At 33.0% G+C, this 121,896-nt stretch overlaps 1 protein-coding gene across 1 annotated transcript; it reads left to right on the top strand.

The window, feature by feature from the left end:
• Positions 1–259: 259 nt before the first annotated feature.
• Positions 260–84,792, top strand: SI (sucrase-isomaltase). The gene is made up of 47 exons (XM_070242531.1): positions 260–420; positions 1,898–2,025; positions 5,834–5,951; positions 6,243–6,352; positions 7,282–7,433; positions 8,576–8,747; positions 10,188–10,287; positions 11,267–11,379; positions 14,257–14,382; positions 15,019–15,150; positions 15,240–15,359; positions 17,615–17,728; positions 22,648–22,732; positions 23,581–23,698; positions 25,171–25,342; positions 28,973–29,089; positions 31,725–31,879; positions 32,947–33,031; positions 33,839–33,895; positions 35,099–35,223; positions 36,856–36,944; positions 40,231–40,280; positions 41,030–41,200; positions 43,158–43,313; positions 48,409–48,615; positions 51,219–51,373; positions 52,833–53,001; positions 54,540–54,636; positions 54,733–54,845; positions 54,936–55,061; positions 56,483–56,611; positions 57,365–57,475; positions 59,209–59,271; positions 64,811–64,927; positions 66,603–66,690; positions 67,637–67,775; positions 69,186–69,319; positions 70,292–70,326; positions 70,416–70,532; positions 73,102–73,250; positions 74,010–74,094; positions 74,178–74,234; positions 74,835–74,959; positions 77,722–77,810; positions 80,964–81,013; positions 81,254–81,421; positions 84,252–84,792. The coding sequence occupies exons 1-47, from the start codon at positions 303–305 to the stop codon at positions 84,318–84,320; spliced, it is 5,475 nt and encodes a 1,824-aa protein (XP_070098632.1). The 5' UTR covers positions 260–302; the 3' UTR covers positions 84,321–84,792.
• Positions 84,793–121,896: the final 37,104 nt, after the last annotated feature.

The following is a 121,896-nucleotide window of genomic DNA, read 5'->3' as shown; positions in this document are numbered from 1 at the left end:
TTGAAAAATGCTCTAACATGAGAGAGCAAGGCACACCTGCTTGGAGATCTTTTTTTCCCTCTGTAGCATGCTACTATAATGTGCATCGTGCGTTCACTCCCTTTACTTAAAATTGCATGTGTTGTTTCCCTTTTTGCCAATGTTTATTATTTTATATGATAAACTGATAGAGCTGTCTGCGCCTCTGCTTGTGTTTTGCTTAGTAAAAATATAAAAGGAAGGATATAATATCATGATAATGATGGTGGCTAATTGTAGTTATATTTTTTACATATTAAACTATATTCTTTTTCTTTCTTTAGATGGCAAAGAAGAAATTTACTCCTTTAGAAATCATTCTGATTGTCCTCTTTGTTATAGTTACTATAATAGCTATTGCCCTAATTATTGTTTTAGCAACTAAGACACCTGCTGTTGAAGGTAAGTAATGTTAAAAATACTTATACATTGGGACCGGCCCCTTGCCCGAGTGGTTGAGTTCGCATGCTCCGCTTTAGCGGCCCAGGGTTTATGGTTTGGATCCTGAGCGCAGACATGGCACCGCTCGTCAGGCCACAGTGAGGTGGCGTCCCACATGCCACAACTAGAAGGACCCACAACTAAAATATACACAATGTACTGGGGGAATTTGGGAAGAAAAAGCAGAGAGAAAAAAAAGAAGATTGGCAACGGTTGTTAGCACAGGTGCCAATCTTTAAAAAAAAAAAAATGCATTATAGTGAAATTAAGATAAAGTTTACTCATAATAATTATGGATTTTGAAAAGTAATCTATATGAGATGAAACGTGAAAAAAGATCTCAGGTAAGTTATTTAATTGTTCCAACTTTTTAATCTATTGTATCCTGGTTATTTCAATGAAGTGCCATTGTAATTAAGGAATCTATGTGCTTTGACATTAACGGCCTTTCCCAGATTGTGTTGCTTGAGAAATAGCAAAGAGGCCAAGGATCAAGGTGTTAATGGAAAGTGGAATAATTGTCTACTGCTAGCAGTGAGGTTCCTGTAATTAGTGGGAAGACTGGCTTTTTGCTCTGGCTTTCAGACACTTGCAAAGGGGGTAGGAAATTTGGAGGAATACACTCTTTGTCTTAGGCTCAGTTCTTTTTTAAGGAGAAAGAGGTTGTATGAGAAAAACAAGTAGAAGGAATGTGAACAAAGGCTTGAAGTGTTTATCTTTTTCCCCGAATATTTGTATGGTCCGCCTAACTTGCTTTCTCTTTCTTCATCATTCTCTCTTGACCAAATCAGAATTGGAAAGGATGTTACAGATCTTCTAGGCTAACTGTAGTTAGCGTTTTCTACTGCTGTTAGTCTTTTGTTTTACCTTCTTGCAGTAAACTGAAAGCTCACTACATTGAGAAGCAATCAATTTTGTCTTACCCATATCTGATTGCTAGAAAGTTCCTCTTTATTATATAGAGTTAGGATTTGTTTTTCTTTGCTATTCTCTGCTTTCTCTTCTATTCACTTCAAAGTACCTTCTTCCTCCTATTTTTCTCTTTTCTTCTCTAATTCTTGTGTCCTTCTCTACATCCTGTTCCCATCCACGTTTCTCCATCTTCCTTTTTCATCTATCAAACACAAATTGTAAATGTGGTGGGAATGTTGTTTGTACATTTTGTTTCCTTTTGAATCTACCTCACGCCCTTCTATGACTATATATTTTTTTCTGAAGAAACAGTCAACACGACTCTGCACAGTCAATTTCTAAATATCATTTGGATCATTTCGTTTGAATGATTGGGAACTGAATGTGCAAATAAATTTTTAATGCAAAATTTATTTTATTTTCATTATATATAAATTAATGTATTCTTTTAAATTGTATTCATTACTTGAAAAATCTGGAAAAAATTAATAGTATGTTTTATTTTATTGACCATTTTCTTTCCCAGGAGTTAGTACTTCTACTCCAGCTACTAGTACAACCACTGCATATCCTGGTTCAGAAAATTGTCCAAGTGAGCTAAATGATGCTATCAATGAGAGAATAAACTGCATTCCAGAACAATTTCCAACACAGGTTTGCAACAAAAGTCTTTAATGATGTTATGAATATATATTATATATTATAAGAATTATTTTAAAATAATTGCTCATATTGGATCAATTCCATATTTTTAAAGATCTAACCATCAACTAGGTTGAACTATCTTTTTATTATAGTTCTATAAAAACAGATGAGAGATAATAGAAATTACTGAGCTTGCTTTTCTGTACATGTATTCAATTCTAGTTAACAAGTTATTTTCCCATGCTTAACAAGCTATTGTTAATTTTATAAACCTCCCTGAAATTCTATCTTCTCAAATCCATTTCTTAAAGAAAAAGATGTATTTCCTTTGACAATATAGAATATTTGAGAGAGAATAGTGCTTCATTAGGGCATTTGTAATGATGGCATTAAGAAGTGTCTGTGGAAAGTAAAGTAACACTGATGTTTTGAAAATTATTATTATGTATTTTTATTACTTGCTAACTGGGGAGAAGAAGCTCAAATGGAGAAAATTAGGGTAACTAAATGGATTCATGTAACTCTAAATTGACTCTTTCTTGGTTTTCATAACCTGTATGGAAATAAAAGTCAATGAGTGTGTGTGTATGTGTGTGTGTATATTCACGTTTTGCAATATCTACATATGATATGCATATCTATAATATATTGCCATCTGTATATAATGTAAATATTCCATTATAAATCATATTGAAATTATTATACATTATATATTTACTATAATATATTATGCATGTCTATGATATATTGTATACTTTTATTATATGAATATGTCTGTAATATGTTATATCTATATCTATAATATGCATATCTGTATCTCGCCTCTCCCACTCCCGTCTTCACATACAAAATAACAAATAAACTATAAAGTTCTGTTAGCCCTATTCTACCATTGGTACATCGTAGTTAATACATAATTTTCTGATTAATTTACCATGAAAATTTGCTAATAGCTGAGATTCCTCTTGGGACAATATTAGGAATAGTGGATCCTATTGCTTACCTATTGATAAAAGAGCTGGATAACATACCGTTTACTATGACACACTGGAAAAATTGGCCAGATATTCTCTTTAGCTAATATTCTTCTTAGGAAAGATTGAAGCTTAAAATAGAATTCTATTAGGAACAATATGGCTGTTAGAATCTTAAAGGGAAACACCTTTTAAAACCCAATGGTTTAAGGTTTTGATGCCTACTATTAGTTTTTAATGTCAAACTGTTAGGTTGCTAAAGGATGTTTTCAGTGTGAAACAAATTAAACTTAAGAAGTTAACAAATTTCAGCTAATATATTTTATATTTGTCATTTAAGAAAAGATGGTGAACTTAAAGTGGTAATTCTATAATTCTACCTAGAGCATATTAGTCAGCTGGAGCTTCCATAATAAAATCTCACAGACTAGGTGGCTTAAACAACTGACATTTATTTTCTCACAGTTCTGGAGGCTAGAAGTCAAAGTGCCATCAGGGTTGGTTTCTGGTGAGACCTCTCTTCCTGGCTGGTAAACAGCTGCGTTCTTATGGTGTCTTCACAGGAATTTCCTCTGGGCAGGCACAGAGAGAGAGAGAGAGAAAGATCTCTGGTGTCTCTTCCTCTTCTTATGAGGACTCCAGTCCCATCAGATTAAAGTCCCATCGTTAGGACCTCACTTAATCTGAATTACCTCCTTAAAGGCCCTATCTCCAAATACAATCACTTTGGGGGTTAGGGATTCCTACATCTGAATTGTGGGGGGACACCATTCAGTTCATAGTCAAACCACTATGTATTATTACATATCATTCTGTATACATACACTGACATACAATAAAAATAAGAACCTAAGAAATGTATTGTATTGTTACCTACTTAAGTTATACCTATTGATGCATATTTAATGTTTTAATTCTTTGCTTTTTCAAATGTAGCAGAGAAAGAATTGAAGTTAGATTAAGAATTCAAGATAATCAGAGAAATGCCTGAAATCCTGAAAAATAGGTAGAGCAACTAAAAATAAATACCGCATCAAAATCTATACAAAGTAAACCAAAATTATTAGTATCGCAAAAGCAAGAATAAGGATATACATTTTAAACTAATATTTTGGTTTGTATATGTAGTGGGTTGAATGATGTCCTCCAAAAATTCGTGTTTACTTAGAGACTCAGAATCTGACCGTATTTGGAAATAGGGCCTTTGCAGATGTAGTTAGTTAAATTAAGTTATACTGAATTAGAGTGGACCCTAAATCCAATGACTGATGTCCATACAAGAGGAGTGGATGACACACAGAAAACCACAGGGAAGAAGTCTGTGTGAAGATGGAAGTAGAGGTTAGAGTAATGTATCTTCAAACCAAGAAGTACTGAGGATTACCAGGAGCCACTAGAAGCTGGGAACAGATCAGGAAGTATTCTTTCCTAGAGTCTCAGAGGGAGTTCGGTTTTGCTGACACCTTGAATTAGGACTTCTAGACCCCAGAACTGTGATAGAATAAACTTCTGTTGATTTGATTTAAACCACCATGTTCACGGCTGTTACAACAGCCCTAAGAAATCAATACAGTATGTTTGGAGGAACTTTGTGTAATTCCATCTTACTATATATTCTTTATATTATAAGATGCAATTATAATTTGCTTATTTCCTTTCTCTTGTTTTTTAAATTTGGCACCTTTACACCTTTCAAAATCAATATATCTATGTCTAATTCTACCTTTTTGTTTTGTACCACCATTTAAAAAAAGTCTTTCATAAAGGGTACTGTAAGTGACAATTTTTGTAGAACTCTCTCTTTGTATTGCTGGGACTATTTCTCTAAGTTAGATAGCAGAAGTAAAATTGCCTGATCACAAATCACACACTTTAGATTTGGTTAGATAATGACCCTCCACAATGGTCAGGTCCACTTGTACTCCTGTTTGCACTGTACGTATGTGTGTGTATTTCTGCACACATATGTGTATCTGATGCCACTTTAACTTGATATTAAAATAGGAGAGAAGTTAACATGTATAGTGTCAGCCACTATCAGTAGAGGCTTTAGCTTTTTTCAATGCAAAGAGCCAAGAAAAAAAAGCCCACAGGTGTTCAAATTATAAAAGTGTGTCACACTATTAAATTTAAATAAGTAGATTTTTAATTATACCAGTGTTAACACACAGCATAAACATGTGTTGAACTTTTTATATCAACATGTATACCTTTTCATTTTCTTTCACTTCACATAATCTTTCCATATAGATCACAAAATTACTGAGAATTCAATATTTTGCTTTATTCAATGCAGCAGCAGCAACTAGTTGCAAACCTGGCACATAAACTAGTTTAAATAGTTTAATTAAATATTGATCTAATAATTAGCTGGAAATAACTACCATAAACCTTATATTTAGGCTTGAATTCAGGGCCGTGTCTTCATCTTTATAGCCTGACTGGCAGCTTGATACATAATTAGTACACAATAAGTTTTTCAGCTCTTCTGCATTGACTGTATGACAACAGAATAGATTATAATTACCCAGAGGGCAAGAACCTGTAAAATACACGAGCTTACAATAATATGTATTGATATATAAATTTGATAAATCACATCTCAGAGCATCAATCTCTGATAGGGGTAATTAATTCAATTCTTCCAATATTTATATGTCTTCCAAATGAGAGAAACAAAAGAATAAGTGAAATTTTAACATAGTGTGTATTTTAAGAAATAAGGCATTTTTAAAACATTTATTCCAGCATTTATTAGAATGAGTGAATGTTTAAAACATAGAGACTGACACATATGATAACAATACTAATCATATGATTCTTCTTATAAATGTTTTTATCAGGCACTTTGTGCATCGCGGGGTTGCTGCTGGAGGCCATGGAATGACTCTGTTATTCCTTGGTGCTTCTTCGTAGATAACCATGGCTATAATGTTGAGGAAATGACAACAAATAATACTGGTGAGAAGTGTGCTATCATGGTGATCTCATATAATATATTTTAAGTGGAATGAAAAAAATATGTTTTAAATTTTTCTTTAGAAAAATTTCTTAAATACAATCAAATGGGAATTGTGTACACAAAAATGTTCAAATTGATTATATTAAGGATTCATTTTTTGAATGAGTGTATCTTCCAAGTTAAAAATATCATTATTTATGGTAAAGGCAGTAAAATTATAAAAATATTTAATAATTATTAATCTTTATGAATAAAGTCATCACTCATGTCAACTTTTTCCTTTCTTTAAGGGCTTGAAGCCAGATTAAACAGGATACCTTCACCTACACTATTTGGAGATGACATTAACAGTGTTCTCTTAACAACTCAAAGTCAGACACCCAATCGTTTCCGGTTCAAGGTTTGATTTTTGAGATTTCTAATGAAGGATTAATAATAAAAGGCATGATATGAGCACACCCGTCACCCTAATAAGACATTTTCCCTCTGAAGAAATATTTATTCCAAGCAAAGGACTATTTGGATTAGTTATTTCACTTCTCTGTGCCTGTTTAATCAAATACAACATAAGAAATAATTCCTCTGGCAGTTATTTTTGGAGAATTTAATAATATCTTCAATGTAAAATATTTGATACACTGTTAAAAGAAGAATAAACACTTAATAACCTGTAGTAATTTTTATTATAACAACAGATTATGATGAAGAATTAGTTTAAAATTTAATTTGAGAGAGGTATTAGTTGTGCTGCTTAAGTGTGACTTACACTCAGTAGTTCTTTTGATTGGTGTCACTTTATTTATGATTTCTAAGAAACTAATCCCTGCTGTTTTCTTAAGAAGTAGTTTACTAGCATGGCTTTTTGGATCTGGAAATGAAAACAACACCATATCCTTTGTATGTTATTTTTTAGAACAATTCACAGGAATTGAGTTTTTTTAAACAAAATTCAAGATTCTTATGAGATTTCTAACAGAGTGAACACTGAAAAGCAACAAGGAAATTAAATTTGTAAGAAGTATTGTTTAAGAATCAATATTTGGTAATACTGTCGTTAATTGTTTTATATCGGTCCAATAAACATCTTTATTTTATATACAATACTTTTATAAACAATTAATTCTATTTATTCCTTAACAAATTATAAAATTTATTCCGTGCATAGCCATTTAAAAATGTTAAAAAATTAAGTTTGTGACTAGATTAATTGCTCATTTATAAATTTATTAAATTTATTAATTTCTATTTAGAATTTGCATTTAACACAATTCAGAATTGGAAAGTAGTAGTTTTGAATCAAGTAATGCTAATTTGTTTAAATCTTTGCAGATTACAGATCCGAATAATAGAAGATATGAAGTTCCTCATCAGTTTGTAAAAGAACCTACTGGAACCACAGATTCTGAAACTTTATATGATGTGCAGGTTACAGAAAATCCATTTAGCATCAAAGTCATTAGAAAAAGCAATAATAGAACTTTGTGAGTAATTATCTCATTTTACACTTATATAAGTTTAAAGAACTGGTGATTTTATTCTATTATCACAGAATTAGTAGAGTCTTGATTTCAAGGCATTTTCAGAAAGAAGAAATTTTCTCCCAAAAGAACGTGGGTGTACATTTTTGTAAAAATTATAATGGCAAAGGAGTTTTATTTCCTGTAGATGAAAATTGTGAGAACGTGAATGAAAATCTAGAAATTGGGGCCAAAGGTGAAGGGGGAGAGCATCACTGGTACAATGTTAGCTGTGCCTATATTTGCATGCCTAGAATTCCTCTGTGTCCTTCCCACGTCATTTATCATGCACTGTTGCCAATTTGTAGAGTCAAATAGTTACTGTTCAGAGGGGGCCTAATATTCATAGTAATACTAAAGTTCTTTTCATATATATCTATGTATTAAGTTAAATATTGCTTGAATGCCTTCAGTATGAATGTATTTTGAAGGACATTTGTGGCAAGGAATTTAATAATTTTCAGAATAAATTCTCTTGCATCTCCAAGAAAAGTTAATTAAGCAATTGACGAGCTTGAATCTCAGCAATCGCTTTTCTTAAATATGTTTTAATAATTTTCAATTGACTGTTAAATCACAAAAATATTGAATGCCATTTACCATTTCTCGTAGTATATTTTTGATATGCGTAAAACACACAACCTTTTCTTTTTGGAAAAATGACTTTGAAGTTAATTTTACTATATATGTTAGAGGTGTGGAAGCCAGTATAGTACTATATATTATAACCCTGTCTCTGAAACGACCCAGAACTGTGTTTGAAATCTGGCTCTGCTGGCCACAGATTTGCCACCTTAGAAAACAAGAATTGATTCTCCCAATTTGTGTCATCTCTGCAATGGGACTGATAATGGTAGTTATACTTTGGGATTGTGATGAAGATTGAAGGAGAGAATTCTTGTTAAGAATCATGTTGGTGATGATGAAGTAAGTTGTGTTTGTGAAATTGGCAAGTTCTGGTTATGGTATAATTCATGTGTTCCTAAGAAGTGATCACAGCTAAAGACTGACATTTAAAATGAAATATTCTGGATGATAACATAGACCCATATTTGGTGGAACATTTTCTGTTTCAAGATCATTTATTTCTCTCTTTCATGGTGCAGGTTTGACACCAGCATCGGTCCCCTGGTGTACTCTGACCAGTATTTACAGATCTCAACCAGACTTCCCAGTGAATATATTTATGGTATTGGGGAACATATTCATAAGAGATTTCGTCATGATTTATATTGGAAAAAATGGCCACTTTTTACCCGGGATCAACTGCCTGGTGATGTAAGGAACTATATTTCTTGTTATAAATAAAATCATTATATTGGAGCAGAAGTTGATTTTAGCCTATTTGAAACCATCATTTATTTGATGTCAGTGATACCTAAATCCAGAAGCTTATTTACTTTAGGGATGAAGAGTGATAGAAAAGTCCTAAATTAACTCAATTAGTGATCAATAGACTTAATGAATGTTTAAAGAAGTATTTCCACTTTATGAATGTTTTATTTTGATTTTCATATTTTATTATTTCCTTTTTAGCCACTCTTGTATTTAAATCTGTCCATGGCTAGTCACTGCAGTAGAATAATTCCAAATGCTTCCCATATTCTACATAGATTTGTATGATATGTAGAAGAAATCTTTGTCTGCCTATCTATTGGATAGATCTATCTATGCCTACTTCCTTCTCTTCCATAACATATGATATCTTCCATAGATTCACATATTTGCACAGGGAATTAGTTCTCTTTGTATGTACTAAACTTTCAAGTTCTTTATCATTTATGCAATAAGCCATTGAGAGCTCATTTGAAGTTTTGCCTCATAAGAATTTCTCCCAAACTCCCTCATATAGAATTAGTCTTTCTTTTCTAACGCTTTTTTCATAATTTGATATGACAATCATCACCGTATATCATTTGTGTATGTGCTTGTCTATACTTCTAGAATATGAGATTCTTCAATGGCAAAGATCATAACATACTAAGAAATTATTTTTTATTGATTCATGATTGCTTTGAGTCAAATATTAGTGATTTTTTTAAATGCCAGTGCTAACTATTTCAGTCCCCCAAATGAATGTGTTTTTGTTTTAAAGAGCCTTATTTGGTACAGAACTACTAGTAATTTCAACTAATTTTTGTTTATGTCTTCTTTATCTGTAATAAACACCTAAAAAACACCAGGCTGGGAACCTCATAGCTATTTTCCATACATTCTTTCCTTTGAACCTCCATATCCAATCAGCCAAGAAGTCTTTTCTCTTTCACCTTATAAGTGTATTTCTAACTTGCCTCTACCATTTCATGCACTCATCAGCTCTCAACACATGTACTGCAAATGTTCTATAAGGGTAGACATCATCTTGGAGTTTCCTGCAGTGCCTTGGGCTTACATGGGGCATAATGGATGAACATGCCATTGCTCTATCATGAATTGCTCATTAAAACTTATGTAATCACAATAAAACATAAAGAAAAATTGTGATATGTTAATAGCATAATATATTATATGCTTTTATATCTTAATATATCAGTAATTAAAATAAGTTAGATGTTTTTTGTGCTGCAAGTTTTCATGTCGTACACACTGTAGAGAAAATTAGTGTGGAGATGTGAGGAGTAAATTACAGAAACAAATTGGAAGTCATACCATTTTAAATACATGATCTTTTTATTTTAAATATGCTTAAAGGTTAATTTTCAAATTTTTGCCTTATAGAACAATAATAATTTATATGGCCATCAAACGTTCTTCATGTGCATTGAAGATACTTCCGGAAAGTCTTTTGGTGTTTTCTTAATGAACAGCAATGCAATGGGTAAGAGTAATTTATCTGATAATATATTCAAATGAGATTTAACTTGAAATGTTTTAACTGCTCCCTGTATTCTAATCATAGATATCATGTATCAGAGGAAACTCTATTGTTAATGATTAGCGTGTGAAATTATTATAAGCAGGTTTTTTGGTTAGTGAGACAGTGGATTTTTGCATATCAGTGCTTCTATTTTGGGGAGAATATGCTATGTTGTGATCTTCAGGTACCCTTTTTTTTTTCTCTTCAGAGAAACATTGAAACACATCCATGCAAACGAATATTCCCATTCCTACAGCCTTATCTGTTAAGATAAGTTAATACGTCACTACAAACAAAAAAAAAAAGAAAAGAAAAAAGTCTATGTAGGGATTGAAAGAAGGAAGAATAGTTTTTTAGTTTATCATAATTCAACTAATGTAGAATCCTTTGTTTCTTTAATATTGTGAGTACAATACGTACATTTAATACATGAATCAGTGATGATATAATGTTATAAAAATTTATAATGTTCCAGCAGGAAAAGTATATATCATCTGGCTATCTAGGCAATTGCTATGTTTTACATATAGAAAAATTAAATTAAAAAGCTTTGTAGTATTTTCTTAGAAATTAACGTGATAAGGTGATCATTTAGAGAAACTTCAATTAAAATAACTAATTGACATTCGATTTTAGAAAGAAATCTTTTTGTTGTGCAAGGACTGATCGACTATCCCTTGCTCTGCAGTCTCCAGGGGAGCTTTGCCAGCCTCCGGAGAAGGAAACATCTGGGCTAGCCTGTCATAAACCTCAGACATGGTGGCATTCTACTTTTCTCCCATATTCTTCCTATCTTCACTGTCTTGTTTCATCTTAACTATTTAAAAATAGTGTAAACATTATGTGGTTGACAGGAAGTAGTTTAAGTAAACTCTGTAATTATTTTGTCACTCTGTATATTTTTACTATTTACATATGCTTTCCAATTTTTATTTTGTAGAGATTTTCATCCAGCCTACTCCAATAGTAACTTACAGAGTTATTGGTGGCATTCTGGACTTTTACATCTTTCTAGGAGATACACCAGAACAAGTAGTTCAACAGTATCAAGAGGTGCGTTTCAGGTCTATTTTATGAAATCCTTTCCTACCATGCTTTCCTTTCAGCGAACATGCCCACATATTTAAATGGCTTTCTTTAAGATATCTGGGGCCTGTTAGCTAAATACATTTTTAGATCTTATCATTTTTCAGATATGAGTAGGTGGTTTTTATTTTTCCTATACAATGAAGCTTATGTCTATTTAAACATCTATGTTTCTGATATCAGATTGTTTCTTGCTTGTAGGCAGCTGAGTTCAGTTGTTGGATTTCTTTGAGATGTTGCATATTAAATCTTTACTTATTCATGACCTACTTTGGTGGAATAAAGCAAAAGGAAGTATGTTATCCTCAAGACTGAGGACAGGCAATGGCTGTATAGGTCGTACATCCCTGTGATAAAAATCCTAGAGGCAACTGAGTTATGAGGAAGGCTAGTGAAACTTGCTGTCAATGCACAGTAGGTGAACTCCAGGAAAACTGGTTCTGGCATTCAGGCTTAGAAATGTAGATTTTGAGACATAGTCAGAAGTCTTATGTCTAAGGTCACTGTCTAAGCAACTCTCATTTACGTATTAAATAACATCTTAACGTGCCTGGGACCAAGATGGACCTTAGAGAGGTAAGGAATCCAGGGCTTACCTTGAACCTGATTTTAAAAGTTTCTTCCAAATAATTGTTCTCCTGTGACTGTTGGCATATGTAATTCCTGGTGTTATCATGGAAAAATAAACTATTTTTACTGGTATGTTATTTAAGGACGTGACTATTTTTAAATTCTTGTTTTATTGATATATCTTTTGAAATGTAATTCCCATTTCCTAAAATGATCTCAAAGGAGAAGTAATTACTATCAAAAACTTTTTTTTAATTAGGGTCCAAAAACCTGAAATAAGAGTAGCTAGGATTTTACAAAATTAACTAATTTACAATGTCTAACAATCCTCAAATTGCTGTTCATAGATGTGAATTTCAGAAAAGCACACAAACTTTACAGTCTCTGTAATATGAAATCATAATTACAGTGCTAGGCTGGCCTATACACAGACTTTGTGTGTGGTTATCACACCATCAGAACAGAGGACAGCACGTTTTTTGAAAGAATTTGATATTTGATTTGTGACATATTAGTTGGAATAGTTGTCTATTACATACTCAGAAAAGACTGTGCTCAGCAGTAGTTGCCTTTGGGTCATGCTTGACATGTGAATGCAGCATCCGTATGACAGTAGTGCGCTTGCTTATATCATTTTGTGGGTACTTGATTGAATTGACTTGAACTTAAGCAATAAAAGACTGGTGTAGAACATAGCACCATTAATCACTGCTGCGTTTAAATGAGGCAGGGATCATATAGAGAGTAGGCAAAAGAAACTTTATTGTTTGAAGAAAAACAAACCATATTCCTTGTATAATCTAACCTATTAGCGGTCTCAATATGTTAAAATTTAAAATATAATTAATTTGAATGACCAGTTTTAAGACAATGTATGCATAGAAAGTATAAAATTAATATTATATAAATTGATATAAGATTAATAAAATTTTACATACTTTAATGAAAAATAAACAAAAATAAATATATAGCACATACACGAGGGAATTTCAATCACATATCCAATCTCTAAAGAAATTTTGTGGAACATAAGATGTTTAAGAATAGATTTAAAAAATATAGACTTTTTGACAGTTTTATTTGATGCCAAGTTGTTTTTTAAACAAATTTAATGCTTAAATTTAAATAAAATGCAATAACCCAACATGAGTAGTTTTAACATAGTATATATTATACATATAATTATTAATTATACATAATATATTATTATATATTTGCCTAAGATTTTTAGGCAAATGTTATTTGCATATTACTACATATAGGTGTAAACCAAAGAAAATTCATCATGCAAAATAAAGTTGTCTTAATGTAACCTAATACTCAATTTTTAATTCTTTCTTTTTTCCAGAGGAATATTGGCCCTGAGCTAAAGTCTGTGCCAATCTTCCTCTACTTTGTATGTGGGTTGCCACCACAGCATAGCTGAGGAGTGATGTAGGTCCACGCCCAAGATCTAAACCCGTGAACCCAGGCCACCAAAGCACTATATGCCAAACTTAACCACTAGGTCACATGGCTGGCCCCACTAATTCTCAGTTTTCATTGAAAACAATTAATATCAGTTACACCCTTATTTCCACCTGCTAAATCATATTCTTTCTTGTTGTGATGAGACACTGATACTCGGTTGCGAGTGTGCCCTGGGCCTGCTTGGGCCCTGAGGGAGTGGAATGAGAAGGGGCTCCATCTGGCCCCTGGGGAAAGGGAAGAAACCAAGGCCCTGCATGTGAATGAGGAAAGTACCTGTGAGATAACTGGGTGAGAGCCCTGTCAAATATTTATTTTATTAATATTTTTGAAAACCAGGAGCAAAATCAGTGTCACAATGGAAGGGAATAGAAATTGTTTACTTTATGCATCTTTTCTCTTACACGATGACTGTTATTAATTCCTTCATTTTGTTGCTACAGGAAGTGGGAGTGTGCTGGCACAATTTCCTTTTTCTCTTATCTTTGGATGCTATTCTTTTATTCTCTTCTTAACTTTCCATGCTGCAAACTATATCTTTGCAATGCTAATTTCTCAAGCACTAACTTTCTAAGTTTTTAACACAAAATAAACCGAAGATGAGTGACAAAACATAAATGTAAGTTTTTCATAAAATTATAACAGAATATCCAGGACACATTTTAGAATGCAAATATCACTAAATCTTTGTTTAAAATTTTTAGTTAAACTTAAATGAATGTTAGAGATACAGCAAAATAAGAAACATATTAGCATTACTTTATAATGCTCTTTATTGAAACTAATTAAATATCCATTTACTTCAAGCTCATTGGACTACCAGCAATGCCATCATATTGGAGTCTTGGATTCCAACTGAGTCGCTGGAATTATAAGTCGCTTGATGTAGTAAAAGAAGTGGTAAGAAGAAATCGGGAAGCTGGCATACCATTTGTAAGTGGAATGAAGGTTTTGTGGGAATATATGTCAAGTTAAATGCTGTCACAATAAGAAATGTCGGAAATTGTCAGGATTATCATATATATGGATTATTAAGCTGCTTTTTAGCTATAAAGTACATATTAGGTCTATATGCAACACCAAGACCTACCTGAAATTTTGAGAACTGATTATGAATCACACCATAACAGAATACATGCTTAACTGTGAACAAAATCATTTCAGTTTTTTAATAGACTTTATCCTTTTGGAGCCTATATACTTTTTAATATAATAAAAACAATGTATTTTATGTAGAGTGTAAATTTTTGTTGTCTATGCAATGAATCCCATCATATATATATATGTAGCATTACAATATATATATATATGTAGGATTATGCTATAATAATAGCCTAGTACATATCCAGTGATCGTCACTGAAACAAATGTGAATAATCAGTTAATGCTTTTCTACTTTAGAATTAGGAAAACTAGTTTTATAAACAAAATCATTCTCTTTAATGGAATAAAATTAATCTAAGTTCATTTGCTTTTTATCATTATATTTTTAATACAAATTCGTTGTACTTAAATACTTTTTCAGTACTATTCAGTATATTTATTGAAATATACTCTGCTAATTTGCAGGATACACAGGTCACCGATATTGACTATATGGAAGACAAGAAAGACTTTACTTATGACAAAGTTACATTTAGAGGGCTCCCTGAATTTGTTCAAGATTTGCACGACCATGGACAGAAATATGTCATCATCTTGGTATTGACCGATTATTTACTAATACATTTTCAGTATTTACACATTTGTAAGTTATTAGATTTTCTATAGTTTATTCTTTCTATTATTAGGACCCTGCAATCTCCATAGACAGACGTGCTGACGGAACAGCATATGAAGCCTATGAGAGAGGAAATGCACAAAAAGTGTGGGTAAATGAGTCTGATGGGACTACAGCAATTATTGGTGAGGTAAATCATTACATTCATTAAAGTCTTTTTACTCAGATGTTCTATTGTGCAACAACAAAGTTTTCATAAGTGTGTGTATTTGTGTGTGTGTGCGTATGTCCATATTGCTTTCAGATCTGGGTTTGATGTTTTGGTTGTGTAGAGAAATGTTAGACAGAGGAAATACTCCAATTATCTCTAAAGAAGTTCTTGTAATAAGACAGATAATTTGTAATGCTGTACGCAATTAAAACTAAAGCTAAAAAATATACTTTGTCATTACAAAAATTCAGATAATTTTATGCAAAATAATTGTATATGTAAATTGAGTACTTATGTACTGGGTATTAAGTTTCATGGTTTACATTTAATTTCACAATAAAATGATGAGATAGCTATAGTTAAAATTCTTGGTTTACAGGTGAAAAAAGTGAATTTGAGAGAGGTGGACTAACTTTCCTAATATCACAGAGGTAATAAGCAACAGAGTCAAGAAACTAACTGCCTAGCTTCCAAATGCATAATTTTTAACTAGGATTAATATTTTTTTAAAGACAACTTTGTAAGACATCAAAAGCCATGATACCTAGATACATTGACTTGGTAATTCTACTTAAGTAATTTAGTCAAAAAAAAAAAAAAAAAAAAAAACAGGGGCTGGCCTGGTGGCGTATTGGTTAGGTCGCATGCTCTGCTTTGGTGGCCTGGAATTTGCAGGTTCAAATCCTGGGCCCAGACCTACACGCTTCTCAAGAGTAGCAGCATCCCAGAAACAAAATAGAGGAAGACGTGCACAGATGTTAGCTCAGGGCCAATCTTCCTCACCAAAAAAGGGAAGATTGGTAACATATATTAGCTCAGGGCTAATCTTCCTCCCACCAAAAAAACAGGAGAAAATATTAATTTATAGAAATATGTTTATTAGAGCATTATTTAAAATACTGAAGAATATCCTAACCATCACTTTTTATTACATTCACCAAAGTTAAAATTTCTGGTGAAAGTCTTCTTCAAATAGTTATGAGACCCATTAGGAAACAAAAACTGAATTTCATCCCCATAATGCCTATTAATATCTCACAGAGCACATTTTGTTAAGACGTTGCTCTGTCGGATATGGACAGATCAGATCAGATGGCCAATATGCACAACTTTGATATAAAACGATATTATTTATCTCAATTTATCTGAAATTGAATTTCTCTGGCCTAATGACATTTTTTTAAGTAATAGGCAAAATAATTTGAAGAAGCATAAATCATAAAGATGCAGCATAGTATGCAAAGTGTTTAATAGCATGCACTCAGATATGAGCTGCCTGGGTTTGAATTTCTTCTGTGACGCTTATTAGTGACGTGACCTTGAACAATGTATTTAACTTAGCTGTTCATCTCTTTTCCCACCTATAAAATGGGTTTGATTTTAGTACTTACCTCATCTGTACAGTGGTGAGAAAAAGAGTACCTTCGTCCTAAAGTTCTAGTGAACATTAAATGAGTTAATAATTATAAAAATGCTTGGAATAGTGCCCAGCACTTAAAAAGTGTCATATTTACATTCGTTAAATAAAAAATAAACATACAAGGACTTTTTTTACTTAAACTTTTTGAAAGCAAATCCCTTTGGTAATGAACTGATGTATTTCTTTTCAGACAATAAATATATAGGTTTGTGTTTGTTTGTTTTTTAACTTAACCAACTATGATGCCAAGAAATAAATTTAGGTGCAGTCAAAATAGCAGCCTCATCCCATGTTCTCATATTTTTCTCTTCCTAAATGATTCATGTTCTCATTCTTTTTTTTTTTTTTTTTTTTTTGGTGAGGAAGATTAGCCCTGAGCTAACTGCTGCCAATCCTCCTCTTTTCACTAAGGAAGACTGGCCCTGAGCTAACATCCGTGCCCATCTTCCTCTACTTTATACATGGGATGCCTACCACAGCATGGCTTTTGCCAAGTAGTGCCACGTCCGCACCCAGGATCCGAACTGCGAACCCCAGGCCGCGGAAGCGGAACATGGGAACTTAACCGCTCTGCCACTGGGCCGCACCCGTGTTCTCATTCTTTATTTTAACTACTGTCCGTTAAATTCATTTTAAAGTAAGCCTGAGATTATTGTAAATTTAGATGGCACATTGATCACATATACTTAAATAAGTACAATATTATAACTTTCATTTTTTTTTTTTACTATTTTTCTTCTCTCAATTAGTTTGAATTCTCACTTATCATTTTCCCTTTGACTTATGTGTATATGTGAATGATCTCTTCTTCTAGGTATGGCCAGGATTGACAGTATACCCTGATTTCACTAATCCAAGCTGCATAGATTGGTGGGCGAATGAATGCAGCATTTTCCATCAAGAAGTGCCCTATGATGGAATTTGGATTGTAAGTAGCGATTTTAAATCAGCGATTTTGGACAATGAACATAGAATTATTTTTCCATAAAATAATTATTGTTTACCTGATATATTTTTAATGTGTTAAACATAAAGTTAAAAGCTATTATAATAGTTTTCTAGAATGCACATCATGCTTGTCACCTTCATGGGGTCAGAAAAGAAAAAAAAAACTAAAGACTGCAAATTGGGATTTTCTTTCTCCAGTAATACACTTTATGGAATAAATTTTATTTCTGTCACTATGGTGTTGTATCTTTATGACAAATCATTTATGTTTGAAAAACAATCAAGATTTAGAGATAAGCCCATAGTAGTGCAACTCCGAAAGCATTTATTAAAGTCTAAAATAGTCAAGCAATTGCAGCCATATAGGCCTGAATAAACCCTCACTCTTTAGAAATTTCCTTTTCAGTAAGTTATAGAATAAAACAAATCAAAAGTGGCCATAGGTTGTGTTTTATCTCAAGATAAATTAACAACAAACAACATCCTAGATATTGGTAAAGTTATTAAAGGAAAACACTAGTGTTTAGAAGTTTCTTTAGGGCTGACCTGGTGGTGCAGTGGTTAAGTTTGCATGTTCCACTTCGGCAGCCCGGGGTTCCCTGGTTCGGATCCGGGTGCGGACATGGTACTGCTTGGCATGCCATGCTGTGGTAGGCGTCCCACATATGAAAAGTAGAGGAAGATGGGCACGGATCTTAGCTCAGGGCCAGTCTTTCTCAGCAAACAAAAGAGGATTGACAGCAGATGTTAGCTCAGGGCTAATCTTCCTCAAAAACAAAAAAAGTTTCTTTAGATAAAGTTTCATATCTGTGGCTATTGATAGCCTGCTGCTAGGTTTATTGTATAGAATAATGCTGGATGGTAGTCAATGATGCAGTGTCTTTTGTTATGGAAACTATAACCACATTTGGGGAGTGAAACTACTGGGTGACCCCAGGATTCTAAATTTCAGAAAAAAGGTCTAATAACCCGAGCACAGGAGAGCACCAAGGATTTTGTTCAAAGGTATTGCAACTGTACAGAATTTTGGAAGGAGAGATAGTGGATATCCTTGGGATAGCTATCATTTCTTTGGCTAAGTCCACAATATCTCCACTTTCCTGAAGAGCTCATTATTCATTATTTTAATTATCTGTTTAATAACTCATTTACTTGTTTTTTCAATCATTTAGTTAAAAAATATTTGTTTTGCACCATCGATATATAAAGTATGTTGTGGGGAATACAAAGATAAGAAAACTGTATTTTCTGCTGACAACATGGAATTGAGCAAAAGATTAGCATAATCTTCAGGATTCCTATGATGTAAAGGAATCAAGATGGAGAAGTTGTAGTTATTTCACACAAAATCAGTGAGGTCACAATTACAACATCTAGCTGCTACTGGAAGTAACAAAATAAATGCGCACTACTGTTGAGTTTTGTTTTTAATTCTAGCTCCAATTTCAATTGTATTATTTAATTTATATCATTTCGGTATCCATGTATTCATTTTTTGTTCCTGCTTAGAAAACAATTTGAATCCACTAGAGCAGAGTTACAAGTACAAATGATACTTTAGGAACAGTGAAAGAGCGTCTGACTGTGCTACAGAAAGAGAGAATACTCCATTTTCTACATCCATTGAAGACTGAAATACCTGATTAATCTCCAAAGGGAGGTGGGGAAGCGAGAAGGAAGAGCATCTGCGAAAGGCAGAGTTGTTCTGTTACTAACACAGAAGCATTTTGACTAATGCTTTAACAAAAGAAAACAACTCCATCATAATTAGTATGATTTCAAAGCTCACTAAATATCACAGAATTAATACATACTATGTATAAGCAGTGGATATTCTGCTGCCAGCTATCACTTGAATAACCAAATCTTACAGCTAAATTGTTTCTCTACTTCTTTCCCTATTTTCAGATTATTTTTTGATAGAATAATATACAGTAAAAATATGTTGTTATTTAATTGATAAAATTTTATTTTTATGGCAAATTTAAAAATAGTTTTATAATTTACTAGATTTCTAATTTAGATTTTATGCTAATGTCTTTGAATTTTAAGTTTAAATATTAAAATCACTTTGGAAATTGATGTGAGCTTAATTTTCACTGAAAAATAGATTTTTGCATATAAAGATATGCTTGAATTCTCTTTTTCTGCCCTGTTCTTGAAGAAATCTCCAAATCCTTGAGAAATAAGAGCACACTACTGAATTTGGTATAATTAAGACTAAAGCTGTGATTTCAAAATAAAAGTGTTAGTCAATATCTTTAAAATTCAAAAGTATTTCCATTTTTCTGAACAAATAGGCATATTCTTATGATCAATTTTTGTGGTTGTTATAATTTGATTCTTAAAAATCTAATACAAAATTGTACCATAAAGAAATCTAATAATTTAATATACGGTACTAGGAAACTTAAGATTCATTGAGAAGATACATCCACGTACATTCATATATCCAAATAACTGGAGGCTTACTTGGTTTTAGTCTCTGCACATTTTATGGAATTGTTATAAAAATTAAAGTATTTAAAAATTCTTTGAAAATTAAGACTATTTTTATTTAGATTTAGTTTAAATGTGAAGTTATGAAATGCCACCAGGTTTTTATATATAGTTTTCAGTGGATTTTAAATAAAAGAAGCTTCAGAAACATCGGTAAAAATGATGCTAACAATCCCTAGAAATAATCGTTACTAGACTTGAGATTATTTGAATGAAACTTGAATATCTGTAGGTGTATTTACTACTATCAATCCGCTGAGATCTTTGACGCGTGACTTACAGTGCTTTGAATCTCCTGATTGTAATACTGAAAATACTAACCGAATTCACTTGTACATGATGTTAAATAAACGTAGCATCACTTAAATCATTTGGTTAAATTAGAGAAGAGTATTTTCAGAATATTCAAAATGGCAAATACACAAAATACACTAAAAGAGATACAAGCAAATTCTATTAAATTAAGTGTAGTAAGTTTAATCTATTAATAATATCATCTTGCCAAGCATACAAGACATTTTAACAAAAGATAATCAAATCTCAAAGGCTGTATTTGTTGTAAAATATGGTTAAAAACATATAAAAGTGTTTACTTTTTCCTTTACTAGGTTAATAATTTATCTGCTGAAGTACAGAAGACTTTTTCCCCTTATGTTGTGAACTAGTAGATTTATCACATTCTGATTTAATCCTTTTTACCTGGTTGTATGATAAAACCATTAAATATTTTTGATCAATCCTTTCATGTGAAATCAATGAAATTTTTGTTAAACATTATTTTTATTGTTAAATTACATAAATGATGTCCATTTTGAGTTAATGTTGGAAGATTCTATGAATTTTATTTCAAGTTTGCAAATACATGAATTATGGAGAAGAACATTAATTTCATAGTTAAATGTTTTGCCATTACATTTTCTCAGTGAATATTATATACAAGAGTTGTTAAAATGGTTTAGAAAAAGACACTTGAAATTTAAAATAATGTGACTCAGTTCTCAATTACGAATGTCAACAGTTTGAAGTTGTTTTTGAATTTAATTTAATGGGTGAATTCATGAATAAAAAATACTTAGGTTTATCTAAAATTATTGGTTGTGTAACTATAGCATCTTTTTGTATTAATTTTACTGGACATAGGAAAAGAAAATTGAATATAATATTCCAGGTAATCTCAATAAAATATCCCCAATGTATACTTTGAATAACTACCTCCTTTCCCTTCTTCATGGTTCTTAAGAAAACATTTGGGAAATGAAAGCATTTACCTTTTAAAATCTGTATCACAGTAAGAAATGTATTCTTTTTCTCCCTCGAACACCCTAATTTCTCATATTAATTCCATCTGGGCATTATATGGATAGGAGAAGGGAAGAGTAATAAGGAGAATATACTTCTTCTGAGGAAAACAAATTTAGCAAGGACTTGACTGTGAGGCCTTTGTGAGAGTGTAGAACATATTTCAGAGATGTGGGAAATACGGCTCAAACATTTATAGACATTCTTCAGTGCAATTAACAGAGGAGAAAGAAATATATATTTCTTAAGCCTGTGTCGCATGACTTTATGTACATTATTCTTTTTAGTCCAAAGACTTGATTTAACTGGTTATTGTCACAGAACTAGTAAGTGACAAGTTTGGGACCTAGGTTTACATGGCAAGAAAATCCATAAACACAATACCCTACAACTCTTTCTCCAAGAGATGTTTAGGTCACGAGTTCTCATGAAATGGTCCAGCAACCCTAGGGTTCCCTGAGATTCTTCTAGGGATTTAGTAAGGTCATAACTGTTTCTTAGAATACTAAAATGCATTTTACCTTTTTTTCTCTTTTTTTCTCTTATGAGAGTGTAGGAGATGTGGTCTAGGCAAAGAGTGCTGTGCCTAGCTGCTAGCGAGGCACATCATGGAAACTAGACAAGTGCCAGCAGAAATGAACAAATTTTGTTGAATAAATAAGTGTGTACAATGAAACGTGTACAATGAGAGACTCACAGTGAGAAAATTGGTATAACTATTTACAAAAGACTGTTGCTCAATACTTGTAATTAATGTTTCATATGTATAATTAAAACTAGGTAGATGAAATACATTATGGTTGTATGCAATCCCTGAATTCCATCTAAGATATTTCTATTATCTAGTATATACATTTATGCAAAAGCTAGTAATACTAATTTTTTCAGCTTAATGACTTTTCCATCCCTAGAGGTACAATCAAGTAGTGAGTATAGCTAAGTAAGTTTGTTTTTAGGTTGATAGCTTATATTTGTCTTCTAGGAGTAAAAGAACATCATTTATCGCATGTAAATAACATATTTGCAAACATTTAGAAAGTTTCTGATTATACGATTGATAATTACTCAAAATCTACTCTTCTTCATTTTATATCTATTCAGGACATGAACGAAGTTTCCAGCTTTGTTCAAGGTTCATTGAAAGGATGTGATGTCAACAAACTAAATTATCCACCTTTTACTCCTGGTAAATTGCATTTGGTTATCTACTTACTATTAAGTGAGAATAATTTTCCTTGTTGACTGGCAAATTCTAGCATATATTTCTAAATCACAAACTTTAGCATAATTTTAAAACCCTGAAACTAATGTCCTTTTTTGTTTTACTTTTGGCCAAAATATTTGTGCCTAAGAAAAGGAGCATCACTTTAAATTTTGGTATAGCATATTGATTTATCTTTACCATTGATAAATTGCCAGTGATTAAATAATTAATTGTCTGTACCAAACGTGAATAGTTATATCTCACATATTCTAAAAAAGATGTTTTTCACTATTGAAAGTGGGTAAAAAATGTAACCAAAGAAAAAGATGTTATCTTAAGGGACTAGATCGCTATGAGAATCTGAAGAAAGATGAAAATAATTATTGCAAGACTATGTAAGCTTGGAAATCAAAGCACAATAAAAAACTGAAAAGCAGAGATTTGAGTGGTTTGTAATTGTGTAATAGGTCTACAGGTGTAAAATTAGATTATATATAAATAAACTAATCTACTATAAAACTTAATTGGTCTATAGTCATACGATGCACAATATAGATGCGTATATTTCCATATTCATGTTAAAGGCTATTTTCTCCATGGATTCATTCACTATTGAAGTTAGGAAGCAGAGTATTTATTAGTGTAAGTGTAAATCTAATGGTTAATCAACAGGAGTGTAGGATGGAGACCTAATTGGAACTTAGCTTAAATCGTTGTCTTGCACTATTTTTAAGCTAAGTATGGTATTACATAGCACATCATTTAAGGATTATAAAGTTTAAAATGGCAAAATACCTCTTAAGAAATGTTTATTATGTATTTTCTCTAAGATATTCTTGACAAACTCCTGTATTCCAAAACAATTTGCATGGACGCTGTGCAATACTGGGGGAAGCAGTACGATGTTCACAGCCTCTATGGATACAGCATGGCTATAGCCACAGAGCAGTAAGTACAATTTCACTCAGAAGCCCTTTCATATTTATTCTTTAGAAATATATTTGGTAATTTACTAATATGTTTGGAAAATCACAAAAGTAAGAAAGGAAAGAAACATAATATTTTCATGGTAAAAAATTAGGACATTAAGAGTATCAGTTCTTTTAATAATATTCATGAATTTGAAACTTCGTCATCAAGAACTACATGATGTATGTATTTACCTGATTCTTTTTTAACTCATAGATTTAAATTATCCTTCAAAATTTCTATTCAGTTTGCAGTCTCTGAATATAATTGTGTCCTAAGCGTCAACTTCACAGTTGGCCTGGGAGAATGTTACTTCTAGAACGGCTTTATTTTTCAAAAACAAAAGTTTCAATTAAGATGTAGTTTTGTATGCAGTATCTCCCAAAGTAATTTTCTAATGCAGTGTGTTACTTGTATATAAAAAAGGACCATGATACAAAACAAAGGAAGGAGACCATCATATGTTAATTGCCTGCTATTTTCCAAGCATTATATAAGGACCTATAACGCAATAGTCAATAAAACCCAGATCCCAGTCTCAATAAATTTTTAATTTTCTCATAATTACACAACTATTGTCAAGTTTTAATTCAAACCCATGTTTGTCTGGTTCCAAATCATACCATGATATCAAAACTTTTACATACTGTCTTCATAGTGTTTACTTCACTTTTAAAACTCAATAGAGCATTATATTATTGCACTGTATAAGTAAATAAATTCTGGAAGGAAAAAGTAACACTATAGTTCAATTTTATAGAGGTAATAATATAGAAAAAGCCCCTGAGAATACTATTATATTTTTACTAAGATAGTCTGGATAATTTTATATACTGAATTAAACTTTTGTATCTTTTCTTGATTATGTCCTATTTATGGAAAAAAAATTGTCAATAGTACTCAGATACCAATAGAAGTGAGATGAACAATGCTAGTAGTTGTGGATGGTGAATTTCTAGAAACAAACGAAATAAAATGTCTCTCAAATATGTAAGTTTTATCTTAACATTACTTGTTAATATTTGAAAATGTAGACATTAATATGTAATTAGTATCATTGCACCACAAAAATATGTATTGGCTTCAAGTTCAGATAACTATAGTTTACATTATAAAAGGATTTTAATGAGTTTAAATCGTATATTTCAAAAACAAATGTTGAGTGGATACAGAAAGGCACCTCTTTATTTAATTCGGTAAAGTCAGTCATTCAAAGCCTGAATCACTGGTAAAAGAATTCCTTTATCTGTGTTTGATCAGAATGTGTGTAAATAAGTAAATATTGATAGCTCAAAACAAAACTGATATAAAAGATTGCTAAAATAGTTCCAAATATTATAGCTTGGCTCTACTAATGGTAATATATGCATTTGAAATTAAAATTTTAGGATTTATAACTATCACTATTATTTTAAAACAAATCTTACTCATTACTTTGATTCTATTTTTAGAGCTGTACAAAAAGTTTTTCCTAATAAGAGAAGCTTTATTCTCACCCGGTCAACTTTTGCTGGATCTGGAAGCTATGCTGCCCATTGGTTAGGAGATAATACTGCTTCATGGGAACAAATGGAATGGTCTATCGCAGGAATGCTGGAGTTCGGTTTGTTTGGAATGCCTTTGGTAAGCAGTTTCATACAATGTTATTTATAACATTATGAATTACACTTAATTTTGTAATAATATCATTTTAATGATTTTTGGTAAAATGATTAAAGGTATGTCACAGAAAAATTCGATCTTTATTCTCAGGAAATTTACGAGAAAAATAAGAATATGGATGATGTCTATAACATTCAGTATTAGAGTGGGAAAACAAATGAAGAAAATTCAATCAAATAAAAATAATTCATGAAACAAATATCAATATAAACAAAGCAAAGAAAAGCTTATATAATAAAAATAAAGCACCATATAAGATGGTAGGGAAAAATTCAAATGCACTGGTAGTAAAAGTCAATGGTAAAAATCTAAATATATTTAAAATATTATATTACCACTTTGGATGAAAGATAAGCTAATGCTTTGTATTTAAAAGCTAAAATATAAAGATAGAGAAAATTTCAAAATTTTAAAAGCAAATAAAATTTATACTAGGAAATTCTAAACATAAGAAATCTGGTATTTGTATCAGGCCAAAAAGAAGTATGCAGCGTTGATGTTGAGCACTAAAGAGAACTACTACATAACAAAATCAATGTAAAATATATTATGAAGTTATAGTGATTCATTTATTCTTTCTTTGATATGCACTGAACAAAACGAAAACCAAAAACCAACCAAACAAAAAACAGCTAACACACCAACACACGAGTCTTGAATTTGAAAATTAAAAAGCATATTAGCAAATAATTCATGAGTTAAAAAATAAACTGAGTGGAAATGGGGGAAAAAAACCCTTATTACTGAATGATAACAATTGTACCTCAGGAGCCAGCCTAGTGGTGTAATGGTTAATTCTGCATGCTCTGCTTTGGCCTGGGGCCCGGGGTTCACCAGTTGAGATCCTGGGTATGGAGCTACACACCATTCGTCAAGCCATGCTGGGACAATATCCCATGTAGAAGGACCTACAACTAGGATATACAACTATGTACTGGGGCTTTGGGGAGGGAAACAAAAGAGGAAAACTGGCAATAGATGTTAGCTCAGGGCCAATCTTCCTCACCAAAAAATAAAAACATGGCTTTAAAATAAACAAACTATTGTACATCATATCAAAACTATGGGATATTGGCTAAATTGGTACTTAGAATATTTATGTTATATAAAATATATTAGAAATTCGTATTTACAGCCTTCAATAAAGAAAGGCTGAATAATAATTCAGTGAAATAATGAGTGAAATGCATGAACTAAGAAAAAGGAAAAAGAAATACAGAATAAACCTAAAGGAAGATGTTGGTAATGAAAATAAGAGAAGAAATTAATGCAATGAAAGCCAAGTCTCTAGAAAAATTTACACAAAGTACAGAGGTGACATTTTGAAAATTTGTCTATAATTGAACAATTTATAGAAAGTTTCGTCCAAAAATGGAGGGGAAAAAAGCAATGGTACAATATATTTTAAGATGAGGTGTTCTATATTATAGCAAAAAATTAACAAAATATAACCAGGAGTAAATATTAAAACTAAATTTTGGACTGTTTTTGAGAAAATTAAATAAAGATATACCATGTTCATCAATAAGAAGCCTCAATAGATTAGAAACATGCATTTTCCCCAAACTATTATCCAAATTTAGTGACATTCCAATTTAAACTATAAAGGAAATTTGAGGAACATAAAAGATTATCCTAAACTTCATATGAAAGACAACACAAATTAATTAAGAAAAGAGCTCAAAGATTCGCCCTACCAGATAAAACAGTAACATAACACAATGGTACTTGACCGTAGACATTCAAATAGATTAAAATGGCAAAATAAGACACAGGCCCATTGCATTAATGGACAATTGTTGAATGATAGCACTATCACCATAGATCAGTTTGAGGAAAGAATCAACTATTCATATAAACAATGGATTATCCATTTAAAAAATAAAGTAAAATGGATCCATGTCTCACACCATACAAAAAAATTAATCCCAAATGGATTAAAGACCTATGTGTGAAAAATAAACTTAAACATTTTAGAAGAAAATATAAATGGGTGAATTTATGACCTAGGGCTGGGGAAATAATTTCTTAAACAGAACGCAGAAGGCAAAAATAATAAAGAAATATGTATAAATTTGACTACAACAAAATGAAAACTTCTATTCATGGAAAGAGTATTGCAGGGGGCCAGCCCAGTGATGCAGTGGTTAAGTTCGAGTGTTCCACTTCGGTGGCCTGGGATTCACTGGTTCGGATCTCAGGTGCGGACCCATACACTGCTTGGCAAAGCCATGATGTGCCAGGTGTCCTACATATAAGTTAGAGGAAGATGGGCATGGATGTTGGCTCAGGGCCAGTCTTCTTCAGCAAAAAGAGGAATATTGGTGGCAGATGTTAGCTCAGGGCTAATCTTCCTAGGAAAAAAACCACAGCATTTTAAAAAGTTAAAAGTTACCTGAAAAACAAACAAACAAAAGTTACCCACATACTAGGAAATTATATTTTCAATTCATATCGCCAGTAAATAATTTATATTCAATGTAAAGTACCTACTAAAATCTATAGAATGTAAAAACAATAAAAAAATTATCAATGGATATAAACAGGCTATTCTATAGAAAGAGAAACCCACATAAATTCAATAAAAATATGACAAAATTCTCAACTTCTTTAGTAATAAGAGAAATGCAAGTAAAAACTTTGGTGAAGTACATTTCATATACATAGGTGGTAATAATTAAAAGTCTGAAAATATAAGGAATTATCATGAAAATGGAGCAATGGGAAATTTCATGTTCTGTCATTGTGCTTTCAAATGGTTACAACCAATTTTGATTAAACAATGGACATTTCTGGTAAACCAGGAAACTAATCATATGTATATACATATGTAATCATTGAATATGAATAACTTTTTTACATATTTACAAAGAAACCTATATATAAATGTTGTAGAAGCATTTTCATAGTCATTGGATCTGACACAATAAAGAACTAGAGCCACATTAACATAACAATTGCACAAGGATAGAGCTTTGAGAAAAAAGTGGAGTGCAATGTAATGCATACAACATGCCATTTATATAAAGTTGAGAAACATGCAAAACAATGTTATATATTGTTTATAGATATATATATTTAGAAAAATAAAAATACTTTTATAATTTATAAATTTAGCAAATACTAAATTAAGCATAGAAATTTTTTCTCAGGGTCCTTGAAGGAAGAGAAATGCAATTTTATATGGGTACACCTCTGGCAATGTTTTTTACTATTTTACTCCTACTGTAATACATTGTAAATGGGAAAATCAAATCATGGGAGGTGAATTTTGGATTAAGAAGCAACACGTTTTAATAATACAATTTCACCTTCTACATTGACTTAACAATGCTTAGATCAAAGAAGAAAAATACACAAGGCTAAGAAAATGTATAAAGAGACAGTGAAGAAAAGAGTGTAAAATAATGCAACTAGTGGCAAGTATGTAGCAAAAATGGAAAACAAACTAGGTTAAGGAAGAGTATATGAAGACAGTGAAACAAAAATATTGTAAGTAACGTAAATTAATCAGTCAACGCATAAAATGTGATGCTCTGGGAAAATTTGAGGATCTTCACACTATAAATAATAGATATATTTGATATTTAGGTTGGAGCAGATATCTGTGGATTTGTAGCTGATACCACAGAAGAGCTTTGCAGAAGATGGATGCAACTTGGAGCGTTTTATCCGTTTTCTAGAAACCATAATGCTGATGGATATGTGGTAATTGCTTCTTGTTCTCCATATTTTGAGATCAAACATAATCCTATTCTTAGCAACGTATTTAAATTAATTTATCTAGATGAGACAAAGTCTGAAAATTTGTAGCATAATTTGTAAAGTTAGAGACCTCATCTCAATGCCTGTAAATATTGTGTACATAAAAAATTGCCAAATAAGCAAATCATAAGGTAGTCACAACATAAATGTTTTATTTAAGCCTAAAGCATATACAAGTTTGATAAATCACAGTATTTTAAATTAAATCCAAAGCTTTCTGAGTCTGGATTCTTGGATTCTAATGGTATAAGTTACAGGTAACTTTTCTTTAATAAAAAATATAATATCAAGGATTTCCAGGTTTGGTTTCATTAAACGAAACACAAGAAAATAAAGACACTTGCAAAGGTGGTTGAGTCCAGAGTCTTTCTATAATAAGCAAAATTGGAATGACAGATTGGAAAAAATAAAACTAACACTTTTAAAACATGCATCTGAATTGCTAGGCACAGAAGCACAAGAATACTGAGCTATTCTACCAGCCCTGAGAATTCAGCATGCTGTGGCCTCTCATAGGCACGTTTTTTAGAGGGAGCGGGGAAATTAGGTGAAATCGTTAAGTGAATTAAGTGCCTGTTGGTTAAGAAATTATTCACTGTTCACTGACTAGTTACACATAGGGCCTTAATTCTGTTTGAGAAGAGGGACAATTGCTCAGAGGTCAGCCGGGAACAAGGCAGGATAGAGCAGAAGTTAAAGGTATAAATTGGATATTAGTCACTTCCTAATCTACCTAAAGCCAGCCCTGGCGGTCTAGTGGTTAAGATTCGATGCTCTCTCAGCTTGGGTTCCTTTCCTAGTCAGGGGAACCACACTACCTGTCTGTGTTGTCATACTGTGATGGCTGCATGTTGCTGTGATGCTGAAAGCTGTGTCACTGGTATTTCAAATAGTGGACAGATTTCAGTGGAGCTTTCAGACTAAGACAGACTGGGAAGAAGGACCTGGCCTCTCACTTCCAAAAGAGTTGGCCACAAAAGCCCTATGAATAGAAGTGTGGCATTGTCTCATATAGCACTGAAAGCTGAGAGGATGGTGCAGAAAGACTGGGCAGAGCTCTTCTCTGCTGGACACAGGGTCACTAGAGGGCGGAATGGATTCAACTGGCACTAACAACAAAGTAATCTACCTAAATGGTGCTTTCAAGAAATTTGTATTCATGGGAGGTCCAGATGCCAATTACATGATGCTCTGTTCATTTCTGTTCTCCAAAAAGCAGATGTCAAGACAGAATTAAAGACTTTAGAGATTTGTTGGTGAAACACTTGTGAAGGATAAAGGGGAGGAAGCAGGAGAAGAAAAGTGGAGGGAGCCTTCAGATCACAATCCAGATCTGAACCTGGTGAAGATGAAGGCAAGGATGGAGATTTGATAGGAAGAGTTGTGTACTGCAGTCCAATTCTAAGGATGTTTCAGCCAGCTCAATGGAGTGATCACGGCAAAGTTGCCCATTGGAAGAGTCCTGTATCTCCTGGAAATGGGCCTGAATACTATTCCCACCATGTTCATAGATTAGCTAGGATCAGCAAAGCGAAATATGTCTTCAGGGTAAACATGGTGGTGAATCCAGGGAGGCTGTAACTGATGCCCTCAGTTAACTTTGTTATCCATAGCAGGGGATCAAAGCAAGTTTGCTCACGACACTGCACCTTGGCTGAATGGCTAGCTTGAGCTCAGCAGGGAGACTGTTCTTCAAGTTGCAAGCCTGCAGGCTGGCCAGGCAGCTGTGTCCCCTATATACCTGGGACAGCAGATTATGTGGGCCTATCCTTCTACTGCCAATGTCAAGGCACAAGGTAGCAAGTTCTCAGGTAGCACATTTCAAGCCCTTACTTGAATATGTCACATGTATTAAGACTCCATTGGCCAGTGTATGTCATATAGCTGAGCACAAAGTCAAGTGGTGGGGAAGTCCACTCCACCTTTGGTGGTAGGGACCACAAGACTGTGTTGCAAATGTTGTGGGTATAAAAAGGCAGGAAAATTGGCACAATAATTCAATCTACCACAAATAATATAGGTGAAAAATTCTTTGCGAAAAGATTTTTAAATTTTATTTGTGTGTATGTAAATAAGAAATATCTAATTTAAAATAAATTTAATTAAAACATATATCATGGGGGCTGGCCCCACGGCTGAGTGATTAAGTTGGTGCGCTCCACTTCGGCTGCCCAGGGTTTTGCCGGTTCAGATCCTGGGCGCAGACATGGCACGACTCAGTAGGCCATGCTGAGGTGGCCTTCCACATGCCACAACTAGAAGGACCCACAACTAAAATATACAGCTATGTACTGGGGGAATTTGGGGAGAAAAAGCAGAAAAAAAAAAGATTGGCAACAGTTTTAGCTCAGGTGCCAATCTTTAAAAAACAAAAACAAACAAACAAGAATATATCCAAATGAAAACATAAAAACAAGAAATATTTGCATACTTTGATGATGAATAGCAGTAATCTCAACCTTTTATAAACAAGCTAAAATATGTACAATTTACTTTTTAAAAATAGATTAAATGTTTCTGTTTTAATTTTCATTAACATTTTAGCTTTCTTATTTCCCTTTCTCTTTTTATCCCATAGGAGCAGGATCCAGCATTTTTTGGACAGGATTCTCTTTTGGTTAGATCATCAAAATACTATTTGAATATTCGCTATAGCTTATTACCTTTCCTCTATACTCTGTTTTACAAAGCCCATAAGTTTGGAGAAACAGTAGCAAGGCCAATTCTTCATGAGTGAGTAGCATGTTTAAGAATTTTAATATCTTTTGAAGTACAATCAGATGTGTATTGAAAAATTAAGGGAGATAAATTAAGATGTCAGGCAGATTTCTTCAGCTCATTTTTACATTTGTGTAGTTTGATAAACTGCAGAATGATACTAGTAAACATAATTAATTTGGTAAATTGGAAAAGATTAAGCTAGAAACGTGAGAATTGAATATAACTTAAAAGGAAACAGATATAGAGATAGAATATATTGGGGAATCATCTCAGTAATTATTAAATATAGAATTTTTGAAAGCATAATCCTGTATATATTGTAAACTCTAAATAGAGGTCAAGAATATACTATAATTACAAAAGAATTAATTGTGCTTGTCTTTGTAAATCTTGACGAAAGCATGAACTTTCCTTGAGAAATGACAAAAGACCCTTTCAAATCCAAGTCAAAATGGGAGTTTATAGGGGCTGGCCTAGTGCATACTGGTTAAGTTTGTGCATGCTTGTGTGCATTTTGGTGGTCCAGAGTTCGCAGGTTTGGATCTTGGGAGCAGACCTATACACCACTCATCAAGCCATGTTGTGGTGGCATTGCACATATGAAATAGAGGAAGATTGGGACAGATGTTAGCTCAGGGCCCATCTTCCTCACCAAAGAAGGGAGTTTATAATGAAAAAGTTTAAAGGGAAGAAAATAAAATATGAAAGATTTATGATACCTTATGAGTATATCTTTCAGGAGAAAATGAATTAAACAAAATATTTGTTTATTACAGATAAAAAGTATCCTTTTCATATATGATAGAGTTTTCTGTGTCCCAGATGAACTATTTTCCTCCCTCCTTCCCTTCATCCCCTCCTCCTTTCTTCCCTCTCTCTCTCCTCTCCTTTCTTTCTTCTTTCTTAAGTGTCAGATCAAACCATAGGATGTAAGAACTATGGATTCAAAATTACGTATCAAACAAGTAAAATTAAAGCAAATAATTATTCCCAGGGAAACCTGAAAAGATAAACCAAACAAGAAATATGGATAAATTTATTTTGCATCTTTAGATTGTAAATGTTGTCATTGTTCTTAGGTTTTATGAGGATACGAATAGCTGGATTGAGGACACTCAGTTCTTATGGGGCCCTGCATTACTGATTACCCCTGTCTTGAAAGAGGTATGTTTTACAATTTTAATGGTTGTTGCTTAAACATAACTTTGTATAACCAAATCCATGCTAAATGACAAAACATCTGGGTGATAGATGTTACTCTATAGACTGTTTCAGCCAGATAAGTGTTGAATTGAATTCTAAAATGGAGAAGAAATTTTGAAAAATTTAAAAATATTAAGTAGATTTATGCTTTTCAAATATGTAATGTATAACTGGAGAGAAGAAAATTTTATAAAGTAAGTGTTTTTCTGAAAAAGAAAGCTTTATTTATGGAATCAAAATCAAATCTTATGGTAACAATGAACTCTCATTTAAGTAAACATAGACATTGAAATTTTGCTAAACTGTAAATAAAGGAGAACTTAAAAGCAAGCTGATCATATGAAAATTTTGAAAAGATAGTGGAGTGAGATATTTGGTTTTCCCTATTATTTAAAAGTCTATATGCCCAAGCAAATATACAGAAATGAATGTGTTCAAATTCACAATTGCCATGTAGATTATTACAATACAAGTGCATGCATGCATTATTTTAGTTGCCACTTAAATTAATTTCATCTTTGCTTTTGGTATAGTTTACATTATATTACCCAAAATGAGTAAAATAGCCTATTGATTATTGTTTATAGTAAATGTAGGAGTGTAACAACACAAAGGAAGTTTTTTCCTTTGACTATGAAAATCCAACAATATTTGATGTGATTCTCTTATGTTAAGTATCGAAGTAAAAATAAATAAATATAAATATATGTGTGTGTATATATATAAACATACATCCATATATATATATATATATTATCTTTATTTTAGGGAGCAGATACAGTGAGTGCATATATCCCTGATGCTACTTGGTATGATTACGAAACTGTAAGTAACTTTAATATAATAATATACTCACAAGTATTATATTGTCAAACTTCTGTCCATGGAACTTAACTCTAAACACATAGCATATCTATTATAAGTATTTCCGTTATTTTTATAAAAAAGAAGAAGAATTACAAATTTGAATAATGTGTATAAATTTTGTTGCAAATGATTAATAGAAATTTATATTCTTTAGTATAAAGAGTTATAGTATTTATTTTTAAATTGTGGAAATAAAAGATAAGAAGCAACTTTGGAAATGAATGGTGACTTATTTTAATACTTTTTCTATTTTATATATCTATCTTGTTGCCAGAAGAGTTGAGTATTGAGCTAGTCTTAAACATTTGTTTTTACATGGTACATTCAAACGTTTGGGAAAGGTTTTCATTACAACCTTGAAAAGGCAACATAGCAGCATTCATACACACAACCTATTTCTTTAATTAACCAAGAGTTTTTGAGAAGTATTTTAAAAGGCATTATTTTACATATCACATATATTTACTAAACAGACTCTTTATTTTTATAGAAACAATGATTTTTTTGAAAAATTCTTTCTAAAGACATCATTAACTTTAACCCAAAACAAAGAATAAAAAATAGCGCTAATTAAGAATAGTGTTAATTATTATACAAGGGGAATGTTTTCTCTGTTTGATTTTTTATTTTTTTAATTTTTTAATTTTTTTTTTTAAAGATTTTATTTATTTTTTTTTTCCTTTTTCTCCCCAAAGCCCCCCGGTACATAGTTGTATATTCTTAGTTGTGGGTCCTTCTAGTTGTGGTATGCGGGACGCTGCCTCAGCGTGGTTTGATGAGCAGTGCCATGTCCGCGCCCAGGATTCAAACCAACGAAACACTGGACCGCCTGCAGCAGAGCGCGCGGACTTAACCACTCAGCCACGGGGCCAGCCCCTGATTTTTTATTTTTTTGAGAAAGTTAACTTATTTTTCCCGTGCTTTTTTTGGAAAACTGAAAAATAAATGTTTTATTTAAAATTTAGAGAACGTATTAATATTCATTTAGATGACATGAATTGCCCATAATAAAAATTATTTCTATGTGTAAATTTTAATTCTTGTTAAATGTGGCTTAAAGTCTTCACTAATAACAAAAAATCTTTTTAACTTCCAAATAAGTTCCGAATCTTTTTAAATTCCAAAATCCTTACCTCCAAATTTTTAATTTTCGAATTTTAGGGAGCAAAAAGGCCATGGAGAAAACAACGTGTCAATATGTATCTTCCAGCAGACAAAATAGGATTACATCTTAGAGGAGGCTATATTATCCCCACTCAAGAACCTGCTGTAACTACAAATGCAAGGTAAATTGAAAAATTAACTGAAATCTGAAATATAATTCAAATTTTAATATTTCATATTTTTCTTAGGAATAAAAGATTGATGTTTAATTCCCCACCAGAAGATATTTTACATATGGAGGGAATTCTTAAATATAACCATCACAGTTATAAAAAGAAGAATCAAATTATGTATATTATTACAAATTTCTTAATTTAAAAGTGTACATAATTAGAATAGAAATTTATTTCCTATGTCAAAAATTTACTGACATTCTCTATAGAATATGTGTAATTAAAGGTAATTGTTGATTCTTAATAAAAATATGACATATTAAAGTAAGTTATATAATTAATAAAACTGTCAGTTGTTACATATTTGGAGTTTCAATACATAAATGTCACAGTGTTTTTCTTTCTGCTAAAATGTTTTAATTTTAAGTTGGTAAATGAGGTGGATATTTCTGTTTAGGTGAAAACAAGATAAGAAGTAAGTTTTTCAGTAAGAATAAATTCTAGAAATATTTTGAAAAAAAAAAGAAACTTGAAAATTCTGGTGCTCCATCTTGCAGCATTCATTCTGGGTACAAGGGCACAGAAGGTGTCATATTGAAGCCACTTATTTCCCCATATTCTGCAACACCCCAACAGAAAGTGACTCTCTGTTCCTTGTCCTGTTGTATCTTCTTCCTAACCTTAAGAATATTTGGAATTATATTGCTTACTTTTTCTTGTATGTGTTGTGTCTACTCCCCTAGACTATAAATTCCATGAAGGCAGGGACTTGACTTTCTACTTCTTTAGTCCCCAAACCAATAATAGTGTCCAGCCCCTAATAGGCTCACTATTTTCTCTAAATATTTGTTGAAGGAACAAATTCATGAGTGAATGAATGTGTGTTAGTAATTTAATTATTTTGGCATTCTAGAATTGAATATTTTTATACTGTAGCTGTTTCATGATTATGTTCTCAAAAAATTAGTTATACTCTAGAGCTATATTGAACAAGAGAAACATGCATGTTGGTGAATGCATGCTGGAAAGAACATATTCTGTAGAGAGCAGTTGCCTGGACTGGATAGCCTCAGGGGCACTATTTTAGGTTTAAAAACCTATAGTAATAAATAACTAAGAAAAATAGTTTTATTGATCATGTCTCATTTCTCACGATAGAATTAGTTTCACTTATAAAATTATTAGAGATTCCAATAAGCACTTAAAAAAGATTTTTATATTGTACATTTCATTATTTTGTATATAAGATGTAGCCCTGATAAATCACAATTTATGGTTGATATGTAGCAAATACATGTTGAATTGAATATTCATAAGATATATTTAATTTTTCTTGTTCAAATTGAAATATTGCTATACTGCTTCAATTTTTCTGATGTCTTAGTCTCCAAGAAATTTTAAATTGTATCTATATTCATGCCTTTCATTTATTTTCTAAGTACATAAATTATTTTTCTCATTGAAAAATTACCAAGTATATAAGCATGAATTTTATTAATATCAATTTTATCATGTGACTGCAGAACTAGAAATCTGTTAGGTTGAAATGACTTATTTATAGGATATTTCACTATTTGTTTATAATTTTATTTATTTATAAATTTATTTTTAATCATATATGCACCCAAACTTACTTTACAGCCGACAGAACCCTCTAGGACTTATCGTTCCGTTAGATGAAAATAACACAGCAAAAGGAGATTTTTTCTGGGATGATGGAGAAACTAAAGGCAAGTCTCAAAGTGATATGCTTTTAAATATTCATTCTGTTGATGGGAGATTTCGCCTTTCTTGGTATAAAGTTGTCGGTGTCGCAATCCAATATACACTTCAGGATAGATTTGGAGAGGGCTGATAACCACTCTGAGTTTGTTATAACCAGCATTTCAATATATATATAGCTTACATCTGTTAAACATACCTAGGTGTTCTGGATGAAGCAATTAGCGAATGCCAAGAATTCTTAGTGATTTCTCAAGGAGCCCTCTCTTGGCCTCTGTTTTGATATTATCATGTGATTGCTGTGCTCGTATATTTTTATCTCGGAGCAGGCAAGGTCTCCTAGGCAACGGCCCCTCCTGCTCCCGATATAGATATCCTGTCTCCATCTGTGCCCCCAGGTGACCGCACCTGTCTTAGGTTGCCTCCCCCTGGAGGTCTTACCGTCATTGGCTGACTGGCCTTCTCACCCTGGGTCACAGTTTGTTGGCAAGCCTCTTCCAGTGATTATTAAGCCTTCCTGCGTCGGGGGGGGGGCTACAAAAGTCACATCTGTTTAAAAAATATCACATTTTAACTTTTGATTGCTGTTTTTTATCTATCTCAGAGTTTTAGTATACCTTATGAAATTAAGGTTATTTTACAAAATTTAGATTACTTTATGAAATTTAAATTAATTGTTATTTAAATTATATATATTTAAAATACTTAAAACTAATTTGTATATTGGTTCATTGTAAAAGCCTTCAACAAGTGTAGGTATCTTTGTTTATTAGATTGTTATTTTTAATTAGCATAGTTATTAAATTCACAGATATACAAACTGAATCATATTTTCAACTGTCTTAAATGATGCTAGTTGTTAAAAATAAAATTTTTTATTACTATAAGTGAAAAGGAAGCAAATATTTAAGGCTTTAGTTAATTAATGAGAAGTTATTTGAGGTAAGAATACCATATAAATGTTTCAAAATTTATTTCAATTATTAAGTTTCTTTAATTTTATACCGTGAGCTCCAAACTTGAGAATTCAGTACACCAAGTAAATAAAAAACGAGCCATTTTTTTCTAATATCTGTTTATACCGTAGTAAATTTATCTGTTTAGATTTCATTTTTTATCCCATTTCTTTTAATAGAAAGCTCTTAGGTATGTGTTTTATATATGTGTGTATAAAAAAATTATAGTTTTGCTCCTGTTTCCTTCACTGCTTCTCAGGTGTGTTAAAGAATATTCTATATACCTTTATATGTATATGAAACATCCAAATATCTCTAACTTAACTCCAAGAAGTAGTCTATGTATTGGTGTGCTCCCTTATAATTTCAAAATAAATCTATAGGGGCTGGCCCCATGGCCAAATGGTTAAGTTCATGGGCTCTGCTGTGGCCGCCCAGGGTTTCACTGGTTCAGATCCTGGGTGTGGACATGGCACTGCTCGTCAGGCCATGTTGAGGCTGCATCCCACATGCCACAACTAGAAGGACCTGCAACTAAGATATACAACTATGTACAAGGGGGGATTTGAGGGGATAAAGCATAAAAAAAGAAAAGATTGGCAACAGCTGTTAGCTCAGGTGCCAATCTTTAAAAAATAAAAAAAGAAAACTATAAAAAAAAATTCTTGTTCTTTTTTAAGTCTTATCTGTCAATGAAAATGCAAATTGCCACAATACATCTCCTCCACCTACAGTCTTCCCCTTGTCAGTTGATGGTAATTTCAGCTTCACAAGATGCCGAAAGCCTTAGAGTTGACTCTTCTCTCTCACAACCTAAGAATTTCTCTTCATTCTACCTTGATCTGGGTTCTCTCATCAGCTCCACAACTATCATCACTATGTTTCACTTTGGTTACTATAGTAGCTCCATAACTGGGCTCCAGGTTTACAGCTCTTGCCAATCCCCTTTTACATTCTATTTACAATCCAGCAGGTAGAGTGATCCTTTTAAAAGATGATTCAGATCATCTCACCTCTCCTCAAAACCCTCTAATGATTCTCTGTTTTAGTCAGTTAGAAGCCATAGTCTTTACCAAGCACTAGAGTACTCACCATGGTCTGTATTTTTTGCATGTGTGCACATACAACATGCACACACATACACAGAATTATCTCTTTCTGCTCTCCACTTCTCATTCTACTCCAGCACAGGAGCTTTTTTGCACTTTCTCAAATACCTTAGAGTTGATGCACACTAGGGTGAGCTCTTCCATGAGAATATATTCCAAGCATTTACTACATAGAAATTCTGTAAAAATGGATTCCAGAAAAAATAAATTATTTGTAATCATCAATTAAAAAATGCTGTTAAGATAATACCTCTGTTGGTAGTCTATAGGACTTGATTTTAAGGTTATTCTTATTTCTCATATTATGTAAATATTCCCAAATATATTCCTTTCTTTCTGCTTGTAAAAATTTGTATTGATATTTTAATTTCATATAAAAAGAAGGTTAAAAGTATGAGAGAGATATGATATAATCAGGCATATAATATGGTAGCTATATAGTTATGTGTTTTGAAAAGTTGAAATCAGAATTTTCTGAACAGTCAATTTATAAGTAAATATGCAAACAATAAAATGACCTTCAATTCATGTCCTGACTCTAATTATATTTTCTAGGATTAAAATTATAGGTAAATTAATGTTATTGAAAGTACTGTTTGTAAACCTTAGGATTCCCTATACATTTTTACTCTGCTTCTTCCTAATTACTTTGGTCGTAATCTTTAGTTTCTCTGTTAAACAAATATGCTGATTAAAAACTTTTATTACATAGGTGGTGCAGAAAATCATTGACATTTCATTTTCCTCATTAAAGTTCATTTCAATCTTTAACATGTCTTCAGATTTACTTTCTTCCCTCAAATAATGAAAAAAAGTTAAAAGATGCAAAATAAAATTGTGGTATGCCTTGTATTCCCAAGATAAACTGAATGTTACATGGTTTAGTAGAAAGAGATAAAATATCATTAAAAATATTAAATTTATAATTTCATATGTTTTACCATGTTTTGCTATCTCTGAATTTCCAGAAATATTTGACAGTCTTTTAAAAATTCAACCAGGCAAATATGCATTCATACCTTTAATTACTGGGAAAATAAACTATCAAGATTGTTTTGTTTAGATATAATTAAAAACCTTAATTTAAAAAGATAATCTGTTTAATTTGCCTCATGAATAAACAGTATCTAATTTTTTCAAATTTCTTAAGTGTATTATTACTGTAAAAATAGAGCAAAGAATTTATCATTACATTTTCATCTGATAATGTTATTTTTTTCCCATTTCAGATACCATAGAAAATGGCAACTACATTTTATATACCTTTTCTGTTTCTGATGTAAGCATTCTCCTTGGGCACATAATTAAATGTATACCTTGTTAGTGTGTGGGTTATGCCTTTATTGTGGATCTTTTGGGAAAAGATGTTTACATTTACCTTCAGATTTCAATGGATATAAATTCAATAAGTTATAAAATTAAATTTTCAAATTAAATAAATTTTTAACTGTTTCCTTAAATTTTTACATTTAAATGTAATAAATGAGTTATGATGATGAAATTAATGCACAGAAATCTTCAGACTTCTTAAAGTACAATGTCTGGTTTAAGCAACATGCCACAGGAAAGTAATCTCAACATATACAAAAATGTTTTAAGACGTCAGTCACAGAAATACTTGTCATGGATTTTGAATGAGAATGAAAAATCTATGCATAAGGTTAAATTTTGAATAATTAAAAGCAATCCTTTTTGTAAATGTTAGATATCTTCATATATTCGTTTTTTTTCAAACCTAAGTTCTTCTTCATCAACATTAGTGCTAGAATGAGAAGGGACATATGTATAAGTTGCATCATGAGTAATTTAGGTTATCTCTGAAAATAAATTTTGTGGCATGTATACAAAAATAATTGAAAAGAGTTACTAATGAGTGCATTTATATATGCTACTTGGATGTGGAGAGCTGGCTGGCAGGCGTGGAGGGAAGATGATTGGTTTTCTTCTTATTTCACACCTGTATTGTTATTTCAGGTTTGTATCTAATGACCTTCTACCTAACATATAATCTTCTATACTTTTTTTCAGAACAAATTAGGTATTATATGCACACATTCATCGTACCAGGAAGGAACCGCTTTAGCATTTGAAACTATAAAAATCCTTGGGTTGACAGAGACTGTTACATACGTTTTAGTGGGGGAAGAAAATCGACCAACACAGGCTCATAGCAATTTCACTTATTATCCTTCCAACCAGGTAAATACAATTTTTAAAATATTTTAGCTGTCATACACTCACACATTTAGCATTATGTAACCATTCAGGCTTTTGGTTTTGTGATTTTTTTTTTCTTCCTGACATAGCTTTCTTTCTGTCTTTTCTTTTTGCTTCCAATATTCCATTTTAGGGCGTTCCAACTAGTATTTAGAAATCAACATGAAGGGGCCTCCTTGCTACTTCTCCCTCTCTATTTCATTTTATCTTGTATATGACTTCCCTATGCCTAATTTTTTTTATACCATTCTCCTACCCTGAACTCTAACGTACTCACTTGTTGCATACAATAAAGATTCTAAATGTTTTAGCTTCTCATTTAAGACTCTTTGAGATATTAATTTAATCCACTCCTTCAGTCATTCTCCCTGCTCTTCCTTCCATGGACACTCAATGTCCTCAATATATCTTGTACTGTTTTTCTTTAAATTTTCGTTTATATTGTCCCCTTCTAGTACAAGACCTTTCTTATCTTGTAATTTTTGTCTCTTTTAACGGTTGTATAGAGAAGGAAAATAAGTCACAGAATTGGGCTCAAAGATCACCCCTGCAGTCTGTGAATTTAAACATATTAAATTAATCTCATTATCTCAGCTTTCTCATCTGCAAAATGTAATATTTAAATCCTACTGTGGCTTTGGGTAATAAATTAATGTGTTTAAAATGTTACACAATAATAACATAAAACATGGAAATGATTCTTACTGGCATTTACTTTTTCACCATTCGTATAATACTAAATTATCAGTGATATCAGCATAAATAAATTCTAAACTGTTTGAGATATAGAACATTTTCTTAGAGTATTTTTTGTCTAACTCCTAAGCCCTCTGGCCCAGAGTTTTGTCTTAGCAACTTTTATAAAAATATGTATTGGTGACTTATTTTGTATTTAGTAAATATACTATAATTTATATATTCCTAGAGCTATAAGAATTAATCCACATAAATTAAATGAAACAGGCTTATTGAGAACTTTATGACTCTAACAAAAATTATCAAGAGGGTATAACACAAAAATCATTTTATTTGGGTTTTGCAATCTCAATTTATATCTGTTTGTTTTTATGCTTATGTAAAGATTTACACAGTCACTATTAGATACACCTTCTTAATTCTGCTGTGCTTAGACTGATCTTTATATGAATTTTCATTCCTGAATATAGACTTATGAAATTAAGTTGATATCAAAAAGTAAGTCATGCTGATGAAACTCGGGGATAATTTTTGCCCATGTTATTCCCAAAGTATATAATCAATGACCAAACATAACTTTGCAATGTTCTAATAATAGGAATAATTATGTTTTAGAATATATATATAACTATCCTCTCATCTTTTGCATAATGCCATATTATCTCCTCTCTATCTTGTCCCTCGAATATTGTAAGCAGTGGATAAAATTAGGGACAGAATTAAAGAAATAAGCATTCAACTCCTCTGACTCTGGGAGCCTCCAGATCAACCAAAGTGGTCACCTTTTCTCCCTGAGGGAACAAACATTTGTTGCAAACCTCCTCAGATGCTCCAGGCTTTTTCCTGGGTGCTTTACATGTCACATATCATTCAGTCTGTATAGCAACCCCTTTAGTCGGGGTCATTGTCCCCATTTTAAGGGGGACAAATTGATAGACAATTTTCATATAGACTCATGAGTATTAAACGACGGAACTGAGCATTCAACTCATGTCTGGATTTAAAGATAAATACTTTTCATCAGTACTCTACAATTTCCCCTAGTTGTCCTGTCTTGAGGCCCTAGCCATTTCAGTGGCATGACACGTCTTCTTCTTTCCAGTCTGTTCTTTAAGTATTATATTAAAACTATTAATGATTTGATTTGAAAAATTGCTGTGGTTGAGGCATTTTATAAATGTTAAGTATTTTAAAATTATCCAATAGTCATAAATATTCTTTAATATTTTCTTTGTTTTCAAAGAGTCTCCTAATTTACAATCTCAATTTTAACCTTGGAAGAAATTTTACCGTTCAATGGGACCAAAGTTTTCCAGAAAATGAAAAGTTTACTTGTTATCCAGATGCAGACGTTGCAACTGAAGAAAAGTGTAGACAACGTGGCTGTCTTTGGGAACCGGTAATAAAAATGTTAATTATGATTCATAATACGACTATCACATAAGCATTTGAATGTAAACTTTATATATTATAATTTTAATTCTACAACATAGAAACTAAATTCATCTAGAGAAGCATTTGGAATTTGAAATTAGGACTTCTGATAGACAGTTTGTATTTATCTTAATTAATTCTCCAAAGACATAGCTTAGTAAATGTCAGACTAAATGCATGTATGAGTTGCTTTCTAGGCACTTTGGATAGTCTAACTTTATTTCATAACACAGTACTCCATTTGTTGCTTTCTATGAGGTGTTGAGTGGGGCTGACTAGTTTAAGTGAACAAGGTGTTATGCCAGTAAGGGACAGTCTTTCAAAAGCATTGTCTCAAATTATAAAATTTCTGAAATTGATTGATGGTCCCTGTCTCTTCCTCTAAGAGGTGATAATGTGTGGTCAGTTAATTTGGTCATCTTTTCAACAGAATGATGAAGGCTATTGATGGCAGAAGTTTTAACAGCAAATGATATGGAAAGTGTCCCCTCTTGATATGCTTATTTTTCAAGTTCTGAGCTTTTGGTTACATCATTGAGTTTTGTCAGCAAAAACATTTATTTCACATAACCAGAAAAATAAATGCATGTGTTATACCACTGAGGAGAGTCAAGACATGTCTGCCAGCAACTTCCCAGAAATGTCTGTGCTTATATGAGGAAGTACATAGAATGTGTGCTACCAGAGAAATTTCTCCCATTCCTGTCCATTGCTTGATAAAGCAGCATGATCTTTACCATTAGGAATGTTTATGGAAGAATAGAAGATAAGAATTGAGGAGGAGAAAAGATCCTGAAATCAATAAAAGACAAATAGTGAAGTATATTTCCATGCCTACAATATCTTCTCTTTAAATTGCAGCTCTGCATTCAAATCCATGACCATGCCCCATTGCATTCAGTGCATGTTCACTTACTTCCGTTATCAAAATGAATCTAAAGGATGGGTACTAAAGCGAAAATAACTTCTAACAAGAAAATGTGAAAAATTTACTTTTCCCAGAACTGCTAGTATTTTAACACCTTACAGAATGTGAGGTCAAATAAATGAAGCTTTACCAATGAATGCCAGGCATAAAGAAATCCATTAAATATGATGATTTAGGGTACAGATAAACTTCCTTATACTTCTTTAGATGATACTGTTTATTCATTGATTCATTTGATAAATACTTATTGAAATCTACTGAGTTCTAGGCACTGTTTTAGGTGAACAAGAGAAGCAAAACTTTCTTCCCTAATAGAGCTTATATTCTAGGGTGGGAAAACAAACAAATAAGAATAAAATTATGTGTTATGTTAGATAAGTACTATGGGGAAAAATAACACAGGAAAGGAGAAAGGGGAAAGAATGCCAGCAGTGTAATTTTAATGACTGGACAGGGAAGATTTCTTTGAGAAGATGACATTTGTTAAAAGAAAAAAAAAAAAAAAAAGAGAGAGAGGAAAGAAAGAAAGGAGGAGCATAATATTCCAGAAAGAAGAAACATCAGCCTGAAGTACTTTGAAGTAAGAATGTACCTGGTATAGTCTGCAGACAACAAGGAGGCCATTGTGTCTGAAACAGAATGAGTGAAGGAAAGAGCAGCAGGAGACGATAGTATAGACATATGGAAGCAAATAATATAGCTCAATCACTTGGGCCATTTTTAGGATTATGATCTTTACTCTGAGATAGAATGCTCCTGGAGACTTTTGAACAGATAAATGAGAAGATTAAACTTCCATCTTAATGGGACCATATGGCTTCCGTGTTGAGAATGGACTGTTAGAGGATGAAGGCAGGGAGACCAGGAAAGAGGCTGTTTCAATAATCAGGGTAAAATATCACTGATAGAACTAGAATCAAAATGTATTTGTAATAAATTACTGACTTCTGCGTGTATTTTTAAGATAAAGCCAAAAAGGTTTGTTCTTTGATTGGTTGTGGAATATGAAAGAAGCAAAGAATAAAAAATGTCTTCAAGTTTTTGGTTCGAATAACTGGGAAAAAGAGAAAGTTGATATTAACATAGATTGGGAAAACTGTGGAGGAGCAGGCATGGAGGGAAAGAGTTACGTATAGGCAGATGAAGGTGTAGATGTCCAACACAAATCCAAGTGCAACTTGCCAACTGTGAGATGTATTTAAACTAATGAAATTGAGAATTTTATATCACAGATAAGTTATAAAATTCAGAGTCAGCATATACACAGTGATGGGATAAAGCCATGTGATGGTATGACATCATCAAGGGAATGAGCTTGGAGAGAAAGGGAAAAGTTCAAAAAGTAACCCAGAGTCATTCCAACATTTAGAATCAGGGAGTTGATGAGGAACCTGAGAAGACACTGAGAAATAATTAGCTTGAAAACAAAGAAAATGCCGGTTCCTGGAAGCCTAGGGAGCAAGGCATTTCAAGACGGAGAAAATTACACTTATAAATCAGTAAGATAAGAAGTGAAAACTAACATTTGGACTTGGCAGCATGGTGGTCTATGGTAACTTTTACGAGAGAAATATTGATGAAGTGCTGGGAGTAAAAGCCTGGTTAGAGTGAGAGTGAAAATTCAAGTGAGAATGGAGGGACAACTGGAGATAGAGTATGGTGAAATTTTTATGTTTTGTTCTAAAGAAAGAACAAAAAGTGGGGCAATAGTTGGAGAAATTAGTGAGGTGACAGTTTCTTTTGTTTCAGATGAGAGAAATAAAATTGGCTTATGCCATTGAGTGTAATCTATAATGAGTACAATATTAGAGATTCAGGAGAGAATATTGAGAATTGTAAGAGAAACATCTTAATAGGACAAGACACGTAGAGCTGAGGGCACAAATGAACTGGTTCACCTTAGATAGAAGCACAGGAAGTACATATCTTGTAACAGAAGGTGAAGTGGTAGGTGAGTAGAGGTGGTGTTTTCTTCTGATTTTTGTTCTGTTGATTTTGTTTTCACACTGAAATAATAAGGAAGACCATTAGGGGATAATGAGAATAGGGAAGGATTTGCTGGTGGTTGGAGAAGAAAAAAAAATACCATCCAGTGGTGTGTGATAGTGAATGAACTAGGAAAATGTAGTATGATTGCACCATTAGGATCCACTCTAACTTTCTTGACTATAGAAAGGGAGAGCTGTCTGCATGATTGGGTATGTTTCTCAAGCCATAATTGTAGGCATTGAGAATGTAGATGGTAGATTTTTTCCCAGGATTATTGTTTTGCAACTGAGAACATGAATGCAAGCAAGGGGCATAGGGATTGAGATTATATGAAATGGTGTGATTTAGAAAAAAAAAAAAAATGTTTGTTAAGAAAGGAAGTGAAGGCGTAAAGGGGTGAGAGACAAGTAATGGTTGGGTTGTGTGGTTGCTCTGGTGTGGTCACTCAGTGCATGAATGCTTAATTTGCCTAATCTGATTGGAAACCAAACACTGAAGAAAAAAATGATGCTTTCTCAATGCTTAATATAGCAAAGAATTGTTGACACTTCCTAAATTCCTGATAATGCAGAAAAAGAATTATCTAGAATTTCTTAGTACCTCTGTGATTCTTCAAAATCATCCCTGTATTTACCTAATTTCACATTGCTACTTAAAGCTCACATCAGATCACATGAACTCTGAGGTTCCTGTTGCTCTAATGTCATCTGAAAACCTCAGATTTAAAAATCTCAGAAGTGATATTCCAAGTGGTAACTTCTCTACTTCTAAAACATAGAGATGTGTGGAGGACAGGTTTGAGTACTGAAAAAACAAATTACTCAAAGATATATTTTAAATTTAATCAATTAGACCCTGCTTGGGTAAACCAAGTTTTAAAAAAAATTATCTGTTGAATATTAAGCCTATAGGTCCTTACACTGTTTTTGTAAATTAAGTAACAAGATTATTTTCATCCTAACTACAAGAATAGGAATGCTGATGACCTTTCAATAAGAAAGACAAATGAGAACACTTACAGAATGATAAAGGGGAAGTGATACTGGGTAGAAAGATAGCTATGAGGGAGACATATACAGACTTTGCAATTTTCTAAAGTCAGTTATATTCCTGGTTCTATTGGTACTCAATTTCTTGCATTTGGAGTGAGCACTGTAGTAGTCCTATCTGTTAAGGATTGCTTGAACCTAAGAGTATACAAGACCTAAAATCTGATTTGGTTAAACAAAAGAGGATTTATTTTTCTCTTACAAAAAGGAATCCCAGGTCTAATGTGCTGGCCTCTCAATGTCATCAATGCTCTATATTTATCATTTGTTTTGCATCTTCAAGGTTGCGTTACACCTTCTGCCATTATATTTTCGTTCCATACCTGGAAGGTGGAAAGGCAAAGGGTATCCTAATTTAACCACCTTCCACTCTTTTCTTTTAAGAACGTTTTGGGGTCATATACAACTTTCTCAAAAGAGATTGAGAAATGTAGACAGGCACACTGCTTCTTCTAACAATATAAGAAAGGTGGGAGACCGGATTGTGGTAACTAGCCCTCAATGCCACAGTTTATCATTCTTTTTCTTAGCTCCTAGCTTCCACTCCTATATAAACCAATTAGCTCTGATCTTTGGCCACAGTTCCTATTTCAAATACTGGTCAGGATATAACTGACCGGTATAAGGACCAGTCATGAAATAAGGAATAATATAGTTTCATTGTAAGTGAAAGAAAAGAATAAGTACATGCCCTTCTGATGGTTTATGTAAAGCCACTTTACACACAAAAGGCAATAGTCAATATGAAGAGTAAGAACAAGCATGGGATCAAAATTTTTCAGTATACTTAATTTTTGCAAAGGTAACACAATCATTCTATTTTCTGAATTGAAAAGCTATGCCACTTGATCCTTCTGCTCTACTGGTCAATCTTTAGAGTCAAAATATAAGTATGCTTGGTAACATATTAGAACATGGTATCTGAGGGTGCATAATAGATGTTTTGTATTGTGATTGCAATTTTATTTTAGTATTAAGCAGTAAAATTTGTAAATCATACAACATGTGATTAAACATGCCTACCTTATCTTTTTTAAGAGTCAAATATTGCAATGCTTCCAATTTCTGGCACTGACTATCCATTGTGTTTTTAGAGTTCTTTTGGATCCAGAGCACCTGACTGTTACTTTCCTAGAGAAGACAACCCTTATTTAGTCAGTTCAATTCAGTATTCATCAATGGGTGTAACAGCTGACCTCCAGCTGAATACTGCAAAAGCTCGAATAAACCTACCTTCTGAACCCGTCTCAACTCTTCGTGTGGAGGTGAAATATCACAAAAATGATATGCTGCAGTTTAAGGTATGTTTAATACAAACAATTTCAATGCATGACTTATCTCTCATGACAGGAGATTTTCAATAGAATAGGTGCTTGATTTTTAATATAGTATTAAGGATTATTAACAGGATTGAAGACATTTTGATTTCATAAAAATAAAGGTTTTGTTTCCTACACAGCTCATAGCTAGGTGCACAATAAATAAAGCTTCTGATTTTTGCTAACTGGGAATAATTAAACATATAGTGGCGATTTAAAAAAATAATTTAAATTCTTGCCAAAAAGCTAAGTCACCTAGAATTGAACTATGCTGGTAGTTCCATGAAAATAAACAAAACAGAAAAAAATAAAACAAGATGCTTACTATTTCCATTATTTTAAGTAGTAATCTGAATTTTATGACCAATGCAATAAGACATATAAGAGAAATAATTTCTTTCAACAGGCCACACTTAGCAGTTTTTTTAACTTAGGAGCTCAAATAAATCCATTAAGAAAACTATTAGAAATTAAAAGAAAGCTCAGCAAAATGAATGGATAGAAAATAATATCTCCAAAAAATAGTTTACTGTATACTGTCATTCACTCTATAGAAGCTGGCAAATTCCATTAGATAAATCAAATGAGGAAAATCATCAAATAAACAATTAAAATATAAAAAAGCATAGGGGTAAGTTGACTGTCTATAGGGGAAAAATGCTATTAAAAACGTGTCGATAGATATTAAGTGTTAAAGTCCTAAATAAGACTAATTTTTTAAAGTTAACTCATTTTAGATTAATTGATGCTTTTAAAGTATTTATATAGAAATCTAAATGGAATATTTTTTGAGATTTAATAAAATAACCATTACTTTCATGTGGAAAAATAAATATATGACAATGGCAACAGTTAAAACTTAAGAAAAACAGAGGAAGAGATAAAATTTACAAAATTCAAACAGTATCAAACTGCAGTTAGAATTACCTGAAAGTTTATTGAAAAAGAATGGCATAAAAGATGTATATGTATATATATATATATATATATATATATATATATATATATAATATAGAGAGAGATATAAAAAATACATATGTGTATATATAAAATAAATCAAACAAATGTAGGCCCAGAAAAAAAATTAGGTACATATTTATCTTGTATCTGGCTAGTAAAAGACTTTCAAACCACACATACAAAGGCATAAATCTTGTCAATAAAAATTTATATATGTTGTTACTTAAAAATTAAATGTTTCATCCTTTTTTATGGTTGAGTAGTATTCCATTGTGTATCTATACCATGTCTTCTTTATCAAATCATCAGTGGATGGGCACTTAGGTTGCTTCCATGTCCTGCCTATTGTAAATAATGCTGCAATGAACTTAGGGGTGCATGGGAATTTTGGAATTGCTGATTTCAAGTTCTTTGGATAGATACTCAGTAGTGGGATGGCTGGAAAATCATCCCATTCACAACAACATGGATGGACCTTGAGGGCATTACGTTAAGTAAAATAAGCCAGATAGCGAAAGACAATCTCTGTATGACTCCACTCATATGTGGAAGTTAAACATGTAGACAAAGTGAACAGACTAGTGGTTACAAGTGGAAAGGCAGGGGGTGGGAGGCGGGCACAAAGGGTGAAGTGGTGCACCTACAACATGACTGACAAACAATAATGTACAACTTAAATTTTACAATGTTGTAAACTATCATAATCTCAATAAAAAGTTAAAAAATTTAATGTTTCAATGTCAACAAACACTATAATCAATTAGAAGGCAAACAAAAATGGATAAATATCTGACATATATATGACAAACAGCAAGCAATTTCAACTCATATGATCAAGAAAAATATTGACCTCATAAGCAGACATTTAACAGAATAAGAAATAAAAATATTAAAATGCACTCATTAAAAATCAAAGGAACAAGAGGCAAATTCAAAGTTGGAAACCTAAATGTTGGCTAATGATGTAGAAAAAGGTTCATCCTCATTAGCAAGGAAATAACTGACAATTTTTGAAAAAAAGCACTTTTAGCAGTATAAGTAGTACATAGTAGTATAAAGTAGTATAAGAGTACCGTTTTTGGTGAGAATATTAATTAGTACACTTCTTCTGGAAAACAGTTTACTAATAGATATCAACGACACTACAAATGTTAGTACACTCTGACCTAATACTATCTCTTCTAAGATATGTACTGAGGAAATAGAGAGATGAATAAATATGAATTAGCACTAACATTCATTGTCAGATCATACATTTGACAAAAAATATTGAAACAACTTCTATGTCTAATGTGAAGTGGTAAATAACTTTGTATATCCACATAAGGGTATATTTAGCGCTAAAAGTTTTCTTTTTGAAGATTTCTCATTGTATGTCAAAATGAATTACAAAGCATTAAAAAAAGATAAAGTGTAATACATACTTTGATCCACATACATATATATATGTATGTATATGGAATTCTATATAGACATATGGGCCATGGATGCAGAATTAGGAATTATATAAACAAGAATTCTAAATATTCTTGTTTGAATCATTATTTAAATTATTTAATGATATTCATATGAAACTTCAGCACTAAGAGCAAAATACATCTATTCTGATTATTTCTCTGCAATAGATTTATGATGCCCAAAGTAAAAGATATGAAGTTCCAGTACCATTAAACATTCCAGATACGCCAACAAGTACTTATGAAAATAGACTTTATGATGTTGAAATCAAGGAAAATCCTTTTGGGATTCAGATTCGACGGAGAAGCACAGGAACAGTCATGTAAGTAACTGAATTGTTTGATATGGAATATATTTTGATTTTAGCTTAGGAAAGGAAAAGTAAGATGATTATTTTCACGGCCTTTGCTTTGCTAAAGTATCATCACACTAAAATGGTTTTAGTTGTATTAAATGACTTGGCCTATTTTAACATTCTTAAACTAAACAATAGCACACCTATGGGACTATCGTTAAGTGTTGGCCTAAAATTTCATTTACACTTTGGATGTGATTAATTTCATTGTTAAATATCAGATTGTCTTCTAATCAAGTTGAGAACCAACACCAAGATTCCTCTTGAAAAGCATGACGAGTGTTGGCAAAATAAGTAATTGGAAATGTCTTATGTAAATATTTTATTAGAACTGTTGAAATTGGAGTTTGGTAGTCCTGGAATTTAATATAATTAATACTATCTCTACCAGTAATTGATGAAAGGAAATTAAGATCTAGATATATTTTTATGTTACGATGAATAAATTTAGAGTAAAAAATTATTATCTTTATTTTAGGAAAAAACCCTACAAAGTATAGTATATTAAAAAAATACTTTTGTGTGATTTAAGTTTGCCATGAAATCTTTTAGAAGATATTGTCAGGATGGATACAAATAACGAAGAAAAATATGTCTGTATTGTTTTAAAAATTTTGTTGTTATGATAATGTTTTTGTTCCAAAGGATAAGAAATTAAATCATTTCGTACAGAATTCCTGGTGTAAAGGCATTATTTATGGTTACTTGGGAAGCATTATTCTTTAGTAAATACTTTTCCAAAATTGTTAATATAAAAATTTGAATATGTCCCCAATTTTTCATAATGCTTATATTTCCTTTCCCTGCCAACTTATTTATTTTCCTCCTCCTTTATATTCTGGCAAATGACTAGAAAAACAGTACATTCTCTGTAACACATTTCTTCTGGATTTCTTCATAAACACTGATTTTTATAAATATAAAGTAAAAGAAGGAAATGATTGGGAGTATAAGAGAAGGTTTGGAATTAAAACATCCATGTACTTGTATAGTTTGTTTTAATATTGATTTCTTTTTATTCTATGTGTAGAAAAAATTTACTGTGATTATCTCAACGGAATGGAAAAATGGAAGACTTTCAATTCCTAGAACATATATTACTTCTAGCTCATATATTATGTATAACTTTATATTCATTTTATTTAAAAAAAACAATATATGAGTAAAGGTAAATATATAAAATCACATTACGATTAATAGGATTATGTATTAATAATGCTGAATATGTGAAACGTGTTTTAGATATTCCTTAACCTAACCAAAGGAAAAGTGTATTTGAATAATTATTTCCATCTGGGTACAATAAGGTATATAGAGAAAAATGTTATTGCTTTTCAGATTACCTAAGAAAGAATTGCCATTATATCACAAATAATGTGATGTCACTTTGTATATGTTTACACAAATAGAATTTTTTTCTTTTCAGTTGGGATTCTCAACTACCTGGGTTTGCTTTTAATGACCAGTTCATTCAAATATCTACTCGCTTGCCTTCAGAATACATATATGGTTTTGGGGAAGTGGAACACACAGCATTTAAGCGAGATCTGAACTGGCATACTTGGGGAATGTTCACAAGAGACCAACCCCCTGGGGTAGGTACCAATGTTTGAATACCTCATGAGGCAGCTAAAACCATGATTAGGATCCCAAGCCACTTCTTTGTAGGCCTGTACCTCAGTATTGAAGTAATGGCAAAGGGGCTAGAGATCCCCAGAGCTGCTATGGTGATTTTTCTGAAAAACAAATAAAGTCACCATAAATCACAGGTGAAAGTAGAGGATTGGATGGATCACATCCTAGACTACAGTGAGAAGTGAGGTTGTGACCCAAACCCTTACTCTCTCAATAGCAGAGAAAGAAGATTCAGATTCAATATTCCTTGCCAAATCCATGTTTACTCTTAGCTTTAGAAAATAACTGTCTAGGATTCACCTTAAAATTCTTTTCTACTTCTTAGGCAATGATTTGATGCTAACTTTTTTCCTTTATAACACCCAGCTGCAGTTGTAGATTTTTATGAGGCCATACTGCTCTTTAGAAAATGTTTTTAAATGCTCATGTCACCTTTCCCAAAGTTTTGTCTTATTAATGAAATACATTTCGTGAATACTTAATGTACTACACAACTAATATTAACTATAATTATTCTAAACATATCATGAAAAAATACATTTTAATAAAAATACTAGCTCATTTCCATTTTCCACGTGTGATGTGTACTTAAAGTTATATTCAGTATGAGATCATAAATGTGTATACTATTGAAACCGTTTTTTATTGTTAGGTGCTCTAACAACATTTATTTGCATCACAATGGTTCAAACAGGTTATGAAAGCTGTTTTTCATTTATACCAACTTAGAAAACTATGTTTTATCAAAATTTACTTTTTGAAAACCCTTCAACATTAGTATTGGCAGTATTAGTTTAATACAATCTTAATTTTCAATATATAAATTTTCTTTCATATGCTAATCAATTACTGAGGTTCAGTGTGGGTCAAAGATGTCAATTTGATTAGGAATCATCAGCTTATAAGTTTTGTGACCTAGGGATCATTGGCTTATATGTCATTTCATGACCCTAAGTATAGATTTTCTATTCTGAAAAATGAAAAGGTCTAGCTGAAAATGAAATGAAATACTTTATAAATATAAACTATTCTATAAATGATATTATCATTTAAAACGTTATTATAAAATTTTATATAAACTTAGATATTATCATATTAATTACTTAAGGAATTTGGGTACTTTGAACACTTTAATCATTTCTAGGACAGTATTGAAAAAGAAGTGACAACTTATAAATAAATTAAGACATATAACCTGTGGAAAGAAACCCAAGTAGTCTAACACCTGTGGTTTTTACATCAGTTAATGTGGTGGTATTTGTGGATGTTACACCTTTGTCTATTCATTTTCATGATCTGAAGCAGCAACAGTTCAAATAATAAAGAAATTATTTTCTAAGGGAAATGCATTTATTTTAATTTGAACACAGTTTCTGTGTACAAAGAAGGGACATTTAAATTCCTAGGCTCAATCTTATAATGAATTTAAATATTACATTGACAAAACTCACATGCTATTATTTTTTTAAAATCTATTCTGTTTCTCTTTCTATTTTAGTATAAACTTAATTCCTATGGGTTTCATCCCTATTACATGGCTCTGGAAGATGAAAGCAATGCTCATGGAGTTTTCTTACTTAACAGCAATGGAATGGGTAAAACAATCACTTGTTGAATTTCTCATATTTAATGTGCCTCATTGATAAAATGATCTACATAGATAAAAATGTAATTATATTTTGGCTTTCCAGATGTTACATTTCAGCCAACTCCTGCTCTAACCTACCGCATAATTGGAGGAATTTTGGACTTTTATATGTTTTTGGGCCCACATCCAGAGGTTGCAACAAAGCAATATCATGAAGTATGATTACATATTTTTTAAACAAAACATAAATTTTTCTTTATAATATAAAGTAATTCTCCTAGTTCACAAATAATGTTTTTTTCAAAGGTAATTGGCCAACCAGTCATGCCACCTTATTGGTCTTTGGGATTCCAATTATGTCGTTATGGGTACAGAAACACTTCACAGGTTCAGCAAGTATATGAAGAGATGGTGGCTGCTAGGATCCCCTATGTATGTATACCAATTTTTAAGACAATGTTAAATATGTCATATATAAAAGCAGAATGAAATAATTAAACACTTGCATACTTTAAAATTGTTTTAAGCATTTGGCAATAATCAATGCTTAGTTTTTTAGTAGCACAAGTTCTATGAACCTGATTTGTGTTGAACTTGCTTTTCTCTCATAAACTTTGGGTCACATAGGTAGTCAGACACATTTCCCATGCTTTCCTTAGGTGAGAGTAAGAGTCCACAGGAACTTGTTTCATCAACTGATGTGACAGATTACAGAGAAGCAATTGGAGGTGAAACGGTGATTTTTGCCCTGGAATGGATGATAGTTGTAGTGTTAGAATATAGAATTAAAGGGCTTGCAGAATCTCCTCTTCCTTCAATGTTATGGAAACTAGATATTCCTAGGTGTCCAGAAATAATCAGTCTCTGTAATTTTATATTTTAGCAAGATTAAGGAATCCCAGAGATCCTCCTGGTATATAGTCTTGGTATATAAGAACTCATTTTAAAAAGAATGAGAAGGACCTCATTGTAAGGCATTGGTATATATAATAGAATCCGATATATGGTTCCTGAATAAATTATTATGGGGAAATTAATTACATAGATTGATCATATTGAAATACGCAAGTGGAATTTTTTTATAAAAAGGGAGATTTTCCATTATTAAGTCCACTATATCAGCCATATTTTTATAGCACCTAGAAGAAAAACTTGAGCTAATGTCTATTAACAGAAAATAATTAACAAATTTGTTATTTAGGCCTAAAATAAAATTTGTTATTTAGTCCATAATAAAATCAAACATTTATTAACTTAACCATGCTTGTCAATACTTATTTGTAAGCAATATTTTGCTTATTTAAGCTTGGGCTATTATTCCAAAAGTGACATTGTTGAAAAATAAAAGAATAATACAATAATGGATGTATTTACTAACAATTCTTTCTTATCCTTTAGTAAAATTAGAATTATTTTAAATTTTCCCATATTTGCTTGATGCTTCCAGAAATAGAGCAACACTTATTTCTGTATACACTGTACAAAATTCCAAATTGCCATTTAAAATAATTTCATAGCTTCATAAATCCTTGACTCCTGTATCTTCTTGTTTCCTTTCAAAATTATATAAAAGAAGATATTGGTTTGAAAGAATGTTTACTTCTAAATTAAAATTGCTAACCAACCGTTATCAAAACATAACATTTATATGAACTTGTTCTTAGAATATTTTGCATCTTTACAGCATTCTATTTTTATTCCTTGAACTTTGCATTACTTAGTTAATTCTCTTTAGGATCAAGCAAATAGGCATTGTAACTTTCATATTGCTGTTATTTTCCTAAGTATGATAGAATGTGATGTACTCACTCTTGTGATTCTTCTTACACTACTACAATTCTCATATCTTTCAGGATGTTCAGTACACAGACATTAATTACATGGAAAGGCAACTAGACTTTACAATTGGTGAAGCATTCTCTGACCTTCCTCAGTTTGTTGACAGAATAAGACAGGAAGGAATGAGATACATTATTATTCTGGTCAGTATTTATATTTTATATTTTATCTGAGTCTTATTATCTTGATTTTATTAAGATATCTCTCCTAGAATGACGGCAGGGGGAAGGTGTTTCAAAATATTCCTTCAAAATAGGAAGTATATAACTTTGGTTTCTACTCCCAAATCTAAAACTTTTTTTGATGCTTCACTTTATTTACATGCAATGCCACCAGGCTACCTTTATACTTAGGTCTGTCTTTAGAGATCTGTGACTGAAGCTAGGTGTCAAAGACAAGCTGTTTCCTAGTAATTACCCAAGCTACAACTGGCCTCAGTTTATAGAAGCTATCACAAAGTGACAAGGGATTTTCTATTCCTATACGATTCTCAGATCGTTCACTGAGACTGCTTCTTATGCTTGTCATGTTTAAAAATTTGCCTTCAAGTTAGTGATTCAGTGGGGAAGGTATTTTATCAATATCTTACAGGAAGCTAAGCTTGGCAGCCAGAAATCCCACTGGAGCAATAAAAACAAAACAAAAAACATTAGTAATCTTGCTTGAAATCATAGCTAATACATTTTCAAAAATTCTTAAAATATCCTTCTAAGGAATTTGGAAGACAATCTAGCTGGAACACTAAAATTTATACCATCGGTCCATTTGTCAGTTCATGTGAGAGCACAATATAATGATAATGTAATAATGGAAAATTGTAATGTGTCATAACAGCTACCCAAGTGGCTATAGTTTTATTCCACGGTTACCTGATTTGTATTTCATTTTAATTATAGGATCCAGCAATTTCAGGAAATGAAACACAGCCTTACCCTGCATTTGAAAGAGGACAGGAGAAAGATGTCTTTGTCAAATGGCCTAACACCAATGAGATTTGTTGGGCAAAGGTACTGAATTGATATGTAAAAATAAAATCAGTGTAAAAATATTATTTTATTTAAACTTTCTACTTAAGTGAAAACTTGCTAAAAACACCTTCAGGGCGAGATATATATTATACAGAAATGCAATAATTTAATAGCTAATAAATAAAATAATATATACCTTTTGAGTTCAATCCACCTTGTTAGAAACAGAAAAAGAATTCATACACATCATATGTACAATACGAATTGTTTCATCTTTAAATTGTCTTTGACTGTATTTCTTGGTACTTCTTGTCTGTTACCATTAAAGTACCATTAATAAGATGTCAGTTCATTATTCTATACGGCAAGAATAATTTAAGTGTTTGTTTTTCTCTTGAAAACATCTCCTTAATAAGAAGCAATGTCTTTAAGGGCTATACTTATATTCCTGACTTGAACACAGAATATAATTCACGGTATTTCATTTAAGCCACAATATTTAGACCTGGGTATGTAAATATGTGGTAGAAAATATCTGATTTGGCTTACTCATAAAGGAATAAAGAAAAAATATCCATAATTCATAACTGGATTGAAAACAATAACAAAATCCCATAATGGGAGACATAATTAAGTGCAATGTGGGATCCTTTTTGGATCTTGGAGTGAAAATAGGATATTAATGATAAGAGTGGTGAAATACAAACATGGCCTGTAAATCAGTTAATAGCACTGTATTAGCATTAATTTCTTCATTTTGTTAATTATTTAGTGGTTATAAATATTTTAACATTAGGGGAAACAAAATGAAGAGTATAGAAAAATTCCAGGTATAACTTTTGTGGCTTTTCTGTAAGTCTGAAAATATTACAAAATAAAAAGATAAAAGTAAAGTAGAAAAAATCCTATGATAAACTTAGCAAAGCATTATAATATTTTAAGAAACATGCAAATATATAATATGGCATATTGGTCATAGAAAAGGACTTTTTTCTTCCGACTTTCTTCTCGTTCTATATTTCTATTCATTTTCTCAGATTTCTACCCTCTGTTCCGTTCCTTTTTACCACTACCTATCAACAACTAATCCCTTGTAGGTAACTAGTCCTTTGGGGATATTTGCATTTTTATATGGGACTTTATAATTTCTACAACATAGATTCAAATTCCCAGAGCTTCTGCATGATTCAATTTGGCCTCTGTTTTGGGGTAAAGGAAAACTTTGGGAGGCAAGGAGGCAGAGGCAGGGGTGGGAGTGTAAGGGGAAAAGGAGAGGGGGGAACACCTCCTGGGAAAACCAAGATGATATTTGCCATAGCATGTCATCATCCAACTCAGATCTTCAATTACTCTCAAATAAAAATATGCTGATTGTTCTTAGATTTTAATCCTGGAGTAATTGTAGAAATCGTTTTTATATGCCACATTTAAATTTAAATTTGGTAAAGTTAAATTTAGTATATGCTTTTCATATTATTTCTTGACCAGATCTTTTGGTTTATGCATCACTTTCAAAATCACTACTTATCATGGATATTATCATTCTTTTTGTAATTTGTCATGTTAAAGAGGAGATTAATATGGAAAATGGGAATAGTTTGCAAATGATACATAAACTCAAACCCAACCTGAAAAAAATAACTGAAGGATACTAATCTGGGGATCTTGAGTCTATAATATGCCTCCAAAATTCTATTATAATTTATTTACAACACAGTCATATCATACTGAAATTATTTTAAGCTGTTTTCCAATTTCTTCTCTCTTTGTAGGTTTGGCCAGACTTGCCTAATATAACAATAGATGAAAGTCTAACAGAAGATGAAGCTGTTAATGTAAGTTTTACACTGATTAACTATATAGCTAAAAGAAATTCAGTACTTGGATTTAATGATCACTTTGACTAATAATTCAATTTGAATGCTTTCCTTAAAAAAGTAGATGGCTTATTTTCTAGTTCTCTATATCAGACAATATTTAAATGAAATTTATTTATTTTTTCCTAAATACCGACATGTCAGTCAGTACTATGCAATCTGACACTTTATCTTGTTTAATCCAAGCCATATTTTTTTTATTTTATTTTATTGTAGTAAGAAGATTTAACATGATATCTACCCTCTTAAACTTTTAAGTTTATAATGAAGTATTCTTGACCCTAGGGACAATGTTGTACAGCAGATTACTAGAATTTACTCATCTTGCGTAATTGAGAGTTTATGCCTATTGCGGAGTAACTCCCTGTTACCCTCAAGCCCCAGCCCTTGGCAACCACCATTTCACTCTCATTCTATGAATTTGACTACTTTAAATACCTCATGTAAATGAACTCATGCAGTATTTATCTTTCTGTGGCTGGCTTATTTCACTCAGCATAATATTCTCAAAATTCATCCATGTTGCTACATATTGCAGGATTTCCTTCTTTTATAAAACTGAATAGTATTCCATTGTATGTATATACCACATTTTCTTTTCTTTTTCTTTTTTTCTTTTATTTCCCTCAAAGCTAAAGCTGGCCATAAACTTCATCTGGGGCAATTTTTATTTCTTTTTTAAATATTTTATTTTATTTTATTTTTATTTTTTTCGGATGTACATCGTATTTCAAATTCTGGATACATTACATCATGTTCACCACCCGAACACTAATTATATATACCACTATTTCTTTATCAATTCATCCATCAATGGACATTTATGTTGTTTCAAATCTTCACTCTTGTGCATGGTTCAGTGATAAACATGGGAGTTCAGATATCTCTTTGAGATGCTGATTTTAAGGCTTTTTGCATAAATGCTCCCAAATAGGATTACTGGATCATATGGTAGTTCTACTTTTAATTTTTTGAGGAATCTCCATACTATATTCTTTAATGGCTGCACCAGTTTTCATTCCCAGCAACAGTGTACAAGGATTCCAATTTCTCCACATCCTTACAGACACTTACGGTTTTTGTATAATAACCCAAAGTGAAGTGATATTGCATTGTGTTTTGACTTTCATTTCCCTGTTGATAAATGTAGTTGGACATCTTTTCATCTCCCTGTTGGCCATTTGTATGATATTCTTTAGAGAAATGTCTATTCAAGTCTTTGCCCATTTTTTGAGGGAGTTATTAGTTTTTTTTCCTATTGAGTTGTAGGATTTCTCCATCCTTTATCTAATATGTGTTACGCAGATATTTTCTCCCATTCTGTAGGTTTCCTTTTTACTTTGTTGATTGTTTCCTTTGCTGTGCAGAAACTTTTTAGTTTGATTAGTCTTGCTGGTCTATTTTTCTTTTGTAGCCTGTGCTTTTGGTTTCATATACACAAAAATTTTGGCAAGACCAATGTCCTGAAGATTTTTCCCTATGTTTTCCCCTAGAAGTTTTGCAGTTTGAGTGCTACATTTATGCCTTTAAGTCCATATTGAGTTGATTTTTATATATGGTATATGATAAGGGTCCAATTTCCCTCTTCTGCATGTGGATATCCAGTTTTGCCAGCACCATTTGTTGAAGAGAATGTCTTCCCCTATTGCATATTCTTGGCATCTTTGTCAAAGATAAGTTGACTATATATATATATATGTGGATTGATTTCTCTACTGTCTATTCTGTGCCATCCATCTACGTGTTTATTTTTACGCCAGTAGCATACTGTTTTAATTATTGTAGCTTTGAATATATTTTGGAATCAGGAAATCTGATGCCTCCAGCTTTGCTCTACTTTCTTAAGATTCTTTTGGATATTCAGGATCTTTGTGGCCCCAAATGAATTGGACTTTTTTCTACTTCTGCAAAAGATGCCATTAAGATTGTGGTAGGGGTTGCATTGGATCTATAGGGTGATTTGGGTAATATGGACATTTTAACAATAGTAATTTTTCAAATCCATGAACACAGAATATCTTTCTATTTGTTTTTGTCTTCTTTAATATCTTTCAGCAATGTTTTTAGTTTTCATTGAACAAATCTTTCACCTCCTTAGTTAAATGTATTCCTAAGTATTTTATTTTGTAGCTATTGTAAATGGGATTGTTTTACTAATTTCTTTGTCAGGTAGTTCATAGTTAGTGTGTAGAAATGCAACTTACTTTTGCATGTTGATTTTGTATCCTGAAAAGTTACTGAATTAGTTTTATGTGTGTGTGTGGGGAGGTTCTGAAGAGTTTTCCACATATAAGATCATATCCTGTACAAACAGGGACACTTTTACCTCTTCTTTTCTGATTTGGATGCTTTTTCTTTTCCTTTTTATGCTGAATTATTCTGTCTAGGACTGCCAGTACTATGTTAAGTAGAAGTGGCAAGAGTGTGCATCCTTACCTTGTTCCTATTCTTAGAGGAAAAATTTTGCTTTCCCTGAATGAGTACCACGTTAGCAGTGGGTGTTTAATATACAGTCTTTATTAAGTTGAAGTAACTTCCTTCTATTTCTAGCTTGTTGAGAGTTTTTATCATGGATGGGTGTTGAATTTTCTCAAAAGCATTTTCTGCATTGTCTGTTGAAATGATCATAAAAATAAACTTTCATTCTTAATTCTGTTAATTTGGTATATCATTAATTGATTTTCATATGTTGAACAATCCTTGCACCATAGGGATAAATCCCACTCATTCATGGTGTATGATCCTTTTCAATGTGCTGTTGAATGTGATTTGCTAGAATTTTGTTGAAGAAATTTGCGTCTGTATTCATCAAATGCATTGCTTTTGTGTGTGTTATTTTTTACTTTGATATCAGGGTAATGCTAATCTCTTAAAATGAGTTTGGAAGTATTCTCTCTGCTTCGGTTTTGTGGGATGACTTTGAGAAAGATTGGCATTAATTGTTTGGAAGCATTCATTAGTGAAGCCATGTGGTGCTGGACTTTTGTTGGGAGATTTTGGATTATTGATTCGGATTTTCTATTTCTTCTGGATTCAGTCTTATGAGGTTGTATAAATCTAGAAATTTATCTGTTTCTTCTAGGTTATCTAGTTTGTCGGGGTATAATTCTTCATAGTAGTCTCTTATGATCCTTTACGTTTCTGTGGCATCAGTTGTAATGTCTGATCTTCCATGTGATTTTGTTTATTTGGTTTTTCTCTCTTGTTTTCTTAGTTAGTCCAGCTAACAGTTTGTCGATTTTGTATATGCTGTCTACAAGAAACTCAGTTTAGATTTAAGGATATACATAGACTGAAAGTGAAGCGATACACAAAGATATTCCATACAAATAGTAACCAAAAAAAGTAGGAGTGGCTATAGTTATATCAGACAAAATAGACTTCAAGTCAAAAACTGTCACAAGAGACTAAAAAGAACATTACTTTGTGTTCATAATGAACATAGAACAACCAGACAGAAAATCAACAAAGAAACAATGGGCTTGAGCAATACTATGGACCATATGGACATAAAAGACATATATAGAGCATTCTACCCAACAGCAGCAGAATATACTTTATTCTCAAGAGCACATGGAATATTCTCCAGAATATATGATGTTAGACCAGAAAACAAATCTTAACAAATTTAAGAATGTTGAAATCATACCAAGTATGCTCTCTGTATTCCACAGTGGAATACAGCTAAAATAAGTATCAGGAGAAAAACTGGAATATGTGGAAATTAAACAACATGCTTTTGAACAACCAATGGGTTAAAGAAGGAATCAAAAGAGAAATTAGAAAATATCTTGAGATGAGCAAAAATGAAAATAAAAGATACTAAAACTTATGTGATGCAGCAAAAGCAGTACTAAGAGGGAGTCTTATAATGATAAATGCCTACGTTAAAAAAGAAGAAAGATCTCAAATAAGCAACTTAACTTTACACCTCCAGGGACTAGGAAAAGAAGAACAAACTAAGTCCAAAACTAGCAGAAGAAAGAAAATTTAATAAAGATTAGACCAGAAGTAAATGAAGTAAAGAATATCAAATCAACAGAAAAAAGCCAATGAAATAAGAGTTGACAATCTTTTCAGTAGATCAAATTATAATTATTAAATCATAGAAGTTCATGTAAGTGTGAAAAATTAGAGGAGAATTCTTACTTAAAACTTACCAAATAATTTCTAAAGCAGAGTCGAGGAATTACTGAAGTATGTTGTTGCGGAAAAAAGTTAGAGTTTTATCTCAGTTGGAGTTCTACCCATTACTCTTGGGTAATATTGGCTACACTGGAGAGGAAGCCATGACTTCCTTATATAGATGTTGGAGGGCAGCTTCAATTTACAATGGCTTATGTAGAAGCACTTGGGATAGTCTTCCACAAAAGGAATAAGGAGTGTTGGATCACATGTCCCTGATGAAATTTCTGGATATAGCCAATGAATTGTATTAAAAAAATAAAAGCAGCCACCTAAAAAGAATCAAATAAACAGCAAAATCAATAACTTGTGGAAAGGGCAGAACAATAGAAATTACAAAAAAAATATGGTGTTACTTTTCTTACTGTTTCTTGTTGTGATCTATAGCAGATCCTAGGTAGAAAATATTCATTGAATATAACCCCACTAAGCCTTCTTTCCTTATGAGTAAGATATAAGTATTGGGCAAAATAATAAAATGAAGTGTCTTTCAATTCTAAAAATATCCATGATGTGTATATTTTGTCAATCCCTGCAATCCCTCCTCTCTGCATTTTCTCTCGCACAGCGCCCTCCCATGTCCTGTTCATGGAGAAGTCTGTTCTGGCAGTCACTACATAGTCTTAAAGTGTGACAGGAAAGTGTGCAGGTGATGCTGTGTTTTTCAGGCAGTTGATTTACCTGCAGGTCAATCTTCTACTAACACACAAACTCTAACCTTGGGATTTATATGGGTAGGCTGGAAAATAGGGAATTTTCTTAGTAGGAAAAGCAGTAAACCACCTCTTCCCTGCTGGGGTGAGAAGGGTTAGATGTGAGAGAGAAAGAGAAACAGTTGGTGGGGGTGGGAGAGTATATATTGGTTCTGGAAGGGCGGAAAGCTGGGAGGCAAATTTTTCTTTATCGGAAAAGCAGGCTAAACTAAGGCCCTTTCCTTCCCCATCATGCTCCGCAACAGTAAACCTGCAGTATATGGCTCTCAAGAAATGGAAAAAAAAAAACCCCTTCTTTATCATTCTAAAACGCATTGAAAATATCTTTCTATGTGTTTTGAACTGTTTCTTTACAATCCATATATGACCCCAAGGCAGTTCTCTTCTTGCTCCATGTATGTCTCTCTCTCTTTTTATTCCCCATTGCTGCTGGGGTGGTTGGAAAAAAATCATATATGTTCACGTAATTAAAGTTGAAATCAGGTTGCCTTCATTATCATTTGTGCACAGCTTGTGAATCTGACAGATAAGTGTCTGACTTACAACATGTGCTCTCTCTTATGACTTTCTACATGAGGGTCTGAATTTTGTTTTAACAGGCTTCCAGAGCTCATGCAGCTTTTCCAGATTTCTTCAGGAATTCCACAGCACAGTGGTGGGCAAAGGAAATTTTAGATTTCTACAATAACAAGATGAAGTTTGATGGGTTGTGGATTGTAAGTAAAATTTGAGAAATATACTTTTCATTATTTTTTTTAATTGCAGTAACATTGGATTATAACATTATATAGCTGTCAGATGTACATCATAATATATTTCGAATTCTGTGTAGATTACATCATGTTCCCCACCCAAAAACTAATTATAGTCCATCCACTCGCATGTGAGCCTAATCAACCCTTTTGTCCTCCCCCCTCCCCCCTTCCCCTATGGTAACCACCAAACCAATCTCCATTGCTATGTGTGTGTTTGTCGTTTTTATCTTCTACTTATGAGTGAGATCATACGGTATTTGACTTTCTCCCTCTGACTAATTTCACTCAGCATAATTCACTCAAGGACCATCCATGTTGTCACAAATCTGAGAAATTTACATTTTAAGTTATTAATTGTGTAGTGATTATACAAAATTCTTACTAGAGTCTAATAATGTCAATGAAGTACTCTTTGTGAAAGTTCATAATTTCATAGAACTGCTTTATGTAAAAGACTGCTAAAATAGAGTTTTAACAATTCAATTTATGTGTACGGATACTATTTCCTGAATTTTAAAGTTGAATATTTTCAATTTGGCCAAGGAACCAAAATAGCCTCTTTTTTCTAACCATTCATAAATACTTATAAACCTTCGCTTTATTTTCTTTCAATGGATGAGTAAATCTCACACTCAACTGTCAGTCTTTTGTGTAAGAAATCAAAATCTGTTATGAATTTAGCAAAATTATCTTTCAAACCATCTCCTAATTTTAGGTGTAACTTTAAAATTGTAAAAATATTTTTAATAATATAATTTTGAGATAGCATAAAAAAGAATACACTTTACCACAAGTAAATATTTAATACAGGAGATTTTACATAACACTTCTCTAGATGTTTGGAGGTGACATTTCTTACTCCATTGATTTTTCAACATATCTGCATTAATTTAGTTATTTTTTAATTGAAAAAACCTTTATAGAGGTTCAGTTATGCACAATCGTTGAGGATATAAAATTGTATAAAGCAGAGTTTTTTTTTAATTGATGGGAAATACAGGTTTGTTTGATGTATAAATTTATATACCATAAGGGATTGCATTGAATATATCCCAAGAATGATAGGTTGATCCAGAAAAGAAAACCTTTTTTTCAGGTAGGGGAATTACCTTTAAAGGGTAGCTAATTTATATATTTAGATGATGGTCTCTTTATATATGGCTACTGAGATCCTAAAATGTGTGCTCAATAGAGATACTCTTTGAACTTTTCTGTATTTGTAAACTATATCTTGTGGTTTTAAAAATGACAAACCATTGCTTTTTTAAGCAATGGATACAAGGTTCTGGGGAGGAATGGAGGAAGGATGTGGGAGGACCTGGGGGAGTATACAGTATTATAATTTAATTTTATGTCTAGAAAGCAATTCACTTTTATATGTATATCATATCCACAGAGAACAATAGGACATTTTATGTTTTTCAAAAGGAGGCATGCATTATAAAAAAGTTAAGAAACGTTGAGCTAAACTAAATTCTTTAGTATTGTTAAGATGCCCTTTATTTTTGCTTTTTAGAATTGTAATTGTGCTATTATTCAAATATGCTACTTTAATTTATTGGCTCTCTGAATTCATTCTTTTGAGAATATATGTTCTAAATTTGCTTTTTGTTTACTTTTTCTCTCTTTTTTTAAGGATATGAATGAGCCATCAAGTTTTGTAAATGGAACAACTACTAATCAATGCAGAAATGAAGGGCTAAATTATCCACCTTATTTCCCAGGTACAATATTGTTGCTTTGCCTTTGATATCATCATGTTATTATTATTTATTAACCAGTTTATATACCTTATGATGTAGGGAACAGGATTCACATTCCCAGGGCACACCATCTCTCTACACGCTGGACCATACTTCAACCAATTACCAATATTATTTAACACTATTTAGAGAAGAAAAATCAAGAAACATGTTTTATATATATGAATACATTTCTATATTTGCTTGAAATTGTTACTTCTCTTTTCTTAAGACTCTTTCTAGGTTTGAAAATTCTCAATATTCTTTAAGATTAAAAGAAAAACTCAAACTTTCATAAAGATTTTTTAAAAGTATTTCTTTACTAGGAAAAAATGAAAGAATAATGACACTTCTTTGGTTGTCCCTGACCTGGGAGGGAAAGGCCAAGCCTTCAGCGTACATCCTCATGCTCTCATGTAGTCAGGAGACTTCATAAACTGTTAACGTCTAAAGTGATGGCAAAGCTCTGAAAAAGGCATCTTAACACTGAGCAAAAGTATCAAAAGATAGTGTTATAACATTTACCTGCTCTCAACCCCAGGGCTTTATGTTACCAAATGGATTTTTTATAAAAATCTATTTAATCAATATTTCTTATCTATGTGCATGAAGCATAGTAGACATTTAGGAGTACACTTACTTTTCAGGTTTTTATTAGTTCATGTTAGTTAGTAAGATATTTGTTATTAAATACAGTAACATTTCTCACATATTTTTTAGTCACAATTAGAATGCAATTGTTACAATTTCAGACCATTTTTTCATATATAATTAGCAAAGACAAGGTGTACAAATGTCTAAAAAAATCAATAATATTTTAAAAGAATGATGAATGTTTTTTTTCCAAAAGAATTTATAGTTAGAATATACACATTTCAATAAAGGGTGCTTTATAACATACTAATATTTTTTCATTGATTTTCCCCAGAACTCACAAAAAGAACTGATGGATTACACTTCAGAACTTTGTGTATGGAAACCGAACAGATTCTTAGCGATGGGTCGTCTGTTTTGCATTACGATGTTCACAATTTATATGGATGGTCGCAAGTGAAACCTACTTATGAGTAAGCAATGTTCAAACTATCTTTCTGACTCTTTATCCCCTTTAGATGTTAGATTTAATGTTACCTACTTTAAGGGGCTTTCCCTGCTGACCTTATCTGGTAGCACTTTCCTACCTAATAGTCTCTGTAACTAACTTAGTCCTTCACGGCACTTAGAAAATTTGTGTTTCTCTCTCTCCGTCTCTCTCGCTTTCATCTGTATTATTGTTTTAAATTTTCATCTCATTCCAAGAAGAACCCTGAGCCATGAATTATTTAAGATGTTATTACATGAATGAATGACCACAGATTTATTCATCAAATTCCAATGAAGGGACACTAAGATCATGTAGAAAGACTAGGAAATGTCATTCTTAAGAGTAAACAAACTGGTCTTCAACAATGCCTTTTTGTCAGAACAAATGTTTGTTCCAATTAACTCTACTGGAACATAAGATTGCAGCACAGATATCCTAAGCTAACCTCACTTTACCATAAAACCGTAGATATTAAAAAGAACAAAAATCTTGAGAACTGACTGATGATCCTATTAGGAAAACTTATTCATTTTTGAGATGAAATTGAAAGAAATATTTTTGTTCATAGAGGTCAGTAAATTGAACTTTTGGAACACATTGCAGAATCTAGCATTGTTCCAAACACGTTGTGGGGTGCTTAGTAACTTTAAGTGAATCAATTCTTATCCCACAATAACTATCAAAATTGTAAAAATAAATTCAAAGTAAATGTAGGTAAATTTCTAAATTTGATATACAAAAGTATTTAGAGACTTGAAGGTCCGTTTTAACTCTTAAATAACATTATGAAGAAGATATCAGTACAATCTTCTGAAGAAAATCCTTTAATGTAAAGTCATGATACATTTCTTTAATTATGTTACTTTTGCTACTCTTCATAAAAGTTTTCAGGAGATGTTTCACCACATTTATTTAAATTAAACAGATTAATAAGTTTTAAATGTTGAGTTAAATAGCCCAATTTACACATAGCCATAGACCTTTCATATGTTTTAGATACTTTTTTAATGTTTCACTTTTCAGTTATATGAGAAACAAATTGTTGCACTCTCCTTCAGAAATTTTAGAGATTAAATATAGTCATTATATGTTTAAAGACCTAGACAAATGTAAAAGGGTGCTATAAATAAATAACATTTACATTTAAGCAAATGATGGCCGCTTCGGCATGTCACTCTTGTAAATGTTGGAAGGGAAGAAAGATGTCCTTCATGCCTGTTAGGATGTTATAGTATAAGGAAGGAAGAGTAACTTAGAAAGATCTAGCTGTAATAAGAGAAAACATAGACACCATAAATCAAATATTTTGTTTTTTATGAAGTAGTCATAAGTAGAAATATCTGAAGAAAATACCTTACATAAAAACTCATAGATCCTTCTCCATCTATATTAGTGCATTGCAGAGGACAACTGGCAAAAGAGGAATTGTTATTTCTCGTTCCACATATCCTACTGCTGGAAGATGGGGGGGACACTGGCTTGGAGACAACTATGCACGATGGGACAATATGGACAAATCCATCATTGGTATGTGAGCGTCACCATCTTTATCATTATTCTTTTGAGTTTTCTAATTAGATATTCACTTTTGCTGGTGCTAGTTCAATATACTTTATAAGTACTTCTCAGAAATATGCTTTTGGCTTCTATTGTACGACAAATAGCATCATGACAAGACAGTGGGCCAGAAAGCAAGATCTGGGATGCTGGGTAGAAACTAATGATATAGAACTAATTTATTTTGAAAAAATAATTTCATCCCTTTTTGTCTCAGTTTCCTTCTTGGAAAGGTCAGGAGCTGGGAAAAATAACATCTAGGCTGAGAATAGAAATGGGTAGAAATTCTAGATTATAGAGAATAAGAATCACTCACAGATACTAAAGACTGAAACATTTCAAACCAAATTCTGAAAGAGTTTTCTCACAATGGTTGCATAAATAGTAAATGAGATATTATCATTTTAAAGGGGAAATGCATAATTTTCTGTTTCAGATTTAGTCTTAAAAATTCATTACTATTTATGTTAGGATTCAAGGAAAATACTTAGTGTTCAGATATAGTCCTTTAAAAGAAGAGCAGAAGATTCTTCAGAAGATTTTATTTAGTAAGGATAATTCAATTTGTCTCAAATAATGAGGCCTGTGGTTAAATAATTACAGAGACAACCTTTTATTTTAAAAAAATGAAACCAAGGAAACCACTACCACTTTCTTCTCATACTGTAATGTATTCATAACAGTTTTGTGCTCTCAATATGTCATCTTGAAAGTGTCAAGGAAAGGTAGAGTGTCTTATTTTTACAAATGTCATTAACACTATAAAGTAAAAAATGTATGACTATTATAAGAAGAAATGATAGAAGTATATTAATAACCTGAAAAATGCTTCATTGAATTATAGGTTGATATTAGAAATACAACATCTTCATAAATAGAAAAAAAGCAGATATCAAAATAAATGAAATAGCTTTCTAAAATTTCCTTCCTAATTTTTTTTAGGTATGATGGAATTTAGTCTCTTTGGAATATCGTATGTAAGTAGCTCTGTTCCTTTTATCTTCATAACTTGTAAATATTAAAAAACAAACCATTAAAATTGATTAAATATAACAATATATTTTAGACTGGAGCAGATATCTGTGGTTTCTTCAATGATACGGAATATCAGCTCTGTGCCCGCTGGATGCAACTTGGAGCATTTTATCCATACTCAAGAAATCACAACATTGCGAATACTAGAGTATGTAATGACTTCTTTTACTCTCATTCCTTTCTCCCCACTAAACTTAGAAGTTTTTGAATAGAATTCACCCTACCTGGCTGATTTCCAGAGGAATGCTTTGAACCGCTTTACATTTACTGAGGATACCTGAACCCATCACTTTGTCAATTTTCTGACTTGGTTTACTCTTCTTTATACTTTTGGGTTCACAACATTGTTAGCTGGCATACTTACTGTTCTTCTATGTAATTTTGGAGTAGCGGGATTGGGGGCAACGTGGGATGGGGGATGGGACACTGTCTCTGGAACTTCTTCCAAACTGTGGCGGAACAGTAAAAAAATCAATTTCAAACTTCATAATTAGAAGTGAAAAGTCTGGCGGCCCAGTGGCCAAGTGGTTAAGTTCCTGTGCTCCACTTTGACGGCCCAGGGTTTCACCAGCTGAGGCAGTGTCCCACATAGCACAAGCAGAGGGACCTACAACTAAAATATACAACTATGTACTTGGGGACTTTGAGGGGAAGAAGAAGAAGAAGAAGAGAAAAGATTGGCAATAGATGTTAGCTCAGGTGCTAATCTTTAAAAAAAAAAATGTCCTAATTAAAATCCCTAAAACGTTGAAAAAAAAGGGAAAAAGTCATTTGAAATACTAGTATCAATGCATGAAATGGGCAGGTTTAAAAGGCAAATGTTAAAACGAGTTGAGAAATTGAGAAAAAAAAAGGAAAAGGGTATCATGAGAACTGATTTCTGTGTGATGGCACAACTATTCACTTTACTAAATTGTCTGGAGGCAATTTTTGAGTGGGGAGAGACAATACTAAAAATTACGGAAAAGTTTGAACAACTAAAGGCAATATCTAACTAAGTGTTAAATTTTGTGATATTGGCTTTCAGTGAAGAAGTGCAGAGGAAAGATAAATTAGCAAATTTCACCTCATGGGAGAGCTGTAGACATAGCTGGCCTTTGAAGGATGACTTGTATCCATAATACGGGACCGTATTTGGAAGAGTTGGAAAACTGTGCAATACAGATATGGTGGAGTAGGAATATTTTAACAGAAAAACTGGCTGTCAATAATGCAATTTAGAAAGCTGTAATATTGGTAGAGTGGGGCATGAATAAATAAAAACCCAGACAGGGATTCATTCAACGAGTGTTCATTGAGAGTCTACTTTTTAATATTTACAAAGTCCTTGCCCTAATGAATCATATAATGTATGAAGGATAGAGATAGTACACAATTTTATAAACACATGTAATATCAAGTACAAATAAATGCATATGAGGGAAAAATAGAGTAAGCTAAAGTGATAGAGATTTATGGGGTTTCTGTTTTAGAAGGGGTGTTCAGGGAGGTCCTCTTGAATGAAGTGACATTAACATTACGGCAGAGACTTGAGTGAGGGAGAGCAATCAAGGTAAATATATGCAGGAGGAGAAATCCAGATGGGGGAAATAATGAAAGACCTCAAGATGGGAATGTAGCTGGAGTATTTGAGAAGATGAAATGGAGGAAGGAAAGTGTAAAAATCTGCTGGAACAGAAGCCTCAACTTAAGTTTAGTTATGAGGTAATATAATTGAATTTAGCATGTATGGTTTAGAATTAAGTTTGTGTATCAACATGTTAAAACTGAACTATTATCAATGAAGTTAATAAGCAGCAGATGCGATGTTTGCCTCTTCTTGACTTTGGAACTAGTTAACAATAGGATCAGATATAGCTTAATGGTTCTTGGACCATTTTATTTTCAAGTTGTTGCCTATTCTAACACTACATATGACAGTGATAACACTCAGTCATCATTCAAGCTTTCTTGCTTCTGAAATATAAAAAAATTGGAATCTGTAGATATGGCAGAGTTCTTAAGGGCCCCATTCCTGTCGATATCAACAAAAAATTTATGTGGCAGCTTTGTTTGTTCCCCTGGTACAAATTGAAATATAAAATACAAATCACTTTCCTTATCTATTATTTTTTTAACCTGTAAGTGTAAGAACATTTTTTACAGGCTTTTAATCTTTCCAGTACCAGTTTTAGTCTTTTTACCTGAAGTTTGTATTCCAAAGCGGACTTGGGCATGTTATTTTCTTTTATTCAACATTAATTAGGTCTTCTCTTCCTCCTATGCTATTAATTCTTTAGTACTCTAATTTATTTATTTCTCATGAGAACACACAATGTGCAGGGTCACCATGATGGGCTCTGCATGTCTCTATTTCAGCCCACTTTGTATAGCATTTCTTTTTCTCCTAGACTTTTCACCCCTACACTGAGTATCACCATAATTGGATATGTCACCTATTCAAATGTGAACTGCTCTTTACGTATGTTCACAAAACGAAATCCAGTCATGGGCTTAATTTGCATTTTTCTTATTAAAATATTAATATTGTGCTCACTCTCAATCTTATGAGATATAAATATTATTGCATGAGATTTTTGTGAAGAAAGTATATAGCACTTGACAGTGAATTAATACTATTTCTTACTTGTGATTCTCCAAATATGTGTTTGAAAGTTATGATTTAAACAAGGACAAGAGTTTATGACCATTCACCATTTCTTTTTGCTTTGTTTCAGAGACAAGATCCTGCTTCCTGGAATGAAACTTTTGCTGCAATGTCAAGGGATATACTAAATGTTAGATACACTTTATTGCCCTATTTCTATACACAGTTGCATGAAGTTCATGTTCAAGGTGGCACTGTTATCCGACCCCTTTTGCATGAGTAAGTGCAAAAATTGTTTTCCTACTACAGAGAGAGAGCTTTCATTTAATTTACTCACTAATCTCTTATAGTTCAACACAGAATATTTTAAATTGGAAAATTTTTCATCTTTATTTTAGTATATGTTTTGGGTTAATAAACATACAAAAATCTAATAGACTAATATATGCTATTAAAATTAAACAATAATCAGTTATTAAAAATTAATAATTTTTCTTAGGAATAACTACAGTATACCAGGTGTTATTCTAGATGATTTACATACCTTAATTTCATTGAGTAATTTTTCTTGGACATAAGTAATATTACCTCTATACTATGATTGAATTTAAATTAAAGTTTACAGCAGTTAATAAATCAAGTTTCTTCCAGATTCTTATAGCACACTTGTCTCACAGTTCTCTCCCAGTGTTTATGATATTTGCTTCCTAGTTTGTTGATCTTCTACCAAGCAAGGTTAATATTCGTACCTCTGTGAGTTCTCTTCAAAGGAGATTGCTCATTCAGTTGGCCTTACTTGTCCATCACAATTCTCTGCATTTTGTCAGGAAATTTAGCTGTAGTCTAGATTTACTCATAAAGTATTGTACTACTGCACACTGAATTCCAAGTGACAGTATTGTTTTTGAATTTTTGTTAGTTTGGTTTTCATTTCAACCCACAAAAGTCCGTATTGCAAAATGTGATTTGAATAATTATTTTATAGTATTCGAAGAGATAAAGTTCTTTGATTTAACTATTTGTAATTATTTTATCAAGGTTCTTTAATGAAAAGCCAACCTGGGATATATTCAAGCAGTTCTTGTGGGGCCCGGCATTTATGGTTACCCCTGTAATGGAACCTGTAAGTCCTACCACATAATTTTGTTCACAAAATAATTTTTTCTTGATTTTCATGTTCTTAATGACTGTATTTTTAAATTTCAGAATGTTGACGTTGTACAAGGCTATGTCCCTAATGCTCGGTGGTTTGATTACCATACGGTAAGAAACTAAGGAATTCTGGGAAATTGACTAACAGAAGTGGGTAACAGTTTGAGTCTAGCCTGTTTATTAATGACATATTTGGTTTACTTTCCACTTAAAAAGAGTAAGATATTTCTTGCTAATTACAGCTGAAGCAAATTAAGACAGTGAAAGAGAGTTAATTTATTCCGCCATAATTTGTTATATAGTTATTCATTTATTTTACCAAATAAACATGGAAAGTGCACATTATATGCTAAAAGGTCAGTGCTTTCTATTGGATATGCAAAATGATCATTAAAGGTAATGCAGTCCTTTCAAGAATAATGTAGATGGCAAGTCAGGAATAGCTTTTGTGACCTTTCAAAACCCCATACATTTTCTGCATGTGTGCAGCACCAAAACAAGTAGTGTAAATTACTTTCAAGGCTATCAGTAAACTAAGAACTAAATATATGCTTTAAACAACATGATTTCCTGAATAAAGGTGTTTTTATTATTTTTTAAGTTGAAAAGTAGATCATTTGATTTTAAAAATGTGCCCCCTCAAATATCAATATTGTTGATGATTATACTTCTTGCTTCTTTTATTCTACCTTCCAACTATCTCATTTCCAGGGCGAAGATATTGGTTTCAGAGGAAATTTTCATGTATTTGATGCTCCTTTAGATAAAATAAACCTACATGTCCGTGGTGGTCACATCCTACCTTGTCAAGAGCCTGCTCAAAACACATTTTACAGGTACGCAAAGTGTTTACAGGGCTCAGATTAAATTTTGAGATACATCATGCTAGAATTGTCAAAAACCAGAAAGGGTCTGAGAGTTTACTCTATTTCCAAGCTCACAAGTTAGCCTGCCTCAGTTCCATGGATGCTGGGTCAGAGACAAAAGTCTTTCTTACTCATGGCATTGCAAGAAACGTGAGCTTCTTGTTTGCTTCAGTTTTTCCTGTCCCCCAAGTCTCACCAGGGTGACATGGAGTGGCCCAAGTGGATGCTGGACATGCAGGAGGTTTGTGTCTCAGCTGAGGAGCTCCAAGCTTAGGGACACTCAGTCTTTTATAATGGGCTGTAAGCAAACTTGTCCATTCTTTGCTTTGAAGGGAGATGTTATCTTTATTATACCGGACGGTAAAAACAATTTCAAATTAATTAAAAAACACACACTGCACTGTCTTCCAATACTGTTTACTTTAATAACATCTTTTAGAAAGATAGTTCATAAGAAAAACTGTCAGTGCCTCCGTATGCAAGATATACAGAAACTTAAGAAACTCATGGAAAACTATCTTCCAACATAATTTTCCCTCTTATAGTAAGTTTCTCAGTCGAAAATACCAACTGAAATGTAATGTCCTCTGTATAAATATGCAAAGGTATTAACAAATAAATGTCTTTTATTTTAAATGACCGCTGCAACTGTTTTCCTTGTGTTTCCTGCCTCTGACGTGAAAAGAAATATTATTTACTTTATTAAAACATGATTTTTTAATGAAATTTTTTATAGACTTTAAGCAGATATTGCTCAGAAAATTTCTCTCTTTCCATCTTTTCTGTTACCCTTTTTCTGCCTCCCTGTCAGTCTTGTGAAATAGTCTGTAACTCACTTTAGTCTATGAAAATGTAGATATCTATTGACCGTATCACTACTCCTTCAAACTTCTAAGTCCCCTTCTGTCCACAGAAGAACCAGAACTGTTTCTTTCTTTCTTTTTTTTTTTAAAGATTGGCACCTGGGCTAACAACTGTTGCCAATCTTTTTTTTTTTTTTTCCTTTTCTGCTTTACCTCCCCAAACCCCCTGTACACAGTTGCATATCTTAGTTGCAGGTCCTGCTAATTGTGGGATGTGGGACACCGCCTCAACGTGGCCTGACGATTGGTGCCATGTCCGCGTCCAGGATCCAAACCCTGGGCTGCTGCAGCGGAGTGTGTGAACTTAACCACTCGGCCACGGAGCCAGCCCCAGAACTGTTTCTTAGCAGCCTTGTCCTGTATAAATATGAAAGATAACTCAGATTTTCTATCCATTACCATTCATAACTGATCATCTAACTAAGACCCTCTCTTCTTTGCCTCAGGACCCCTTACCTGATATTCTCTTTGTCTCATTCAGCAATATGTCCAATCTACCTGGGATCATGTGTCCACTGTCTCCTGTGACTGACGTGAGGGTGAATCTCTCATACCAGTCACAGAGTCTCTACTCCCACTGCCTAAATTCCTGGCTTAGACATTGAGATTCTAGAGCACTCAGTCCCTGTTTCTCTTCTCTTCTCAAGTTGTATCCACTCTCTTGGTGATCTACATGCTCACAGCCTCAGTTGGTGTGCATAGACTTTATCTCCTGGAACCACCCAGAGCCATTTCTATCAGTCTTCTATCTTGGTATCTAGTAAAGAGGAGAAAAATGATTATATCTGAGAAGTGAGGGCTTCATGGAGGAGAGCATTCATAAGTTGTGCCTTGAAGAATCTTTTTGTTGTGACAGAGGAAGAGAGGCCATTCTGTGTGTGTGTGTGTGTGTGTGTGTGTGTGTGTGTAAGAGGGTAGAGTAAGTAGGATGTCAGGTTTAGGTATATATACAGGGTAGAATACAAGTTGAAAAACTCTTTTTAATCTCAATTTTTAACTATGTTGGAAAATTGTGGGTTAAACTGGATTTTTAATGTTACTAATAAAATATCTTTTACCCCAGTGACTATGAACCGAAATACATATATGCATTCATGCTAAGAAATGCTAACATCTTTACATGGAAAATATCAAGCAGCTCTGGAGATTTGAATTCTACATAGTCTGGATATTTTAAGAGACTTTCATGGCAGTACAGCCTTAATTTGTGATTGGAAATGGCAGATGGCTAAGCATAATTTACCTGAGAAAGCCTTCCTTACCAATATGAGACTGACAAACCAAGGCACTTGTACAATGAGCAAGGAAGCAGACATTTAGTTCACAGATAGGCCTGTGCAGGCACAAACTTAGGAGGTATTGTCCATTTCAAGAATAAGACTTATAACTTGTTAGCTACTCTCCACATTCTTATTAACAATTTCCAATGATAACTCAGTGATTTACGTTTGGGAATGGGAGGAAGGATTAAGTCATAAGAGATTAAAACAAAATGCTACTAAACTAGTGTCATATTTAATGGTCAATGATAGGATTACTACAGAGAAGAATACATATATCAATAAACTTAATATGGTTTTAATTATTATAAATGAGACCACTTCCAATTTGTTACAATAGGTGAACCCATGAGATCAAAAGATATGCATGATATTTTCTATTAAATATGAAGTATTTTAAGGTTTGCGTCATTCCCATTAACTCGGTAATAAAAGTAAAGTCCTTTAATTTTCTTTGTCTAAAACAGTTTTTATTCTCGTTGATTGATATTCTTATTTGTGTTCCTTTGGATAATTATATGAATGTCATATGATAACAAGACATATGCTACTCTCTAAAGATTGGTAAAGTTATATTTCTTTCTTATAGTCGACAAAATTACATGAGGCTCATCGTTGCAGCAGATGACAATCATACAGCACAAGGATCTCTGTTTTGGGATGATGGAGACACTATAAGTGAGTGTTCCATTTAGTAGATAAATGTAGTTGATGACATATTATCTCACATTACTTTTATGTTGCCTATTAATGTACTATGGAAGCTGAATAAAAGGCTAATAATATTCTTCAAAGCTAAAACAGTTTAATAAATGGTTGAATCAACTTAAAAAAATAGTTGCAAACATTTAAAGACTTTCTTCCTATCCTAAATATAATAATCCTTATGGTAAATGACTGGATAACTAAGAGATTTATGATGGCCAGGATTGTATATCGATCATCTTTGTATTCCCAAAAGCTAGCCCAATGCCAATCACGTAATACACACTCAGTCTGTATGAGGTCAATTCAGTTGCAAAGCAGTGTTCCACGTGTACATGTTGACACATAAAGGATGCTTCTAAAACATGAGATAGTCCAGCAACAAAACTCAATTTGGTCTCTGTACTTTATGGCTATTCTTTTGTTTTAACATTCAGCACTTTTTTACGTGAAAAGTTTAAGGATTTAAACTTAAATCAATATTTACTCCATGATTGTTCCTCCAGACCAGGCTGAACTGCTAAATTTTTGGCAGTGTGTGCTCTGCCAACCATTGTTATCAGTATCACCTCGGGTATTTGTAAAGAAGGCAGATTCTGGGGTCCATTTAAATTCCACTAATTTGGGGAGAGGTCCAGGACTCTGTCTTTGAGCAAAATGCTCCCACGTGATTATCATGCTGTTAAGTAGACACCAGCAGAGGATTAGTTTTACTGACTGCAATTAACAGTGCCAGCTCTATTAGCTGGGAGTTCTGAACGTTTTCTTGACACAAACCTCAGTCTTAAAAACTAACATCTGCATGGAGCTGAAGTTCTCCTGGGGTATTTCTCTGCAATTTAAATAACTTATCCACAGATGAGAGATTTTTTCATTAATAGCGAAGACATATCGTTCATCTTTTCAGGTAAATCATGGTTAATATTCTGCAACCATAAGAAATAGGACCCTGTTAGTAAATAAAGTATATCAGAAAGTTGATATAAGAAGCAAATGGTAATAAGCAAGACTCTTAAAAATTAAAAAAACCTCTCCCTAGTATTTTGTGATTCAGAAGGTGAAGAAATCAACTGCTGTTAGTTAAAATCCTATGCTTTTAGGCCTGACCTTCGTTAACACATTAACTGAGGTTCTACAAGGATTGCAGCCTTTCTTTCTCACCAGGGCCCAGTAAGATGCACTTTGATTTGCCTCCAATTTCCCAGGGGTGTAGATTCAAGGTATGCATAATTTGCATCCTTGTCTTGAGATCTTTGAGTCTTACTATCTAACAAATTGGGTCAATTTATTCTAACAGCAAGGAAGACAAAGCTTCTCTTAAAATTTTTTCTCCAGGTTTTCCTATCAAACTGAGATACAGATGACAGAACTTGGCATGACCTTTACCCTATTGAATGTTCATTGCAGATTTTTTTTTCATCACTGCAGAGTAACTGAGCATAATTCAGATATTTCTCTGTGATCTCTTCATGCGAGCATTCAAAATTGTTTAGGACCTTTATATCTACTTTTTGGGTTATATTTCATAATCTTATTATATTTGTCACTATTAAGTACAAAGATTTCAAATAATCCCCTGAAATTTCTTGAGTAAACAGCAACAGCAATACACAGCAAATGCTTAGAGTCTCTGGGTTTATTAGATTAGAATCTCCAAAGAAGTTTTCTCTCCCAGCAAGCTGGTCAATCTAGTTGATAGGTACTCATCTAAATGATTTCCTCCTTTAAATACATTCAAATTGTGTGGAATATTATTATTTGCTGCCATATTCTTTCTTCTCTCAAAGAAAATCAAAGATAAATCAAAATAAACTTCTCTTGAAACTTGTATAAATTAAGTAAATTTTGACCATTCTGGCTAATAAAGTTGTGGCTTAGTAAAATGTTAACTTGTCTTACTTATCTTAATGAAATAGGTATATGTGGACCCTTGACCAAGATCATATGTGGTATCTTTCTCTTATTCATTAAAAACAACAAAACTGCTCATAGCCTAATAGCTGTCACTTTTGTTTCCATTTATCTCATAGTCCTATATTTGAAAAATTGCTCTGAAAAACTTAAGCTATCATTGTATATTTAAAAATTAAAACTAAAATATTTTGCCTCAAAATGCATTTTAAGTAAGCCATGCATACTTGAGTATAGAAAGAGAAAAAAGTTTTAGGCAGGATATCATTTAATTTTAGCATAGGCAACATTAATTGAAAATTAAGCAATTTTTCAGAGGATTAACAAATACAATGCTGGCATGTATAAGTGGAAAAGGGAATTAAAATTTGTTGCTTTTCCTAACGCTTGTTTCAATCATGCATTTGAGTCTACTTTTACTTTCTGTCTCATGCATGATGGTGTGGTCTTACATCTGAACACAATCTAGAAGTCAGGAAAAACTGGACTTGATTCCAGACCTTGATAATAATTAGATGTTTCACTTTTGGCCATTTATTTAACTTCTCTGGGACTCACTTTCTCTTCTATACAGTGAGAATAATAGTAAAACATATCTCTTAAAGCAGTGTGATAAAGTACTTAGAATTTACAAATGGTAAGCACTTAATGAATTCTGACTGTAAAATTATTTTTAGAATTTATTTTAAATATGTCGAGATCATATGTTAGATAAAGAGATGGATATAAACCGTGTGTTTTATCGATTTGATTTCAGTTGACCTGTAATAATCTCTAAAAAATGAGTATTTTTCCTCAAATGACTCTAGGATAAGTTACCACTGTGTTCATTTTCCTTTATATTTTATTATTGTCAATCATTGAGGTGGCCAGTAAGTGAACACCACCGTCACCACCCAATTCTGTTTATTCTTGTACTTCCTCCACCCTCCCGGAGCTGTGTTAAGGTGGTATCAGGCCTGTCACTGCTTTAGTGTTGACTTCTACACACACAGACACATACACACCAAATACCCTCTCCTTCTAGGCCCCTTTCTGGTGACTCATCCTTCATATTTCAGTGATCCTTGGACTGTGTTTGGACAATTTAAATAAACTTAGAGAAAAATCGGATATGCATTGATGGTATTTGGTACCCTTCAGACTGGGAAAGAGAAGCAAAATATATTAATATTTACTGGAAATATAAATATGTCACCTTTTTTTTCTCTGCAGACACCTATGAAAGAGACCTGTATTTCTTGATACAATTTAATTATAATCACGTATGTATTCATGTCAGATCATTTACATGCAATTGTGTTAAATAATATGTGATGTTTTATGCCATATTTTATACTTACATATTTTTTATTTATTATATGACATACCTCATTTCAAATATGTAAATAAATAATTTGCTATACTATGAAATACATTTTGGTTAACAGAAATATATTTTTTAAAGATTTAATTGTTTGCACAAATGAGGGGTTTAAAGTACTTCTTTTTCTTTGTCTTTATAGACCACCTTGACAAGCACTGTATTGAAAAATGGTTACATAAACAGAAGCGAAATGAGGCTTGGGATCATCAACATATGGGGGAAAGGAAAGACTCCTGTTCAGCAGGTTCATCTCACATATGATGAAAATACATACAGTCTTCAGTTTACGCAAGAAGCAGACAAAGAGGTAAGTGACCTAAGAAAATATTTTTTTAAATGGAGCTATTCAAAACTTCTACATGGACGTCTTATATTTCTCAGCCCTGAAGAAACATAATTACGGGTCAGCTATGACCTTCCTTGTTTATTCATTTTAATTAAACTTCCATATGTATTCCCATATTATCATCTCTAGTAACTTGTTATACAAATCAACCTAATGGCATCCACTTTATAGTTATCCAGACATAATCAAAGCAAGATTAAATTTACATTAAACTTCTAAATCATTGTTATCCCTATATGGTGAAGTGCCTCAACATTTATTGTTTTTCAAAAATAAAATATCTACATTTAAGCATGTAATATGTCAGATAAAATATATTTGAAAATTCTTGCAAAATTAATAGAGCTATCTATTAGCACCCATGAATATTTGACATACAGGTGATGAGGACATGATTCCCACATTAAACCAAGAGTCAGGATTCTTATGTTAAAGTCCCGTTGCTGCCAGTTATTAGCTTCTTACTTTGAACAAATAACTTTAGACCCTCTTTTTCTTTCCAATTAAATAAGAATATGCAAGTAAACAATCTCTTGAGCTCCTTCCAATCCTAAATTCTGTGAAACTATGTCCTGTAAAGGTGGATTTCAAAAAAGGTGTATTCTAGAAAACAATTGTTGTGTTTGATCCAAGTTTAAGGCTACGTCTGTCTGCACTGCTTGCACTGTAGGTGTTTGTGCACATACCTATTTGTGTTGAATGAAAGCAACTAGCTATTAATCAACCAATCACTTCAGATGAATTTAATTTACAAAATAGTTGTTTGACTGACTTCAACCTAAAAATATAATAATTGTGTTTTGGACAGTCTTAGGTCCTCATGGATTTTATAGGATGTGAGAGTTGAACAGCACCTGAGAGACCATTTCATCCAGTTGAAATTTAACACCTGTCCTTTTGTTACTGCTATTCTGTAGGCAAGTGGGATTCCCCATTAAGATAGAACTAAGTCTTAATTGCTTCTTTGGCATTAAAATATTTTTATTTCTTTGAGTTATATTAAGGGTGGGAAATTAGAGTTTTGTATATTTAATGTCATTCCCTGTAAAGTAATAGCTGATAACCCAGTGTCTAACCCCCATTTTTCTTCTTTTTAAAATTTTACTGGTTTATAAAACTCCAAAGTAAAGGAATCACTGATTTAGTCCAGTGGTCTTATATGGCAAACCAAGAAACTGAGTCCCTAAAAGGAAAATTAATTCCCCAGGAATAGTCAATTGTTATCAATAACAATTAGAAATCAGTTAGTTTTTTTGAACTGCCCGTTGTTCAATCAGATCAAAGAAGGATAGCTTGCCTTATATATTTTCTTGCTCTTTACTTACTACTACAATGGTAAAGAATAAAGCTCACAGTTTTTATTACAAAAATAAATATAGTCAGATGAACAACATCAAATAAGATATTTTAACATATCAAGTATTATTTCAAGCTCATTTTGACCAAATACTTGGCATAAAAACACACCATTTGTAAGGAAAAGTTTGTTCCACTGCTTTCAAACACATTCACAAAGAATTTTAAGTATTAAGAAAAATTTTTTTACAATTTTTTATTACATCAATGATTCAAAAAGAAAATATTAATTTTAACTATTAACAATGGAGCAGTTCCTTCTCTGTGCATTTAAATAAAAGAAATATTCATGAGCACTTACTGTTGTACAAGCCTTTATAGATATATGGAAAAAGGAGAGAGTGGCCAATTTCCTTCTCTCTCCTGGTTGCCCTTCTCTGTGAGTGTGGGAATTGTGTGTAAAGAATGGTTTAGTTACTCTATCCATACAAATTTTAAAACATTCCTAGTAACAATTACGCCAAGTTGCCTTTTGTGCAGGTAGTAGAAGCTGTGTGATGTACTTGTTGCCTTTCAGTTTTGGTATAAAGGAATTAGGTTATATTTTGGTGTAAGATGGGTCAGTTTCAAATCTGGCTAATGGATATTAAGAAAATGATTTGTTTTACCTTTTAAAATTTTCTGCTATGAAATATGGGAAATAAATCCTAAGATGCTGTGCTTTAGTGAAGAATAGATTTTATAAAGTCCCAAGGAGAGTGCCTGGTATTCAGTAAGGAGTAAAGGAGTATTGATTCTCTTCCTCTTATATTGCATCTTTGATGATTGAATACAAACTTTCTGAGCTAAGGCACAGAGAGTCTTCTGAGCATATTGTAGAAAATGCAGTAATGGTAAAGTCTAATGAAATCATCATATCATAAAAATATTACAGATGATTGACTACAGCTGCTTAATTGGTCACCTCCATAATTAGTCCCTGTATGGTCCAATCAAAATTCTCTCCAGTGAAAGAAAGTCATACTCACAAAATTGAAATCATTGATAATAAATTCAGTATCCTAAAACCCTTTGAAACTGACATAAAAGAAAACATTTTTAATCTAAATTTGTGTATAAATGACTGGATAATATTTGAGGGTGGGAAGCATAGAGATTTATATAGTGCAATTATGAGCAACTTCATATTTAGGAGTCATGGAGAAAGAGTGAAGTAATATAAATTAAGTTAATTGATTAATAGACTTGATATTCCACTGTCTTTTAATGACCATTCTACCTCTCTGGAGTACATTGTCCTCTGTATAATGGCTGGATTGAGTGAGATTATTGCTGAAATGATTGTGGACTCTCTGGAATAAAAATTCGTCAAAATGAAAAAGAAAAGAAAAGTATATACTTTTTACTTAGAGAACATTTATTTATGGACACAGTCTTTATTTCAAAAAACCATGGTTATGATTAAAAAATTAATTACTGTTTTTCATTTTTTTAGATATTAAATATTGATCTGAGACCGAACAATTTTACTCTAGATGAACCAATAGAAATCAAGTGGTCATGAAGATCATCATCAATTCCTGTTGTAAAAGGGATATTAACAGTGGAACCTAAGTTTGACTGTACTTATAATTTTCCCTCTTAATTGGTTTCTTATATTGTGTAAAATATGATATTCATAACACCTATCTAAAGTTATTGAACAGTATACCTCAATATTAATACTAATTTTATTATATTAATGTAGCCTGGATTCAATTTTCTAAACATATTTAGTAGGATTTAAATAGTTCTAGTTACCCTTGCTAAGTATCAGATAAAACTGTAAACTAGTTACTAAATATATTTGTGTATAACTAAGCAAAAATTAAAACAAGTAATTTTTTAAATTAAGTGAAATTTTTGTGCAATTGTACATACAATATTTTCTTTAATGCTTAGTAGATTTAAGTTATGCACCAACATTTGTCATCAGATTTAATTATTTCTTCGTATGTACATTTCATTACAAAAGAGAAAATAAATGTACATAAGTATATACAATGTATGTTTTCTTTATTTTACAAAAGGAAATTGTCTTAGTTTGGGTTGCTGTAACAAATTACCATAGACTGGCTTGAATAATAAATATTTATTTCTTGTAGTTCTGAAGGCTGAGAAGTTTGAGATCAAGAACTTGAGATAAAGATTGATCTCAAACCAGCAGGTTTGGTGTCTGGTGAGGGCCCTCTTTCTAACCTGCAGAGAGCCATCTCCTCATTGTATCCGCACATGCAGAGAGCAAAGAGAAAGGACACAAGTTCTCTCACGTCTATTCTTATAGGGCACTAATCCCATGCATGAGTGCTCCACCCTCATGACCTAATTACCTCCCAAAGGCATTACCTCCAAATACCCTTATATTGGGGATTAGGGGTTCAATGTGTGATTTTGAAGGGAACATAAATATTCAGTCCAGGGTAGAAATCCAAATTTCTTTTCCTAGGTTTGCTTTATATATAGAAGAAAAAATATTGCTGTCTATTCTATTTAGTTAGTTGAATAAATCATCCTAGCACATTCATTTAGGTTGGAGGACTCTCTAAATCATGGTCTAAAATAGTACTCACTGTTTTTTGTGGGTTTTTTTGAGGAAGAATAGCCCTGCGCTAACTACTGCCAGTCCTCCTCTTTTTTGCTGAGGAAGACTGGCCCTGAGCTAACATCCCTGCCCATCTTCCTCTACTTTATATGTGGGATGCCTACCACAGCATGGCGTGCCAAGTGGTGCCATGTCTGCACCCAGGATCCTAACCAGCGAACCCTGGGCTGCTGAAGCAGAACGTGGGAAATTAACCACTGCGCCACCAGGCCGGCCCCTCACTGATATTTTTTAACACTTAAGTTGCTTTGAATTTACTTTATCAACTATTATCTGTAACTTAGTATAATTCTTTTGTAATTAAAAAGTTCGAATATTGTTATAATGGAATATTCGAGACAATTCATAACTCAGAATACAAGGATTTAGAAAAACAACAACAATGAGGATGATGGCTATTATCAAAAAGACAGGAAATAACAAGTGTTGGAGAGGGTGTGGAGAACAGTAAAGACTTGTGCACTGTTAGTGGGGTTGTAAATTGATGCAGCCACTATGGAAAACAGTATTGATGTTCTTCAAAAAGTTACAAATAGAACTACCGTATAATCTAGCAATTCTACTTCTGGGTATTTATCCAATGAAAATGAGAGCACTAACCTGAAAAGATATGTGCACCCCTATGTTCATTGCAGCATTATTTACAATAGTCAAGATATGGAAAAAAAAACTGTGTGCATCAATGGGTGAATGGATAAATTGTGGTGTGTATATACACACATATATATACACAATGTAATATTATATCCAGCCATACAAAGAATGAAATCTTGCCATTGTGACAACGTGGATGGACCTTAAGGGCATTATGCTAAGTGTAATAAGTCAGACAGAGAAAGACCAATACCGTATGCTCTCTCTTATATGGGATATCTAAAAAAACCCCAAAAACCAAAAAAGACAAGCTCATAGGTGCCGAGAATAAATTGGTAGTTGCCAGAAGTGGGTTGGTGGGAGGCAGTGTGGGAGAAATGGGTGAAGTGGGTCAAAAGGTAAAAAAAAAAATTTTAAAGAAAACAATTAGAATATTGTTATGATGGAATATTTAAGATAATTCATAACTCAGAATAAGAGGACCAGTGAAAACTAATAATGATAATAATGACGTTAGTAACGATAATAATAGCCAGCGCTGGTGGTCTAGTGATTAAGATTCGGTGCTTTCACTGCTGTGGCCCAGGCTTGTTTCCCCATCAGGGAACCACTCCACAGTATCTGTTGGTTGCTACACTGTGGCAGCTGTGTGTTACTGAAAGCTATGTCTCCAGTATCTCAAATACGAGCAGGATCACCCAGGTGGACAGGTTTCAGCAGAGCTACCAGACTAAGACAGACTAGGAAGAAGAACCTGGCCAACCACTCTCAAAAGAAAGTAGGCATGAAAACCCTACTAGCAGTGCAGCATTGTCTGATACAGCATCAGAAGGTGAGAGGATGGCAAAGAAAGACTAGGCAGGGTTCCACTGTGCTATACACAGGATCGCTAGGAGTCAGAATTGACCTGATGGTAGTAACAACAAATGATAATAATAATAATAATAAATTAAGTTTTCTTCCAAGAAATATTATAGCAATTGAGGGGAATTGACAGATTATAAATTAGAAAACCAGGTGCTGCCAAGGAATCCATAGTCACTACAGATGGGATTATAAATGAGTGCCACCATTTTTGAAGGACAATCATGCAGTATTCAGTAAAATTAAGTTTCTATATTCCCTCTGACCCATAGTTCCACCTTGAGATGCTCTCACAGAAGTGCACAAAGAAGTATATGAAAGCATATCTACTGTTTGTTGTTGGGAAAGAAAAAAGTTAATCATTGAGCACTGTCAGCTTGGAGCTGGCTTGACTTTATCAGGCCATGATGATTTTCTGTTGAAAAAAAACATTTTCACAGAACGCTGACATCAGATAAGGTCGCGCTGTAACTACAATGGACCAGGACAAGAACAAGACCACTCCGTAATCATTTTTGAGAACAGAAAATAAAAAGACTCTCCAAATCACAAAAATAGCAAACACCTCTTCTCTGGGATAGTACGAGTGACTTGCTTTTTTACCAATTGTAGGCTTAGTCTTATTTCGTTAATTCCATTTCCTAGGAAAAAGAAAACAAATTATTTATATAAAAGGCATCAACTTTCATTATGACAGCAAACAATTGGAGATCTTGTCTGTCCTGGTCAAGCTTCTAATTGACAATACTTTTTGTGGGGCCTAAGTCAATTTGCAACTAGAAATTTTGGTCTCTATGATGAAATTAGTTAAAATATGTTAGCATTAAATATAAAGCTAATTGGTGCAATGTGATTATCACTATAGGAATTGTATTTAGTTTTCAATGTCATATTTCGTATACAAGAATGTGAAGGCTTCTAGATATACATTTAAAAAGGGAATGATATGTTAATTGTAGCTGTCCACATAAAAGTGAGATTCCTATACTCGTCACTCCTAAACAACCTGATGCCATCTATGCCTCTGCTCTATGCCACTGCTGTTTAACCTTATAATGTCTCTAACTGACACGTCGACTTTCCCTTTCTGGGCAAGGAAGAACTGACTTACCTTGGGGAACTTCAGGCTGTCAAAGCAACTTCTCCCAGGGCCAGATATACCTTATTGTTTGGTAAAGAGGTTTACTTTTAACTTAGTCTCTCACACTCATTTTGTTTCTTCCTACCCTCGCTACCTAGAAGGCTGGTTCTTTCTGCCTTGTTCTCTCAACAGACCTCTGTTATCATAAAATAGCTAAACTTCTGTCAAATTAATGGGTATGACTTTCTAACTCCTCAAAACAAAATTAATTCTCTCTTCCTCCAGGTTCTCATAGTATTTCCTGTATTACATTAACTTGAAATTAAAATTGGCTACTTATATTTTATAACTAGATTATGGGCTTTTGAGGCCAAAGAACTGGTTGCCTTCCTTCTTCCAGTGTCCAATATCTAAATCAGTAGACATTATGTGTACTGATGGGTGCTAATTGTGGGTGCTATTCCACTGTTGGTGCTAATATTGTGGGTGCTAATAATGTGTTGAATAAGTACTAAAAAAGAAGAATAAGAAGAAGAATGAATTTCAAAACTTTATTACGTTCTTGAGGATTTAATGAGAGAGAACATAAATCAATCAATAAAGCTTATTCTTTGTCTAGAATTAGACAAGAAGAGAATAAGATATAAAGGATGAAATATAGATGTCTTACTGTTTTCTGCATCCAGAAAATTGCCAGTAAAAAGGTAAAAGAAAAGAAGAAAATGGTAATCTTATGCACTGTTCTCCCAACTATAGTGCATAAAAGCCCAGAGTGAAGACAAGGACATTTTATACTATGGGATGAGAATGAAGAATTCTTGACTCCCTATCCCGTGGGAATTTTACGAGGAAATTGATTTTCAGTATAAGGCCAACAAGACGGATGGGGAGCTGTAGACATGGAAAGAGAAGATGAGCTTGCACTCCTGAGATTCTTTTAGTTCTTAGGGGGTGAAACTGTCTCATTGTGCCCACTGAAATTGAAAGGAGACTCAATGCTGGGCTTCTAGGCAGAGACATCAGTGCAGAGAACCAATGGAAGGAACCATACTGCTGAAGACACAAAGCAGACTCCTGTGTCAGCTAAAGCTGAGTGGCCTTCAGGACCTGAAACAGATGAAAAAAAAAATTTACATATCAACAAGCAAGTTATTCTGCCTTTGAATAAACACATTTGTTTATGCCTAGGAGAAAGTATAAAGAGGGATTCATAATAAATCTCTTATTTTCTCAGATGAAATGTTTACATTTCTTACAGGGTAAATGGGAGATTGACAGAATATTGATAGTAAATTTGAGTCTATTGATTTTCAGTTTGTATGAATTTCTTTTATTTCCTTTTTTTTGCTGAGGAAGATTAGCTCTGAGCTAACATCTGTGCCAATCTTCCGCTATTTTATATGTGGGTCACTGCCACACCGTGGCTGACAAGAGCCATAGGTCTGCGCCCAGGATCTGAACCCATGAACCTGAGTCACTGAAGCAGAACTAGGCCATGGGGCCAGCCTCGGTTTATATCACTTTTGCAAATGTTAATACATTTTATAACAGCTTTATTGAGATACCATTGACATAACATAAAATTTGTTTTTTAAAGTGCATAGTCAGTGGTTTTTAATATATTCACAGAGTTGTGCAAACATCACCAGTATCTACTTTTAGATTGTTTTCATCACCCCCCTAAATACTCCAAACCCATTAGCAGCCACACCTCATTCTACCCTCCCTCCAGCCTTTGGCAACCACTAATCTACTTTCTGTCTACAGTTTTGTCCATTCTGTACATTTTATATAAATGGAATCAGACGGTATATGATCTTTTGTGACTGGATTCTTTCACTTAGCATAATGTTTCCAAGGTTCATTTATATTGTAACATGTATTAGTAATTCATTCATTCCCTTTTGTTACTGAATAATACTCCATTGTATGGATATACCACATTTGTTGATCCATTCTTCGATTGATAAACATGTAGATTAGTTCCACTTTTTAGCTATTGTGAATAATGCTACTGTAGTAAGTGCATACAGGTTTGTGTACAAGACATATATTTTCATTCCTCCTAGGTGTATATCTAGGAATGGAATTGCTAGGTGATATGGTAACTCCATGTTTAGCATTTTGAGAAACTTCAAAACTGTTTTCCAAAGTAGTTGCACTATTTTACATTCCCACTAGCAGTGTATGAAGGTTTCAATTTCTCCACAAGCTCACTAACACTTGATATTATCTATCTTTTTGGTTGTAGTCATCTTTGTGGGTGTGAAGTTATATCTCATTGTGGTCTTGATTTGCATTTCCCAAATGATGAATGATGTTGAGCATCTTTTCAGATGCTTATTGGCCATTTTTACATCTTCTGTGGAGAAAGTCTGTGTGACTTATATAACGGTATGTACACATGTACAGGAAAGTGTATAAAGGACTAATGCGAAAAAGTGCAAATAAGTAGGCCCACACATAAAGAGTCAATTAATTTTTTTTATTTAGGTGGAATGCAACTCATAGCAAAATGACAGTCTTTTCAACAAATGATTATGGAATACTTGGTCAACCATTTGTAAAAGAATAGACCTCAAGCCATCTCTTGCACCATATACAGAAATTAACTCAAAATAGTTTATGGACCTAAACGGAAAGGATATAAGAATTATACATCTAGAAGAAAATATAGGAAAATGTTTTGTCACCTTGGATTAGTCAAATATTTGTTTGATATGACATCAGAAACACAACATAACACAGAAAAAATTGATAAATTTCTTTTTATAAAATATAAAAACTTCTGCACTGCCAAAAATACTGTACAAAGAAGAAAAGACAAGTGACAGACTGAGAGAAAATATTTAGAAGTCATGTATCTGATAGAGACCATTAATCCAAATATATATAAAGAACTCTGAAAACATAATAACAAGAAAATAAATGAATCAAAAAATGGACAAAGACTTTAGTAACATTTCACCAAATAATGTATATAGATGGCAAATAAGCACTTGACAAGATGTCCAACATCATTAGTCATTAGGGAATGCAATTAAACCAAAATGGGATACCACTACACACACTAGAATGGCTAAAATAAAATTAAAAACTGACATTTATCGAATGCTGACAAGGTTCCAGAGCAGCCGCACCTCTTAAACATTGTTGGGAAGGCAAAACGGTATAGTCACTTTGGAAAGCAGTTTGGAATTCTTAAAAAGTTAAGTATTCATCTATCATGTGAGCCAACAATCTCATTAGTATGTATTTATCCAAGTTAAATAAAGACTTGTGCTCGCAGAAAAACCTTTATCCAAATGCTGCAGTGGCTTTATTCGTAATTGCCAAATCTGAAAACCAAATAAAGCTCTACTTGGAGATGGATAAATAAACTGTCATATATCCATGAAAAGAAATGAACTACTGAGACCTGTAAATCCATGAAAGAAACTCTAATGCACTACACTAAGTGCAGGAAGACAAACTCGAAGGACACATAGTCCATAATTATTCATTTTTTTTGAAACTCTGTAAAGGGAAAACTTTGAGACAGAAGACAGAACAGAATGGTCAGGAACAGGAGGTGGGGGAAGGGGTTGGCTACAATGGAGCACAGAGAAATATTTTGGGATGATGGAATTGATCTGTATCTTTATTTTGGTGGCAGTTACACAGATGTATGTGTTTCTCAAAAACTGAAGTCTGTAAACATGCAATGTGATGCCACATACATGAGGAATAAAAGGGAGGCAAAACCAATTGATGGTGATCGAAGTCAAGAGAGTTAGAGTGACTGGAGGGGCACAATCATGGTTTTCGTGTGCGGTAACATTCTTTTTCTTGATCAGGTTATTAGTTCCAAAGGTGAATTCACTTTTTGAAAATTCATTTAGTTCTGCACTTAACTTTTTGTGTATGTGTATTCCTATATCTACTTTTCAATGTGTACTAAAAAATTGAGGGATTCATCAGATGGGATAAATAGAACTATGTTTGATGACTTCAATTTAACTTCTATATTTTCTTTCTTGGAGAAGTGTCTGTCTTATCACATGAAAAAAGCCTGACCCACAATTCTGCATAACCGTAATTGCTATGTATAGGATAAAGATTATTTTATGGCATTAACTGTAGAACGTAGATATAGATGTACTTACACTTGCTCTTAAAACTGCATGACACCACACGATAAAATCCTGATAGAGCTTTCTTTTTAGAAATCATTTGCTCCAAATATGTTGGTATTTTCAACTAATAGTCTTCTACTGGTCTCTTTCTGCATTTTCTCTCTTGACGATCTTATCCATTTTCTTGGTTTCAAGTATGCTCTTGATGAGATCAACTATCCATGTCCATATCTCCCATGCGTTTTTCTGCTCAATTCCAAACTCATGTTTCAATCTGCCTTGAGGTATACTTTTTAAAATTCAGTTTTATGTAGTAATGGAGTCATATGGCTCAAAAATCATAAAGCACGTAAGTTGTGAAATTACTCTCTCAAATACCTGGCATTAACTACTCATTTGCCCTCCATGTGATGTTTCAGCTTCTTTTATAAACCACTGTCGCTATTTGTACATAAGAAACAAATCTATTTATATACTCTATTTCCACCACCACCACCGTTTAAATTACGCAAATGGTCAGGTCAATATGTCCTTTAGTCTTCTCAAGCTTACACAATTAGAAATTGAATATATAACATCTAACATCTCACAAAATGAGGATCAGAAAGATGTTCACAGGTCACAGAGCACATATATCCCCACATTTTCCCCAAATAGTCCCCCTTCCTAAGTTTTTTTCATTGAATAAGCCACAGTTCCATTCTCAGATTCTTGAAAACTTTGGTGTCATTTTTCATGTGTTTACAGTCTCTTCCAACTCATCCATCCAGCCTTTTTGGCACCAGTGTAGTTGCCAATTTTCTCCCTTCTTTTCTTCATAATTACAATGACCTAAATAAGATCCTTGTCACCATAAGTTGACATCATTAAATTACTTCTTAAGTAGCCTCTGTACCTTCAATCTCTCTGTCCTGAGCATCCAGTCTTCTCTGAACATGACCTCCAGAAAAGTTGTTCTCAAACTCGACTTTCATGCTTCCTTATATTCTTCTCAGCATGCTTGAAAGATTTCCCATTTCTTTCTGACAGAATTAAAGTCTAATACAGTTAGCCTATCATGAAAGTCTTTCTGCAATCTGAGGAGAAACTATGACATATTGAGTTAAGGACAGTGGCTGTGAAGTTGGAATGCCTATATCAAATACACGCTTCACAATACCGGATATATGATCATAGGCTATATTAATAGTTGAAACATTGACTTTGTGTGACATACCTTACAAACATTATCTTAATTTTTCTTCATTAACATTTAATAGCTATGTAATATCATCATCTCCATTTTATAAATGAGGGAAGTAAGAAATAGAAAATTAAATAACTTGCCCAAGGTCATATATCTAGTAAATACTGGAGATGAAATCCATCTGACTCTAGATACCACACTCTTTACTAATACACTATGTAGCCTCGCTTAAGCTTACAAATCCTCGTCTATACGGTGGTGGTTAGGCTGGAGCCTAATTCGTCAGCTTATTGACAGCATGAAAGGCACTTTGACTGTACCAGGCACATAGTAATTGTGTACTGAGAGACATCTTTCTATGTCTGAATCTGTGCGCTGTCTTCTGAGTTGGATTTCGAGAACACCCAGTCTTCACCACATTTTCATGCCCTTTCATGTATCTTTTTAAATCAATTAAAACATATTTCAATTTCTCCAGTTATTGTGTACATTTTTCATTTGATATTTATTCATATGATGGAGTGATCAATGAATTAATTCATCCATCTATCTAACTGATATATATCTTAAATTTAAATACAGCTATTCAAACTTTATGTCTTTTATTTCCTACTAGATATTCTTCTTTTGACAGAATTTTCCTATTGCTCTTTTCAATCACCAATGTTCTACAATTATGTCTTGCTATAGAAGGCATAACAAATATAGAATTGATCCTGAGAGACTTTCTCATGTTGCATCGACTGTAACTGATTTACCTGTGTTCGGAATTTCTTCATAGTCATCTACTCTGTTTTGAATGAATGCCTATCATCTGTTCAGAATATTCTTGCTTTCATATGCTTCTCTAGATTTGTCTTCTTTATAAAAAGTTAGCTTTGATTTATTAGTTTGTGGGTGAAAATACGACCACATTAAATTTCAAAAAACACCTCACTTAGACTTGTGGCAAAGTTTCCTACTTGTTTTGATGGCAATAAAGGGAAAATTTTACTCAAAATAAATAAATAAATTTTTACAGTATTTGCATTACCCAACACAATTTTCTTATAAAAATGGCAATAGGACCCTTAAATGCGAAAAAATAATTTTAATCTCACGTATACTTAAAAATTCTTATCTCTCTCAGCACTGAAGACAGTGCTGTTATATTTTTTGACATTACTTGATAGTTTGATGGCTAGAAATAATTTCAAACACAGTAACTTCCACTGCTAAACTCTATTCATTACATATTTTCTATACTCCTCTGTGTACTGTGACTTTATTGGCAGCAGAAGAATATATATAAATGCCTGAAAAGTGAATTTCTAATATTAACTTATATAACAGAATATAGTAGAGCCCTAATTTAGGTTTCTATAACTTTACTTAAAGGGTTAATATGTGTGAATAGAAATTTATTTATACTTGATTCACTTTTGAAGATTAAATCTACTATTAGCTTTTCTAAATATAATCTGCCAACATGGCACTAAATTTAGTGAATTTAACCCTCTTAGGAATTATTGAACTTGTTGTTACTCATTTCCCCTCTTGAACTCTGATAAATCCTAGGATGACTATGGGATGTGGGCCTTTGTGAACTGCAGGGAATTGGGAATTGGTCATAAGGAGAATTATTTAGAGTTATTTTCAAGTCTCCAAGACACTGTATTTGAGACAGTTCCAAAAGGAATTGATAGATTCTTATTGTAACAGCTTTGGCACTCAACTTTGATTAATCTAGATATTTTTGTCTTTGATTAGATTGTTTGAGATTGCAAGAGACTGACTGAGGCACTGGCCTTTATTGTATATAAAGTGGGGTAAGATGCACAGGTAGACTAAAGAGCATAGGCGAAAGAAAGGAGATCTGGCAGACTCAGAGAATTAGCAGCTTTAATAATCTGCCACTCTCCCCCACTTCTGTGTGACTACCAATGGCTTTTCTCTTCCTACTTTTGCCTCTGCTTACCCATGACTTTTATGTTCCATCTTCTCTCTACATTTCTTGGTTTCAGTCCCAAAGAAAAGTGGTGGTACCTATTGTTTTGTTCATCTGTTGCTATGTAAAACATCACTCCCAAATTTTGTGATTTAGAACAACAATTTTTTTATCTTTCCTGGTTTCATGAGCCTGCATTCAGTGTGTCACGAGATGTGTCAGATGTAGGTTGAGACTAAAGTCATTTGAAGGCCCAATTGACTGTAAATCCAAGATGACATCTTCACTTACGTTTGGCATCTCATTGTTCATCCCCATGACCTCTCTTTACAGAAGAGTTGCTCGGACTTCTTATGTGAAAGCACAGAGCTCCCTCAGGAAGTGATACAATAAGTTAAAGTCACAGACCAACCCAGCCTCAAGGAGATGAAGGAATAGACTCTCTCCATGGAGGAGTGGCAAAATGATGGCAGCACCTTTGTAGGAAAGCTACCAGATCTGTGAGTTTCATATTCTTTTCCTTCAGCTTCTCCTTTCTATCTTTTGCCTCATTGATGGTACTAGTAATCTTCATTGTCATTCCAGTATTAATTTCACTGGGATTTATATCTAAATAAATTGTCTCATTATATATATTAAGCAAGATTCCACTATTAGCAAATTAATTTTTACTCTATATATCAATTATTCCTCTAAATAATTTGAGATTAAAAAGATTAGAACAATACAAAAATATGAAAGTAAAAGAGGCGACTCTGGAAATTAAATCTGAGCTATGTAAAATATTGTGCACATTTCTGTTTTCGTTTAAATTTGTCCCTCATATGCAACATGAAATGAATTCATACCCAATGTATTTTCCTCTGATTAACAAGTCATTCAAATGGAAAATTTTTATATGGCATAAATAGAAATAATGGCTGGTTGGGTGATATATTAGAAAAAATAGGTAGAATTTTTAATAAATAAAAACAGAGAAAATGGCTTTTTTTTTTTTTGCATAGATTTGAGAAAGTCATATTAGGTGAGGATAAATCCAAGAATAAGGGAGAGGCAAGCTAATTGGTGTCATGCTTTCTGCAGGGAACAAAATATGTTTAACCTAGTGGATTTGAAGTTAATATTTTCACCTACATCAAAGGCTGTGAATGGCTATGCACCACGCACAAAGGACTCTCTCCTTGGGACATCTTTTGGTTCAATGAGGTAGGAAACATTGAGATTCATCTTTTGAGAAGTTGAAAGATTACAGAGGAGATTGAGGTGCTTTTATCTTTGGGTTGTTGTAGCATTTTATGGATGCGTGTTTCAAAATTAATATAGGCTCCATAACATTAGGGGTAATTAAATATTATTAGCCCATAATATGTTTTGTTTTTCAAGATACAATTCTTAGATTCCAGAGAGTGAATGAAGTGAGGAGCTAATCAATAAACAAATTCTCCCACAATCTCTCTTGGGGGAGTGTGTGTTATCTTGTGCTTTCTGAGTACTATGGTTAAAAGTTGCTCATTCATATGTTTTTCTTAAATTTTACACAGACCAAAATACATCATTTCTCAACATTTAAATATTTTTCACCTTATATTTTCTTATAATGAAATTTTTGGACTTTTTTTTCCAAGTCAAAGTTTGCAGAAATTGTTTGAAGTCTGTTCTTTTATAAAATGCTTTTTCTTCTGCTTCTTGTCTGTTTTTTTTTTTTTAGCCCTTCATCATATTGTTAGATATTTCAATAATTCGGGAAATTCTCCAGATAGCTGAATATAGGTTTGTTCCTTTCTAAAATTGACATATCATGTAGGACTTGAAATGATCAGCCTTTTGATCAAATAATTATTCCCTTAATCATCCAGGGCTTTTACGTGTTATTGCTGACTTGCATTCCTGCCAAATATCTGATTAAGCTCTTCCTCCTGTGACATATCATGCTATTCATGTTTTTAATGTCACCTTAGTAGGTATTTTAAGGCTCTTTGATGTAACTTTCTATTCACTATAGATACAAATATTGGCTTACTTATGATAGTATGTAGTGACCACTTACTAACATCATTTTACTTTAAAAATGAAACCACAATAAAATAGTTTAACTGGGAAAGAAAACACATATTACTGTACTTTTGTGCCATTGTCGCTGTAGACTTTGTACTTATTATCAACTGGTATCACATTTCTTGTTAGTAAGTTTGGGAAATAAATTATAGCTCACCTGGATGGAATTCATACTTTAAATAGATGAATGTGATATAATATACAAAAAAGTCACAATCACAATATATGATAGTTATTTGGGAGAATAATTATCTAGAAGTATATTAATGTTAAATAGCATTTACCATATGTTTACCCTTAAATTTCATCCAGTCCATTTAGTTAAAATGATAAGCTTATTATCAATACATAGATGTCATAGTAAGGCAAATCCTGAGAATTTGGAAGCAAAATTGTCTCTAAAATCAACATGCAAGGTCTCAGGGCAAAAATATGTCAACTAACCTTAGAGACATTCCACATCCCTCAACAACACTTAAAGTTTATATTTTTACCTCTATTTTAAAAATGAGGAAGCTGACTGTTAAGTTCGGGCAACAAGGAAACAGCAGGGCAGTTTTAGAATCTCAGCTGTTTGGTTACAAAGTACCCTTGTTTGATGCCCTAACATGCAGAAGAGAAAGTGTTTCCTCTAATAGAATGTTTGTTATTTAGCATGGGCATTCCCCGGGCACTCCATTTCTCTGTTTTTGTCTATTTTAAGTGATGTATCTTATAAGGAAACAGAAATCAGTATTATTTACCTTGGCACTGATGAGTTTCTGCATTTAAGTAGTCACTTATGTGGTAAAATTGAGTTGACCCAAGGAACATTCTCACTTGTATGAAACATCAAAATACAGGAAACATTTCATTTGATAGACTAAAAATATGAGTGCTTCCTTTTTCAGTTCAACACATCCTAATAGGTGTAAATTGTTTTAAAATGGGATTCAGAAATGTGTCTTATGTTTTCAAAAATTAACTTTTAAAATAGGCTTTGCTATAAAAAGAACAACATTTTCCTTGCTGGAAACAATGTTATAATATGAAAACTTTGGAAGCTGCATGCTACATTCTATGCTTATAACAGTGAAATCCCCACAAATACCCAAACACTGCCACAGCTACCATCACAAAACTACAGTAGCAAACACATTATTTCTTTGGAAAAACTTGGGATATTTGCCCAAACACAAGACCACAGTTCAGATAGTCATCCAGTTAAATGTTTGTGATCTGAAACCTTAAGCTTTGGTCTACTATGATACTCAATTGTGGTAAGCAGAATAATGGCCCCCTGAAAATGTCCATGTCCTGATCCCAAGAACCTATGACCATGTTAGGTTACATGGCAAAGGAAGATTAAGGTTGCAGAAGAAATGAAGATTTCTAATCAACTGACCTTGATATGAGAAAATTATCCAGATTATTTGAGTAGCCCTGGTGTAATCACAAGGATCCTTACATGTGGAAGAGAGAGGCAGAAGAGAGTGAGTGTTGGAGCGATGTAATTGGCTGTTTTTGGCTTTGAAGATGGAAGGGGGCACAAGACAAGAAACACATACAATTTCCAGAAGCTAAACAAAAGAAAATAGATTCTCACTTGCGGCCTCCAGAAAGAATGTTGCTCTGCAGACACCTGAATTTTAGCTGGTGAGGCTCATTTCAGACTTCCAATCTCCACAACAGTAAGATAACAAATTTGTGTCATTTTAACCCACTAAGTTTGTGGTATTTTGTTACATCAGCGGTAGAAAACTACTACACTGATATGTAAAGTATTACCTCAAATGACACTCAGAATTGCCTTTTTGATGTACAGAACTTTGGAATCTATAAGTAGTATTTTAGAAGAGAAGCACTAATAATATACATATCTAGAGTGAAATCTGTAACACTGTCTCAGGGATATGCCTGATCACTGCAGGAAAAACCTCACATCTACTTTCTGAAGATGGACATGTCCAGCCCAGGGCTGTCACCATGGAAGAATGATTTCTCTCCTGGTTTCTAGGTCCAACATAAGCTTCTCGAACAGGAGCTCTTTGGCAAGAAACTGACAAAGGTTTATAGGCCTAATGCTCCTCTGGTGAGAATTTAGAAAGACAGGTGTGGTATTGAATATCAACAAGCATAATTGGGAATATTACCTGTATGGCTTTGGACAAATTATGTAATTATTTTTATCTGGAATAAAGGCTAATAATAGTATCTACCTTGTATATTTGTAAGGATTAAAGGAAATGATCTGTGAAAATACTTTAAAGAAAGTCTGATCCACAGAAAGAGCTTAATTAGCATATCTATTCTTGTCTTAATTTCAGGAGAAAATGTTAAAATAATAATACATGCAAGAGTTTGTGGGCATGGATTTAAATCCTTATTATTGTATCACTTACTGCCTGTATACATTTACTAAATTACTTAATCCTCTAACTTTTCCTTTCTTCAACAGTAAAACGTAAACACATTCACCTATGAGATAACACATGGCTGGCACATGAGGTGATCAATAAACTGAAGTCAGTGTTATTATTAGGAATTATTATTATCATGAATATTAAATTTAAATTGAATATCTTCTGATTACATTAATTCATTTGTCTATCAACAAATGAAAGCTGAGTATAAAATATACAAACCTCAAGCACAGCTTGTGATTACATTGTAAGTCTAGATGTAGCTTGAGAAAGGATGTTAATTCATGGAGAGAATTTTCTCCCTATCCCCATCCCAGTCAAAAATGAATTTTATAAGAAACTCAACTGACTTAAAACCTGGGCTTTCTACTATATTCAGAGCCTGATAAAAGCTCACAATAAAAACAAATCATTTTTACAATGTCTATAAAATATTTTAAAGGTATTAGAAAGAGTTTTTGTTACTTTCAATTAATTGTCTTTTAGTTAAGTAAATATAGTGCATTGCTATTCTTTAAATCAAGCAAAGCAGAAAATTACAAAAAGAAAAAATTTTGAATCACTCCAAATTATACCACCCAGAAATGACTGTTATTTACATTTGATGATACCATTCTAGAGATCTCAGTAATTACATATGCAGAAAAACACCACAAACTGTTTTTGATTGAATATTTAATTTTTAGTGTTAATGTTGGAGCATAAAAATTCCAATAGCTTTTATACTCTTCTTTCTGTTCTTCTTAATCATTTTAAAACTATTATCTTAGAAAACTGTATAGGCTTCTAATTACAGGGGTTACCACACTACAGTTTAAATGATCTACTTCGATTGTCATTTGGAAAGTGTTAGAAAAGCTAATTAAGATTTTATTCTTTTACTTCTGTGACAAGAAAACAAAATCACTTTCCTTTTAATTTTGATTTTGCCTTCTAATGACCATATAACTACAGTTTTCCTAGTACAACATTGTTTTTTCTTATTTTCAGAGAGGAGTTTATTTAATTCTTATCTTTATCAGGAACAAAAAATTGTAAGCTCACTCTCAGGATTCAAATTTTCAAATTTATACATGGAATGAAATTTTGGGTAACATCCTTCAGCCCCACATTACAGTTATGGAGGAAGCAGACACAAGGGGAGAGGAGGGCAGCCACAGTGAATTTGTAATGCTGTGTGAAGCTAGGCTCAATTCCCAGATATATGCCCCGCTTCCACATATAAGACTTCCAGCATGTGTATGATTGAAATTTGTTTCACTGCAGAGTTGCACATTGCCATGCTGTAGACTTTCTGAGTCATTCGTGAATTGTCCAAACCAAGAATGCAAATGAAAGGTTTTATGGCATTTCATTTCAGATATTTATATTTGCACTTCTGGCTTGAATTTCAAGAGGTTGCTTCAAATTATTTACAGAAGACTATAATTTTGACTTTTCAGACTGCTTGAGAAAAATAAATTCACTCTTGGTGATTCGACAAAAATCATTCTCCTGAGTTTGCATGACTGCTGGGCAGGTTTCAGTACTTGGTTGGTTCAACAGGCAGTACTAACTTGTATCTACACAAACTGATGTCTCTGAATCACCATGGGCACGGCGGCCTACTTTCTTCTTACTAGAGATCTCAAAAATATGCATTTAAATTTTAGCACTGTGAACTTTTAAATAAATGTATTATTGTGCTTAAGAATAGAGTCAGCTAGATCTGATATTAATAATATCTAGATGTTCTTAATTTTTATAAGCCATTTTGACATAGTGGCACTACAAGTTGAACTTTGCAGAAATGAGAATTTCAGTGACGTACAGAATTACAGCACAAAGATGATCAATCACCAGGAGCCAAGCATCAAAAAGAACAGCAGCAGTGGAGAAAAGCTGGCTCAGCAGACCCTCTTGTGCTTTTCTTGTGTGGCTTGATAACTGGGAAGATGGTGGTACTACAACTGAGATATTGGGATGATGAGATAGGAAAGTCCCAGAATATATAGAGAGAGTTGCTGAGTTAATGCTAAGTCAACAGGCATTAGCTAAAATTAGCAAACTATTTCTTTCTTTCTTTTTTTTTTTGACGTGCAAGGAAGGAGAGGATCAGGTAGAAAGTGATCAAGCATCTCACCCAAAGTCCTGCAGCAAGCAGTAGTGAAATTAAATAGTCTAACCCAGTTCTTTCTGGCTCAAAATCAGTCTCTTACACAGTATAGCAGTTAAAATCATGTGGGTAAATGAAATAGCCCCTGAGTGGCATAAAACATACAGAAAACAATGGGCTAAGGATAGAACTCTGGGAAAGATCAACAGTGAAGATCAATTGGGATCAGCATGGATGATATGAAAAAGCAGAGAGAAGGATCTCCTGAAGTCAAAAGGAGAAAACAATCCCACATGTTTGAGAAAAACCATCAGAGAGGTGCAGGAAATAACAAAATAAAGACTTTTATCCAACTTCAATAGTGAAACGGTGTAGTGTAGTGTGAAAAATAAAATGAACTGAGAGCCAAAAGACATGGTCCAGTCCAAGCTGTGTCCCTAACTTCTCTAAGCCTCAGAATTTTCAAAGACCAAAAGAGCAGTTTACAGACAAAAACACTTTGGTCATCCTTACCAAATGTATAATAAGCCAGGAAGAATTCAACAATGTCTTTAAGAAAAGGTAGATATCTTATATTTAACTTCATTAAGGAAAAGGAGAATTGTTAAAACACATGAATAACTATCCTGACTTCAAATTAGAGCTATTTTATAGCCAATTCCAGATTGTTAAGACCTTTTTTTACCTTGTGTAGGTAATTTACTTCAATATAAACATACCATTTTCACTGTAATGCTCATTAATGCCAATAAAAAGGGAGAAAAATTTCAAAGAACGTCTAAGGAAGCAAAAAGGAAAAGTAACTAAAGTTTCCGGAGATAGAATCCATTTCCTTTTTTTTGTTGTTTAGGCAATTTCTTTCCTCTAGCTATTATATCAGCTATGTTTGGTCCTATGAGATGTGATTTTGTACTTAATACATGGCCAATGTTTACTAGAAATAGATAGAGTTCAGGATGCTTAAATAAAATTTCAATAGTGTTGAGTAAAGTGCCACATTAGCAAACAATGAGTAATAATTAGATTACTCATTAATAGTGAAAAATGACTGAGAATCAAAATGGTGATTCCCTAGGAGGGTGGTATTTCAATATCTTCTACTGTGTGAGTGACGTCAGGATTTACAATAAAAATATCTTGTGATAACAAGTTGTGATTGCTTATACTGTTTCATTCTTATGTGCAATAAAATATCATACAGTGCTGAATTAGATATATAGAGTCCATTTCTCAAAATATTTAAGGCAAAAAAGATCCTTTTCGTAGGTTTACATTCTGTAATAAAGTGTGACTGTTTTTTAATTTTTGATCCTAAAACAGAAGAATAGTTGTCTAACCTAACATAGCTACACAATTGATAAACAAACAATGGTTAATCAGAATACTTGTTTCTGAAGATGATTCTGGGAAAAAATTGAAAAATTCTGTGTACAAACTTCTTTATGCAGATTAAAATTTTCGTTAGCATGTGAAATATACTGTGAAACTTTGAAATATTGAAACATATAAATAAATCTACAGAGCGATTTTCAAATTTATGTCTATTAAATCTATTTTCCATAATAATATCTTTTAATATGTAGTTAAATTATTGTCTCAAAGAACATAATTAGTAGCATATTGATATAGTCCCCTTCTTAAAATTTACTTATTCTCCCTAGATTTGGGTTGTACCAATTCCGGGAAGGCAAGGGAACCCATTTTCTCAAATTCCTAGTTTTATGTCCTAGATTAAACAGATTATTTTCATAGTCAAATTTGATTAGCCTTACAATTATGATTTCCTATGTGCTACAATTACATCGTGATTCACTATCACTTTCCAAATTATCATAAGCATATTTTAGTAAAAATACTGGCTTTTTTCCCATTTTGCAGATAGAAGGCTAAAGTTTCTCATCTCAGAGTAACAGCAAACTATTAAAATATTTTGAATTAAAATCTATTTTTCTTTATTACCATTGAGTACTAGGCAATACTTCCGTCTGTTACTCAAATGATTCCCTGGGATATAAAAACAATAGTTTTATTCTGATTCTTTGAATATTGTCATGGGAATCTGTTACAATATGATAGGAACAAAAAGTCAATAGGTACTGGCCAGACATGTATATTCCTCAATGTCACTTCCTTTTTCAGCAAAGAAAGAAAATGAATTTTATATGATTAAACATTTCATAAACCTTTAGGATTTCTGAGAGATTTGAATATGTTATACCTACAATGTGTGTTTGTTTCCAAGATAATTTAATCATGGGTTCTTTTTTCTTTTCTCTTTCCCTCTCTCTTATAAGGAGTGTATCTCCACACCAGTATCCCTCAGAGGACGTTTTCAAAAAGGCTAGTATCATTTCCCATTATACTATCCTTAGGTTTTTGCAATTTAGAAAATAAAATATAAATAATTAAATACCTGTAAATATAAACAATTTGATTTAAAATTAAGTATTAGCAACATTTTATACAGTCATGGTTTTAAGTTCATTTTGCTACCTAGTAAAATCTCTCTCAATATCGTTGAGTCACATTGTTTAGATACTCTAGCAAGATGACATAGTCTTTTGGATTTTGGGGAAAAACATGAGTTGACAAATATGACCTTGAATCTGTACTTGAAAACAGAATATACATGGCTTTTAAGCTTCTTTTCTTTTCTTTTCTATAGCATAATTGCATTGCTCAGGAACAATCAGTTCCAGCTATTCTGTTTTGTAGCCTTGCAAAGTTGTGTATTGTTTTATATTCTGAAAGCTAGTGTGTGTTTGTGTGTGCATGTGAGCACGTGTGCTATTGAAGTTACTTACAGGTGACCTGTGGAGAAAGACCTACCCTGAAGACCCCTGCATGGAATATCTGCGCAAGTGTACAGGATTAGTTTTATTTCTACATTTTTTATATATTGAAAATAGAAGCAGAAAACTAGTGAAGAGTTTAGAAGCTGCTGGTAAATGCACAGAATTCGGCTTTATTCACCTCTACTTCCCTAATTCCTTGAATCCAAAATCATAGTATGCTGTCACTCAAAGCCCCCTGAGAAAGGAATGTGTTGAATAGACATGATGCAGTCTAAATTATTGAAACAAAGAACTGCATCATTGAGTAAGCTTACCAAGGAATTGGATTTTAAATTTATCTTGGAAATGGTAATTCAAAACTTCATCTATAAGCATTTACAAGTTCTATTTTTCCTCGCTTTCTACAAACCTAAAGCAGTTATTTCCAGAAAACATACACCTTGTTAGTGATGATCCTAAAATATAAATATTTACAAATAGAGTGAAAGAACAAGATATTTTGATTATGGTTTACGTATACCTAACGCATATAAAAGAAATAGAAGGGAAGACTAACGTAGAGTCAGATAATTACTTGCTAAATAAGGGAGAGATAAAACTGAGTATTCTGGAGGAAAGTGAAGAGAAAATTCAAAGGATATCTTGAAGTTCAGATCAATATGTATAAAGCCTGAAGTCAAAACAAGTGGTAAACATAAACTAAAATTATGTTAGAACTAACAAAGTAAATGGTACGCAAAGATTCAATAAACATCAAGTGAATGAGTAAATTAACATATGATAGTAACTTCTGATAATTTTAGCCAAATATAGAAAGATTAAAAGCTGCACACGGGGAAAGAACCAAGTATAGAACTCTCCAATTTCAATTGTTGACTGATATGAAAAGAAAGGAGAGAAAAATGTAAAGCAGAAAAACAAAAGAGGGAATTTTGAATAGTCATTAGAAAGCAATATAAAATAATTAGTAATTTTATGTCTATTTATAAATGAAGATAAATTAAAGATGGAGGCAAAATGAAGGATAAAATTGAGAATATTAAAGTGTCATGTAGGAAAACACTTTTACAAAGGAGCTTTATGTGTGTTGATCAAATGTAGTTTATAGTCTGCAAAAAAATAAGACACTAAGGACCATTCATGGGGCACTGCGGGCTACATCCCAAATAAGAAATAAAATTTCTAGAGTTTTAAAGGCAAGAGAGAGTTCTACGCAAAACCATGTTGTGGTATTGAAGAGACAGTGAAGATGCCAGTCATCATGATGACCAACCAAAGCTGGGTAGAAACTGAAGTTGGAAGAGGGCACAAAGCCATGTGTAAAGAGAAATGTCCACTTGAGCCCTGTTTATTAAGGGCCATAAAATTTACTTAATCTTTGACCTAGCAATACTACTCCTGAGATTCCATCAGGAGCATATGAGGCAAATAAAGTAAATATCAAGTAATAGACATCCATGTAAAAGAAGTTTTTTAGAGCCTATGCAGGGAAAATTATCAAATATTGTGTGTACAACAATTAAACCTCATGCATTTGAATAAATTCTGAAAAATGAAACATTTAACTCAAGTAAGCGTGCGTATTCAGGCAAAATTATTAGATTGACAGAGCTATATAAACTCTTTTGAGTTGAAATATACTTTGGGGGCCTAAGCATTTTTATGTTAAATGTAGCACATGCTCATTATAATAGAAATTGAGCAAGTGTAACAACAAGTAAGAACATCTACAATTCTTTCATCCAGAGATAACCACAGGTAACCTTTAATGCGTTTTTCTTTTAATCATATTGTAGTTATGAATCGCTTTATATCTGGTACACAGGCACTAGAAACATCCTATTGTGTTCCATTTTTTATTTACAATATGATAATGATTATTTTTATTGTTATTAAAGTCTTGATATTTAATGACTGCATAATATTTTTTAATCATTCTTCTGTTAATCAAAATTTGTGTCCATTGTCTGCTTCTTTTTATTTTGTAAATATCCTACTTTAGCATGAAATGGCAAGCCTATAGTCCCAAGAGTCTTGTTACTAGTATGTTTTGTTCTCTAACAGTTGGGTAAAAAGAACAAATGAGCAACGAAGAGATGGAGAACATGGAAGATGGCATGGTGTCTATTTCCTATCCTTGCTTCAGAACATAAATCTGACCCTTATCAAAGGATCTCTCAGGAGAACATGACGTTTGAACTGAGAAGTGAATAAGAAGAAGGAGGCAACGTGCAATGATGTGGTAGTAGCCTGGACTGGCGTGTGCGGAAGCCCTGAACTAAGAGCCAGGGTCTGGTGTTTGAAGATCAGTGAGGCCAGTGTGTCTGGTGAGGGACGAGTGAAGAGGAGATAGGAAGAAGGATGAGGGATAAGTAGGTACAGGCCATTTCAGGTGAGATGATTCAAGTTGCAGAAATCAAAATGTATTTTGTCTAATTGTAATGGGAAATAGGAGATGGATATGATCTGATTCATATTTTAAATAGTAAGACTACATTTGGTGATTGCTTAGACATTTGAAAAAACATACACAGTGCTAAAAATCTTTTCAAATGATGATTAAAGCAGAATCACTTATTTAAAAGAATAAAAATAACTCAAGCCATGTACAGATGGAAGGAAATATACTTTTCGTTTGAAAACAGCACGTGAATTGGTGGCATTTTTTTTGCCTAATCATGCTTATCTATCATTATGGCCCACAAATGCAGCTCAAAAGGAAAAAATAACTATTTTTTATAACTGTTGAAAAAATATATAGTTGAACTAAAAATATTTTTTAGCAATTAGATAATATCTGAGTAGTTTATAAAATTTCTTATTTTAATTAAAATCATAAATAATTAGAAATGTCTGTGTAAATTACTTAAAGGGAATAAAAGTGAGGGTAAATAAGATTATAATCTTTTAAAAGTAACTGAAAAAGAATATAATGTTTTGAAGTTGTTAGTGATGTATGTTCTCTTTCCTTATTCTTTTTTTGTGGTAAAAATATCTAAATATCTAATAAACAATATTATAAAAGACTATGGACAATGTTTAGTCGTATTTAAAAAAATGATTAAGTGGTATATCCATAAGAGTCAAAAATTTGATTCAAAACAAGTAGCCAGTAATAACAGATTTGGCAAAGAATGCAGATTCTTACGGCAAAGCAGAAGTTATAACACCATGGGTTGGGCAACAAGTGGCTAGAACATACAGAAAAGCAGATATTGAAACTGAAAAGGTTTAAATAGTGGTTATTTGAGGTTATTTTCTTTGTAAAGAATTGTCAAAATTTGAGGGAAGTTATGGTGATTGTACTTAACGTATGTAAATAATTTTCATAAAGGATCTGTGAAAATCAAAAGAGAAAATATATGCCAAAGGACTTTAAATAAATCAGAGGAGAGGAGGCAAGGAGTTTTCTTCTCCCCAGTGAGAAATCAAGTCTTTGACTTACGGGAATAGCTCTCCCCAAAAACTGGCTGGGAGAGGCGGCCTAGGACTAATTATCTGGAAGAAATGTGTGTTCCATTCTTCCTGGGCCCTCCTAATTAAAGCTTTGAATTGCTTAATTCTTTTATTCCCATTCTGTTCCTTGCCGTCACTAGCCTTCTTACTCATCTAGAGTACCCTTTTATTGATCCTTTGCCAATTTGGGTTCTTGCTGTGGTTCAGTCAGTCAGGAGCAGAGAATGTCTTCCACAGGCTCCTGGTCAAGAGCCCGTTCTTCTCTTTTGGACTCCTATAGCCTTGCTTCTTCAAATATAAAGATGTAATAAATGATATTATTATGGGTTGAAGAGTGTTCCCCAAAAGAGATATGTGGAACCCCCAGCAGCTTGGATTCTGACCTTATTTGGAAATATAGTCTTCATAGAGGTAAACAAGTTAAAATGAGTTCATTAGGGTGGGCTCTAATCCAATATGGCTAGTGTTCTCATCAAAACTGGAAATTTGGACACAGATCAGGCATGCACAGAGGGAAGATTACGTGAAGAGACATAGGGCGAATGTGATGTGAAGATGAAGGCAAGTATCGGAGTGATGCCTCTACAAGCCAAGGAAGGACAAAGACTGCCAGCAAACGACCATAAGCTGAGAGAGAGGCGTGGAACAGATTCTCCCTCACAACTCTCAGAAGGAACAGATCCCATTGATACCTTGATCCGTGACTTCTAGCCTCCAGAATTGTGAGACAATAAACTGCTGTTCTAAGCTACTTAGCTTCTGGTACTTTGTTAAATAACCTTAAAAAACTAATACAGTATGTTTTTAAGAGGAAGTGGATAGGCGACATGACATTAATCACTGACGAGTTATTTTAGGGCCCTCACCACTCTTTAACGCCTTTGTTCACCATCTGTATCACAGCCTTAATTACATTTTTTATTATTTTGGAGATATTGTCTGAGAATCAGTGCCTTTTAGTAGTTGTCGTAAATGATAGAAGATAATGTCATAAGTAAACAACATGTTAATTACTAATCTGTTTCTCGATTATTGCTGTCTAGATATTTTATTTATGCAATATTATTCAGCTAACAAAAAGTATTTTGAGGGCCTACTTTGCTCAGCATTGTACCAAGGCTTGAAATGGTGAAATATTCCTTGTCTTCATAGAAATGATGAGGCAGGGCCAAAATCTGAACTGTTTATATTTATGCAACTGCCTAGCTGTACCAGCGAGAAGAGTTTCACTTTCTACCCAAGGAATCTTATATTGTCCCCAGTAACTATTTATAATGTACCAGAAATTCATCTCAGAGGAGTAATCTGCATCCATTCATTCTACTTTTCTTTTTTTTTAAATTTCCTGGTAGGCAAGAATTAATGCATTTTAATGTTCTGAAAAATAGATCAGAAATATATGTTTTCTGGATTGGATCATATTTTATCATTTATAAGATAGTTTCTCATAGTTTTGCTTGTCACTTCTTTTGTTTAACACACCTTATACCAGTGAAAAGCAGAAAAGAAATCACATGCCTTTCACCATGGGAATCTGGGTGGCAGTGGGCAGTTGAAGACCAGAAACTGGGAAGTAAATACTAAAAGGGAGGGAACTGGAGTCCACTGGTATAGTCAAAATATCAAAACTCATTTCTTTCCGGAGTTCCTTAGGTGTATTCCTTGGGATTCTTTTCCTTTATTAGCAGGGGATGAGAGAATAGGGAGAATGGGATGATTTTCTTACGTATCCTCAAAAAGCTAAAAATACAATTGCATCATAAGACTAAGATGATTCTACTCCAGTTTATGTATAAAGCATTAGTGAAAAATGTATAATGGTAGTTATCTATAATTTCGTGATACATTTAGTAAGTACAGTATTCTGATACTGTAATTCTCTTACTTAAAACTATTTAACAGATCATTAAATGCTTCTATCTAAATTCTAATGTTGAGCAGAACTTGTAAGGCCCTTCTCAGTTTGGTCCACACTTCTCTCTTCTTGATCCTCCCTTCCTGTTATTTTTTCATATGCAAATACATATTACACTCTGGCCATATTTTTAAACAGAACATACTTATTTTATAGTTTTCCAATTTGCATATGGGGCTTGTGGTATACCGTTATTACCTTTTTTAAATCAAAGACTTTATTTTTTATAACATTTAGATTTTCAGAACGGTACATTGAGTAGGAAAATAGTTTCTATATACCTCTCCTCCCAATATTTTCCCCTATTATTAAATCTTGCACTAGTGTGGCAAATTTGTTTCAATTGATGAAGCAATATTGATATAGTATTATTAACCAAAGTCCAAAGTTCACATTAGGCTTTGCTCTTTGTGTCGTACATTTTATGGTTTTTGACAAATGTATAATGACATGTATCCACCGTTACAGTATCACACACAATGGTTCACTGCCCTAAAAACCCCCTGTAATCCACCTAGTCGTCCCTTCCTTCTTCCTTCCATCTGACTCCCTGGCAATCATTGATCTTTTTACTGTCTCTAGTTTTGCCTTTTTCAGATTGTCATATAGTTGGAATCATACAGTATATAGCCTTTTTAGATTGGCTTCTTTCACTTAGCAAAATGCATTTAAGGTTCTATATCTTCTCATGGCTTGATAACTCATTTTTTTCTTTCGCTGAATAATATTTCATTGTATAAAAGCACCACAGTTTTCTTATCCTTTCACCTATTGTAGGACATCTTGGTTCCTTTCAAGTTTTGCCAATTATAAATAAAGCTACTATAAATATTGTGTGCAGGTTTTTGTACGGATATAAGTTTTCCACTCATTTTGGAAAATACCAAGGAGCATGACTGCTGGATTATAATAAAATAGGATGCTTAGTTTTGTAGGAAACTACCAGACTGTCTTCTGGAGTGATCGTACCATTTTGTATTCACAACAGCAATGAATGAGGGCTCCTGTTGCCCCACATTGTCACCAGTCTTTTGATAGTACTTTTGCTTTGGGCCATTCTAATAGCTGTGTAGTGATATGACATTGCTGTTTTAATTTACGATTTCCTAATGACATATGATGTTGAGCATCTTTTCATATGCTTTTTTGCCATCTGTATATCTTTTTTAGTGATGTGTCTGTACAGCACTTTTTAAATTTTTAGTTGGGTTATTTTCCCATTGTTAAATTTTAAGAATTCTTTGTATATTTTTGATACCAGTCTATTATCAGATATGTATTTTGCAAACATTTTCTCCCAGCTGGTGACTTGGCTTTTCCTTCACTTAACAGTGTCTTTTGCAGAGCAGAAGTTTTTAATTTTAATGAAGCCTAACTTATCAATTTTTCCTTCCATAGATTGTGCTTTTCATATTATATCTAAAAGTCTCCTAACGTAATGTCACCTAGATTTTCACCATTATTATCTTCTAGAAGTTTTTCAGTTCTGCATTTAAAATTTAGATCTATGGTTTGTTTTGAAGTTTTTTTTTTTTTTTGGATAACACCCAAAAGCTGTGTCTAGATTAATTTTTTTTGCATGCAGCTGTCCAGTTGTCCCAGCACCATTTATTAAAAACTCTCTTCTTCCTCCTTGAATTGTCTTTGCTCCTTTGTCAAAGATCAGTTGACTACACCAGTGTGGGTCAATTTCTCGTCACCCTGCTCTGTTATCTTGATCTATCTATTCTTTTACCACACTGTCTTGATAACTGTAGATTTATAGTAAGTCTTGAGGGTGGGTAATGTCTGTCCTCTAACTTTATTCTTCTCTTCAATATTGTGTTGTCTATTCTGGGTCTTTTGCTTCTCCATATAAACTTCAGAATCAGTTTGTTGATATCCACAAAATAAATTGCAGGTATTTTTATCGAGATTGCATGGCATCGATAGATCAAGTTAGAAAGCATGGACATTTTATTAATATTGAATCTTCTTGTCCATGAACATGGAAAATGTTTTCATTTATTTTATGATTTCTTTCATCGGAGTTTTGTGGTTTTTCTCAAATATTCTTGCACATATTTTTGCTAGATTTATACCTAAGTATTTCAATTTTTTTCTGCCAATGTAAATGGTATTGTGTTTTTAACTTTAACTTCCAATTTTTTATTTCTGCTATACAGAAAGGCAATTGACTTTTGTATATTAAACTTGTATCCTACAGCTTTGCTACAATAGACCTTTTGGTGAGTCTTTGGGATTTTCTACATAGACATTATATCATCTGTCAACAAAGTTTTATTTCTTCTTTCTCAACCTGTATACGTTTTATTTCTTTTCCTTGTCTTATTTCATTAGCTAGAACTTCCAGTATATTACTAAAGAGAAGTGATGAGAGGAGTTATCCTTGCTTTTCCCTGATCTTGGTAAGAAAGCATCTATTTTCCCACCATTAAATATGATTTACCTGCAGATTTTTTCTTTTAGATATTCTTTATCAAGTTAAAGATATCCCCCTCTATAACTAGTTTTCTGAGTTTTTATATGAATGGCTGTTTGATAGAACCTACAGTTTTATATAAATTTTGTCTACAAATACATGTAAACATATAAGACATTTTGTCTCTAAATTACTTTAATTTCTGTTTTGAGGAATTTCTGCTGTCAGTTGAAAACCACAATATAAGCAATTTCAGTTTCTGCCATCTCCAATATTACTTCTAATTTTGGGGGCCTTTCATAGTATAAAGGCATTTGGAGGTAGCTCAATCCGGTAATAGATGTCATCAGTCGCTTTGGCTGTCAGCTCAGTCATTTACCTTCCCTTGGTCTTGGTTGAGGACAGTGTTTCCCTAAGTATCCTTGAATCCTCTCTTTTGATCTGTCGAGGTCTGGTCAGTCTCTGCTATAGTTTGCTATGTTTGAGGACGTGGGGATTATTCGGCTCCTCTCAGTTTATCTTGGGACATAGGAAATGTCTATGAGGTTTTCTCAGGCCATGTTCTAAACACAACTACTTCTTGAAGTTTTCTTGAGAATCTGTTGGGCAGGCGATCAGACTAGAAATTAGGGCAGAGTTTCCATGTTACAGTCTTGAGGCAAAATGCCTTCTTCTCCAGTAAACCTGTTTTAACTCTTAAGGACTTTGAATTACTGGATGAGGTCCACCTGCACTATGGAAGGTGTTCTCCCTTACATAATGTCAACTAATTGTAAATGTTAGTCACATCTACAAATACCTTCACAGCGACATCTAAACTAGGTATCACTGTGAAGTGTTTGACCAAATATCTGGGCACCATAGTCTAGCCAAGTTGACACATAATTTAACCAGCAAAGCCTCATTATTCTACTTTTTCATAAAATTTCCTGTAATCTTTTTCAGTGTTACATTATATTTTCTAGATTTTAAATTGCCCACACCTTATTTTCTGTAGAGAATAATATTTTTAACTAATAAGATACTCTCAGTACAGGTTCCAAGGAATTTGGTAAACTCATCCATTTCTGCTAAGTGGATGATATGCCTAATTCCATCATTTTGTGTTAAAAATTTATAAATATTTTGGCTTAAATATTTCCACAGAAACATTTTGTCCCCATTTAGAGCGCTTTTATTAAATAAATATTTTTTACAAAACTAAACTTTCAAAAGAGTTTTTATTCATGATGCCATTGAATTTTCGACAAATTTAGATTCTGCAAAATCATAGATTAGACTTTTTCAGTAAACAAGAGTTTTCAGGGGCCGGCTCAGCAGCTGAGTGGTTAAGTTTGCGTGCTCCGCTGCAGTGGCCCAGGATTCGGATCCTGGGCATGGACATGGCACCACTCATCAGGCCACGTTGAGGTGGTGTCCCATGAGCTACAACTAGAAGGACCTGCAACTAAGATATACAACTATGTACGGGGGGCGGGGAGGAGGGGAGCTGGGGAGATAAAGCAGAAAAAAAAAAGATTTGCCACAGTTGTTAGCTCAGGTGCCAATCTTTAAAAAAAAAAAATAAAAGAGTTTTGAACCATTGTTATATATTTTTTTAAAATGTGTTCCATATTAACAAAATAAATACTTGTAGATGATAAACATTATATGAAGAATGTTCAGATTAACTCTTTATACTTTCTACAACTGAAACTTGAGCCTCTGTTTCCAAGATGTATGTTACAGCCCCACCCGATAACTTCCCAAAGACATAACATGGGTCAGAGCATAACTGGCTATTATATAAATTGGCTGGCAGGGCAGAAGTATTGAATACTTTTTCCACTACCTCCTGAGACCAGAGGAATTTCCTATTTTTCTTAACTTTACTTCAGTCAAGCTTCCTATGCATGACAGTAAAGAGAAGTCATCAGTATCTCTGAGTTTTATTATCCTATGGTTAATGATCTCAGGGAAAAGAGAATATACATTTTTGTGAGATGATGATTTACTCCACTTGGGTCAACCATCTCTAAATCATCAGGGTCCCGAGGTGGATAGCATTTACCGATTGGGTAATACTGGTTAAGTGCCAGCCCAGTTCTTGGGAACACAGGACCATGAGATTGACAGCTCATGTAGATAAAAAACTGTTCTCAAATGGCAAGGATGTTGAGGAGACAAAAAGTACCAGATATTCACTATAACATCCTGGTGGAGGGTGTCTAGAAATTGGCCTTGATAGAGTGGAGGGTACATAATGTGATAGTGGAGGGATGACGTTTAGATAAGATGGGAAAGAATTAAGGGTAACCTTGAAATTCAAGCAGTTTTAGATTAATAAAAGGGAATACTAGAATGAAAAAGAAGAAGAATAAAATATTTTCTATACTGGTGTTCTCCCCAAATTTTCCATGAATTTTATTCTTTCTGTACTGAAAAGTAATACTGCTACAGTAACAGTTAAACTAGGTTTTGAGTAACGTGTTGCTCAAGGTTTGCATATGATTTGAGGCAAAAGTGTGCAGGATAAACTCAAGTTGCCCTAAGTTCCTTGATATCCTCCTTCAGATTAACTGTGGAATGTTTGCTTATGTCTATATGTTACAGTACTGTTAGGATCTAGCAAGCTCATGCATTAAAAACTAGAGTAGCAGTCATACACTTTATTCAATATAAATGGAAAATGGAAAACATTGAGGCATGTAATATGCATAGCTTAAAATCAGTTTTTGTGTCTTCTTACTACTTGCAAATTCTGAAGATAAAAGGATTTATTTATATACACTTTTATTTCAATAATTTATATAGTCTGCTCATTACTGTTGGAGACATTTAGAAATGTCCTTGACAATAAAAAGAAATTAGAAAGACAGCAAATACATTTGGTGAGAAAGGGTATAGAATGATTCATGACATCTATACACATTTGTGGTAAAGAGGACAAGGTCACAGCAGTGAGAATCAAATATAACCACAAATGGAATTCTCTTCAAAGACAGTAAAACATAGCTTTTTCAGATAGTGGTAATTATCTACAGCATTTAATGATAGAGAAGAGATAATGTTTGAGGAAGATAAGTAGTAGAATGCTCTGATAAAGAATGGAACATAAAAAAACATTTAGAGTATTTAAGTGTTGCTTAAAAGGTTAGATAAAATGAATCAGGAATGTGAGTCACAGATTTAGGCCTGGTTCACTAATTCACTGCATGGCTTCTGTCAAATAATTTCACACATTATTTTAACTCTTTGGGAAAATAAGCTGGGAAGATATTAAAATTATTAAAATTATTTTGTGACGGAATTTAGACTGGCATTAAAAAAAATCTTATATCAGGAAAGCTGATGACTGGAATGAACATAAATGGAACTGAAACATGACTCATTAGAGGTGGAGGGATACTAAATGTCAAAAGTTAATGTACAAGAGTCATTTCTAAGGATCTCAAAGCACGTTACACGAGTTTTCATGTATTACACCAATTGTTATTCAGGTATAAAAATAGTATGATTGCTGATCATTCAGACTATATTTTTGTTTAAAAGGAACCCAAGCTCTATTAAGGACCAGGGGCTTTCAAGTCAGTCATTGAAATAATTTATGAAAAATAGACCAAACATTCAAGGATGATTGTTCCCAGGATGATTTAGGGTAATGTTAATTTGTTTTCTCAAAGCTTATGAGTAATTTAACAATCATAAAGTAGACGTAAGTAACTCTGGACATCATATATGTAAATTATTCATGGCTTACTTCTACCTCTCCTCTACCAATTCTCCTTCAATAACGGCCTGTTATCAAAGTCTAAGTATATTTACCTTATTTCCTTATCTTGATATGATCATCTTCAGAGCATGCACAAAATGAATTAATTGTTATTCCTGGAATAGCACTAAACTATATTAAATACTTCGTGAATTGCCTAATTTTTTAATTTAGGAGAGCCATAGCATTATTCTGTTTAACATGGAATACTGACAATGGACTACCTGGATCAAATAGTCAAATCTTCAAGACTTTCAAAAAACAAAAAAAAATCATTGTGTTCTCTTCTCTACCAGAATAAGTAACTGTAAAATCTCTTTCTGCTGACATCTTTGAATTTCTTATATTAAAAATTATACTGAAATTCAGAAGTGTAGCTATTATGACAGAGTGGCTATAGGCACGTGCTCTCCTCAGAGTGTGCCAGTGTCCTGTACCTGACTTTATAAGGTTCTTTATTCGTGAACACCCTCATTGCTCTTCCTGGGATAGGAAGATACACTCAAAATAAAAACCAGAAATGGAGAGAAAGAAAAAAAAGTACCTGAGCGTGAACAGGTGGACACAGACAGAGACATAAAGAAAGGAAATGACCTAGGGGATAGGTGGGGCTTAGAAACCTGATGCATAAAAATTTTCTCCTCATTCCTGAAAAGGAGCCCTCTGACTTTCTCTTGTTTATAAGACATTTCCGTGGAAAGTGGTAAAAATATGAAGTTATTGATAGCAGCCAATAGGATCCAGATAGGCCAAAAAAAAATATCTAAAAGAAGTGTCTAAAATAGTTTGTTTAATAGAATTATAACACATGTACTTCTCTTCACTCTAATCCAAAACAGTAAAGTTTAAAATTTATAAACTCACAAGAAGAAGCAGAAGAGAGGAGACATCAGATGAGACATATAAAAACATTTTCGGAAGATGTGAAGTAAATAAACAGATCATTACAGACTTAATACACTGGAGAAAACATAAAGTCATTATTGGATCCTAGAATAGAATTTTACTTCTCAAAACATGAATGCTAAAAGACAATGGAGAAATATTCAAAATTCTGAAAGAAAATTATGTTTTTGGATTTAAGCTTAGCCAATCCAAAAGTAAATATTAGAGTAGAAAAAGAAATTTTCAGATACCTACAGACTCACAAAGTTACTTCCTGTATTAGTTTTCTAGGCCATGTGACAAATTACCATAAACTTAGCAGCTTACAACAACACACATTAATTATCTCAGTTTCTACCGGTCAGAAGTCCAAGCACAACTGAACCATATCTTCTCAGGGTCTCACAAGTCTGCAGTTAAGGTGGTAGCCAGGGCTTAGTTCTCCTCTGGAAGCTAAGCGAGGGAGGTATCCGCTTCTCTGGTCATATGGTTGTTGGTGGCATTTAGTCTCTGCAGTTGTAGGATTATGAGCTACAGGTTTGTTTTCTGGCTGGCTGGCAGAGTCTGATCTCACTTCCAGAAGCTGCCTGCAGCTCCTAGAGGCTGCCCCTAGTTCCTTGCTATGTAGGCTTCCCCAACTTGGCTGCTTACTTCTTCAAGTCAGCAAGGAGAGAGGGAGACACTCTAGCAAGATGGGTGCTTAAATCATATATAATAGTGCATATCCTACCCCATATGTTTCTTATGTTGCCTTGGTTAGAAGCAAGTCACAGGTGCAGCTCACAGTCAAGGGGAGATTACTCAAAGGCATGAATAGCAAGAGGGTAATCATGGGGGACAGCTGAGAGTAAGTTCGCCACACTTACCATGGCTCGTTCTCAAGAAGAAATGGAGTATGTGCTCCACAAAATAGCACATATAGAGGAATGTGTAGGGTATCATGGAAATGAGGGATACAACACAGGGAATAGGCAAAGGGAATTCCCATTGAAACCAGGACAAGAGCTGTACATCTGGCCAACTGAGAAATCAGGTTAGACCAAGGTGTGGGTATAGAGAGCATCAGGATGGACATTGTAAAAAATAGAAGAGATTACCTGAGGCATTCAATTTTGCATTTTATTGAATGGGCTTTTATAGTTCTATCGGAGAGTTAGGGGAGAAGTCATGATAAATACCTAACAAATTCAATAAATGGGGAGAAAAAAGGGCATTATTGACTCCAGAAAATATTAGAACAGATTACATTCCAGGAAAAATTTTAAAATAAAAAGGAAATTTAAATCATGCAGAAATTCACCTTCAGCAGTGAGCTGTAATTATCTCTTTAACAAAACACTGTTGAATATTATGTTCCAGGTATTGCTTAGTGCTAGAGATAGAGCGGGGCAGGGGACAAACCCCTGCACTCTTGGACTTTGCATTATTAGAAGGAAAGACAGAAAATAACCAAATATACAAATTAATATAAAAAGGAATATCGGGGGCTGGCCTATGGCCGAGTGGTTAAGTTCACATGTTCTGCTTCGGTGGCCCAGGGTTTCACCCGTTCAAATCCTGGGTGTGGATATGGACCGCTCTTCAGGCCATGCTGAGGTGGCATCCCACATAGCAAAACTAGAAGGACCTACAACTAAAAGGAAGATTGGTAATAGATGCTAGCTCAGTTGCCAATCTTTTTTGTTTTTTTTTAAAAAAGCAATATCAGGTAGTGAGAAGTGTTAAGAAAATTAAAGCAAGTTGGGGAGATAAAGAAGGGTAGAGTGAAAAGGACTAATACTGAGATAACTAAAAGCTTATAATTAAGCAGGTGAGATAAAAGAAAGTGAGGTGACACAATAATGTTCAAATCTCATCTTCCCTAATGAATAATTTGCAAAATTGATAAAATATTTTTAAACATAAATAAACAAGTGTCCAAGATAGAGTCAGTCCGACCACCTTCAGCTAGTCACACTGTCCTCAGAGAAACCCTGAGAAAGCATATGGCAGCTTGTGACAGTTAATGGGATCCATCACTTACTGGGATGGCAGGCATGACGTCTGAATAAACATGTGAGTTCCAAAATTAATTCCTATGTTCATTGTTTTCAATGCATAGTGCACAACCTTCCAAATTACCTGGGAGAGTAAAACCAGAAAAAAAGCAAAACCGAAGTTGATTAAGGATGACTATAGAATAAAGATACTATATATATGTTATTGAAAGCCAAGTTTATAAAAGAATGTACCAAAGCTCATACGTGTAACATATTTTCAAGGGTCTGATTTGGGTCTGATTTATGGAGTTTTCCTTAATTCCTCAGTCTTACAAGGAGGAGCCCATATGAGACCTTTAATCTGAAACTAAAATATTGTCGGCAGTAAGCAGCCTGGGGAGAGGAAGCATTCCCTAAGCAAAGATTGAGATTTCATTGACCAAATGACTCCGAAGGTTTACACTGGTTCTTTTGATAATAAAGGCCAGGTGCTGGCTGTTAAAAGTGATAAGAGAGAAGCTAGCACAAGGATTAGTTGGACTTTGAATGATAGAGAAGTTGTATCTTGTTCAATCAAGAAAAGAGAATTTTCCCTGGATTGGTGATTTGGGGAGTCTAAACTCAAGGCATAAAAAGTGAGCTTCCATTATTAAAATGACCTAAAACAGTTATTACATTGGCTAAGAACCCGTTTAACCTGCAGTCTGTTGTGATTATAAAGTTGATGTATTAAGAAATTAAGTATCAGTGAGTTTATCTCTTTTGAAGACTTGGTAAACATCTTCTCAACTCTGTCCAAGTCCCTGTGGTACCAGGTATGATAAGATACAGTGACTTCCTTCAAGTAGCTTGCTCTCTAGTGGGATACCCAGTCAAGGGTGGCAATGACTATAATATAGTATTGTGGGTCTGTAAAAATGTATGATGAACAGAATACTATGGGAAAATATAAATAGGAGTACGACATTACTGTATCTCTCAGGGCAGCTCTTCTAAAATGTGCCTTGGTGAATATCATTAGCCTGCATGAAATTCAATTATAAGAGAAAAAGCCCATGAAAGTAGTTGTGTCTATTTCAAGGATTCTGAGAAGATCTTTTTTCACTATATCACAGTATGGCTTCTCTGTGGATCACTGGAAAGTATTTTCTCTGTTCCTACCCATGTAGTTTTTCTGTGCAGTTAACATATTTTTATCTCAGTAAAAATGAGACTTGTTGCAAAGTTGTCCTTTTCCAAGTTGGCCGTTGGCTGGTAAAAGGAAAAGTTGTACAAAACATATATCTAATAAGAGGTAGAAGCATAAAATACTGTAAATTTTAGACTTATATCTAATTCTGGTTTGTCCTTACCCTCGTTTTTCTTCTTTATGACAATTTCTATTTGTGTTATTTTGTGTATTTTATATTTTTATACATATACATTGTATTTTATGTATCTACATTGAAATCATATATAAAATAAAGGTACAAAGCGATAAAGATATTAATTAACAAACCAACAAATATGTAAGTGTGCAGAACTGGAGTGAAGAGGGACGTAGGAGAGCAGCTTAAGGCGTGGTTAGAAAGCTAGATCATTAAGGGTCTTATGCGTTCAACTATGAACTTGGTGCTTTATCCTAAAAATCGTAGTTTCTAAATGTGTTTAACTCAAAGAGTTAGTCAAAGTTGTGTTTTAGAAAGTAGGCCTTTTTTAAAATATGAGATTTTGCATTGGTTTTTGAAAGACAAAGTGAATTTCCTAATATTGAGTGAGAAATGTATCTTAAGACCAGAAATCTTCTGTAACTATTCAGTGCCGGGCATATGATGGGGACACATTTCATATCAGTTGACTTCGCTGATTAATTACTTAATGCAGAAGACCTTCAGGATGTAATCATGCTCCTGTGTCAACATCGTAGACAACGATTTAGGGAGTGGGACCAGATGCTAAATGTGAATAGCTAAAAGAACACAGGCACCACCAATTGTTGAACTGTGACTATGAAAGTATTTATGTTCCTTGCACAGATCTTGAAAGAGAGATTTTAAAAGGGAAATAGATCAATTCTGCCTTCAGTTAACAAACACTAATTCACATTCTGTGAAAGAATGTCAGTTCTGCTTAGCTAGCTTGAGACAGTATTGTGAGAAATACTATCTAGAGTAATCCCCTTACCCACGGTTTCACTTTCTGCAGTTTCAGTTACCTGCAGTCAACTGAGGTCTGAAAATATTAAATGGAAAAGTCCAGAAGAAAAAATTCATATGTTTTAAATTGCTCCCCTTTCTGAGTAGCATGATGAAATCTGCCCTCTCGCTCTGTCGGGGATGAGAGATACGAATCAACCCTTTGTCCAGCGTATCCCTACTGTATACCTAGGCGCCAGTTAGTCGCTTAGTAACTGTTTCATTATCAGGTCGACTGTCGCAGTATCACAGTGCTTGTGTTCAAGGAACCTTTATTTTGTGTAATAATCTCCTCAAAGCACAAGAGCAGTGATACTAGCAATTCAGGTATGCCAAAAAGAAGCTGTAAAGTGCTTCCTTTAAGTGAAAAGGTGAAAATTCCTGACTTAATAAAGATAAAAAAATTGTATGCTGAGATTCCTAAGATCTACAGTAAGAGCAAATCTATCCATGGAATTATGAAGAACAAAAAGAAATCTGTGCTAGTTTTGCTGTGACACCAAAAATACGTATGTACGGAAAAAAATGTAGTGTATATACACACAGGGCTCAGTACTACCACACAGGGCTCAGTACTACCAGCGGTTTCAGGCACTCACTGGGAGTCAGCATGTATCCCTCCGGGTAAGGGGGACTACTGTAGTTATCTGAATTCTTCAATGGTTGAGATTCCAACTAAAGAAAGATTAGAACATTTTCTCCCAGTTTGCTCTAAAGTGAATTTGAGTTGACTAATTAATTTAGTCATAAATCTTTTTAAGTAAAATATTTATTTTCTGTTTTTAAAGACATTTTTCCTACGT

Source organism: Equus caballus, chromosome 19 (genome assembly GCF_041296265.1).
Source record: "Equus caballus isolate H_3958 breed thoroughbred chromosome 19, TB-T2T, whole genome shotgun sequence".
Classification (NCBI taxonomy): Eukaryota; Metazoa; Chordata; class Mammalia; order Perissodactyla; family Equidae; genus Equus; species Equus caballus.
This window is presented reverse-complemented; position numbering and strand designations above follow the sequence as displayed.

Bases quoted from the DNA above. Each gene is read 5' to 3' on its own strand.
- SI (XM_070242531.1), top strand. From the start codon at position 303: ATGGCAAAGAAGAAATTTACTCCTTTAGAAATCATTCTGATTGTCCTC. The intron at 54,846-54,935 runs GTATGATTACAT...TTTTTTTCAAAG, and splicing joins CAACAAAGCAATATCATGAA to GTAATTGGCCAACCAGTCAT. The intron at 57,476-59,208 runs GTACTGAATTGA...CTCTCTTTGTAG, and splicing joins ATGAGATTTGTTGGGCAAAG to GTTTGGCCAGACTTGCCTAA.